The sequence below is a fragment of the Oxyura jamaicensis genome, chromosome 2 (assembly GCF_011077185.1).
Source record: "Oxyura jamaicensis isolate SHBP4307 breed ruddy duck chromosome 2, BPBGC_Ojam_1.0, whole genome shotgun sequence".
Taxonomy (NCBI): domain Eukaryota; kingdom Metazoa; phylum Chordata; class Aves; order Anseriformes; family Anatidae; genus Oxyura; species Oxyura jamaicensis.
Genome location: NC_048894.1, coordinates 148,422,556 through 148,548,634, shown reverse-complemented (window position 1 = coordinate 148,548,634; position 126,079 = coordinate 148,422,556). Strand labels below are relative to the sequence as shown.

Here is a 126,079-nt window from a genome sequence, read left to right as displayed (position 1 = left end):
CATTGTGCACTGATCCTGCAGTTTGTCCCCCCCAAGATGAAGACAGACCTGTGCAGAGGTGAGAGAGAGTCCCCACTGTGGGGTTCTTACATGGCCAAAATAGCTGTGGCTCACGTTACAGCTGAGCCGGCAAATAGAGCTGCAAATTTTTCAGGGGCAGTGATAAACATGGAGAAAGGGAGAAAACAGAAGAAAAGAAAAGGGTGGGGGGAGAAAGGAGAAAAGATGAAAAAGGAAAAGAAGGGGAGAAAAAAAGAAGACACTGACCAAGGATGGAAAGAGCAAATAGACAGGGTGGGGTGACATTATAGTGAGGCTGAGGCACCAATCCAGTCTGCTGGTGCTGGTCACCTGGCACACTGCCTGCTAAGGGGCAGGTATTGCATCAGGTGCCAGCTCCCTGGCACTTCCAGCAGCCGGGCTCTAGTCTGCCTGCTGCACAGACGGCCTGTGATCGTGTTTCAATCTTATAAATTATTTAAGTCAGATATGAGGAATCTGAGACATTAGGGATGGAAAAGATGCACTACTCCTTCCCCTGGGAAAGGGAGCTGGATCCATCCCTGTGTCACACTAGCAAGGCAGTGATGCTCGGTCTCTCCTTGGGAAGCTGTTTTGTTGCCCAATGCCCCTCCCAGGCTGAATTTCTTTATGATAATTTTGCATAAATTGCATTTGTTTTAACCTCTAATCCCTTCTGCCTGTCATTACCACCTTCTGCCTGCATCCTCTGGAATCACAGAGTACTGCTGACACGCTTCCCTCTTCAAAATTCTGGTCTAAGGGTTTCAAAAGAAATGAATCATTCTGCAAACCCCAATGAAAGACATCTTAAAGAATAATACAAAGATCCAGTATTAAAAAAAAAATCAGGCTGATTTTGAAAATCGAAGACCTTTTGCTAGAAGCTCAGTCTTCCTGCCTTTGCCTCCCAGAAGGGGAGGGCAATAGCTGGCTGGTCAAGTGGTCAGCACACAAATATTTCCTGAGCTAGGGTCCGACCGCTATGCAAAACTACTCTTGTGGCACAAAAGGAAACAAGTGACTTCAGTGCAGCTCCGTCCTGCATCCTGCGATGCTCCACCAGCTGCAGCTCGTGGTAGTGGGCAGCCCCAAATTCTAGGGCACTCGCAAAAACTCAGAGGCACAAAAGAAGCCCTCCAACCCTGGCATCATGTTTTAAGAGCCACCTCATTCCTGGCACCTGAGATAGAGTACGAAAAGCGTGTCAGGCTTTGAACTCCACCATAACTCACCTCCTCACCAGAACTGACATGGTCTTTCTGTTGGCTGCTGGAGTTGTCAATAATTTCCTCGATTACACAGCTTCGTGCAGATGAAAGGCTAATGCTGAGAGCCATCAAGACTTTCTGTCATTTTGGTTCAGATTAGGAAAGCACTTACACACGTGTGCTTAAATGACTGTTGAAGTCACTGACGCACAGTTGCATGCAGTGCGTCACCCCGAAGCAATCAAAATTCAACTTCTTTTTTTTAGGATGAAAAGGCATTGAGAATCTTAATTAAAACTGAACAGCAATTACCTAAATTAGTTGCTCATCACTGCTTGCCTGACTTGTAACAAATTGGGTGGGAAAGTCATCAGGTACAGACTGATGTGAGGAGAGGAACTCGCCGTTTGTTAACGCTGGAACCCAGGGTGTCCCAGCCAGCACCGAGCACCCAGCACAGCACTTGAGAGCAGCACAACATCGCCTTTTACTGAAGATTCCCCTCTGACAGGCACCATTTCCTGACCCGCTCAAAATTAGAGGGACCGAGCTGGTCTGCTTCTGCCCTGGGGAGTAACATAATTCTTCTGGCTTATCCTCCTCGTGCTGGTAACGCCCTGGCCACAAGCTGAAAGTGCTTCCATCAGCCCCCTGGGAGCACACAAGTCAAGACCAGCCTAGGGCTTTTAGCAAGAGCACCGTGGGTCCCAGGTTGACTGCTTTAGCGACTTCCAGAGAAAAACCACCTCAGCTGACAAATAGAAGAATAATTTTGTTGTTTCTTTTCCAACTGTTGGGCCTGCAGACCCAGGCTGGGACCTGAAAGCAAAGAGGGGAGCTCTGCTCATCACCTCCAGCACCATTGCCAGAAACTCACATGGAAAGTCACAGAATCACTAAGGTTGGAAAAGACCTCCAAGATCATCTGGTCCAACCACCCCTCTACCACCAATGTCACCCACTAAGACATGTCCCTTAGCATCACGTCCAACCTTTCCTTGAACACCCCCAGGAATGTTGACACCACCACCTCCCTGGGCAACCCTTAAATTTAACCCATAAATGCTTGAGATGCTCAAGTTATGGGTATACTGGATGCATGCTGTGAGTATGTGAGGTGATTACTGTGGACACGGGAGCTACATGTCATGGGTGTGGGGCATGCATACCATGGGTATTGCTTGTAACAAACACAATTTGACTGCCAGAGTGACTGAGCAGCAGGTGAGGTGGCCATGCTGGTGGGTTGCCCCAGCCAGGATCCCCATGGGGTGTGCTGCTTCCCCATGACAGCCCCACCACCTCCATCTGAGGGAACCGATATTCACCACAGGAGGCAAGGAGCCGGGTAACGGGGCAAAATATGACGGCAGCATGTCATGTGGAGCTGGCCAGGAGCAAAGTCCGAGGGCCAGCTGGTCATCCACCGCCGCAGAGCCCTCCATCCTGCTGCGACCTCAGGGGACGGGCAGCGGTTGCTCAACCGGTGGCACAAGGCCGAGGGGTGACAGGCCCGGCTGAGGTCGCTGCGGTAGGGCTGGGTGACTCAGCGCAATTCGGGGAGGAAAATGGGGAAGAGAGGCACTGCAGGGAGGGTGACCAAGCCAGCGGGCGGTGGCACTGAGGAGCTGGGAGCCCGTGCTGTTTGCTGTAGCTGGGGTCCCGGTCTGATCCCCAGTGCTCTCACACAGATGAGCCCACCCTGCTCTCTGGGAGGCCCAGGCTCCATCTACCACAGCACTGGTTGGAAAAAGGCAGGTGGATGCCAATGGCAGAATAACCTCTTTGTGGAGGCCTCCACAATGCGATGCTGGCCTGCCACCACACCGTGGAGGTCCGGTATCTCTACACATCTCACAGGGTGCTGCAGAAGCTGTGGTGGTGGTTTCAGCCTTTGAAACAAAGCAGTCTTCTCACCGGTGCCAGGCACAGACCCACCGCATGCGCTGAAGACCCACCCCGAGGGCTGAAGTGTGGAGAAGGCTCACGCTGAGGCCTTCAGCCTCAGTACCTCACCACACACTGCATCGTTTTCAGCCTTGTATCGACCCAATGATTGTCTTGTCCTGGACTCGTGGGACTTGACTTCCTGCTGTGCACTCTTAGAAGGTCACCACAGGCCAGCTTAAAGATGGTTGTAATTAAAGGGTGAGTGAAATAACTTTTTATGGTCAGATAAAATGCAAAAAACATTGTCAGACCACTTAGCAAAAGAAATCCATTGTGCACATTCAAATGTTCTCTCTCAATACATAGGAGAGATTTATTCTAGAGCTTAGAAAGCAACCCCGCCATGTGCTCTGAATGAACAGCACTGCAGGAGAATTATCTGCCTGGTGATGGTACTGTCCTGCGAGGAGAAAACAAAGACACTGATTCAGAGCCGCCTTTTCCTGAAACCCATTACGGGGAGTTTGGCCACACTTGTGTGGATGGTTTCACGTACTGCTCAGGAAGGCTCCTAGGGATAAATCTGCCTCCCCAGGCAGAAAACAGCCCGAGGAAAGTATAACACATCAACAGGTGGCCCTGTCAGAGCTTTGCACAGATGCACTGCAGAAGCCGAATGCCCCATACTGCCAGTCCTGCACCGCAACACCTTGGGACAGGCAAAGAGAAGGTGAAGAGAACATGCTGTCAGGGAAGAACAGTTGTTTCTCTCTGTCTCTCCCCTACTTGCTATACACCTGGAGAATACCTTGAATCACATAAAACTACCAGATGAACTCAGAATAACACAAGAGAGAAAGGGATGATGAGGATGAGGAGGCAGGTGGATGGACACAACAAAGCTGTATGCAAGCTTTAAGTATGGAGAAAAGCTTCTCCTGCTGGTAGAAGGGGATGATTATCCACAACCCCTGAGGCAAACAGACAATCCTCAGAGCATCCATTTGCAACCAAACCTTGACGCAAGCTCCTCTGACCTACAGACACAAATCCATTTATCGCCGGCCAGGAGGCCGGACACAGAGGAGCGGTGTCTCTGAGCTGGGTGCCAGGGCCACTCTCTGATTCAGCAAAGCCCTTGATAAGAAATGTCATCATCCATTGAGTAATTTTAGCCCGAGAGATAAGAATCTCTATCAGGCTCAAACATATGGCTGGCTGCAGAGCACGCAGCAAAATGAGATGGGTAATTTATTTGCTTGTGCTAAGAGCACTTCCAGGCTCAGAAAAGCTGATGCAATGAAATAACTGCCAAATTACACTCCATTCTTCTTTGGAGACATGGAAGAGGCTCCTGAGAGATACAAGGAGCTCATCTATGCTGGCCAACAGCATCCCTTCTGAGCATCAAGCTACCAAAGCAACACCACCACCGTACAACCAATGAACGGGGGCTGCATGGGGTTTTCTAAGGTCTGTTCTTCTCATTAAATCCTACTCATTACAAAGGAACTTACACCTACAAACATGCCAGCTGCTGGTATGAAGTGTCAGTAAATACTACGCAGGGGAGGAAGCTGAGGGGTTAAGTGACAGAATCACGCAGCACTGGCAGAGTCAGGGGCTGAACTCCAGTCTCTGGAGACCAGCCCCGGTTTTTAGAACAGTTTAAAATTAATGGCCTGCAGCACTATCGATGCAGTTGGTGCTGCGATCCTCCAGTGCCAAGTTCAACTTAGCACCTATGATTTAGGTGACTTGGGCTAATCCACAGAAACACGATATTGGGCCAAGGCATTGCCAGCCTTGGCAATGAGCTACTAGGAGAGCAACAAACTGCCTAACCTGAGCTGCGGCCACTGCGCCTGAGCCACAGGGGCGAAGCAAGGACACTCCTCAGAAGCACTTCATGTATCTGACTGCTGATTGCGGGTAGGATGTGCCGGAGAAGGCTCATCCTTCAAGTGCCTCGGTTCTTACACTCTTTCCTCAAATACTCTGTTGGTTACCATCAAGGAGATAGTGAACAACTCTGTACAGCCACTTCTGTTCCCTCTCATCTTCATTGGCATGGCTGTTACTCAACATGTATCATATACTCCCTCACCATCACCTTCAAAAGGGGGAATTTCACTCTCAGACTGAAGATTAACACATGAACTTCCATTCCAAAACAGAACCTCAACATTAACCTGCAAACATTTCAAGTTGGTGCTTCCAAGGAGCTGAGTGGCCCTAGACTTTGAAAGTGTCCTTCCTCTCTCTGATTCAAACCCATTGCAGAAACGCAGTGGCTACATACTTGGTCACGGACAGTCTACTCATTGATGTGAAATCAGTGGTGCATCCTGACAAGGAGTATCTTCCCATCACCAGATCTACCAATGTCATCAACATTTTCACTAGAAATATCAGCAGTTAAACCAGAGACTGAATGAGTCACGGAGATTAGAAATTTCTCACTAATACTAAAAGATGGGCCTTCCAGCTCAGTGCTGAGGCACAGTGGTGAGGGAGAGCACGGTAACTCTGATCTGCAAAGAATGAGGGGATTGTCATCTCAGGGGTGTTCAATCCAACATCCTTCATCACTGTCAAATTTATCAGACAACGTTAACCTGACAATACAGGTCTAGATGTGTGTGCTGGCAGGGCTTTCACTGCAACATCATACACTGCAACCTCAAAGGATGAGTCTGATGAAAAGCATGATTCACCTTTTTATTATTTGTGGATTACATTGTCACTTTGAGCATTACTGTCTTTCCACCCTTACTGCCACACAGCCTTCACGTGAACCAGCTGGACCACACAATGCCCATCAGAGGATAGTTAAGTGCCCATCAGAGCCATTGAGCTCTATCAGCAGGACAGAGCAAGCCCAAGTCACCCCCCTGCAGTCCCAGCCACCTTTACCCTACAAAGAACAAGAACCCTTCCAACACACCAGAGCCTATAACAAAAACGAGCCATGTCTGTTTACAAGGAACAATGCTTGCAGCAGGAGTGAATTAAAAAATAAATCAAGAATTTAACTTTATTTTCTGCAACCAACGTTTTTTTCAATTTTCCAAAGGTGATAAATCAAAATCAGGCAATTTTGCTCTATTTTTCCTAGCTCCCACATTTATCCTTTTGTGGCTTCGGAAGAGGCAATGCGTTAAGCCCAGTTATTTCAGCTCTCACTGTATCTCATCAGTTTGGAAAATACGTCACTGCTGTGCTCTGGAGTTGGATCTGCAAACAGTGCAGCTGAGTGTGAGGGACTCTCTTCCTCACTTCCAAAAATAAAGCAGCTAGTTCCTCTGGCATAAAATAAAGGTACAAAGCTTCCTCCGGTAGTGATATATTTTATTGTGTGTGTGTAAGCAGAGATGCTTGAAGAATTAAGTCTTGTATATGTGGACAAGTAAGACACTTTGGTGATCATTTTTACATACAGCCTACTGAAGGGTCTGCTGGCTTTTGCGATGGGTTCTGAAGAGGCAGGCACAGATGACACAAAGCCTGGGACGTGGGCAAAGGAGCTGGGGGGAGGCTGGAGGCAGTAGGACAAACACTCAGCCAGAAACCAATGCCTGCATTCATCCCCTTCTTGCCCGATGGATATTGGAGTTAGGCTGGAAGGAGGGAAAACATTTGGCTGGTTTGGAATTCTTTTTACCTTGTTGTAAAGCATTAGTCCCACTCTAGAAGTCAGGAAGCTGGTCTGTAGGATCACCTCTCCTCTTTCCTCCCATGTCTTCTCTTGTGCACTCTTCTCCTGAGTGAAATCCATTTCTTCAAAATAAGAGCTACACTCTAGGCTTTTCTCCCTTCGAGCGATTATGACAGCAACACAGCACTGATTTTAGTTACTTGTGTGAAGCAGTCAGCTCCATCCTTTCTCCTCATGTGGTACTGGTGGTACAAACTTAACACCACCCCTTTCCCAAGGTCTGTGGTGGGGTTTATGTGGAGAGTTCAGAATGTCTTTCCAAATACTGTAATCCAGGCCAAATTTCAGCTTGTCAAACTTCATCATGCAAACGGTGGATGAACCTATAAAGAAAACACAATTATGATATCTGGATTGGGACAGACTGACAAACTTTCAGATTTCATACATGATTTTTGCTAGTATTAAAAGAGCTGTAATGTTTACTACCATGGAAGAGTAATGTCTGGTTCACCTTTCAAGGGATACCATGACCTTACAGTAGCCAACAGAGGGTACTAGTCAAACTGAGATGAAAACAGGATGTCAAATGAAGCTGGAAAACAAAACAAAACAAAACAAAACAAAACAATTCTATCATCTTTGGAGGGTTTCAAGATCTTGTTTTTTTCACACTCTAAATAAGTGAAAAAAAAGATAAAAATTTAGACATTTTGAAAGTTGCTAAAATTCAAACTCATTTTGATTGGAAGCATTTCAACAGCTAAAATTTTCCCTTTGGTGTCATGAACTTCTACATTTTTTCATTTCAACTTGCAAAGAGTTAGTTCAAATTCAAAACAAAATACAGAATCCAAAACTTTAGATGGACAAATCACTAACAACCCTCTCCAAAAGATTACTGTCCTTTTCCCCAAAAGGAGTATTTATTGAAACCAACTCTCTCCTGAGGGTGCATTCAATTTGAATATGGTAGCACATTAGTGAAAAATTCCCAGTCAGCTCAAGTGCTGGCAAAGGAAATATCTAGCTGCTTTAATCAAATTAAAAATGTTTTCATATACAATGCAATAGAATTAGTTTTCTGTGAAAATTTTACCCTAAAAGAATTTCTGTGCTAAACTACACATTCATATAGACTAGCAAAAAGACAACACTGTATGTTCGTTAATACTAAGGCAAAATTGTTCTACTGGGTATAATATAATTGTCCCATGAGAAGGCAGAAAAATCTCCCCCAAATCAGATCTAGATTAAGTTCTAAGTTTTATCAAACACAGCAGTTGCTTGTCTGTGTACAGAGCACAGGCCAGACAGAAACAGAACTACAACATCTAGATACTTCAGTGGGGATTTTAGGAAACTCCAGGAACTTCTCCTGCTGACAGTAGCCAGACAGATGTAAGAAACACAGTCCTGAGAAAGAAACAACAAACCTTCATCTGCTTTAACAGGACATTTGAAATGGATGGAGAATTAACACGATGGAAAAGCTGCTTTGGATTGCAAGAGGTACAGAACAAGGAACAGGAAGCCCCATCTCACTGGGAATGGACAGTAAGCAAACTTCTACCCAACAAGGAGGACCACCAGGGTGAGAGACACAGAATTCAGGTCTAGGAGGCAGTTGAGAATAACCCATAATTTATTCTCATAAAAGATCTCTTTCATAGAATCATTTAGGTTGTAAAAGACCTTAAAGATCAAGTCCTACCATTATCCTGACCTACTGAGTCCCATCACTAAACCACATCCTTTACATCAGTAGCAGCAAGTAAAGAGCAGCACCAAACAGCTTGGTTCTGTGCTTAGTAGACTTTGGAGGAGCACCAGGGTGGCTTGAAACAACCCAGCCGCCACACTACTGCAGCAGAGTTGGAAGCAGCAGAGTAGAAATCAAACCACATAGATAGGCTCCAAGTCATCACCAAACCCTTCTTTCCTGGTGCCAGTAGTCATGGCTGGGAGCTCCTGAGAAGAGCAACATTTCCACACTCTCACTTTCTATAACTTGAAAGGGAGGCTTCTGGGGTGGACTTGCCTTTTGTCCACAGAGACCCAAGCTTTGATTCATCTTCATATCCTCATATTTGTGGCACAGAGCCCCTTAACATCATCCTTCTCTTGGCAGCTGGTTTCTTTCCTTCTCTTGTGTGCTTAAGAGCCTTCCCCAAGGTGGAACCAGCTGTGAAACACTAACACCTTGATGAGTTCGAAATGCTCTGACCCTCACCTAATTTTCCAGACTTGAGATGTGACATTGAGGGAAGACGAGCCTCTGCTGCCACATCACTGGGGGAACACGCATGCTGCCACTAACTCCTCTTGTACAGCAACACAGGCACATCCTCACCCAGTGCTTCCACAAAGCTACTGAAGGAAACACCTTGCAACAAAAATGTCAAAAGCTAGTCACAGGAAGGGTATTTCTCTAACTGTAATTTTGATTTCTGCTTACAGGGAGACCCAAAGTGAGATGACAGGCTGGCAGGAGAAGCTGGTCTATGCTGGCAAAGATCTCTCCCTTGGGTGCAGAATGTGGCGAAGGAGGTACAAAGACACCAAGGCTCACACTCATTTTTGCTAGGGAAGTGTGAGGAGGACCAGGGAAGCTCAGAGAGGCGGATGGCCTCACTGGCAAATGAAACAAGGTCATGACTGGCGTGGTGGAAGTAGATGGCTCTAGCACTCACTGGGAGCACAGAGAACACAGCTAGGAAGACTGGAAAAAGGGCCCAAGCCTCAAGGGTGGCAATACAAACAACAGCTCCAAAGGGATGTGTCTCTCTCACCATCTCTTCCTGATGCCTGTGTTTACATGTAAAGCATTTTCATGCCACCCTGTCTCATCTGCTCCAAGAACTGCTGGGTTGTTTGGGGGCCTGGCTCTCTAATGGTCTCTGCCGCCACTGGCCATGCCACACCACGCCACGGCAGGCTCCTCTTGGGTTTTACAAGGCTACTCATTGCGTCTGTCTCCATCCTGTGAATCACTGGGCCAGGCCTGCTCCTGCCATGCAACAAAACCCACCAGATGGCCCATCCTTGGCCAGGTCACGATGCTGTGTCATGCATTATAGGGTAAGGAACATGAATAGGATGAGATCTACACCTTCAGGCCATCCATCTCACATGCATCTGCCACATAAACGACTCCTCCCCACTGAAGTGTTTCGTTACGCCCCAACCACAAGCTTCCACATTCTTCCCCCAATTTAACCCGGACAACCCCCAATGTCACCTTGCCATCCCTGGAAGGACATGACACACTAGCTTAATTTGGGGTGATGGAGATTCATTGTTTATTCAAACACTTGTGGCTGCCAAGCACCTTTCAAGATTGGGCGTCCACATCAGTACTTTCCGATGAGCTCCACAAACTGGTCTTCTCTGGAGATGTGCTGTGACATTGAAAATTTGCTACCAGTGAAGTCATTGAGGAAGACAGAGAAAGGGCAACTGGGTGTATGTCAGAAGAAATGTGACCGTAAACCGAGGGTTTGCAATGTGCAGCCTATAAAGAGACCACATGGCTCAGGGCATCTGGGATTACGGAGCATTATTCTCTGTCTGCCAGAACTATTCCTGCTGGCAGGGCACGGCGCTGACACAGTGACATGAAAAGCACAGCTTCCAGCAGTACCCCTGCACGAGCCTCTGCCAGGGGGCAGCCGAGCTGTCCCAAAGCCGGCCCTCCCTGGGAGGAACATTGCATGCTGATGATCCTGGCAAGGGGATGAGCAATGCAGTGTTGAAGTGCTAAACACTGATACAACCGGGGAGCAAAACAGTTTCCCATAGATAAAGGGACAGACAGGAATATCTGTGTAGGTAGAGTTTGGCCTGTTCTCAGCTGAAGTTAAATAACTACCAACAGTTGAGACAGACAAATGCCTTGCCCACACTGCTGAGCTGCAGGAGCGCAGGTACACAGCCACCGCCACCAGCCAAACCCACTGGGCACAGCACTTATGACGGGACAATCACATGCAAGACTGCCTTCAAACACGCAACCCGAATGGTGAGAGCAAGAATAATTTGGGTTACAACCTCTATTGCCTTCCTCTTCTGTGTTTCCTCAGCAGCTGGCTGTCCCCACTCAATTACCTCCTCCACTTCTGCATCACTAATAAATTAGTGTTACACACAGCAGCAGTGAGTAAAAGGCACTGGCAGGGCTGCTGAATGCATTGACTTCAACCAACTTAGCAGATGTGCTAAGGAAACATCTGGATATTATTACCAGAAGGCTTTCTAGGATACCCATCAGCTCAACACTCTTGTTTCCTCTGAGTCAATATATGTAAGAAAGAACATAAAAGTGAAAATAAAAGCACCCTAATTGGAAATATAGTCAGTCCTCTATGTCTGTCTGGAACTCTGCTAGCACTGACCCTACACCCTCAATGGGGGCAGTCAACCCATGACTCCCAGGTGAGGACCTTGGTGCTACAATGACAAGTTGTGCTGGCACAGGGCTTACAGGTTAACCCTCTCTACAGTGAATCTTCATTGGAGAAAGAGGCTCATCAAGATCTGATGAAGTCAAAAAAATCCTGGACTATGGGGCCCAGTGATACGTGGTCTGCACTGTCCCACCATGCATCTCCTGCTGATGTAACTCAGTGTTAAATCCTCCTGTGAATCACCTTCCTTCCCTCAGTTCTGTAAAATACATACCTAGCTGTTCTCAGCCATATAATTTTTTATTTTTTTTTTTATGTGTGGCTGGTACAGCGAGAATGGCTGGACTAAAACTCTTTTCAGAATACTAATCGAGGGAAAAAAAAAAAAAAAAAAAAAAACATCAAAAAGACTAATGAGATGCTTAATGTATTAAAGAAATGGCCATATGGAAACTTTTCAAACGTATGAGACCTACAGGACTGGCTGAGGCAAGAGGCATAATTAGCCCAGTGTGAGCTCACAAGGCCGGTCCATAATGCTTAGATGCACAAATGAGGGATGTCACGTACCAGCAGAGAGGCCCTGTTATCTTTGGGCCATGGGTTGGCAAAGTCGATGGAGTGCAGGGTTTCATACTTGTACCCACACTTTGAGAATAATGCTGGAAAAACTGGAGAGAGTTCAGAGAAAAGCTGCAAGAACAAAACCAGGCTTGTACCAAGGAGCTCAAGGAAGTCAGTCAAAGGGAAAGTTAAAAGGTGCCTGGCAGCCTGTAAGTATCTGTCAGTAAGAGTGCTCTCCAGCCTACCAGACAAAGGCAGAAGGAGAACAAAGGTTGAAAGTTGAAGCCCAACAGAAAACAAACCAGAAACAACGATACAAACTTTCAATACTGCTGTGAATTAACAGACGGAAAAGTCCTCCAATCAAGGCTCCAGCACTGGCAATTACTAAATGAAGATAGGATTCCACCTTCACCTCTCTTCCTCCCCCAAAAGTGCATTTCTGGGTCCATCCACACCCTCTGAACCCAGAGTGGAAATTAATCTAGGCAAACACTAACATCTCCGCTGTACAGGAGGTCAGACCAGACATGCACAATGATCCTAAAACCTAGAAGGGATACAAAGAACAAGAAGCCCAGTTATCAAGAGGTTGGACCCCACCAGCCCCCAGGAATCCCCACCCCACTTGCAGGTCTTCTGCATCCCCTCCGGCACCAAGGCGTGGATTTCACCAAAGAGCAGCAGAAGTGCCAGATCCTCAACACAAGTGACAAAGTGAGCTGCGGTTAAACCAAGAAAACCACAGCGATTTTTTCCAGCTCTAAATTTCCCAAAGAATTGGGAAAAACCACAGCCAGACAAAATGTAGTCAAAAAAATTGCCCTGACCAAGCAGAAACAAAGCATGGCGAAAGGCAAACAAAACCAACACCCTATTTTTATTTTCTAAGCTCTGAGAGAAGGGCATTTGGAGGTGAATCCAGGAAGAAAATTGTCTCTCACAGTCGGATTTCTTCTTGAGTGGTTTCCCAGAAGGCAAATTCCCTCCACATCCTGGGAGGTGAGGTGATAGGACAAATGTGGCTTTCTAGTGCTGGCTGTCCTTTGGAGAGCTGTCCCTCCCTTTTTGGCAGAGTTGACTCCAGATTTACCAGTGGATGCGGAAAAGCAAAGAAAATTGAGCCAGGAATCACCCTGCCCAGCTGCTCACATCACAAACCCCATCCCAGAGCCCAGCCTGGCTGTCTTGTGTGGCAGAGTAAGCCAACTCTGCAGGTGTTACACCATAGTGGGGAAGAGGACAGACATGTAACAGAGCTTGTTGGGCTTTCTGCGATTCTCAGAGCAGCATTTAAAACCAGTGGAGACCAGCTGTGTTTTGACACCATTCCGTAACTCCTCATTTTGAGATATCATCAGTAATTGTTGTATTGTTAGCCTGCAGAAGAGAAGGCTCTGGGGAGACCTTATAGCAGCCTCTTGACACTTTAAGGGGGCTTATAGGAAAGATGGGGAGAGACTTTTTATTATGGCCTGTATTTATAGAGCAAGGGATGATGGTTTTAAAAAAAGAGGGTAGATTTAGATTAGATATTAGGAATAAATTATTTGCTCTGAGGGTGGTGAGGCACTGGCACAGGTTGACCAGAGAAGCTGTGGATGCCCCATCCCTGGAGGTGTTCAAGGCCAGGCTGGATGGGGCTTTGGACAACCTGGTCTGGTGGATGGGACAGGGAGGTTGGAACTTGCTGATCTTTAAGGTCCTTTCCAACTTGAACCATTCTATGAGTCTATGATTTTTAGGTTTTCAGGACAAGCTGCCTGAGTGCTGCTGGGCTTCTCTGCTCAGGACACAGCTGAGTGTTTTTCCAGGCACAGCTGGGGTTCAGCCCCGAGTTGAGGTGCCTGCAGCCTGGCCACGTGCCTCATGTACAGCAAACTGGACCAGAAGCCCTCTTCTCACCTTCCCTGTGGTCCAGCTCATGACAATAGCAATTCAGGTAGCCCCTGCCCCAGTGCCCCATCTGTGAATGGCTTGCTCTCCAACACAGCAGACACGAGGATAAATATCAAGTCATGCCTCCAAGACAGAGATGATGTTTGGCAGGGTCATGCAGAAGAGCACACCCCACACAGTGCACAAAAGAACAGACTGCCCATTGCTCAAAAGCTGCTTAGCAGAACATCTGCTCAGCAAATCTGTGGCCTTTAAAACTCAGAGATGTCAACAGGAAGTTTGCAGGTACGCCCTGTTCCCCAGGTGCCCTCCCAGGCAACCACCTCCAATGCCTGCAGACTCTCCAGCCCACTTCTGCTTTCAGCTGCAGGGATGTGGCCGTGGGGTCCGTGTGGTGAGTCGGGAGTGGTGACAGCCATGACCAAGACACAAATCAGAGCTGGGTGCATTTCTCGCAGTAGCTGGCAAAGGAAACCTATTAATTCCTGCTGATCCATGATCCTCAAAGCTAGTTCTACCTTGAGTTAATACAGGAGTTTTCAAGTCATTGAGCTCAGACGATGTGAGGCCTACAGGATTACAGGCACTGTCTCTCTGGCATCTGGCATTAGAAAGGCTCTAAATATTTTAATAAGAAGGATTACTTCTGACCACACTTGGTCTTAATGGCTTACAAAGAGGGTATGGAAGAAAAGGTGGGAGTGGGAGGGCTAATTAGCCAATATGAGGAATGGAGGCCTGCCAAAACTTTCTCCAGCAGCAGCAATAACGAAACACGAGCAAAAGGCAAATCATCACAACCCCCGTCAGTGTTATGATAAGGCTGGTGGGAGGCCGAGGCCAACTCGGGATCCGAACAATGCAGACAATCATGCTGACCTGATCCCCCGCCACCGTTTTTGAAGAGAAGTACCCACCCTCCCCTTGAAGCAAGGATATGGCTGCAAAAAAGTGGTTGTGAGCACAAGGCACAGCGCACAGAGTTTCACTGGCTGCATGGAGGAGAAGGGCAAAACCCAAGAGGACAGCAGGCATCTGGAGGCAGTAACATCACGCAGCATCCCTGTGGCATTAGGAGGAGCCAACTGCTGCCCAGCTCTGTGTCTGTGCTGTCTTGGCAAACAAACAAACAAACAAACAAACAAACCCTCTGTGTTTCTGTCTTTCCAAATTACACAGGTCTAGACCATGCAGCTTCATCCAGTACATTTAGCCGCTCAAGATCAGATGTGCTTCTGAAAAGCAGCAGCTTCTAGAGCTGTGTGAAAACAAAAACATCAAAATCTTGCCTTTCTTTCTAAATGGGGAGAGCTTATCTAAATTTTATAGATTGGGAAGTGCTTGTAGATCACAAAAAGCATTTGAAAGTCACAGATATATGAAAGGAGTCTTGAATATGTATGTGTGCGTAAGCATATTATGCATGCACACTTTTTTTTAATGTTGTCTTTTTATACCTTACTGATGATTTTGTTTTGCTTGTGTTATTGTCACACCTTAATTCTTCTGCCAGCACAGGCTGAGTGTGAAAAAGGATGTCCACATCCATGGACTACAGGCACTAAGAGGTCAGGGTATGAAGTTCTCAACCCTGATGCACCAAAACACCCCTTGACATGAATTGTAACTGGACCTCCAGGTTCCCTTTGTGCCTCTGGACTCCAGGATTTCCACGTCTCCCAGGTTTCTCTAAGCTTCCAAAGACTGTGTCCCAGGACATGGTCCCTCCCTGGATCCTTGCTTAGACAGGGCTGAAGAGCCCTAAGGATGCAAATGCCCCACCGAGTCCTTCCTGCCAACAAAAAGCAAATGACTTTTTCATCACCATTTGTATCAGGCGTTGCTTTGCAGCTACTGCAGACCTTGGCAGGGCACAGTGGTGGATGCTCCGCTCAGCAGAGGAGGACAAGGTGGTAGGGCTGTTGGCACCCAGCTGCTCTCAAGGAGGCAGGACAGCAAGAGGCAAGAGCTGGGGAAGAGCAAAGACCCAGGCAAGCCTTGTGGCTTTCTAAAGCCCCTGAAGGGACCATCGGGTCAGCAGGTCTGACTCTTGCATAACAGAGGTCTCAAGCTTCACTCCTTCACCTTTGATTTGAGCTCCATGGTTAGTGTTTGCCCAAGCCCCACCTTCCAGAGAGGCATGCAGGCTCCATGCAGAGATTTCCTGATAGGGAGAAGGTAACACACCTTTTTGATGGCTGGCTTAAATACTTAAAAGCCTTTGGTATTTAAAAAAGGCACTTTAATGCTGATTTATCTCTATTTCATTTGCAGATACGGGTTCCTGTGATACAGCTGCTGGCTGTGGGAGGTGCTTTGCCTGGTGATTTCCTTGCTGGTCACAAAACACATCTCCAGGAGAAACCGTGGGGGCCCCCAGCTCTCCTCCCATGCAGACAGCCTGTCTTCTGCCCCCACCCTTTTTATTTATTTCTAATTGCAGAAGGAGAACAGGAGCTTTCAAAGGGTTTAACACAAGTGTCTGAGAGGGAAGGGCTGCTCCAAGATGACACTGCCATAAAAAGGAGCAGGGAGGGACCGAAAGGAAGGGCAGCGCAAACACTTTCATCCCCATTTTTTCCATCCCAAGGTGAATCCACCCATTTCTCCGCTCCACCTTTCTTTCCAATTTCCAAACACATGCTCTGCACCAGCTCCTCCAGATGCATAAAGATGCCCTTCCCCAAACATCCTCCACAGAGGCCTCATGACTCCAAGCTCTCATGACCCTGTGCCGTTCGTCCTCCCTTGGCCTCTCGTTAACAATAATTACCCAAGTTACGAAACCTTCCCCTTGGTGCTCACATCTCAAAGGGCAATTTTAACCAGGCTAGCTAAGCCGCGCTCACCACAAAGTGGGGAAACCTGGGCTAAAGAAGATGTTCGTGGTCACACAATGTACTTCCATCAGAAACAGGGGTCTCACTCAAGCACCCCAAGTACAGCGAGCTCCTCCTGCCTGCAGCATCCTCATCCCACTTGCAAAGGCACACATTTTTAAGGCATCATGCTGACACTTCAGCATTTCCACAGAAAACAACCCTCAGTATTCAAACGAATTTATCTAAGAAATGTGTTTGTTTATCTCTAAGCACAGATTAATTTCCAATTTCTGTCAGCAAAATAAAAACAAAAACACAAAACAAACAAAGAAAAAAGAGCCCGCTTGATGGGGAAGCCTAAAAATAGACCTGCATATTGTAAATAGTGAACTGTCAGGTAAGGGCTCTGGATTGAAGGTTCAGATGAATAATGTGTTTGCTTTTCCTGCTTCAATACTTTCCTGCTATTATCACTGTACAAATAAGTCAGCGCAGGCTAATTAGTCCAATGGCAATTTCCTGGGAGCTGGTACTTAAGCAGCAGGCCAGATTTATTCCCCACTATCAGCAAGCTGGAGTCCCCAGGCACTCCCAAAAGACTGAAGAGCGTGGTTGCCAACCCACCCTGCGTTGCCATGAGCCCTGCTCCAAGACCGTCAGTCCTGGGATGCACCAAGGTGCTCTGGAAGAGCCTACACCTGTGTTTATCTCCTTCTGTATGGAAACCCCCAACGTAAGAGGGACTTGCTGTGCATGCAAATGCCAGATCTCCAGCAGGATTGGTGCAGCAAGAGGGGATTTAATTTTGGGAGCCACGAGTGAAAGTGCTTTTTCTACACGGCCCCATCCGTGCCCACACGAAGAGACAAAAGATGGGGAGGGAAAGTTCTGTGAAGTGTTTTTATAGGGCACCCAACAAAGCAGTCTCCAGTCCCTTTTCAGAATTCTAGCCCAAAACCATCCCGCAAGGCTCAGAGAGTTTTTATTTATGGGTGAATTACATCAAAGAACCACCTAAACAATGCCTGTGGTTTCGGTCGTTTTTTTTCCCACTTGGTATTTATACAGCCACGGATTCGCACTGTAATTGAGTCAAACACTAGAACAAAGATGAAGGAGGAGAGGAAAGGAAAAAAAAAAAAGTGCTGTTACCTGTGTTACATCCAAAACAGCACTGAATTTAGGCACAATCTTTGGTGCAACCCAAACTCAGCTGCAGGCTGGCCACTAACACATTGCTTTTGCAGTACAAAGTCAGCATCCTCCCTCTTTCAGCCTTTCAGGGTCTTTTTTCTAGGTGGTTGGCTTGCCCTGGATTTATTGTATTATCATTCCTTTCTGCTTTCAGTGCACAGCAAAGGGTTAAGCGACCTTTCAGATCCTCCCTGGATGCAACTCAGTGCCTAACAAGAAAGCTTCCAGCCTAGAGAAAACAACTTGAAAGAAGGGCAGTGACCCAGCCACAGGCTTAAGTTTCGGGTCACAAAATCCCTGCTCAGAACCATCCATCTTTCTCTGGCCACAAGTTTGCAGCGAGTTGCCTCCCATTACGGTGATTCAGGAAAACACCTTTTGGGGACCTAACTGTTGTTACCGTCCTGTTTTGAACCTGAGATGAGAGCTGTGAACTAGCGAGGGACACAGCAGGTACACGCTGACACAGGATCCTGCTGCATCGGTTAGGAAGTGTTAAAAATATATGTGCTATTAGGGAAAAAAATAAAAAAATCTGCAATAGCAAACTGTGAATTTACTCTCAAATTTTGCAATACTAGACTGGGGAAAGTTTGTGAGGAAATGGGAGCTCATAACCCCTGTCAGCTTGGACACATGCACACCACATTGCGTGGCAGAATCAAAGCCATTTGGCCAGCACAGGAGCTCCTTGCTGTGCTGCTAAAAGCCATGGATCAAAGAAAGAGAGGAGGTTTGGTGTTACCGCACACTGAGCCTGGGGGCCGGCACATCGCAGAAATGCCACACGCTGCGGGAGGCTGCCGAGGATGAGTGGCTCCATCTCCACGCCGCAGCGATGATGACCCACGGCTGAGCATCAGCAGAAGGCTCGGAACCCAGCTCCTTCACAGCATCATCTGTGGGACCACTCAGTGAGCACAGACCTGCCACACAAACCATACAGAAAAGTGGCTGCTTGGGAGCAAGACCTCAGTTAATCTGGGACAAGATGAGCCAAGGGTCAAGGTTTGGTCAAGTGTTGGAATGGACTGCCCAGGGACTTGGTGGTGTCCCCAGCCGTGGAGGTATTTAAGAGAGACACCTCTTAATATGGCACTAAGGGCTGTGGGTTAGTGATGGGACTCGGTACGTCAGGTTGGTGGCTGGAGTTAGTGATCTTGAAGGTCTCTTCCAGCCTGGGTGGTTCTGTGATTCTAAGAAGGACAAGAAAGAATGCTGTGGGAATCCCACTGTGATGCTGGTCCAGCTCTTCCTGACCCCACACCTCTCTGGTCTGGTCTTGCCCTGGGCTGATGCTGATAGAGAGCACCATATGGGAAGCAAATAAGGCAAAACATGAGGATGTGAACCTATCATCAAAAATTCTCCCAAGGAACAGGCTGCACAGGCAGGTACTCGGGTGCAGAGACTTCCCCTTCACCCTCACCAACAAACCAGAGCAGAGAGGCAGAAAGCCTGAGGGAGGTTCATGGTTCAGCTGCAGCTCCCGAGCTTTCCATGAGGTTGTACCCATGACTCTTCCCCACAAAAGTTTTCTGGCAGCAGGTCCAACCCGTGATACCGTTCCCATCCATCTTTCCCATTCAGTCATGCAAGCCAGTTTGTGATGTAAAACCATGCACTGCACTGGGGAACCAATTCTACAGAGCAATAACTCAGGGAAGAAAAAAAATAGAGTTGTATGAGCTGTAGAGGTGCCTGGTGAGCTCCCCACCATGCGCTTGCAGCTGGCTGCAGGAGAAAGCTGAGGGAGCCCGTGTCCCCTGGGATGCCTCAGGGACATCCTTGGCTCTCAGGAGCCTGAGGTCATTTGCAGGTTGTGTGCTAATGCTGCTCGGCCACCCAAGGTAAAAGCAAGCGAATGTGGCCATGAGCTTTTATTTTTAGTGAGCAACTGCATTTATTGGGGCTATTCAAAAGCTGTGCAGAATTCAGCTCCACGACCAAGTGACGGCGTTTTTCAGCTGACTGCCTTTCTGTGCGATCCCACAGCACCCAAGATACCAACCACATCCACAGGCTGGAAACACACGAGCAGTCACCTCTCACCAGATGCCAAGGAGTGAAACACCTGGCTGTGAAGGTCAGCGTGCACTGGGGACAACACATGCACAAGGTCCAGCTTCATCCACAGGCAGGACAGCCCTACCACTTTCCCAGACCAACAAGCAATGGATGAATCCCAGAAGGGCTGAGGTTGGCAGGGCCCTCTGGGGTCCGTGTGGTCCAACCCCAATGGGAGTTGGACTCCATTCTCCAATAGGAGAGGTTCTGCCATTCCTTCATCATCTTGGAAGTCCTCCATCAGACTCTTCCCAGTATGCCTGTGTCTCTCTGGTACTGGGGGGACCAGAACTGGGCACTTTACTCCAAGTGTGGCCTGAACAACAGGACACTGACCTCTTCAGGTGAAGCTATCTTGTATAGCCTTGCCTATACTAATGTGGAACAGATATCCCTATTTATGTTATTATTTGCTGAAAGCATTTATGCTGCATCCCAGAAAATGCGAAGATGTCCTCTGCTGCCCAGAAAGGAGCTTCCCATGGAAAGATGCCAAAAAAAAAGTGGTTTTCTGAGACTGATGCATGTCACTAGCAAAAACCATCTAAGCAGGCACAGGATGGATCTGAATCAGATAGTGATGGCCTTTAGAAAGGGTCCTGGAGACATCCGTCTGGGAGTAATCTGTTCATAACTGAGAGTAGGAGTAATTGAGTAAGTGCTCTGCGTCCCCACCACACACACGAACATCCCTTGCTGCCCAGCAAGTTGCTCTCCAGATATATACACATATAAATATATAAATATATATATGAAATATATATATATGTTCTTTAGAGATTCATGAGGATAAAAAAGGGAAGGATGCAGGCTCCCTGCCCCACAGCCTCAGCCCTCCAAGTAGTGAGAGCAGCCTGGAGGTGGGATCCCCCCAGAAACCATCCTGGTTCAGCCCCCAGCCCTGACCCACGTTATTTCTCTCCAGCAGCTCCTGATGCTCCATGCTGAGGCCACCAGATTTTGAAGGGTCCAAGAGGGAAGCAGCACCAGAAAGGGGAATCTCAACTCCTGCCCTGCTGTTGTCATTTACCAAAGCAGAGTGGGATTAAATATTTATTGACAAGAAGTCAAAAGAGGGAATCAGGGAACGCTCAGGGTGCTGTTAGGTGACCTCTACGGCCCAAGCATCCCGAGTTGCCTACACCAAGCTGGGAGATGGTGCTGATGGGGACATGTATAAATAAATAACCCCAGCCTCTGCTTCCAGCCAGGCACCTCTTAAAATGGGGACTGTTAGCGAGAAGCACGAAGCTGTTAGCGAGGAGGCTGAAATCTCAGCCCCAACCCATAGGAAGGTTCCAGCAAGGAACTCGCCCCAGCAGTTGGGCTGAGTCACCCTGCACGGGGAGGAAAGGTTTCACCATCCATCGTGCCCCGACACGCGGCAGCCGTAACGGGTTCCTCGCCGCTGGGCACGACCCGGGGCTGCCAGCCAGGGTGAGACCCGGTGAGAACAAGCCCTGGGGAAGAAATCCAGCTCTGCCCTGGGTTTGCAGCCTGTCTGCTGCGTGGCAAATCATGGGGAGAGTGGGAGCTAAGCTCCTGCTCCATGCATGCCCTGCCAGATGAGAGGTGATGCACGGGGTGGGCGGGCACGCAGCAATTGTACTCGTTCCCAGGCAGGCTCAGTGCCACGGAGAACCTGCACCAGACCCTGTGAGGAAAGAGGAGCAAACTGGAAATTTTTGCTTTGATGCTCTGCTGCTCCGGCTGCTCTGGGCACGCAGCAAAGCCCAGCAGTGTGGAGGAGGAGGAGGAAGAAGAGGAATAGGAGAGGAGAAGGAAGAATAGGAAGGAAAGGCTGCCAGTGCTCGCCCCCATGCCTCCGTGCAGGCACCTGCCTGTGCAGACACGCGGGGCTGAGCTCAGCGGCAGGTGAAGATGACGGGAGGGAGCGGCAGCACCTGCAGCGTCACTGCTGAGCAAGTGCCCAGCCATTTCGGCAGCCCCAGTTGAAGCTATGCCTTGTGTAACCCGGCTCCTCCGCTCCCCGCAGCCCCATCGTGCCTGGCACGGATGCTGTGCAGGGCCAGGGCTCCGAAACGGCAGCCAGCAAGTAGGGCTGGCACCATCAGCTACTAACAGACTGCATCGCCGTGTATCACCCTAAAATGCCCATATGAGAGACACAGTCTGGCTCTCTTTGGTTTTTAACTCGGCAGAATCTGTACCTCAACTGTCACATTGGCGAATTCAGGATCCAGAGAAAGAGGTTTTTCCCGGCACACGGTCTCGAGCTGTGTTCTATTTCCTGGCAAACTCCTCCCTGCACCGCGGTGCTGCACAGAGGCAAGTTGTTCTGAAGGGTTACTTGGGTGCAGGGCTTATTACAAAAGAAAACAAAAGACACATGCGCAGGAAACTAAAAACCATTATCGACAGCTAAATCCGGGCAGAGTGCAGTGCCAGGACACAGAGGGTGCCCTCCTCGTCCTGAAGAAGTTATGTTCCAGGAGACACTAATATTTTTTATCGGTATTGTCACTGCTGTTAGCACAGTAATGATGTCAGGCATCAGCCAGCAGCAACAGCAAGGTTCAGGGCCTTGCATTAACCGCAGTCTTGATCTAGCTCTAGGAAGCCAGCAGTAGCAATGGGATCAGAATACATATCAAGGTGATATGATGAAAAAAGATTTCCCGGTTACACTCCTGACACTTGCATCCTCTCCCTTCCTCCAGCCCTTTCCTGTGTCTCTTTAAGTCTCCTCCAGAGACCTCAAAGCACTTTGAAAGCTGAATTCAGCCCTGTCACCCATCACCTTCCTGATGGAGAAGCTGCAATTTGGGGAGGTTGGGAACCCATCCAACACTGCCCAGCTGCCCGCTGGGAGCAGAGGAGACTGGGACTGGCTGCACACGGGTGTTGGCACACGGATCCACCACCTCTATCCACCACACTGACTTCCTGCAGGAAATCCCAGAGGGCTGCACTGCACGGCACTGCCATCGCTGTCCCACCAGCTGAAACCTGTGGCCACTGTCCCCACTAAGATGACAGATTGAATAATATGACTCTTTTTTTTTTCTTTTGTCTCCACTATTCTGTTAGCAGTGTCCAGCCTCTTGATTATCACCAAAGCCATGGATGACATGTCCAAAATCACAGCAACCAAGGATGACATGTCCAAAGGTCACACCTCCAGAGAAGTCCACCAACTTAACCGAGAATAAACCAGACAGGAGCTCACTCCCAGTGACACCTATGACCAAAAACGAATGTGTGGCTGATACAGAGCATGGAGGACCACCTCTGCCCCATCTCTTGCTATATGGACATGGAGCATGGGCACGAAGCAGCAAAATCCACACACTGCATACAGAAGCACTGAGCATCCCAGATCCAGGGCCAGTACACAACCTCTGTTTCCCATCACACTGGGAAAGGGACTTTAACTAAAATTTCCCAGTAGGAATAAGAAGTGTAAATGCTGTGTTGTGGCTGCCCACGAGCTGGGGAAGCACCACTCATTTAACACCATCCTTCAGGCACGAATGTCCCGTGGGCACTGTGCAGTGCCGGGGACCTTGGTTTCCCCTGCCAGCAGCTGGTCGCTCGACTGACTTCCAAGACCCATCAAAGCAGTGTCCTTTAAACACAGACCTTAAATAAAAACCTCCACATGTCTCTGGGGCTCAAATCCAGCTGCTGCTGTTACACCGACAGCGTGACTGTCCCCAGGGCAGCTCACTTCTGGCAGCAAGGTCCCCAGCCGCCCCGCCTGCATGCACGCAGCTGACGCGCAGCATCCACCTTCGCAGCACGGACCCGGCATTACCGGTTTCCCAAACTTCCCAGGCCCTTTGGCTTCACCAGAAACTTCAACCAGAAAAGCAGCGGGGCTGGAAGCGGCGACGGCAGCAGCTGCCGCAAGCAGGCGGGTGGTGCAGAGCACCACATTCCTCCCCTGGGAACGGGCAGCGCGAATAAACCGAAAAGCTGATTTTATGGCATCTTTCGAATTCTTAACAAGCCAACAAAAATTACTGCTTTTTTTTTTTTCTTCTTCTTCCTCCCCTTTCATTTTTAAAGTGACAAAGCTTTGGGGATCGGTATTGAATTTTTAAATGCCAGGATATTGTTAGATGCATCTGGGGGTGGTTAATCAGAAGCACTGAATAAATAAGTAAAAGCAACACGAGTTCCCCAGCAGGACACAGGGCAGCGAGGGGATGGCTTTCCACCTCCTCCCAGCCCTGACTCCACCCAGGCACTGGGGCAGTGCTGTCAGAGCAGGGTGGCCGTGGGCTTTCAGGATGGGCTCTTTGGCAAGGAGGGCTCCATCACCCCGTGCTCAGCGGGAGACATCCGGACCCGAGCTGAGGCCACTTGTGGGGCTGCAGGGGAGGCAGATTTCCCCTCCCTGGAAATAACACAGAAGGCGTTTTGCAGGCAGGAGGTGGCTCCCCAAGGAGAGGAGCCAGGGATGGGGGTGAGCAGGGTGAGGAGCAAGGTGAAGGAGAGCCCCACACTGCCACAACCACCTTCCCTCCCTCCCTCCTGGCCCCAGCGGTGCCACCCGCACCAGCAGGGGCAGGGCAGGCGGCAGCGAGCCAGCTCAGCCAGCCAGGAGGTGCAATTATCATGAAAGCTCAGCAGGCTGGAGCAGGGGAGAGGAGATGCCTCCCCAGCCAAATGAATAGGTTTAACGCTACTCGCATTCCTGCATTCCTCTGCCGCTGTGCAGTGAATAAACCCTCACAACTGCTAAAAAATGAGGCGGTTTTGGTTAAGCTGCGTGAGTGTGTGTGTTTTGTAACCTTACACCTTTGCAGACAGAGCCCTGCTATGTTTGTAATCTAGGAGCTGAGGTTTTCCAGAGCCAGCTCGTGTAACCAGGCAGAGACGTCAGCACATGCCTATTTTATGGGAATAGGATCCCACCGCAAGTGTTCAGGGATGGGACAGAAAATGTGTGGCGGCACCTTGCTGGGCACGGGTGCAGCACGGGTCCCTGGCACACACAGAGCCAATGCTGATCGTGTTACACCCAAACCTTTTTACCTTTCACCTGTGCAGGTCTATCTGCGCAGGATCCTGTCTGGGTCTGGAAGCAATAATAGTGTTTGTTCATGGTTTCACTGCAAAACTCAGTGGCTCCTTAGCCAAAGGTGAGAATCCCCATGTTGCTTTGCCCAACCTTGGCTCCTCAAACCTGCTTCTGGCACCACCACCTCTCATCTCTTCAGAAACTCTCCCTCCCTGCCTTGCTCCCATCCTACCTCTTCATCATCCCCCAGTCCCATGTCAGGCTTCCCTCCTGTGGGCTTCAGCCACAGTTCCATTTTTCTTCACCTCTCCTTCACCTCCATTAAAATCCAGCTCTTCTCACACACGACTCAGACTTTTCTCTCCACTCCAGACTGGTCTCTGTATGTTCAAAATAGTCTTGGGACATCCTTTGGATGCTCACTCATCCAGCATCCAAATCCCCCACTGCAATCAAAGCTCTTATTTCTCACATTGCAGCCAACACAACTACCCTTCCTTGAGAAATGTAACTTCTTCTGATCAAGAAGTACATTGACCACAAAGGTCGTTTTCTCCACTTCACCTTCACCCCACTTCACCTTCTCAAGGCTCCCCTCTTTCCTTACCTCAATACTTGAGAGTTCCCTAACTTTCAAGGCATAACCCATGCCCTACATTACCCACAACCTGCTGCTCACTCTTACAGAACTGGTGCCCTGTGGTTGCGTCTGGGTACAAAAAAAGTCAGTCATATTTGTTCTCAATTAACTCACAGCACACAGATTCCTACCTGTTGCTATAAGCATCTCTTGACACATTGCTCTTGGTAGTGCAGAAGACATAGAATCATAGAATCATAGAATCATAGAATCATAGAATATCCTGAGTTGGAAGGGACCCTTAAGGATCATCAAGTCCAACTCTTGACACCGCACAGGTCTACCCAAAAGTTCAGACCATGTGACTAAGTGCACAGTCCAATCTCTTCTTAAATTCAGACAGGCTCGGTGCAGTGACAACTTCCCTGGGGAGCCTGTTCCAGTGTGCAACCACCCTCTCTGTGAAGAACCCCCTCCTGATGTCAAGCCTAAATTTCCCCTGCCTCAGCTTAACCCCGTTCCCGCGGGTCCTGTCACTGGTGTTAATGGAGAAAAGGTCTCCTGCCTCTCGACACCCCCTTACGAGGAAGTTGCAGACTGTGATGAGGTCTCCTCTCAGCCTCCTCTTCTCCAGGCTGAACAGGCCCAGTGACCTCAGCCGTTCTTCGTACGTCTTCCCCTCCAGGCCTTTCACCATCTTCGTAGCCCTCCTCTGGACACTCTCCAACAGTTTCATGTCCTTTTTATACTGTGGTGCCCAGAACTGCACACAGTACTCGAGGTGAGGCCGCACCAGCGCAGAGTAGAGCGGGACAATCACCTCCCTTGACCTACTAGCGATGCCGTGCTTGATGCACCCCAGGACACGGTTGGCCCTCCTGGCTGCCAGGGCACACTGCTGGCTCATATTCAACTTGCTGTCTACCACGACCCCCAGATCCCTCTCTTCTAGGCTGCTCTCCAGCGTCTCATCGCCCAGTCTGCTGATCTTCTGTACATGTGGAAGAACAAAATATTACCCTTGCTATCAAACCCTGGAAAAGCAGCAGCCCAGTGCAGAGGTAAACAAGCAAACAGAGATACACATTCATCAAGGAGGAGAGAGCATGCTGCATGAGCATGCCAAGCTGCAGCATCTGCAAACACATCAGGGTTTTTATCCAAACACAGCATTTACTCCTCTCTGCATTCACATGGCAGAACACTCAAAATGCCCCTGAATAGTCATGTCAGGAGTCCTGACCAGCAAGTGATACTGCTTGGCAGGCATCTGCCAAACCTGCAGAGCAAGACGTGGCTGGAGGAGTCTGGCCAAGAGCAGGGAGAGGAGGAGATACCCAGCTGGCCAGGAACATACGCCGGGCAGCTCTCACATTGGCATTCACAGCAAACCAGCTTTGCAAGTCTCTGAGGACGCTACTCAGCAGATATGTAGACATTTAAAACAAACAAAAAAAATAGTCCACGTGGACATGACTTCCCCTTGGTTGTGGCTTTCCAGAAGAGGCTTGCATGGCCAGTTCATTCACAAGACCATTGGGGCAGATCCTGCCCCACACCACAGCCAGTGCTGGAGCCTTGAGTGCTGCACCTGGTGCCACCAGATCACTGCCTGGTGACAATCTGATAGCCACATGAGACCAGTGTCCTGTTGCAAAAAAGGAGATGCACGATCAGCAGGGTTGTTTTTTTTTCTCCCCTTTTCCTCCTTCTCACTCATCCTTCATTTGAACTTGGCCTGAACCGACACTGTAACAAGAGAAGCCAGGCACAAACCACAGACACAGTAGACCTTAGAAATGAAGTGAGAGCTCTCGTCACTTTTTGTGCTCTTCGCTGGGACTCGGCCCCATCTCAGCAGATTTGGGATCAACCTGAGCCATGCAGGTTTCTCTGCCTTCCCGCAAGCCCACGTTGCAGCCAACAACAGCCCCCAGCAGGAAGCATTTCTCCTGGCTCATAGCAGAAGGTTTGCAAACACACACATGAAAATGTTCCTTGGGCAAGAGCCTGTGCTTTTCACTTGTTCTTTAAGTCAGCTACCAGAGCCTTTGGTCAGGATTTCTCCAAAGATGAAAACAATGGCTTCTGAGAAACAGCAAGATTCTGCTCACTTAAACAAACAGTATTCCCTTTGTTTTATTAACACATAAAATTGACATTACAGGCATCTTCAGGCTCACTTTGATTACAGACATGCAGGTTCTGTATATCCAGTGCTAGACAGTCCACAGGTACAGCCAAAGGCAAATAGGTCCCGGTACGGCTCCGATGAGGAGATGGAGCAGGTATTTCACAGGATCCTAGAGGAACATGTCTACCTACACATGTGCAAACAGACTTGGGCTTGCTCCACTCATACTAAGGTCAACTGGACTCAGTCCAGCTTAAGACAAAAGCCATGGAGCCACAGTGCTCTGCCCAAGCTCATATGCCCGAGTGGATGCCCAGCAGACCTTTGATTCAGTCCTCCACAAGAGATACATGAGAATGGAAGGGTCATAAATTCACTATGATCCAGAAAATTCCTAATAACCATAGATAATAACTTCTAGAAAGAATAGATTTAAGCGAACAAGTGTACAACACTGCCTTGTTTGAATGGTGGCTTTCAAGCCAGTTGCTTTGGGAATAATTTGGGGACCTGTGTACTATACGGTTTGGGTTCTTAGTGGAAAAACAATTAAGAAACACAAGCCTATTGTCAGGAGACTTAAAGTTCCTCGAAAGGATCCCACACCTCCACAGAATAAACAAAAATATTTAGGAATCCACAAGGTGAGAATGGTGGAAAACCAGTTAGAAGGTGTATAATGAAGGGAAATCCACCCTTGGGTGGCAACAGCTGCTAAAAACTCAACCCAACCCAACCCAAATAAAACCCCCACAACAGCAATGACCTCACTGCTATGGTTTGCAAGGAACACTTTATTCAACAGAATAGAACTTGTTCACAGGGAAGAAAGTGAGTTGAAATGCAGCCAACACAAAGATAAATGTGAATGTACAAAGTCTTTAAGATCCTAAGTGATCATCAAAAGGCAAGTCCAACAGCCATGTGAAAACAGCCATTTGCTGCATCACCAACGTCCTTGTGTACAGATGGCACCTGGAAGTGCCTGACGAACCATCCCAGCAACCACCAGGCTCGATCATGTTGAGCTCGAATGCCTCTGTAAACACATGAGAAGAAAGCATATTTCTAGATGTAGGTGGGTGACAAGACAACCACGTGCTGAAATAAAAGGATCTCATGGTGTACTGGACTTTTCCCTTCTGTTGAAATAAAATTATGCCCTATGCTGTATTTATTTATGGAGGCCTTGAATTAGTTTCAATACAGTTTGAGGGAGAAAAGAAGAAAATCAATGACCTTCTACACCTCAGCACTCTTGAAGCAGTTGGAGAGGGAAAAAAACAAGCAAACAAAAAACACTTTTTCATCCTATAAATCACATGGATGCAATCCCAAAGGGTGAGGCGGAATGGGCTGAAACTCTCAGTTCAGTTCCACAGCATGGCATGAGTCTAGCAGCTCAACACAGCCAAAAAACTGGTAGCCTCTCCCCATCTCCCCTTTTTAACAGCATAGCGAGCTGGGGCTGGATGAGCGCTGCAGCCAGCGCAAGGACAGAGGAGGGCTGGGAACACCAGTGGTGCTGTCCCTGTTGGTGGCAAAAGGGTGAAAGCCCAGAACACAGGCAATGAGCAGCAGAAAGAGGAGGAGAATGAGGAGGAAGGGAAGGCAATAATGTATGCATAAAAGGCTCATTTTGTTTTTCTGGGAAACTGCTTATAACCAAAACTCCAAATCAGATGCAAATTCCATAGCTGGAAAGAATGGTGCTTGTCTCTATTTTGGTTTTGTTTGGGGCTTCTTGGCCTGTTCAGCAAGATGCTTGCAAGCTTCTTGTCCTAATGGAACAATTACGATTTTCCTTAAGAATTTCAAGCTGCCTCAGACAACTAGCAAAAACTGTTCTCACTATCAAACACATTTATCTCTTCTCAGAAGGAAAAAATAATATTTCACTATTCCCTACTTCTGCATGAATGAACCAGCTAAGAAAAAAGAGAAGAAAACCACTTGGTCTAGGAGAAGAGGAAAAGAATACACGCAAAATGCTTTCAAAATTGCACAAGTGGGAAAGAAAAGCAAGTGAACAGACAGGAGAGCTGCTGTCATCCCCTTCATGTCACAGCAGCCAGGAGCACCCATCACTCCTACATGCGCAGCAGGAGATTCCTTCTCTGCTCCACGTTCCCCTCCCCCTTCTGTTTGTTAAAATACTGAAATGCCCTTTGAGGAGGTTTGCCAGAAAGGGCTCTGACATGGCCCAAATGACAACCAAAAAGTAGGGATGCTGCCCTCCCAGCTCCTCTCTTGTGCCATGCTTCACCAGCACCAGTGCCTATCTCATCTCGCCGTGCCACTCGTCCCGTCCCAGCAGAGCTGCTGTGGACCACGTTTCAAAGGGGCGATGTAGTGGCTGCAGCTGTAGGGCACAAACGTGGGGATGTGGGGAGCAAGACAGAATCGGTGGAAGGACTTTACCGGGAATCAGCGATGCCCCCGAACAAGCACCCAGAAAAGCAGAGCCCCGGGGCAGGGACTGGGGCAGTTTCAGCAGGGATGAGTCAGGGCATGCTGCTACGTGGAGAACTTGGTAGGTCAGGTTGATGGTTGGACTTGATGGGCACCCATCCCACAGAGAAGCCCACGTATGATCTGGATCAAAGGCAGGCTGCTGGGCCATCCTGTGGGCAGGAACTGGTTGTAATGGTCGTGAAAGCCAGATCTGTGAAGATGATGGAAGGGGGAAGTGTCGCAGCTCCCGGCTGGCTCCCTGGAAGCAGGTTCACACGGAGGAAGGACAAAACAGTCAGCAGCTGCTGAGGTTGGTTTCCAATCCAGAACGCTGAGAAATGGTGGGTGTAAAGAAATTACTGAGGCTCCAGTTTTGTGGCTTTCTGCTGTCTTCTGCATAAATCAAATTTGAGTATTGAGAAAGAAAAGACCAAAAAAACAAACAAACAAACAGCAAAGGTGATAAATGCCTTGTGTTTCACAGAAACAATGCTCCCAAAATAAACCATGTACAGTCTTGCTGCTAACTCTTGCAGCAAAAATACATTTTTGCAGAGGTCTTGCAGAGAAATACATTCTCCAGCCCCATATTAAATAAATTATTCCCCACACCTCTTTTGCTCTTTACTTCTCAATGAGATGCTGACTTCAAAGCCCAGCTGGAGCCATTTGGATGCTAATAACATTAAGCATCTGCAATCTAAGAAATAAACCCTTTCCTGGAATCCACGCCCTCACCTAATCCACCTCCTCCTCTCAGCTCTTTCACCGAATGCCTGCAGATCCACCTTTCCCAAGGATAACTCTTGTATTTCAGCATCCCTCTCTGGAATTTAACCCACTCCAACTCCTCCTCTCCCCAGCCCCTGCCCTGTAAGCACTGCAACCTGCCCAAGGCCAGTCCCCAGGCAGGGGCTGCAGCAGCTGTAAAGACCTCAAAACACTCCAACCTTTGATTTTTATTTTTTTTAACACTGTTTTCTTTGGAAATTGTTTTGGTGGGGTTACAGCTTCATCCATTTGAAAAAGTACACAAGTACTCTGCAAGGCTATGCAGGTGCCCCACTGCATTCTGCAGTGCTCAGCTCCTGATCTGTAGGAATATCTTCTCACCTGAGTTTCAGCCTCTGCTCCACACAAGTCCTCTACATTGCTGCCAAGCAGCTCTCACTCGCTCCCAGCCTTAATTTCCAGCTATTAGATGGGAGCAGCCAGCCTGGTGCCTGCCCAGCCGGCAGGGACAGGGCAAAGGCTGCGCCTGCAGGATGCACAGGTACTGATGCAATGGGAAGTGCCTACAGTGCCCAGCACTGTCTCCTCTCCAACTGGACCATTCTCTGAATTAAACAAGGAAAGCAAGTGAAGGAGGAAGTTTATTGTCAGCCAGCTCCACCAGACTCAGGACTGCTCCCGCTGTCAGCTTTTGGCCCTTGCCCACCAAAGCAGCCTTTGAGCTTTCCCCTAGCACCCGTCACTCCCCGCAGCTCCATGAAGCAGGATGCAGATAGAAAAGCCTCAGACCTCACCTCCACCAACCTTCATTTGCAAATTCATGTCCAAAAAACGTTCCTGCTCCCCCCCATGGAAGAGGTGATGCTGAGGCTTTGAAGCAGCCTGCTTGCCATCTCCATGCATTGAGGGCAACACAGGCAGCAGGCGAGGGTTGGGCTGAGATCTGCTGATTGAATCCCTGCAGGAGTTGGTGTGGCAGTCCGAGGCTGTGATGTGCTGATGTGTGTGCTGCACAGATGCTCCTACCCCAGCCACACCGGTTGCAGAGCTCGGAAATTGAAAGAAATATGGGTGGAGGGGAGGAAAGTGCTGAAGGAGAACAGATGCAACCTCTTGGAGGAGACCTAGGAGAGCTCAGGAGCACCTGCAATGGGTGGGAAGTTCTCCATCCAGGCACCCACAGAGAGGGGATGTGCAGCCTCAACTGGAAAGTGAGCTGCCCCAGTGTAAGGAAGGAGGGAAGGGGGAAAATACTGAGGCAGAAGTGACACCCAATGCTGAAAACCACACAACATCCAAAGACATGAGGGTCCCAGGACCCCTCTCATCCCCACCTTACCCCTGAAGGACCACACTGGATGCCCTTCACCCCCAGGGTAAAAGTAACCAAAGCAGAAGTGTGGATTTAAGTAAGTTCCTTTACCAAATGTTCTCAAAGAGCTTAAAGAAAACCCAGTGGTAAATTTGGATCAATTCTCCATTTACAAAGGAGGAGGCTCTGCCACATTAAGCACACATTTTCCCTGCAGAGCCCACCCAAATTCACATGCATGCAGAAGAAATAAATGAAATTAGGTTTCCTGCTCCTTTAATGAGCCTCCAACTCCAGCTGCTCAACAGGAACCCCATGTGAAAGAGTCAGAGGTGCGACTTTTGAAATCAAAAGCAGCCATCCAGAAGACAGGGGAAACTGAGATAACAGCAATCATTCAAACGACGTGTGATTCTCAACAAAGCAAAGGCAAAGCATTTAAACTCAGTCAAGTTAACACACACCTTGAAAGGTTTAGGTGAACAAAAAGTTAAAGAAGCATGAAGCAGAAAAACTTAACATTATTAATAGAAACAGAAAAGGAAACGGAAAGAGAAGTGGAGAAGGAAATGGAAAATGGGGACGGTAGCTCTTCACCCAACACACCAGCTGTTTGTAACGGGCTACAGGACCTTTCACCGCCTTCCTTCAAAAGATGACAACATTTATTTTACTAACACAATACATGAGTTGACACGGACTTGCAGTACCTAAGCCCTTTTACAAACTCATGCTTTGCCACACTAAATAAAAGCAGTCTGTGGGCAGGCTCCTTGCAGAAAGAGACTGTGGGGACCAGCATGTCTGGGACTTCACCCCACAGAGGGCATTGTAGGGCGCCATTGTGCGGTCCTGGAAAGACACTAACCCATACAAGCAGAGGGTTGGAGGAAGCTGAGATCATCACGGGAGGGTGAAGCTCACCTCGGCCCAGGGCAGCTCCCACTCCATCCGCTGTGGTGTTTGCTGCAGCATCCCCCCATGCTTGTGCCCCCACATCCTTTAAGCGCCACAGGGATGAGCACCAGCACCAGCAGCCTGCCCCACAACACCAGGCTGTTTACGGCCTTAGAAAAGTAATATGCTGAAAGCAGAGGGAGGGGGAAAACTTTGCTGAAAATTAGCAAAACCCTGCTTAGAGCTGAAAGCGCTCTGCACATCACTGATTTGAAAAGTGTCAACATATGAGGTCTGCAAGGCGATGGGTGCTGAGATGAGGTGTGAACACAGTGCTGCTCACTTCACCCCTTCCTAGACACCTGACAAGATAAATTCTGTCTCCTCAGTCACATGAGCGCTGCTGTACAGACCCCGGCTGCTGCATTTTGCATTGGCTGTGCCATAAACCAGGAGTGAGCAAACAGGGGAGATGTGTACAGCAGCTGCCCCATCCACCCCAAGCAGTGACTCCTGTATCGAGCCAAACCCACACGGTTTGGATTAGCAACGCCTCATCCTCTGCAGAAGGCCAGGGTGCTTCATTTAACCACTATGCATCAACCCTTGAGGCAGATTTAAGTCTCCTAAAACACAGGATACACAGCATTTCAACATCAATAAAGGGAGGAAAAGGTGCCCACAGTCTCCCTCTTATTTTTTTTTCGAAACTGATCCTCCACCCTGTCAAAGTAAAACAGCAGCAATAGTATGCTGACTGACCAAGTATCATCCCCAGCTCTGCCAATCACTCCTGAAGCCCAGGACTGATGCACTGCGGATCTGCTGCTCCCCTGCATGCACACAGTCATCCCATCCCATCCCATCCCATCCCATGCCATCCCATGCCATCCCATCTTCCATCATGCATCCAACCTCAGCACCTTGTCCTTAAATTCCCACTACTCTTTTCAGCTCCCTTACCCACCCATCGCAATAAAGCTCCAAGTGGTTTTCAGCAGAGATTCAGAGGCCCGTGAGATATTTCCAGATGATTTTTTTTTTTTTTTTCTGGCTGCATATTTCTGGCTAAGTCAACAGCTACAGTCATTGCTATTACACATTGTCCTCAGTCTGAGGGCTATTTTTGCACATGGTAAAAGGAACTGCAGTTCTTTCTGATTAATTCCACTGAAATGTCCATTACTCAGACAGGATTCTGCAAAGCCAACTTGAACTAATCACTGAATTAGTTTAAAACAATTAAATTCTGTGGACGAGCATCCTCTGGCATCCAAAATATCCTTCTGGTTTTTTTGTTCACTTTTAATGCTATTTTTTTTGTTCTGTTCTTATTGTCACCATTGGGTTAATCACAGACAGAGCAGAAACCTCACTACCAATCAGCCCGTCGTGGTGTAGCCCAAAATAACGCAGTTCATTTCCGTAACCGGTTTCCCACAGAAGGACGTCCCCACTTCCAGTCATGGCTCAGCACACGCCTCGGGATTCAGTTTGGAGGGATGGACGTCCACCATGGAGCTGCATGGAGGTGGAAACCCTGAAGCTGTACTGTGCGGAAGGCAGTGAACACAGGTACGAGCCAGCTCCAAGGCATTTCAGCAGCACCGGAGCCCACCTGGCACACCAGGCACAAAACAGACCCTAAATCAGACCCGTGATGTATAGAAAAAAGTAATGCTGCACAGCAAAGTTGACAATGCTCCTTCACACACCTTCTCCCCAAGTTTTATGACATAAGAAAATGATGCTGCAGGTATTTCCACCATCAGCTGGGCTTTTAGAGGAACAAAATGCTTATTCTGATGCTTCAGAGTCAATCCAGGGTCAGCACAACCTCCAGCTGGGCAGCAGCCCTGCAGGACTCCCCACACAACAATTTCTCCTCTTCTTACCCTTGGTTGAAGCATCATGTGAAGCAAAAGCTTTGCAATGCAGTAACCACAGAAAAGCAAGCAACCAAATTATGAAGAAAGCACACAAAGCACATGATGACATTTAAAAGTGAGGTTGCTCTTACTCATTTGAATTTCAAAGGCCAGGTTGACACAAGACATTTTTCCTGTTATAGCTTTATCTGCTGAGGGAATAATACGCATTTTTGACAGCTGTTGCCGCACAGCATTAACCAAAGCCTTCCTGTAGAGGCAGCTGCAATGACATTGAACTCTTGACTGGAGAGCTTCAGGCCTAACCTGGGAAAGCCCCACTCCAGCTGATACAGCCCACGCTGATCTCTGAAGGCTTACTCATGTCCACACACACACTGACCCTTCCAGAATAAGCTATGGCTTGAGTGACTATTAAACTGAAACTTCTGAGTGTTTTATTTCCTTCAGCAATTTCACACTGATGAAACCTTTTTATCATCAGCAGAGCTCTCACTGAAGAAGGTGACAGTAAGTGACAAAACTAAGGCTCAATGTTTTAACACTTTTGTGGCCTGTATCAAACTGTAAGGCTGTAAGGTCTCTTTTTTTTTTTTTTTTTTTTCCAGAAAAATGGTATTTTCATCAAATCAAGAGTAACAGCCCCAGTACTGAGGACAGAGGTCCACCAGTGCTACTCTGATTAACTGGGGGCAAGCTGCAGTACTCCTCTAAACAAGAGCTGCATCTTTCTGCAGTCCAGAAATTTATTATAAAATCCAGCTAAAATTGAAGCCCACCAAGACCCCTATGTTGGGTATAACACCTGCCTCATCTGACAACTTCAAAACTGGCCATCAAGGTACATGGCAAATTTACTGTAGTAATTAATAACTTCACCTTCTTATCTTCTTCCCAAAATTGAACTGTCACAAAGGAACAAACCCCCCTCCACGCACTACACCACACACATTTTAAGTGTCTGTTTTCACGTTATCAGTCTAGAAACTCCAGAGCTTCTTGTAAACCTTTATTTGCCTATAACAAAGACACCTGTCACTATTCAGCTTGACTGGGGTTTACATTATGCAAATATGTAAAACTGACATGGTCACGGCAGACGAGGTCTCCATCTCATTTGCAGACACGATGCTGACAGTGCATCGAGACCTTAAAGAAATGCTCATGCAATGAGAGCATCCTCTTCCAAACAGGACCAAAAGACAGGTCAATTATGTGGCCATCTTGCTCCATGGGTTCCTTTCGGGTTGGAGCTGAACATTAGGGTCCACTTTACTCCCACAGCTTGACCCCATGGTTAAATCTGGTTCTGTTTCTGCCCCAAAATCACATTGGTGATGTTCCTCCTCCTTTGTTATTAAGTTTGTGCATGTGACCCTAGCACGTACACCATCAAAATATATCCTTACCTCTTCCCTCATGTGGAATTTTTTGTTACTCAATTGTTTCCAACTCAAAGCAAGGCAAAATTCCTTTTCTACACAAACCCATTCAAAATTCCCCATCCTAAAAGACCTGGAGATGGAGGACAAGAGGAAGGGGAGATGGTTGCACCCAATTTCAGACTGTCATAACTTAAGTCTTTCTATTAGGCTGCAGATCCCTGGTTTTATCCACCGTGTGAATTAATGAAAATGTAGCAAAGTAAGGAATGTAAGAAGAAATGGGGGAACCACCTTCCACCATTAACCATCTCAATACCCAAATCAGGATTTTCCTTTCAAGTCTCTCATCCAATGCAGAGCTCCTCCCCACTGATTTTCTCTTCCACCACCACCACTCCCCCACTGCCTTCAGCCTTCACCCAGACCTGTGCTACAGCAGGTACCCCAGGCACAGTCCATCACATTTCCCTCCATCTTTCTGTGCAGTTTTATCCCAGTTTTTAAAGCCATTTTCCCCATATCTGCTTTGACTTCAGGAAGGCATTTGCAGACCAAAGTCTGTAGGCACCTGTAACTTGGAGATCTGGGGGCTTCCACCTTGCAGCTAGAAAGCCCACACACCCCTCACCTGCCCATAGCTAAAGCAGCAGCTGGTTCATGTCTTCTCTTGCCCAGGAGGAGCAGCAGTCTCATTTGGGGATGAAGGGAAGTGAACTGGGACAGTTCACAGAGAGGTTTGGCAATGGCCTTGACACGTCTGACCCAAGACCGCCACCACAAAAGTGAGAATGATTTCCCTGTGACAGCACAGGCAAGGCAGGCTGCATATAAATCACGTATAGTGATGCATGCACGCACAGAGCTGTATATATGATATATATAAAGTACACACCAAAATAACATCAAGGAGTACAGATGCCAGAGCAGGGATAAAATTAGCTTATTAGAGAAGTGGTAAAATCTTATAAGATCATGGAAAAAAAGCCTATTTTGAACAGTAATAATCATGTTTCAAAAATAATGGATATTCTTGGCTTGAAGCCCCACATACCACAACAGATGATGATCAAGTTGGATCTCATGAGAAAAATCAGCCAGAAGGTCCATGGGAGATATCCCAGGAAAAACAAGGATTGCAGTATTGGGGCTCTGCAGCAAATGATTTCCTTGGCATCACACAGCGCTCTAGCATGTTGTTGAAGGCAGCCTTCTGCTGAAGTGTGATTTTCTTAAAATCACACAGTTCTGACATGGCAAAAAACAAGCAGAAGGTCAGAAATAACTTTTCAAAATCCACTCCTTTAAGGCTAATTCTATATTAACTAGACAAAAAGCAATGTTGGCAGAGCAAGCCGGAATGTCATCCTTGAGACTTAACCCAGATAAAGCAAGAAAGTCAATAATGTCAAATGTGTATAAATTAGACTAAAATAATACTGTACTTAGTTCAATTATTTCATAAAAATCAAGTTAAGGTGCAAAATGAGGTTGCAAACAAAAGAAAATGGGTCAGAGGGTTGTCAGCACCTGTAATCTGCACTTGGATAACATGCCCAAGGACATCAAAGGAGGCACATGTGCATCCCAGGGCTAGGAAGTCATTTAGCAACTTTACTAGACAAGTGAGGCTAATAAATATAAGGTAGTAGTAGCTGTTATAAAATATATTGTAATATTAAACACTAATTAATTGAATTTAATGACAATAATTACATTGAGCAGTAATAAATGCAAACCATAATCAGAATCAGTGTGCTAAAAACACTAAGAGCAACTAGACCCAGATCAACGTGACCCCGTGTGAAGAGACATGCTCTGCTTCACACCTCATGGGCACTGTGACTTTTCTTGCAAAACTTTGGGTAAAAAATCTCTCCAGCACTTTCTGAAGAGAATGCTTCACTTGAAACCCAAACACAGCTCTCAGTGCAATTTTGTCAGCTCAGTTTACAGCAAAAAGTTTCATAATTTTCCCATCCTTTTTGCTGCCATTTTACTGGATTATTTGGTCAGCAGCACAATGGATAAATTACACACACATGGTAACTCTATACCTCTTCCCCACGAGGAGCCCAACTGGCAGCTTGAAGTGAGGTGCTGACCTTGGTTATCTTACCCTCTTCATTTCTCCTGCAAGAAACCACAACAAAAACCTCAAGTGAAATTGTCCTAATCTCTCCTGGAGATTTCGATTTCAGTCCAACGTGGGTGCTATTTGAAGCTTCATGAAAGGAACATCTTAAATAAAAAGGTTTGTGGTGGCATGCAGCAGTAAAATTGCTTTCAAAGCCTGAACTCCTCAGTTCATCACAAGACACCCAAGCGTGTGCATTAACCCTTCGCATGCTGGCATTTTTAAAATGCTGCCGGTGGCAATGATCAGCACAGCCTGTGATCTCAAACACAGTCACCCATCCATTGCTGTAGCCATGCAGCAGCTCCACATTTTGTATTTATCCTCCATTTCAAAGAAGCTAGGACCTATCATTAAACTCATTTGACATAGAAACAACAGCAAAGAATTAACAGGAGGGACAGCTCTCTCCCTAATCTTACTGATCAAGAAATTAGGCGTCTCATCTAGGAACATAGAATCTCTAAGGTTGGAAGAGACCATCAAATCCAACCATCAACTTAATATTGTAAAGTCCATCACTAAACCATATCCCTAAGTGCCATCCATATTCATGTGCCTCTTAAATACGTCCAGGGATAGGGACTCCACCTCTTCCCTGGGCATCCTGTTCCCATCTTCAGTCATCTTCTCCATGAAGAAATTCTTCCTGATATCCAATCTAAACCTCCCCTGGTGCAACTTGAGATCATTTTCTAGTATACTAGGTATGCTACGTAAGTTTGTAGATGACAGTAGAATGGGAGGAGATGACAACTCCCTTGAGGGTAGTGAGGCCTTGCCAAGAGATCTGAGCAAATGAGAGAGCTGGGCAATCTCCAGAAATATGAATTTTAACAAGGGGTAATTCCAGATTCTGCACCTGGGACTGGGCAACCCTGGCTGTATGTACAGACAAGGGGAAAAGAGGCTGGAGATCAATCCCACAGAAAGGGATCTGGGAGTTTTGGTCCCTGGCAAGTTGAAGATGAGCCAGCAGTGTGCCCTGGCAGCCCAAAGGGCCAACCCTACCCTGGGTGCCTCAGGCCCAGCACCGCCAGCCGGGTGAGGGGAGGGATTGTCCTGCTCTGCTCTGCGCTGTGCGGCCTCACCTCGGGCACTGGGTGCAGGTTGGGGTGCCACAGTGTGAGAAGGACATAAAGCTGTTAGTGTTCAAAGGAAGGCAAAGATGATGAAAGGTCTAAGGGCAAGATGTACGAGGAGTGGCTGGGGTCCCTTGGTTTGTCTGGCCTAGAGCAGAGCAGGCTGAGGGGAGGCCTCATGGGGCCTGCAGCTCCCTCACGAGGGGAGCGGAGGGGCAGGTGCTGAGCTCTGCTCTCTGGGGACAGCGACAGGACCCGAGGGAACGGCATGGAGCTGGGACAGGGGAGGGTCAGGCTGAGGGTTAGGGAAAGGTTCTGCACCCAGAGGTGGTCAGGCACTGGAACAGGCTCCCCAGGGCAGTGGTCACGGCACTGAGCCTGCTGGAGTTCAAGAAGCATTTGGACAATGCTCTCAGACACATGGTCTGATTTCTGGGTGGTCCTGTGTAGAGTCAGGGGTTGAACTTGATGATCCTTGTGGATCCCTTCCAACTCAGGATATTCTATGACTCTGTAAGTACTATCACTTGTCACCTGAGAAAAGAGACCAACACCTTCCTCAATACAACCTTTTTTCAGGTAGTTGTACTGAGTGTCAAGGTCCCCCCTCAGCCTCCTTTTCTCCAGTCTAAACCATTTGATTGCCCTTAGCTGTTCCTCATCTAAGCCAACTGTCTGGAAGCTTTCCACAGTCCATGGAGGAAAAGGCTGCTATAGAGCATCACTTGTTTCCTCTCTTGCCAATGAATTAGGTTAGAAATCATTTTTTTGTTTTGTTTTGTTGTTTTGTTTTTTGTTTTTGTTTTAATTTCTCACCTAACCCCTACCCCTCAGTCATTTACAGTAATGAAGCCCACCAAGCGTTGGCTCTAACTGGCAGAGTCACACAGGTCAAACACGTCCAAGTGGGCCAGAGTTCAGGCTGCCAAGTCACACTTGTGAACGTGTCCAGCTGTGTCACCTTCCCGAGGTCACACAGGAAATTTGTGGCAACAAAAGAACCAAGGCCCACCATCTCAAGCTTGGGCTCCTGCCCACTTTTGGAAAATGAAATGCTTTAAAAGCCTACAATTAGACAACAAAAGATTAAAGCATGGACAACCACTACTCCCTCAAGAAAACTAGGTCCTGTATCTTCTTGTGCTCTCAAAAAAATACACAAAAAATGAATCCCAACAAGCATCAAGGACTTTTAGAAATATGAAAATTCAGTTCAACAAGATAATCCATTCTTCCCCATCACCAAGACACCTCCTTACAAGATAACCTGCAAGGTAAGTGATTTTCCATCGATTGGATGTGATGAAAGCCCATTCCATCTGGTTCTGCTGAACCACATGGCAACCGTGCCTGCACCAGGGGCACCCCCACTGGCAAGCTCACAAGGAAGGGGTAGCAACTATACCTGTTTATCCAAAATACCAAACAGACATTCAGGTTTTCAGGAGTAATATATAATAGCCCAAACCATCAGCTTTATGTTCTTTGGGCCTACATTTGGGCAGGAAATCTTTCCAGGAAAAGATCATCTGGAAAGTATTATCTTTATGGTATGGCCTAAGGAATTAATCCCCATCACAATGTGTATCTGACATCTTCCCACAGAAGGACACAACCCAATAAACAGGTATTTTTGGTATGTCATTATGCATGGCCAATCTGCAGGAACATCAGCTCTCCCTGTCGTGACCCCAGGGAATGACAAGTTACAAAATCCCCAATCATCTCATTCCAAGCCAACAGCTCCCATCAGGCCCACTCAGAGCAGAAAAACCCTGGTCACAAGGGTGACCATCTCCTCCACAACTGAGCTCCACCTATTGTTGAAGGCCTCTCAGATCCTCTTGTTTGAGGAATCCAGTTGATAAATTCAGGCAAAAGTAACAAAATCTGAAGCCAAAACCAACACACACAGCCATTTGGCAGTGCTGCTGGTTCATGTTTTGCCACCTGTTTGTTATTCCCCCCTTCAATGAAAGCGCACTGTGTCCGAGTGATTTTGGTATGACTTGCCTGTGAGCCACGTCACATGGAGCCCTGTTGATTCAAGTGAGCTGATACTGATCTGGCCACAGGCTCCAGTAGAGTTGCAGGTATGAATAAGTGTGATGATTACAAAACATCACCCCCAGAACACTCTTTTGGGATATTAGCCCAATACACCACAGATTTAATAATGAATCCTTCTTGACCTCCACCCCTTTACTCTAGCTCCACGCTGTTTTTCAATACACAACTTCATAATTTGGAAAATATATGTGGTTCTCTGGAAAAGGGTCAAATTTTCTAGGGGACGTTATCCCCATAAGGGGTTGCTATCCAAGCCTTGTACAAGGTTGCACAGTCTTAAGGAGACATCTGCAGATGAATTCAGTGTCCACTGGTGCCATCATTCGATTCCTACAAGTGTCCCAGAGAAGGCCTCTCACTGCCTCCTCCCAAACTCTTGAACATCCCATCTCAGCCAAGACAACATAAAGAAGTGCAACATCCACAAACTGGCCCAGGGAAAGCTTACCTGTGAGCAAGACAGTGTAGTGCTGGAAGGGGTCACCTGGAGAGATGGTAACATCTCCATCCCTGAAGGTTCTGAAGACTTGGCCCTGGTTGCTCCCCTCTTGTGCTGGCAGCACAAGAGACCTCCTGAGTCTCTTGCCCCTTCTGGGCAGTGTTTCAGGGGCCTTCCCTGGCTCCTGCTGTGCTGTAGCAGACCCTGACATTTCAGCTGATCCTTTACAACTTCCCCACCTCATCCCCAGCTCCATTTCCCACAGCTTCTCGCCATGGACAAGGTCTGGATGATCTCATTCACCTCGCCAACAAGTCCTTCCTGGTCCTGTACCCAGGCTTTCCAGGAAAAGGCAGTGAAGACCCTAGGGAGATGCAAAGGTCAGGGGGGCAGCTCTGTGAATGGCAAGGAAGGCAAAGGCATGGGGGGAGGATGAGCTCACGCAGGAAAGACACACAGTCTGATACACACCACCTGTGAGAGCAGCTTTTTGTACACATATGATTTAAGGAGCCATAGACACTGTTAATTTTAATAAGACACTGTTACTTTTAATAAGACACCGTTACCTTTAATAGGAAGCAGCAATATTGAACAAACCACTGCTTCAAAACCTAAATAAAAGACCAGAAAACATCTGGCTCCTCCATACTCAGCATCTTGACAATTCCATAAGCAGCTTCCACCAATCAGGTGCCCACCCTCCACTATCCTTGTGCATATACATGATCCGTGTATGTTTGCTTTCCCCTGGATGTTATCATCATAAATGTACTAGGCTGTGGTCATGAGGTGGGTCAGGTTTACGATCACAGTATTGTAGTGTTTAGCTGCTGTGTCTGGTTAGAAGACATGGTCAAAATGCTCAAATGACTATGAAACACATAAACATGACATTTCTGTGATGCTACATAAGCAATATGCAGTTAGCCCTGACCATAAATGCACAAAAAATGCACATACATTTCAGTACTTCACCTTCTACCTTTGAATAATAACATATACATGGCATCAACTAAAAATACAAAGCACCCACCTATCAGAAAAACAATACAATACCTACACCAGGCATTCCCACAGCCCACTGCCAGACCCCACACACGAGACCCACATGGGTCACACACGAACCAGTTCACAAAGAAGACTGGACCAGTTTGTTTTGAGGCTGTGCTCCTTCCAAGCACCACCATGTGTAACCAGTGGGTGTGGTGAGTCACTGCCTGGCCCAGATGATGGTGGGAGCCACCGATGAGGAGCAGCTGAATGTGAGCAGGAAGACTCAATGAGCTGAAGGGTGACATGACAGAACAGTATCACCGTTTATTTTTTCCAGATTTATTTTAGCAACTGTCCTGAGAGGATGTAAGGCCTTGAAATCTTTGATCAAAAGACTTGGTGGTGCCCACATGCAAAGGGATGAAGCGGTGTGGTTGTAGGGCTGTGTAACCTGCTGCTCCCTTCTCAGGGTCTGATCTGGAAATCCACACACACATTTATAACCCCATATGGCTACTCTACAGAAGTAGAAATGTCTGAAATAGGAGACAGCCCAAATGTGTTTTTTGTTTTTTTTTTTTTCAGTCATTACATCCTGCACATATGCAATGAAAGGGGGAGGACGAACCTACAGAATAAATAAACATTTAAATGTTGCTGTGAAGAGGCAGTGTCTTGGCTTACGAGGGGGTTGGGGAAGTACCTGTTAACAGGGGAAAAACAAGACAACAGCATAATAAAATCATCACTGAGCTGAGGTGGGACACATCATACCACTGGACAGCACACACGACTGCAGAGTGCAGTGCGATAAAAATACAGCAGGGAGAGTGATCAAGAGAGAGAACCAGTGGGTGAAGGATTAACCAAAAATGTTTTCCAGAAGAGACACATACCCAAATCACAGCAAAAACATCAACTTCATTAAATGCACAGGGACAGGGTTTGGGTGTAAAATCTGGCAAGGGCAGAATAAGGGCAGCATAGGAAGAGGTAAGCTCCACTCCCTACCGTGCTCAGCATCACTGTGCTATCCAAGAGAGCTCCCAGCCATGCTGTAGTTTAGACCCTAGGGTCACCAATGGGATGCCGCCCCTTAATGAGTTACCACTTTGTTGGGCCACAGTAATATTAGATTTGTGTCCTGCTACTGCATCAAATGGAGAATCACGACATCGTCTAGGTTGGTAAAGACCTTCAAGATCACGAAGTCCAACCACCAACCTGACCTACCAAGTCCCCTTAGTGCCATGTCCACATAGCTCTTAAATACCTCCAACTATGGGGACTCCACTGTTTCCCCAGGCAGCCCATTCCAATGAAGAAATTGGAACAGGGTCCACACTCTCCATGAAGAAATTCTTCCTAATGTCCAATCTAAACCTTCCCTGGTGCATCTTGAGATCATTTCCCCACATCCTACCACTTGTCACCTGAGAAGAGACCAACATCTTCTTTGGTACAACCTCCTTTCAGGTAGTTGTAGAGAGTGATGAGGTCTCCCCTTAGCTTCCTCTTCTCTACACTAAAACCCTAATTCCCTCAGGAATGAGGAAAGCACAGCCTAAAATCTCATGCAGGTAGGTTTAAACTATCTGGTGTTTTGTGTTCACAGCAGTGTGCTGCAGGTAGCTCGGGAACCAAGCTACTTGAACGAAGCTACTTGAACCAAGAACCAAACTTCAGCCCTCAGACTGCACTGACAAAAGAAGGTTTTTAAGCTGGTATGTGCATCAGGAACTGGCACTGATTTATCTGAACTATTGCAAAACCTGAGGGAGGCTTCATCCAGGGACCTCCAAGGGCCAAACAGTTATCATTAGCAGTTACTCAGTGCCAAAAACGCCCAAAACTGAGCACCCAGCCTCTTCAGGGACCCAGCTCCCAGCCAGGATCGCATAGACACAGCCCACCCTGTTGTGAAAGACCTATCTCTGACCTATCTCTGCAAATGCCCTGGCCTCTGGGCTTAGCCTGTTTTTGTCTCCTGGAAAGATCTTCAGGTTTGAAAGAGTCTCCTCAGGCTGGACTCACCCACCTTCTCTCGGGGCTGCCAATGAACAACTTACACCATGCAAATCATTCAGGGTGGAGGCAAACTTCATGGCAGAACAGGGCATTCGGATGGTTCCTTTTATGTTTCACAGGTCATTTGCATCCTTCTTCTCTGCCTTCAGGGCAACTCCCAGTCAACTGAACACCTGTTTTTAGCTGCCGGAAAGAAGATAAAAAACCTCCTTCCCCACCCAGCCCAATTCACGGCCCTTCCTAATGTTTAGCTGGTGTCACTTGCAAAATCCTCCCCACCCCACCACTGCAGGCAGGCTGCTCATTTTATCAAGGAGGAGACACATTTTATCAAGGAGTACATTCTCCTGTTTAAGTGCCTAAAGAATCCCAAAGGCTCATCAAACCCTGGCTCCCACCCACCTCAACACAAAAGACCCAAGGAGAGCACAGAGCCTTGCACAAGGCCATGGGCTTGGTGGCTCCACAGCATGGAGAGGGCAAGAGACCAAAGAGGCCCCAGTCTGAAACTCTGAGCCCCAAGATGCTGTTGTCGGAGGTGCTGGCCCAGCACAAGCATGTTTCCAAAAAAGGAAGGAAAAAGGAGTAAAGGCAGCTGTTGCGTTGGATGAATTTTATCTGGGAAAAGCCAGCCAGACTGAGAGCAGCCAAGTGAAAATAAGTTTTTTGACTGGGAACCACTGATACTGCAGATAGCATCCAGCTCTGCATAGACACGCAACCAGGACCTGCTGTTGCATCCCTCTTCTCTTATCACGGCTCCAAAGATTCAGTTTATCCCTATCTATGGATGGAGAATTGAGGCGCAGCTTGAGAGCAAAGAGACCAGTGGCAGAAGCAAGCACCCAGCCCAAGGGCACCATGAGCCCCTGCAATGTCATCTGGTCCCCAGGGCAGATGGATGGAAGATGTACATATCCCTGATTTGGACAAGGCCAGAGCTCAGCCAACAGGCAGCAACCATACAGTGTCACTGTGCCTGTGTTTCCCTCACTATACAAGGATGAATTTTTGCCTCTCCAGTGCTGCAGTGAAAATACTGGAATGACCAGTAACACAGAAAAGCTACCAGCAAATTGCAAAATAAAATATATATGCACACATACACACACACTCTGTCTCTCTCTTTACTCACTTAATACTCAACAACAGTGATGTACTGCAGCAAATTGTATGTGTTCCTTCACTTAAGGTAAAAGTCTCGAGAATACATCGACATCAGTCCCACTTTATCAACGCAGGGCAATGGGCTGCACCGCTGAGAGCACACCTAGGGCATCAGCAGAGACAGAAGCATACAGAAGATCTTCTACAGCTGCAGCTGTTCAGATAAAACAGCTTGTGCAGCTAAATTTTAACCTTTACTACAAAATATGTAGTCATATTGCAACACAGACTGGCCAGCACATGCTGAGCATTCTGCAAACACACGCAGAAAAAGTTCCTGTCCCAAAAAAGCTCATGGTGAGGAGGTGCAGGGAAGGAGGCAGCCCAGCAAAGGCAGGTGGATATCTGGAGGGAATTTCCTGTGCACGGGAGATGCAGGAAAGTGCACAAAAGCTCTCAAGGGAGATACTAACCAAGAGAGCCCTGACACGTAGGACTCATTTCTTCACATTTTCACACCTGCGGGCTGCTTCTGAGTTACAGGGATGCCGCATATTTCAGCACTACCCTCCCACTACTGGTGTCAGTCTTCCATAGGCACAGCGTAAGCTTCAATCCAACCCTTGCTGCCACTGCAAAGCCACAAGACACCCTACTCAAGAAGCTCAAGGACTTCAGGGAACCGCTCCAGGGCTGGTTTCCACATGGGAAGTAAGTGCCACGGGGCCGTGCTCTCCACACCACCACAGGAGGTGCCTTGCTGGTCCCTACTGGGACCGCTGCAGCTGGCATGAGGTGACCCAGTTGGACTGCAGCTGCCTGGGTGATGCTTCAGGAAGGTGCTTACACGGCCAGTCAGAGTGTATAAACACAGAGAGCAGGCTCAGACAAGCTCACAGATTTAGGCCGTGTCCAAACTACTCTCAAAAGAGAAGAAAATTCAAGGGCGCTTGGTAGTTTAGCAGAGGCCCAGGCTCTCATCAGCCAGTGGGTTTGGATATACAAAGCTACTGCAAACAGCCTTGTCTCAGGTCATCCTGTGCACGGTGCAGACACTGCACTTGCAATTCCTCCAGCTAAATGCAGACCTTTCATCCAGACAAGGCATCCCCGCTGTGCCTGCAGTACAAAGCAGCAGGCGTTGTAGGGAATGATTCATTCCACAGACACCTACAACAGGTCAGGGGCAGGCGCTTCCTAAAATTATCCATTTCCCTCCACTGACTGTTAAAGGAGGCTGGGGGAGACTTGTTCAGCTGCAGGTAATTGCAGCATCGATCCAGAGGAGCACAGCCCATGCTGTGAATCCCAAATACAGTCAGGCCACAGCCAGAAACAAGGTTTGTGTGAGCCACAGACCTCTGCATGCTCGGGTTAGTCTCCATCCCTTGCAACCCCGACCACTTCAGCAGTCTAAAGTCGTCCCATCAGCCCTGTCCCTATAAAGGCACATACACCCAGAAACCCATAACAAAAAGAAGTCTGGAGGCTCGACAGAAGAGCTCTCACCCAAGGGCTGCAGGGGAGCACTGGAGGGTTTGTACCTCTGAGCTCACCAGCGCTGAAAGCTGTCACCACTCACCTCATTTCCCAGGAAGCTCTGGCAGGACCTGACAGGACCTGACCTCCTTGCACACGCTCCTCCTTTCTCCTTTTTGTAGTCAAGCGAGACCTATACAACATCACAACAAAAGAAATGTCAGCAAGCCAAACCCTGCTCCCTTCCTCCAACAAAAAAAAGCTTCATTTCCTCTCTTCTTCAAAATAATGCTGCAAAGTAAAGCAATTTTGTATAAAAGCAATCGCTCCGGCCCCCAAGGTTGCAATCAAAGAGGCAGGGAGTGAAAATCCCCCAGCTATATGAGTGTAATTGCACGCAGGGTGTGTGTGATGTGCCCCTCATGGGGTGGGGACGGAGCCCCCAGCGAGCAGCCTGGGGATGGAGCCCTGTGGTGCTGTGCCCACCCTGTGGTGAACACCCGCAGAGATCCAGCAACGGGGCACCAAAACGAGCCTGAAGGTCCTCCAGAGACATTCAGGTCATCTCCACAGCAATCCCCCAAACACTCCTGAGGAAGCTCAGCCAGGAGCACTGGATGGTGAAGGGATGGAGAGCTGCAAGGTCAAGGGCTGGGGGCAGAGGACCCCTGCTGTGTGATCCCAAAGCATTGCCAAGAGGGCACGGGCTTTTCCTAGCAGCCATCTCCAGGTCTCATGGATGTCCCCCACTACACCCTGATCACACAAGGATTGCAAGGGACACCTGGAGGGCACCAGGCTGTTGCTCTCGCAGCCAGCGCTGCTGGGCAGTGGTGCTGGGGCTCTGCTTTCTCCCACAAACCAGGGCTCCCTTCTCTTCTCCCTCCCAAGCCATGGGACAACTTGTCAGGGCAGCCACTTATCACACAGTTTCTTTGGTAGCCCAAGCTTGAACCAAGGCAGGGCAGTGGGACTGTTAAGATCAGAATAGCTTCGTCATTCAGCATACTTAACCGAGTGACATTTGCACTGCTAAATTTGGGCGAGTATGAGAAGCATTCCTGCAGAATGGGATGTGGGGGAGGGACAGGCAGTCTCTGGCCTCCTTTAATTCCCTGCCAAGCATTCTGCAATTCAGAGCCCCCGCTCCTCCTGCAAGGCAGAGGTGCCACCCCGAGCTGCCTTAGTGGGGATGCCAGCAAACCTGGAGATGCTCTGCATTAACCCATTCGATTCAGCATCTAGGCTTGGCTATTCTAAGAAAATGATCAAGTCAGGCTTTCCAAAGCAGAGAAATACCTACAGCTCCCACTGAAATAAGAGGTTCCCAGGAGGTACCCCTATCTCAATGCAGGGAAGGAGTCAGACACCCCAGTCTGAAGGCACTGTCCTAAGGGGACGCACTGCTTAGCTCAGTAACAGCCAGCAAGAGTTCTTACATTCAAGCTGCCCTGAGAAGTTGTGAATGACTATTTTAGGGTGCAAATATATGAACCAGTTGGGAAAAACAGTAGTAATACCTGCAGCAAGAATAGACTAGCAGCACAAGAAGCACAAAGCAAAATCACCCGGACCTGCAATGCAGGTACCAAAAAACAAGTGATCACCAGGATTTGCTTCAGAGATAGCAGAGGGAAAATAAATACCTATGTTGCTCTTGTTGATGATGGGTAAGAAAAGGAAACACAGGTTGCAGTAACCTTCTTAGGCTTGTTTTCAACAAACATGATCAAACCCTGCATCTTCAGTTAGCTCTGTGGAAGTCCAGAGAAATCTGCCTCTGGAAAACCAAGCCGCAAGACATCTTTGGGGGGGTTGCTGCCCACATCCAACAAATACTTAATTAATCCCAAGTCTGCTGGCATACAAGGTGAGCCAGAAATCTTCCACAGCACCCACACTGAGAGGTTTGAGCGAGCTTTTGAGGAATCCAGGAGGGAGCCCATGCAACCAGCTGCAGCACCTCAGCTACTGCTGCTCTCCTGGATCACTTCCCAAATGATTCGCACACACACCAAATCCAGGCTTACTTTCTGTAAAAGTGGGCATCAAACACTCTGACATCAAGAACGATGATTAAAGACACTGAGTTACGAGGAAAGATTAAAAGAGCTAAATATGTCTAACTTGGCTAAGCAATGAGTAAGAGGAGACATGATAAAAGACTCCAGGCATCCGAATGAAGGGAGTGGCGCTGAATTAAAGAACTGAATAGTTCGAATGAATAAAATATCTTTCTGAGAAATGGATCCATCAATGATCTCCCAAGAGATAAAGTACAAGCCTCATTTTTTAGGCATTTAAAACCAGTCACTAGAATCTGAGTTTTTGAGGAGAAATCCACATTGCCCTGAAGGGAGTATGCACAAAACCTTTTCATCTCCCATACAGGATGCTATGAACAAAGCGTGCGATGCCACAGGGAAGCACAATAAACTTGGGAAGAAGCAAGTATTTAACTCCACCTCACCCAAAAAAACAGAGATACGTTTTTCACTGCATAACAATAATAATATTAAAAAAAAAAAATCAAAGAGGTCTGTAGCCAAGATTTTCAGTATCCTCTCTGGCACACTCAGGCTCTTTGCTGGGCGTTTCCAGTTCACAAGCAGGCAGGTATAAACAAAATGGGTTTTATTCCTTTTGTCTTCAGCAGACCCTAATCCTTACTACCTTGGCTAACAAATAATAACGCTAATAAAAAGGGAAAACAACCACCAGCCCATTCCACAGTAACAGGTCTGGGCGCCCTGCAAGTACTTGACCAACTCCCCTAGGTGAAGGTGCCAGCTGGGAACCCAGAGCTCATCAACTGAGGGAAAAGACAACAGGGACAGCATGTGATGGAGGCTGCACTTACAACCTCCACCCCCAGAAAGCCCCATGACATGGCAAGGTGACAAAATACTGGAAATCAATTCACTACCTGGCTCTGCTGAGACCATACCCCTCAGAGGAAGCACCCTCTGAACCAGGGATCTGATGAGCTTTGGTAAAATTAGAAGCAAGCCCTGAGAAAACAGCCTGGGATGAGAGCTAAACCTGTTGCACTGGGTTTGCCCCAAAACCCCATGTGTAATGCATGCAACACACATACGTAGCTAAATACCAACTCTGAAGCCAAAGATCTTGTGTGTGTTCCCACAACCTCTGATCTCCAGCCTTAGGAGGGTCTCCTGAACATCCCCCTCAGCATGGACCATGCAATGTGCCCAGGGCAAGGAGCTTGACCTGAGTGGTGTTTACTGAACACAGAGCATCAGGTCAGGACAGGAGGGCTGTCAGTTTCCAGCACCAGCACATTATTGATACCTTTCATATAGGTGGGGGTTGCAATTCACCTCCAGATCTTGCAGGAGTTTCTGCTCCTGATATCCTTGATGCAACTTGGCCACTGAGAATCGCCGGGTATGATTTACAAAGCTCCTTGGCAGGCTCCTTCACCTTCAGCAGGGAAAAAGCCCAAACCCCTTTGCTGGGGGTGCAATTTAAATCACAGTCAAGTTCACTCGGTGGCCACAACTCATCGAGGAGGTGGCTCTGTCCCCGGTGCCCCAGGCTCCTGCCTCCCCCGCAGCAGCAGGGCAGGTAAAGCCAACCCAGGGCCATGAGTCTACGAGAAAACCAGAGAGAGGAGTAAAAAAAAAAGAATGAAGAGTTTCCCTCTAATTAATTCCCTAAACCAGTTCAGTGGGGTTCAGGCAAGTACTAGAAATCTTTCCCCTTTTGGCACAAGGCAGATCAGCTGAACTGCAACATGTGACCACAATCCAAGGCAACCTTTGTTTGCAAGACCAAGAGTGGATCTTTCTGATTTATTTTTTTTTTTTTCTTTCCCACAACAAGCTCTTAGGTCTGCACCAGCCTTTCTCCATGGGAACAGGAGATCCACCGTTTACTGACCAGTGAGTTTTATGGCAAAGCTGAAACACAACATTCACAGAGGAGGTGTTTTGTTTGTTTGTTTGTTTTTTGTTTTGTTTTTGTTTTTATTGTTTGTTAGATTGTTCTTTTTTTTTTCTTTTTTAAATATGTGGAGCATTTTAGCACATAGTGAATCTTCTTGCTTTGTTCCTGCATGTCTCTTTGGAAGGCTGAAGCAGAGACACTTTGTTTCACTGGGCACTGAGATTCATTGTACATACCGAAGAAACATGACTACCCCATCTGAGAGGAAGGCCCACATTAAAAAAAAAAAAAAAAAAATCAGCTAATCAGCTGTTTCCATCGCTGCAGCAACACCAATGCTCAAGATAACCAGGCTCAGGCCATCAGGTCATAAAGAACTAAAGGCTTGCAGGTTGTATTTAGACACACACTTCCTGTTCTTTTGAAGTCAATTTTGGGTATCCCCACTCAGGCCACTGCTGCAGTTTTACTCTGCTCTCATTCAAAGAGAAAGACCTTGAGTCCCTGAGCTCTTGCAGCTCATGTGGCAGGAGAGAAACCAAAAAGCTGACCCCTACAGCTCTGTCTGGAGCCAGTGTGGGTGCTCCTGTGCCCAGCGTGACCACAGCTAGGTAGGGAAAGGCTCTCATGGCTCTGACCCAGTGACATAACCAGGGCAGAGCTGACTGGACAATTAATGACCTATATAGAAACCCACATCCTATTACTCTTTTTTGACTTGCAAAGATGCCAGCAGTGCAGGCAGCAGCAGGACCTGATCCTCGCTGCTCTACCTGCCTGCACGGTGTGAACTCCCCGCTACAGGCACCGTGCCATCCCCAGCACCTCTGGCAGAAACGACCACTGGTCCCAGCCAGAAGAGCGATTTCTGCGTTCCTCTCCTGCTAGAAGAATGTAGCGGGGTGCCTTTTGATGCTCATGAGAGGTGATTGCCAGCACAGTCCTGAGAGCATCTTGCTTTCCAACGAACTGAGCCCCAGGATATCTTTGGAGCTGCCTGGGAAAGACGCTGACGTGTTCTGCATGTGGGCAGCAGAGATACAGGCACAACACCCAGAAGAACAGGCAAACAGTGGCAGCGAAGCATCTTCTGAGAGATGACAGAAATAATCAAACACAGTAACTGGCAAGGCCATTCAGCAGCAAGGCACAGAAGCTAAACAGCCCCAGCACAGCTGCCTCTCTCTTCCAGCCCCATGCTGCATTAATTCCTGGGTCCTCCAGGAAAGCTCCGGGAGGGACATGCTTACTAGCAAGAGACCCAGGAAGGATGAGAAGTGCACTTTCTCACACTGACACACAAATTTTGGTATCTATGTCAATCCCTCTTCCTGCTCAGCAGAGCCTTTGCTGGCAGCCGTTCGCAGCAGACATTTCCCAAATGCTTCCCGCAGCGCTCCCTGCTCTCTCACACTACGATAATTGTTATGCTATTTCTGCTCGAGATCTGAAAACGCGCCAGGGAGAAAGAAGCGAGTCCTTTTTGGGTGGCTGCTGGCAGAGACTGGGCACGGGAAGGCCCAGCACCATCACCCGCTGCAGAGTCCCCACACTCTCCAAGCACCTTGGGGTGGAGCAGAGCGGCACCGAGGAGCCCCAGGCACTGCTGCGAAGAGCCTGGAAAGAGTTACTGCCGGTTTTGGAGGGTTCCTCCTTCCCAACAAGGCGGTAGGGGTGAAGAATGCAAGTGACGCAGCAGCATCCTGGCAGGAGAGAGGAAAAAAAAAGTAGAAAAAAAACATCCAAAAAAAAAAAAAAAACAAAAAAAACCTAAGGCTCTTTGGCTGAGGTTCAGGATGACTACACTTTTACTGTAAGTGTTTAGTAACTCGCAGTCTCATAACCCTTCTCTGCCCACTTGGGGCCACGGCACAGAAATTACGAGCTACAAGAAACACTCTGCACACACATGAATTCCCTGTCCAAGGGAGGACAAAAAAAATCTAACAAATTAAGCCACGTTTCCCATTTAACAGAGACCGATCACTATTTATTTAACAATTTTAAAGTGTTATTTTAGCCTTCCCCGTTTGTGTGTGTTCAGAGGTTGTTTCTGGGATGCCAGCCAAAGTCTGTCGGAGCCACTCGGCACCAGGAGCAGGAGGAAAAAGCCGAGGGGATGAGCACAGGGAGGCGATGGGGAACACTCCCCGTACTGACAATCCCCTGAGCTGCAGAGCTGGACAGAGCCAGAGGAAAAACGGGGATGGCAAAGGGAAAAGCTGCTGGCAGATGTTCCTTGCTCTCCAGTGTGAGCACGCCAGGAGATAAGGGTAAATCCCCAAGGGCACCCGCCTCGCCAGGCTCAGCAGCCAGCTGTCCTTGCCGCGGGTGGCAGCTTGGCACAGGTCCCCTGCAAGGTGACCTCCTCTTCCTCCTCCCTCCCCTGCTCCAGGGAAGCAGCAGCACACCTGGATGCTCCCCCCAGCACCCAAATCAGATGCTCTGCTGAGACAGCTCCAAGCAGAAATTATGTCGACAGGGAGAGAGGCAGAGGTCCTACTGGGAGGATGCCCCATGTGGGTATCACCCTGGTAAGGCACTGGACCCGCCCAGGAGATGCTTTCCCAGGAGAAACGGCCAGATGATGGATTACCCACTTGGGTAGAAATGCTGTTTGGCATCCACCTGCTCAGTACACCCTGCAGCACCAAAAGCTCCAGGACAAGCACACTGAGGGGAGAATGAAGACATCAAACACCTCTGGGCAGGTATCCTCAAGGTCCCACCCCAGGGTCCTGCACCCAACTTTCCACCTCCAGCTCCTCCACACATCCATGTGCTGGCAGCTCTTGGCCATCAAATCCATCATCCCTGCCTAAGGGGGGGAGGGATCCCTCCTGCTGCCCCCAGTGTGCCTCTAGACCAGCCTTTGGGATTCACATGGAGCTGACAGTCAGAGGCATGATGCTGTGTGGCAAAGGGTGCTGCCCCAAATCAAATATCAGGAACAAACCAAAATGCCATAAAGTCAAGTGCCTGGTTGCAGCAGCCAAGCAGACACCGCTACTTTTTATCCCTGAACATTGCTAAAGGGATGAACAACGTAACAGGAACCAACCTCGTGCCCAGTGATGGAGGCTGCGATACATGCGGCTAACACAACAGCCAGCCCCTTTCATGCTAACAAAATATGTGCTTTATCAGTTAAAAAAGATCCCCTCTTTTTCCCATATTGAAGCATCAAACGTTGTCTTCACCAGCAACTTTCTCCACCGCCTGGTCTGCAGCGCACAAGCTGCTGCGCGGCAGCTGGCCCGTGGGGTTGGGAAATGTTTGCATGCAAGCACAAAGAGAAGCTCTCACCGGTTGCTTAATAAAGGCCTGATTCAGAGCCTCCTGAAGCGGATGGAAGAGTCCAGCCTTCTCAGATTTGGGCCAGCAGGATCATGGCTAAGTCAAGGCTGCCAAGCCCTGCCTCCAAGGAGCCAGGATGCTCCAAGGGCTCTCTGTCACAGCTCCCTGCTGCTGGTGCTCCCAGCACACACGCTTTCTCAGCGCACCCATGCCAAATTGCCGTGTTTGCTGCCAAGCCGAGGCTGGAGGCAGCAAAATGTTACAGGCTCTTCTCCTTCTGCTGCAGATGTGCCACATACCAGGAGACCTGCTGCAGTGACTCGCTCTGGGTGCCTGCAGAGCTGCACTGCCAGCCCTGCCCTGGCAGCCTGCAAGTGGAGATAAAGAGCATGCACATCAGCAGAGCCCTGCTAAGGCATGCCAGCCTTGAAAGCGCCTTCTTAAAAAAGATTTTGGGGTGAAAAGCTATGGAAGAAGGGATTCAAACTGCAGGGAGGTGGCAAAAGTCACCAACAGGTTTGGGAGAGGCAGCGATAATCTGGACACTTGCAAGAGCCAAGCAAAAGTGCTGTATGTGGCCAAATACTTGAGTAGCTACAGCCACTTGGACTACCCCAATAAACTCATTAATAGAAGCACAAACATACACCAAGGGCAGAATGACCCCATCCACCAGTGATGTGTCCAAATGAGGTCCCTGCAGGAGCATCTACAGCAGGACTCAGGGCTGTAATGATGCAAAGTAAGACAAGGGTACGGAGCAACACTGGCACCTTACAGGTGCTTCTCCGCGCTACCCTTCAATGCCGGCACCAGCACAGTGACCTTTGACCAGGCAGGTGGAAACTGCATCAAATTTCCTGACCCTAGGAGCTGCAGTTTCCCCCTGGGACAAGAAGTTTGCTGTTGCAAAACTTGGAGCTGCTGCTACCCCGAGGGCTCGGGGGAGGTCTCCTCGCTGGCTGTCTGCAGGTCTCCATCATTGCAGGAGTTTCCTCTCTCCTTGCTGGACAGGACATGATGGTCAGGCAGATGCAGTGACCTGACCTAACCTGAAAGCCTCACAGCTCCTCCCAGTCCCATTTTTTTTTTTTTTTTTTTAATGACGCACTTGTTACTGTAAAGAGAGACACCTCGGAAATGCAGGGCAAAGGGTGATGCCAGCAAATAATCATGCCTGAGCATGAACAAGTGATCAAGGGGAAACGCTCCCCATAGCAGCCTCCAAGCCAGTCTCAGTGCCATCAGGGGAAGGCAGCACATGCTCCCCGTGCCCACTTTGATGCTGTCAGGGCTGGGTTGCACAGCACTAGCCCAACACCTCACTCATCCATCTGTGAGACAGGCTGGGTTCTCACCCTGCCCCTACCAAGCATCTGAGATATAAAAACCTTCAGCATTGCCCAACCCACCCACCATGGTTTGCAAAATCAGATGGGTTTGGGCAACTCTGGGTGCTTTTTACATGCCCCAAGAAGCATCCTCATGATGCTGCTGCTCTTACGCTGCTCTCAGCAGCCCTGCCACAAGCTCACTTCCCAATGAAGTTCGCTTGGTGGACATTTCTTCCGATACAATGTCATGTGGAGGAACCGCCTGGGGAACCTTCAGCTTTTCTGCTGGAAATATATATATATATATATAATTCCTCCTTAGATCATGTTCCTACCCAACAAAACTTGCACATGCTGTAACACAGTCCCCTGCTCCATGGGAGCTCTTTGCTCCATGCTTTGTGCTTGAAATTCTCTTTTTTTTGTTTGTTTTTATTTATTTATTTATTTACACACAGTGTAAGTCTCCTGCAGTCTGTCCAACTCAATTGCCAGTCGCTCACCTCTCCGCAGTGTGGGTTTATGATTGCATTTGACTTCTTTCCAGTGTAAGCCCCAGCCTGTGAGCAGGCAATGAACAGCAAATTGCTTATTTTCTTCTTCACCTTCTCAGTAACCTTTTTAAGAAAAATTACCATTATTTTTTGAACAACCTAGATCAACACAAGTCAGAATCAGTGCCATCACATCACATGTAGCCCGTGTCAAGATCAAGCTCTCTTTTTCTTTTTTCTTTAGTTTTTAAGGGAAATTTTAGCAGTGACTAAGCTAGAACTGAAACCCAGGGCTGGGTAGCGAGGCTCAGATCTGCAGCCCCTGAGACACCGTGCTCAGCACAGCACAGGGTCACAGCACGGCAAGGGAGCCCTGCACACCGTGGGGAAACTGCTGCAGCCTCTGAAAAAGAGCAGGCGTACCCAGTAGCTCTGCCTATCTATCATCTTCCTCGTTGAGGCACTTTTATATCCTACTGTGATTTTAAAAGCCAGCACACGCTGTTTTAGCTTTGATGCTACGCATTCTTAATACCAACCAACCGATACCAGAAAACTCTTTCTTCTTGCAGTAAAACCCCTCTTTTCCCTCGGGGGTACAGCTGGGAGGGCAGAAGAGACAAGGCATTTAGCATTTAATCGTAAGCATAATATCAGCTTGAATCATCTGGGGGGCCAGAGAGCGTTCCCAGCGGCTGCGAACACCAGGCGAGATGGCAGTCGCAGGGGTATTTGGTTTAGCATTCACAGAGGAGGAAATCATCAGCTTGCATCACAGCACAGGGTGACCAATTTGTGGTCAGTGGAACGGCTCCCAGGAGCCAAAAATGCAGTCATGTCGGAAATCTGGACTCGGACTGCCAGGAGACGACTCCTCGGCGCTGGGACACGCAGGCTCAGCTGGACCGAAGGACAGCAGCCAGAAGCATGCCAAAATCTGGATGCAAGGACTGCAGAAACACTGGGCCAGGAGGGACGTCCAGCAGCCATCCGACCCTGAAGCCCTCTTGGCTCGTTTGTCTCCATGCTGCTCTCCAAGGCAACACCGGCTCTGCTCCTGCCAAGAAGGAAGCCAGGCTCCGCTGCAGCTCCCAGCCACCAGCAGCATTCGCCCCGCCATCCAGGAAGGGCTGCTGCGATGCTAACAAAGTGTTTTCTAATCCCTTTTGGGCCAGCTCCAGAATCGTTCGTTCGTCCCTCACCACCACCACCACGAGCCTATACTTTGAGAAATACCAGCCGGTCCCATCGACACTGGGCACATGCATCCAAGCTGAGGCAGTGACCAGGAAAGCACTGCTTTATGGACAACCTTCCTCTTGTCCTGTCCTCAGCCGGGGGGAGAGATGCTGTGCTCCTCACGCCACCTTCTTGAGTGTCCCAAATCTATGACTTTCCCTTTGAGTCTTGTTTCAAACTAGATGTTCAACCACCTCTCCTCTCCTCGCCCTTCCTCTTGCAGCCTGTCCACTGGCCAAGCAAAACTGTGCAGCCACACTGTGAAATAACTTTAGGGACACTTTGGGGCTTTGTTTTTCTATACAAATAGAAGTTCCTTGGCCCAGCTCATGGTGTCAGCATATAGACATTGTGGCTACACCACTGCCCAGACGATGAGCTGAGGCTCAGGGAACGCCAGGAGCGCAGAGAAACCTGGCTCCAAAATCACTGCTAACGAGAGCATTCCATCAAACCATGCCTAACACCTGTGGTTGTTTTTTTTTTTTTCTTCCTAGGTTTAGCATATGCAAATCTTCTCGCTATTCCTCGTAAGTAAAGTTTCCCAAACGGCAGCTCCATCTTCCCAAGCCGCCTGCTCATATTAAAAATAGAGGGGCTGGGACTGGATGCTGTGCTTTCAGCGTGGTTTCATGAGACAACCAAGACAGAATTGTTACCCTTGCCATTTTCCTGTGGACTATTCAGGATTTGCCTTTCTTGTAAGGCTCCTAATGAACAACCAGGCTGTGATTCACCACGGCGCCCAGACCCCTTTCTGCCGTTATTGTTCATTCTGGGTACGTGCATCCCATTTCCAACTGCACTAATTTGCACTTGTCTTTACTGAATTTATTTTTCTTGTCTTCAAAACACTCCTGTAGCTTCAGACAACTGCAAGCAATGATACTATCGCCTGCAGTGCCTCTGGTTGCTTTTCATCTTCTCTATCCTTTGCAGTCTACCATATAACCTACTACAGAAGCTAGGCAGACTCCTCAAAATGCCTTCCTGATCCAAGAGCAAACTTTTTTTTTTTTTTAGCATAGCTTCTTAAGTACCCAATTATGACTATTTCATCTTGGTCGTATTTCCCAAGTTTGTTTATCAAACTGTCAGTGTTTCCTCAAGAGCTACTCAACAGCTTTCAGCACCTTTTTTTTGGTACAGTCACTAAAATGCCAGCACTGGCATGAGTTTTCCTCGTAGCTCTGGATGCCCTCCATCCCTCCAGAGCTGGTAATTCAGACAATATGAGCGAAAATGGAAGAGCTCTGCACTTATTTCAAGTTTTCTTAGAGGTCAGATCAAGCAGATTATCCAGACTAGGGGAAGGATCATCAAGTCTTAATTTGCAAGCTGGGTTTCACTGATATCCTCGCTGTTATTTCCCATGGCCAAGCTCCAATGCTGCAGGAGCTTGCAAAGAAAAGCTCATATCCAAAGGGTTAACAATGTTTTTCCCAATCTTTAACTCGCAAAAATGATTTCCACTTGAGAAAGGAATACTTCATTTAAAAAGAAAAGTGGTTGGGAAGGGTAATGAAGCACTCAGAAGGAAATTAAAAAAAATAAATAAATAAATAAAAAGGAAGCAAGGGGAGAAAGCAAAATAACACTTCCAGAAAGTTTTCCAAAGGAAAATGAGTAACCACTTGTTATTAAATGATAAATCATAGTCCTCAGGAAGTGGCATTGTCTGTGGTCTATTTTTAATGAGCAAACACCCATGTCACTGGCATGAGGGCTGAGCATGCTGATGGGGTGAGTCTGTGGACAGCAGGAGCGCTCGCTGGTGGCCATCACCTCATTCCTGTCAATCCCACTGCTTATCAGGGACCGCAAGAGCATGGAAAACAAGCAGCTTGGAGGCGGGGGCGGGGGGGGGGGGGAAGCTCCCAGGACAACAAATAAGGCTGCTGCTTTCCAGGGAGGGAGAACAGGAGGGAACACTACAGACCAAGAGAAGGAACCAGGCCACGAGTTCTGCCAGCCAAGGTGCTATCAGGAAGCAAACCTCTGACAATCTCGGTGACCCCAAGGGAATGCAGGGCAGCATCTCCCATGCATGTGAGCATCCTCTGAATCTACAAGATGAGGCATCTGGGCACGCAACAACCTCTCAGCCTCTCTTCTCTGGTGTCTGCCACTGAGACTGAGCTGTCTGGGGTAGCTGAGGAGTGTGATGGGACCAGCACCTCATGCTGCAGCTCCATCAAGATTGAAGCCCGAACACTTCAAAGGTCTAACGAGCCACATTTGATGTCGATAATGAGTCTCAGATTCCTGTGGTGAATGACTCAGGCCCTCGGGCTGACTGGGAGTAGCACACAGTGTCCATGGGAGGGAAAGCAAAAGTCAGCGGAGCTAGCTGGAGGCACAACCCCAGAACCAGATCACTTCCAGATCAAGAACTGGGGAGCCTGAGGGCCAGAGAGGGACTGGTGCACACGGATGGATCCTGATGGATCCAGCAGCACTAAATGAAGGTGGTAGCGGTGGAAGACCTGGGCTGGGGTGGCATTCCTGGGATGGAAAAGGGCCGGGTGCTGCCATCAGCCCTGCACAGCACAGCATGTGCCCCTGGGGGCATCCTGATCCCAAGGCAGATGCTGGGGAAGGTCAAGCAGGAGGCAACCAGCAACCTCTGCATGGGGCCATCTGCTGCTGCTTCTTGCGTGATGCAGAGTCCCCAGAGGACCACAAACTGTCAGGCAGCCTGCCTTCACACGGCAAGCCTTGCACAGCAGCAAGGAGACCATTTCTGGCACCGTGCACCAAGCGTCACTGGCTCCAAAGCCCGAACCAAGCACCTTCTCCCATTGCTCCAGCTGCTGAGCTCAGCTGCACGTCAGGCACCTCTTCCATGCACAGTCACACCTACAAACTTCCCAAGGAAAATGATCAGGAACGAGAAGGAACCTACAAATGTCTCACGGACCTGAGACAAAATACAGCACTCTTCACCTTATTTCAAAATGTGTCACATTGTAATTCTGCACCTTAACTCAGCTCTCACTGACCTGGTGCAAAAAGACCACAATTACTCAATTTCTCAACTATTTCTGACATTCTTTCCATAGATGAGGTTTAAGTATTTTTTTTTCCCCTTCCGTTTAACAGGAACAAAACCTCACAGTTTGCAAGAGATTATACAACACACACACACACATCACCGTTCCAAAACGGTGTCTGAAAGCATTTGTTTGATTTCCCCCACACCCCTGTAAAACACCACCCTGCTGGTCTCATTTATTGTGTGGCATTTTGCAAAGAAGCGTAAAAACAGTATTAATCATAGCTCCGAAAAACACAAACTTCTTCTCTGAGGTTAGAAGTAACCATTTGGAAGGAAAACTTCCAGGAGCCAGAGGGACCGACAGGACTGGAGACTGAAGTCCCTCTTTCAAAGGCCAAGTGTATCCCAATATATCCCTTGGACAGCTGCCCCGAGCCAAAGTTATACTACCTTATTCTTTCTGCTCGTCTGCGGATCAGTTCAAGTAGCAAGAAGGAGATTTGGTACAAAATCAGGATAAATACCCAAAGTGAATGGGGAGGTTCAGCAGGCAAATGCATCGTAAATTTAACGGGAGGCTCTGTCTCTAACTCCAGCTTTTGCACAGATCAATGCCTGCAGCCGCAGCTCTCCTCCCTGTCTCCCTTGCCAGGATGCTGTGGGCATGGGGCACCCTCCCCTTGGATGTCCCAGACTGAGCACCAACACCCCTGGCAGAAAGCATGGCCTCAGCAACAATCAGAAACACAGAAATCTGGAAAGGCTATTCCAAAATATATATAAACACACATATATATACACATTATCTATATATAAATATGTATATATCATTATATGTATATATCACTGTATGTATAATATATATACCATTATCATCTGTACACGTTCTGGCCAAATACCGTTTAATAAATTTACCTTTCAGAGAAATCAGCCTCCACTTCCTACACTTCTGCAGATTCCAGGTGAAGACAAGGAGTGGCTTCTGTCGAGGATGAAGTTGGGAAAAAATCATGAGGCTATTTTCTAGGTGAGATGCTTTAGCAGAGCTTTGCAAAGGGCTTTGGAATCCCTTCGCTTAGGAGGTAGAATATTAATAATTTTAAATCTTCCTTTTAAATTAGGAAGAGCATTAAAAGAAACTATTGAAAGAGAAAAACCATCAAGCCCGCACCGCATCCAACTCAAACACTGGTATTTTCTCTCAAGCCCCAGAAGTGGTTTCAATGTGCTGGCACCCAAGTAATTTACCTTTTCCTCGCTCCTCCTTCCCCCGTGTTGTCTCCTTGGCCACCCTCCCTTCATATCATACTCCAAGCACCCCAACAGGAGGGTGCTGCACGCTGAGCACCCAGGCACCGCTCGCCGTTGTGCTGTATCCTCCCCACACCTTCAGTTCTCCAGAAAGCCGAGCAGAGCTAGGGGCAGAGGCGGTGCAAGCAAGCACAGAACGTCTTGCAGGGCATGCAAAATATTTTACTGTACTCGCTCTCCTCCTCGAGCAAGTCATCAGGGGTTGTGTTTTCTGTTGGTTCTTTTTTTAAACTTTGCAAAGTAAGATAAGGTCAATCAAATGCTTCAGGCTGAAGGATGATGGCAAAGAGGTTCAATTAAGCAATTAAGAATCTGTCTATGGTTTTCCACCACATTGCCCGGCTGTCAGTGTTATCTATGGGATCCTCATCTTCACAGAATCCCAGAAGGGCTGAGGCTGGCAGGGCCCTCTGGGGTCCACCTGGTCCCACCCTGCTCCAGCAGGGACACCCAGAGCACGGTGCCCAGCACCACGTCCAGGCACCTTGTGAAGATCTCCAAGGAGGAGACCCCACAACCTCTCTGGGCAATCTGTGCCAGTGCTACTTTCCTCCAGTCCTCCAAAGGATCAGGTAGCAGCACATGGAGACACTCCACAAGACAACTCCTACATCCCCCCTGCATTCAGAATGTTTGTTTTTTTTCCCTGGGACATTTGGGAATTTTCATCATCAAAAAAAATTCATTTTGGGTACAGGGCAGCAGCACACTGGGTGTTGGGGCAATTGGTGGCAAAGACAGCACTGGTACAAAGCAGCACTGCAGACACTGAGCAGGAAGTTAATAAAAAAGTGTTTTTTGTTTTGTTTTTATAAAACCCTACTTCATATTAGAATAGCAAGAGAAGAAAGAAAATAATCAACAATTGATCTTTTTCTTTCTTTTTAATCAACAACCCCAGACTTTTGTGTGTGGCAAAGTTCGCTCCTTACACAAAGCATATGTGCATCTGCCTGTCTCAGCTGCTGATATGGTTTCTTATCAGCACATTTCATTCTCTCCCTTTCTTGCAAGAGCCCTGCAAGGTAAAAGAAGGATATTATCTTCATATTTAAGAGGCAAACAAAGGCTGACAGGGATAGGCCCACCTTGCTATCTACGTTTTTGCAAGAGCAGGAACAATGTGGCAGCCCAAGATTTAGCACAGGCCCCGTGGTCAGCAGCTGTGCTGGTCCCAAGGCAGCAGCCAAAAGCTCAGAGACATCTCCATGTACCACAGAACCATCCTCAACTTCCATGCAGATGCACATTTGCAGAGAAAACTGTGTAGGGCCATCCTTTTCCTCCACCTCTCAGCAAGAAGCCCCAGGTCTTGGGCACCGAGCTGGAGCAGCTGAGCTGCAGATCTTTGCTTCGCATTGAACCTCTGCTGCAGCACAACCGTGCTCTGAAAGCCCACAAACCTCAGCGAACCTCAGAGGACACGGCCCCTGAGGTTGCTTCTGCCCATTGCAGTGAAAACAAAGACAAAATTAGTTATCTGCCAGACAAGTGGCAACTGTTCTGAGGCAAGCCCTGCTGTCAGTGACTTGCAGGGCAGGCTTAATTGCATCAGGGGTCAAGGAACTCAGCCTTACCCTTGCTCTTCCCACTGGTGTATTTTTGGAAAAATAGTATGTGCAAATACTGGCAGAGTGCAGTCTCCTTTCTCTGCAAAGGATGCTTAAATATGCCCTTTCCTTCAGGAAAAATAGAAGAAGAGCTACTCAAAACCTACATGTCAGTCGGTCCAGTGACCAAGTGCCATCCTCCAATAGCTTTTTAGACAGTCATGAACTTCAAATTTATTTTGTCTCCTGCTCCCAGCAGTTCCTAAACAGTGTGAGCTAAATATTTATAGAAGAGTCACTGTTTGTTTAAGTTTCAATCTGTACTTGCTGAGCTGCACTATGCCCAGACTCCGAAATGACAGCTGATTACAGAAGAGCCTGAAAACAAGGCAGAGGAGACCCTGAAGCTTACCAGACCTTTCATCTGGACACTTTCTCTTGTTGTTGTTTTGGTTTGCCTCTCACAGCTGGCAGCACTCCTCCTGCCGGGATCCTGCTTCACCACAGCTACACAAAAGTGCTCTTTTAATAATAAAGCCTGTAAAATCTGGCTTAAAGAACATGACAGGCACAGAGTGAGGATGCTTCAAAGGCAAGCCAAGCACCAAATGCATTGGCAGAGCTGTGCTTGATGCAGCCCGGTTTTGGGGAGCCCCTGGTGCACTTCAGAGCCTTGTCCTCTGTGACTTGCGTTTTCAGGAGCAATTCAGATGTTTCACTGCAACTTAAGCACCTGAGCTGCTTTAGAGCACACAGCAAGGCAAGGCACAAACACCTCAGAACACCTGAGCCTGAGCAAGCAGCCCACCAGAAGTGGCTTGCATCCCACCATGGATTTAAGTGCAGGTCAGCGAGTCCTACCCTGAACTGTCCCTTGTCTTCTTACTGGGTTAAGGATCAGCTTTTCCAGTTAACCAGTGTCCACTCCGATGCCAAAAAGTTCTCCAATGGCTTGTAGAGTACCCACGGATGCCCAAAGCTTCGGGTAACTGACCATCTGCCACAGGTGCCTGCCAAGTCACACTGCTGAGCCTTACAGCACTTCCTTGCACCCAGTGCTGCAGTGTTACAGATGAGCCCTAACTTAACCACTCTTCAGACAAGGCAAATTCAACTCATTCATCCCATAAAGTTGTGTGTGGGTACAGGAAAAGGCTTGGGATACAAGTGACATACATACTTGGGACTCACCTCTGCTGCAACACAGCCAGGAGGAAGGTGCAGATGAAGTGTGGGGCTATCGAGCAGCACCACACAGGTCTGCTGCGAGCCCAGGTTCCTGGACAGAGCGTTTCAGCCTGCAGATTCAGTTTCAGCTTTGCCAGCTGCCAGGCTGACAGCAAAGGCAGGAGAGGACTGCGAGCAACACCCAAGCATCTTCTCAGCTTCTCCTGATGACTGCCCAAGGCTGGTATTTCCCTTCAGAAAGTTCCCACATGAGGATCTGAGCAGAAGGTGGCATATGCACCTAAGACAGGTGGCAGAGTGGGTCATCTTTGCCCAAATCCAGCTACTTCTAGCCCAGCTCCTGATTTGAGCAGCCCCTCAGAGGAGTGTGTGCTGATGAAGAACTCAAAACCACCACCAGCAGTTACTTGTCTACGCTCAAGATAAAAATCTTTCTCAACGCTGCAGCAAGGGGGGATTCAGCACCATCTCCCCATTCTGGGCTTCCCTGGCTCAGGACAACTCTCCCCAGCAAAATAAAAGCAAGATGCTTGTGATCAGGCACCATGGTGACATCAAAATCAGGTTTGTGCGCTGCCGTCACCACTGGCATTCTCGAGACCCAGAGCAAAAGCCTGCGTACGGATGAATAACCCAATCACGCAAGCAACCGTGCCACTGCACTACACGCCCTTCCCCTTGCAGACAATTTCCATCCCTGCATGTGTATGCACACGCAGACAGGAAAGCACCTTAATGAGCTTTATGTGTGTGCTCGTATGTGCATTCCTGAATCACAGCTCCGCGCATGAATATGCATGGGTATGCAGGCACACTGCGAGCAAGGCTGATAGAAGAGATTAAAGAGAACACCGAAACATGTAGGAGGTTGGAAATAATGACAAGCACTTTCATCAGTAAAACCCAAATTACCCCGTCTGCACACAACCTCTCATCTCCTACCGAGCAAGCAAAGCTGCTTATTACAGAGATGCCTTTACCGTAATCTGACTTGTACAGAAACGAGAGGAGCTGTCCTCGCTTTCAAAAGCTTTATTTTTCTGCTTCTTGGGGGAGAGATCGATTGTGGGAAATGTGGGGCTGGGAACATGGGAAAAACATCACCCCTGCATCCCGTGGCTGCTCGCTCTGGGTGCTGTCAGTGGGCACTGAGCCACTCTTCCAGCATCAGCCGTGCCACTAACTCCACCACTTTGGCTCTGCCAGACACAGAGGCGATCCATGGAAGACACCAAGTTCTACTGCAATGCAAAACGGAGACTTTGCTGTTTTATTTGAGCTGATCCTAAAAAAAAAAAAAAAAAAAAAAAAGATTCAGCCCCCCTCCCTTTGCGTTTACATAAATATTGGATCTGAGTGCTTTGTGCTCTTAAGAAGTTAAAAATAGGATACAATATTGAGTCTATGTGCTGCATCTTTTATCAAAGCCTTTTATGAACATCAAACCAGCTCCTCTGCTCTCTTTTATACTTCCCCGCCATCACTCACGATTCATAAAAGGAGACTACAGAGATACAAAGGGTAAGGCACTTCCCAGCACTGCCATAGGAAGCCGGAGACAAAAACAGCTTTTGCTCAAAGCTCTGAAATCTAAGCAAGTTTGTGATATATTGTCGGTTTTAGAACAAGGAGATGAATAATAGATATTCAAAGCCTAATAATACTTTCACAAATAAATAACGCTTTGCAGCGTCAAACCTTTTCAGAAGCCCTGTCAGCCTTTTCAGAAGGATCAACAGGGAAATCACAGCAACACCGCTGGGAAGCAAATGCTGCTAGAATAAACACATGTTTAGCCAACAGGCAAAGCTCCTCAGAGGTGCTGGTATGTCCAAACCCCAGCTGTGTCCTCCAGATATACACATCCAGATCCCCTCTATAAAATAAGAAGGTATGGAGATTAATAAGATGAACCAGAAACTCGTCAGACATAAACTTGATTTTGACCCTGTCATCTCTCAGGGACCTGTGATAAATCAGAAGCACCTATCTGTACAACGAGCAAACTTGCACTCACCTATATTCAAGATATGAGCATTAATTTAAACAAGAAAAAAAAAAAAAGACATTTCAAAATGAGAGCTGTTAGAATATTTAGGACTCATTCCCAGCTCGCTTATGTGTTACAAAAATATCTGGATAAGGAGCGAGTTCTCCATGTGAAACAGAGCAAACCTGGGAAAAGCCTTTTAGCTATCTGCATCCTTTCCATGGAAGACAAATGCCATAACTTGCAGTCACCATCATATTTTTCTGCCTCACACTGTAACAGTTACCAATTTCAAGGGAGGAAGTGATAAACCTGTGATAAAAAAAATTCCAGCGAACTCTCAGCATTGCCCTAACCAAAAAAGAATTTCCTCCTTAGTCATCCAAAGGCAGAGTAAGCTGGCTCCCACGTGAATTACAGAAAGAGTAGGAAAAAATGCTTATCGGGGAGATTATTTCTTTTCCTAGTACTTTGCTATTTAATTTTTAAGCAGGGCAAAGGTCAAACAAAACCCACCTGATGCGAACACAGCGCTGCTCAGCATGAGATAAAACAGCGCAGGGAGCACAGCTGAAGGAGTTTCTCTCTGCAAAAGGCTGAGTGGAAAACAAGGGACGGTGCCAGCAGTGATGGTACTTGAGCATCGATTCGCCACCAGGATGCTGGCACGGCATGCTGGGGAGCTGAGCCGAAAGGCCGCAGAAAGAAAAAGCCAGCGCAGGCTGGGATTTGACCTGATGGCTTTGAAATTGCTAATGTAAAAAGGAGGCAGTGCAATGATTGCTTCCTGCAAAGCAGAATCGGTGAAGCTTCAGGATCTTCAAAACGTTGCTGGGATAACCAGGAAGATGGGTGTGAGGTTTCTGTCCTGCCTGAACTGACCAGTCAAGTTCATTTATGTTTCATAAAAATAAAAAAAAAAATTACAAAACGGTACTTTGTGTTTCTGAACGGGGTTTCACACTGCAGAACCAGGAGTCCCGGCAGATCCTGCTGGGATGCCCCTCTTTTTTGGGGCTTCAGGTGAGGGTCCCAGACCCCACAAGCAGGAATCTCATTGCTGGTCCCAGGGGCAGGACATGTGTCCTTGCCATGTGCCCCAAAGTCCAACCAGTTGACTTCTCCTGAGCTTTAGGGAGCCTCATCTCACATCCTCCTAGATAACCACGTAAAATGGCAGAGGTTGAAGGACTCTTCCTTGGAACTGGCCACAGCCCACGAGCAAAACCAACACTGCCAATCCAGCCGTCACCCCTCCAATTCAGCACCTCTGACACTGCAGTTAGGTTTTTACAATAAACCATGACTTCCACTTGCCCCCAAATGCCAACACCACATGGGTGCTGCCTCCTGGAGCAGGAGGCAGCTCATCCCTGCTGTGACTTCCACAAAACACTTCCAGAAGCCCTCACCTGCCAGCACAACTTGACACCTCCGCAGCAATCTGACCGCATGGCAGGTGTTTTCTGGGTTGTAGGGCTCTTCTGCAGCCTGAAATCAGCAAGCAGGCTGCTTTGGAGATTATTTAAACTTAATTACAAACCCTTCCTGCTCATACACAGGGGCATTTGGTGCATTGCAAGTCCTGACACCTTTAGTGAAAGGCCCCCTCCCAGGGCCTCTCGCAGCCTTGGGATGCCAGCCAGCTTCGGAGGTTTTACATTTTAGTGGCATGAGGCAAATTTCACTACGAGTTCCTCAATATTAATCCACATCACACTGCTGAGCAGATGGGAGCCCACGAAAACAGCCTATCGACACCCCCGCAGAGCCCTGCAATGTAGGATGAGGGATTCGGTATCCAAGCTGACATCCTTGCCTTGCTGGTCGTAGCAATATTGCATCTGGTGGTATTTCACTGGTTCTTCGTAGGGACAATCTGAAGCAGCACGGTGAGTGTGTGGATAGGCAGCCAGTGCTTCCTGGGCACGCTAAATCAGCAACTGCAAATAGTCATTCACAGCAAAAGCAAAAATCACATTAAGGACAGGTTATACCCTGAGACTAATTGCTATGATGCTTTAGTCAATGGAAAGCACCATGAAACATCTTGAAGTAATAAACAGAGGACCATTCAACACATGCTAGCATGATTATTCCAGACCTTAAAAAAAAAAAAAAAAAATAGAGCGAAGGGGCCACAAGCACAACTTGCCCACAGCTTGTTCTCCTCAAAATCCACCAGCAAGGACAGGGAAGGAAAGATTGAAGCAAAATTTCAGCATCAGCAGCACCTCCACTTTCCCCAGGTGGTGTCCTGGAGCAAGGAGTGAATTCAAGGATTTAAGTTTTAAGTATTTTTTTTTTTGTTTATAATGGCAAATCGACTTTTGGCACCCGAGATAAGAAACTTCTAACAGCACATTTACTCCCCCACACCCTTGAAAATCCAGTTTGCTGAAGTGGTAAGGTAGGCACCCACAAACTGAAAGCTGCAAATAGTTTCAGCCCCAATTCCACAGAACTGGGAGACATTTTTAGAAGCAGGAAACCATCAAGCAAAGACATAGTTTGTAGATTAAATCCTCTTCCTTTGCTGAGCTTCAATACGTTCAACTTACAGAGCCATAAAGAAAGTAAGAGTCCACACAAAAAAAATCTGCATTGTCAAATTAATTTTATAGCTTTGAGGTTTTTTTTTCCCCTTTAACCAACAAATACTTGCAATTCCTGTATTTGCTGCCAGCTGTGAAAGATGTGAAAACTTCTGCAAACCTGCAATTTCAGTGTTTGTCTGTGCTGGGCACTGACAAATTCCTCTCCAGTGAGAGTGCAGGGTTAGTCATGGCAGGAGCATCTCTGCAATGTGCCAGGGCTGCTTTTCACTCTCATGTAACCGCGGGGTAACGCCGGCTTAGCACAGCCATGATTTTTATATTGCTGTTGCAATCCCCAAATCAGCTATGTCCTTTTGAGACACACCTCATAAGGAGACAAACTGATGCTTTTTTTTTTTAATTAATTAATAACATGCTTCTGTCCATAGACACACACAGGATGGATGCAGAGCAATACAGTGCAGCATGAGCAGTGCACCCAGTGAAATGCACCAACTGGCAGCTGTACCCCAGCTCTGCCAAGCTCCCCTACCTCTGCCACCTGCACGCAGAGCCAGGTTCGGGTGTGCACAGTCCCACAGCTCCCACAGGACAGGCAGGACAGTGTTTGCAACAGGCAATGCAGAATAGAAGGTTTGGGGCACATCCACCACAGCTTTTGTCCACGCGCAGTGCCAGTGAAGACTCATCCAGAGTGAAGTGACACTGGGGCTGCCCTAAATGACGTGTGATGGACAGCTTTTGGCCAGTCTCCAAACAGGCATCTGCAGAAGCACCAAGGTGACTGCACCACAGGAGCAGAGCAACCGACAGCCTGATTCATGGGGCACACTTGAGCACCGCTGGTACTCCAGAATCGAAGCCGACGCCCTGTCTTACGCTGCAGATCCACAAAGAATCCAGTATACGAGCAGCAATCACGCTTACTTTGCTCTTTCAAAGAGGAAACCCAGGGAACTCCCTCACGTCAAATTATAGAGATGCTGTTCCTGAAAGGCTGAGCAACAGGGCTGGGAGGAGACCAATAAACACATTTTCCACATACGCTCTAAGTCTTCTGCAGGTGTTCCAGGCTCTAATTAGGTCTTTTTTTTTGGCTCAGAGCTCCTTGTTATGTACAAAAGATAAAGCTCATGCTGCTGCAGCACACTGCTGACAAAGAATCTTTTCACATCCTACAGTTACAAGCAGAGAACTGGTTTGCAACTTCACTATCAAACAGCTCACCACAAAAGTAAAAAAGTAAAGGACTTCAGATATCGACCGTGTTTGCTTAAACCGTAGTTAGAAAGCTTGTACTTCCAGTGATCTCTCTATCTGAGGTGCCTTAGAAGTTTTTAGGAGCTAGTTAATGAAACACCGTGAATTTCTGTGATTGGGAAATAACCAACAGAAATGGGCCAAACAACTTTTCTTACGCAGTGGGCATTGCCAACCCTTTAAAGTTAATTCAGATTAAGGAAGGGAAACTATCAGCCCGAAATGAAGGGCTGAGATCCAAGCACAGGAGGAGCCCCACCTTGGGTTTTCACTTGTTTCTGAAGCTGGAGCAGAGGATGAGGAGGCGGGCTCTGAGCAAAGCCCCTGCCTGGATGGAAGAGCAGCTCCTGAGCCCATGCACCAGAGCCAGGGCTGCTCAGCAGTGGCACCCACGGCATGCCAAGCTCCAGGTGCAGGTCAGAGCCTCAGCAAGAGCAGAGAGTGGCTCTGCAAGGCCCCGTGAACCTCAGCAGCATTTACTTGGGGTTGGTGATGTGCTTCCATGTACTGAAGGACCTAAGGCTAGGGGAGGAGAGGAAAACTAAATGCTACTATATACAGTGATATCACCCTGCACGTGTGGAATGAAACAAGAAAATACATTATTTGGTGACTTTGCCAGCGGCACAGATTTGCGGTCACTGGAGAAGTCAGCTGCAGAAAACAGACTTCCTAATTCCCTTTCTTCTCTCTCAGCTACCAGAAAAAGCTGCCTTCAGACGTACAGGAGAAGCACTTCACTATGCAAAAGAAATGCGACTATTTTCTGGCATATTTTCTAAGCCATTTGAGCCAGATTGCAACATGCCAAGTGAGAGATGGGAATTCAGCAGGTCAAGTCAAACACTGAGCACCATGGCACGTGGGGATGCGTCTGCCCCAAACCCTGCAGGCCACCAGCTCAATGCAGAGCCCTCCAGAGAGCACGAAACACAAGCAATGCATGCAACCTTCCCCAGCTTGCTGTTACAATGCTGCTTTCACCCCCCCCACTCTGGTCTCTATAAGAGGCACAGCAAGCACTCAACTTTCCTGCTAGGTAAGGCAAAGAAACTTTTTATTCTCAATCTCCGTCTGCCATCTCAGTCTGGCCTACAGGTCTCACCAAATTCAAGAGCTTGTCAACCAATTTTGTTTCCCCACACACACTCTACCCCCAGCTTCATTTCCTTCCTTTAATCTGATATAAAACTGTGCTTACAAAGCATTAAGATTAAACTTCTAATGCTTCACACATGCTGATGGGAACGCAGAAAAAATGTACAGTGCAGCATTTTCAGCACTTTCCCTTTAGCACCTCTTCTTTGTATAGTAGGAATAAATAAACCCAGAAGCTAGATTCAAAGCGCCAACTTTTTCCCCTCATTCTCCATCCCTTTATAAAAGCATTATTTGCATCAGGACATGAGCAGATTCCTCCCAAAACTGCCAGTGCAATTGTCATAATTAGGATTTTCACAGCAAGCTGACACCCACAGAGACCAACAGAATGATCCACTTCTGGTGGTAAAGAAAATTTAAAAAAAGTTCGTCACTTTCAGAAAAATATCTAAGTCACTGTGATTATGAAAATGTAATTTTTGTAATTATCACTGCAATTACTAAGTTATCTATGTCTATATTGAATAGGAATCATTTTAATTTTGTAACTTAAAGCCATCTCCTTTTACAGGATAAATCATCTTCTAAATGATGCTATTCTTCATCAGAAATACTGTTAAATTAAGATGAGAAGAAATGGATTAAACACTCATATCATCTCCTTTGAAACTACACAACGAAACCTGATAAGCAGGTTCATACATAGCTGGTGTCTGCTCCAAGTTATAAATACACCAAGTAATTGGCTGAGCGTCTGGGGCGATCCAGGAGGAAGAATAATGAGCCATAATAATGAGCCAATAAAGCCACCTCAGATGCAAGGATCAGGGAAGGCATCAAAGCTTTTAAACATTTCCCTGAAATCCCGGTAGCTCCCACATGCCCCAAGTGTGCAACACCAGTTTGGGTCCCCCACAAACCTCAAATATTCAAATATTTGAAAAAAACTTTCAAACACAGCCTGCTTCCTAATGAGGAAAATCCATCTTCAGAGCACGGTGCCAAACAGTTGGAAAGGTCTTACCTTTAGCGGAGGCTAGTAAGGAAACAAAATGATTCACTTCCTAAACATCAGGAAACCCAACTGGCTGGTAAATAAGAGGAACATCTACGTACCTGCTGGACATGACGACTGCCGCACCACAACAGCTCTGCGAAAGGGAAAAAATATCCTTCTGCCTTGTGCAATAATCGCTCCACCTTGAGAAACCGTATTCCAGTAAGGACGGCGAGTAACTGCTCTGCTATAATCCTCAGGACAGAGATGCTTCCTTCCCAAATTCGGTGACCCAGGAAAAAACAAAAGGCAAAAAGACGGTAGGAATTTCCCATTGCTTTTGTCTGCAGTTGATATTCTTCAGAGGGTTTTGCGGGTCCATAAATCCCCATGATCCTAAAAATCCTTGGAAGCTACGGAAAGGACCATGCTGCTGGACTCCTTCAGATGTTATTCCAGAGTGGTGAAAAGCACGGGGCTGGGACCTTCAGAGAGAAGAAAAGGAACAGACATTACATGAGAGCAGCCACGAGGCTGCAAAAAGCATAAAGCCATTGTACAAAACCAACGGAATTATTTTTCTTTTGTTGTTTTCCTTTTAAGATCTGATATTACTAATTGTGCTGGGAATAAAGTTGCTGGGATTTTTGTTTGTTATTGTAAGATAGGAAAACTGTCACACAAACACGGCCAAAATCGCCAGTCCCGGAAATAATGCCTAGCCAGCAGTGAAAGGAAACTCAAATAACTCTCTGCCCAACATTGCTTTCTAGTTCATTTGTAATAAAAACAGCAGAGAGCAGCTCGGAGCCAAAATATTTTTTTTGCTTTGTTTTAGCTCTAGCAGCACAGGAAAGGTGATATCATTGTGTAACGTAACCAAGCAAATGAGTAATGAAAGTGCAAGCAAATAGATTAAACAGCACAGGGTTAAATAAAAGGTGTGATAATAATTTGTTTTGTTAATTGTGTCAATAAATTCCTATCTCTCCTCAAACAGCTGAAACGTCACCAGATATAAAAAATAAGAAATAATGAAGACAATAGCTAAATGAACAAAAGACATAATTTTTCCCCTTTTTAAAGCATTGAAGAAACCCATGCTTATTTTAAATAAATATTTTAAATAAAATTCCACTGACTTTGGTCATACTTTCATCACCTTGAGTACGATACCTGCCTTTAATCAATACTTCGTCTTACCGTTTGCATTCTTACATTTCAAGTACAAAAAAAAATTTGCCTTCTCTGCAGGAAAGGTGCAGTCTTAACACAGCCCAAGCTAACTTGAGTCACAATTGCCACCAGTAGGACTGATAACACCTTAACTCACTGAAATCTGATGTCTTCCCAACATATTTAGGTTGCAAACTACAAGACTCAAAACACTTTGCCCACTTCTCCCCAGAGATGAGCCTAACGGTTCTCACTGTCAGATGAACAAAACCATAGTTTTCCCATTTTCTTCCTTTTACTTCTCTCCCTCCTGCAAAGCCAGCTGGGTGGCAGAAGTACCCGAGGCAACAGAGGACCGACGGGCAGGCAGACGTTTGCTCTGTGCTTTTACAAAAACTTCCATCCCTTTCTAGCTCCGTGAGGATTGGGACAACTGATAAACCACACAGATGATTAATGCTCATTTTGAGCATCTGCCTTCATGGGATGGCAGATAGGACTAGAGGGAATGGCCTCAAGTTGTGCCAGGGGAGGTTCAGGCTGGAAATGAGGAGACATTTCTTCTCAGAAAGAGCAGTCGGACATTGGGAGGGGTTGCCCAGGGAGGTGGTGGAGTCACCGTCCCTGGAGGTGTTCAAGGACAGGTTGGATGTGGTGCTTAGGGACAGGGTTTAGTGGGTGACATTGGTGGTAGGGGGGTGGTTGGACCAGATGATCTCGGAGGGCTTTTCCAACCTTAATGATTGTATGATTCTGTGATGTGCTCACCACCTTCCACTCCAGGCTGTGAGGCCCTCCAAGCCTGGGATTCAGATGGAGGTCAAACACTCTTGTGCCCAGAAAAAAAAAAAAAAAAAAAAAAAGAAAGAAAAAAAGAAAAAAAAAGAAAAAAAAAAAAACTGGGACAGCAATTCATTCCAAGTTGCCCTTAAAATCCACCAGGTCATTACAGCTATCAGCACTCTGCCTGCTCTGAAGACCCTACCTCCACCTCCAGGTCTCTACACTCCAGGCTTTTGACAGCCTTTTGCTGCTCTCCCAAGTCAGGGAGCCTTGCAGTTTGCTTCCAAGCGTTGCCTAACACCAGCAGGTCTCGCCCTAAATAACTGACTGAAGGTCATGCAGCCAGCTGGTAGCAAAGCCCTGTAGTACCTCCACATATTGCAAGTCATGGTCCAGCACTTAAGAAACACATTCATCCTTCTCATCCACTGATGAAGAATAACTCCACTTTTCGCAGACAAGGGCACAGTTCAATCAGCCACACAGAGGAACACGATGCGCTGAGCACATGTTCGGCTCCAAGCAAATAAGGCTTCGGCTGAAAAACAGACAGCAGTGCTCGGAGCCCATGGCTCCTTCTCAAGGACAGCAAGAAGAAGTCACATGAGTTGAAGGAAAACAGCAGCAAGCAGAGCACTACAGAGAGTGCCCAAGGAGAGCCCTGGATGATTAATAGCCCAATGAAAAACAAGTTAGAAATACTCATTGCTAATTAAGAAATGCAGGGGAAAAGAGAAAGGAATAAGGAGTTCCACCTGTTAAATATTTACCATTAGAGTCCCAAGTGCAATGGCTCGTTTTGAAAAACAAAGTGTGTTTTTTATTTTAAGGAAAGGGCTGTTTTCCACTTCAGCGTGTTCAGTACAACCCAGCCACATGAGTTAAGTGCAGTGAGGGACCTGCTAAGCCTCACTATCTGATGTAGTAGTAATTGCAGTGGTAACTTTATTATGGACATAAAAACAAGCAGGGGTGTTTGTCTCCACTGCTCCCATCCACCAGGCAACTCAGGCAACACACACTGAGCTCACCCCTCCAAAACACAACATCAACATCCCCAAATGGTTTCACTACATTCCCATGCAGAAACACATATCCACCTGCAGAGTTTCCTCCTCAAAGTCAACATTACCCAGCAGAGGAAAGGGTTAAAAAAAGGAAAACAAAACTTCTCTATTTCTCTAGATACTCTCCATCCCATTTTAAGCAAATGGTTGCAGGTATAACTGCTGGAAGTCAGCAATGCTTGGGGTAAGACTGAGTTTAGCAAGAGGTGTCACCGCAGGACACAGTTCTGTCCTTCCTGTCTTTCCTTTGCCTCTGCCATTGCTGAGGTCAGCTCATGCACTGGCTGGATCCTTCAAGGAGCAGATACAATTCACCAGTGCGTGCAGCCCAGCCACCGAGGAGGAATGGTTTCCTCCCAGTAAGCTGAAGATGGCTCAGCACCAGAGCAGCTAGAAAGAGGGCAGGTTTGAGTCCAGGCTGTCCTTTGCAACAGCATCCAGCTGGTGAATCAGTTCAGGTCATCTCTGAAACATCTCCTCAGCTGTTACCACCCTGCTCTCAAACTTAGAATCCAAAAAGAGCTGCAGACTGAACCTGGCAGAGCATTCAGGCACAGTATCAGGGGTTTCCAGGTCAACAGGGCTTGTGTTTTTCATCAGTGAGGAGGCATGCAGTCTGAACTTGTTTACTTCATGGAGTCATGGAAGGACACCAGTAACAGTGTGCTTGTCTACCCATCATATTTATGTCCTTAGAACTGGGCAACTAACACAACCCTTAAACCAAAACACTTCAGATATTCTGTTGTGCTTCTCCCTACCACCACCAAAATTGTTAAGACTCCTTTTCCCATCTCACTCAGCGAGTAACCCGACTGCTTGTAACAGCTTCACAAGCTTGGCCAAGAGCCACCTCCAGGCAGTCTCTAGGGACAAGGGCTTTTGCTCCTTGATCAGAAAATGTTGCCGTGGCTGGTCTGTGATTTATGAGGGAAGGGTACTTTGCCAATGCTCCCAGGTGACAGCACGTGCATACCCAACTAGCAGTGCCAGGAAGGAGGAGATGGCTTCACTCTGCTCATTAGCCCCCCAGATCAGTAATCTTGCCTCTGTGCATCACACTGAAATACCCTCGCATGCCTACAAAAGCCACTGTTTGTATTACAGTGTCATAGGAAAACAAGGTAAAGGCCACGACCTTTTATCACTTCCCACCCTACCATTTTTCATTCTAAAAGGTCAATTCCTTTCTGTGAACTCCAACCAGAAGAGGCTTGAAGGCTTGAAGACAAGCACAGGAGGATCCCCCGGCAAGACTGGGAACTCCATCCTACACTCTGCCCAGTGACAAATCATTCAATAAAACAAAACAGCAAAACATTTCGAAGAACTACCGTTTCTTGTAACAGTTCCACGTGGAAGTGCACTTTTTAAAACATACACTTAAATGTTCCATTTCAGGTATTATTACACAAGTTCTTCCCTTTCACGCCCATTCTGGACTCTTCACTCCCACTCAGTACAGATCTGCCAACCAACCTGAACCAACACCCAAGAAGAGACCGAGGGACCCTGGTTTTAAAGCCCAAGTTTCTACAAAAAATGCATATCAGGATTATACAGTTTTAAAAAGATTCCAAATGAGTATCATGAGCAGGGACATTATTTAAAAACATTGCTGAGCAGCACTGTTCTTCAAAGCCTGAAGGGTTTTTAACACAAAAAGCAGGATTTTATGCAAATGCCCCACAATCTAACATTCTAAGTATCTAATGTCATCTTGATCATTTTTAGGGTGAGATTTAATAAGCTTCTGCTCCATCTGCATCAGCTGACATAGCTGAATCAAGAGAAAAATGTTAGCGTTCCCTAATGGGGACTGGAAGGAGATATTCCCCTAATAAAAGGAAGACCATTGCATAGAAAAGACCAAAGGAAGGAATTGTAAGGGAAATATTAATTAGCCTTTTTTGCAATATTCAAGACAAGAATGTTTCTCCAACCTGGTAGATCACAGCAGCGAGAAAAATCATTTTATTCCATGTTATGGAAATCACCTCTAATAAGGAAAATAGCATTCCACACCTCCTCCTCTCTGCAAAAGGTGGCTTGCAATGCATTAGTGTGTCATTCTCAAGAGATATTGAACTGCTTGACCCAGAAAAAAATAAATCACCATTGAAAAATACAAAATCTATCAAAAATGTCCATTTTGGGCTAAGCTCTGTCTGAGATGCAATCAGGCTCCTGGGTAGCAGGAACAGACAGACACCTGGATGCTCAGTGATGCACCAAAAGCACAGGGCAGCTAATGAACGAACTCATTAAAAACCTTTCCCCCCACCCCTTTGTTTCAGAACAGCTGTGCAAGAGCCCAGCACAAACCACCCCTCCCCTGCACTTACAGCTGTAGATGGGTGTGGATGATGAGAGAGGAGCTGCAATACACTTGCCCTCCCTCCAGCTGCCCACTTCCATTACACAGAACCAAGAACGTTTCAGTTCCCAAATGCTGCTGGCGTGGGATATGTGTGAGGGGAAAATCATCTTGTATACCTGATGCACAAGAATACAAAGCAAGGGACAGCAATTCGTGTCTCCTACTCTCTCAGGAATGTGGATTCTGGCCTTATAGCTCTTTTATAGAAATGCTGGTCCCCAGGCTGAGCTTGTAGAGATAAGCTGTGCCTCTTCAAGTAGAAGAGGAAATGGATTTTTTTCTTCTTGTTTGCTTTAAATAGTCTCTGATCTAAATCAATAATCTCTACCCATCAACTACTAAAAGAAAAGTCAAGATCTCTGCATTGACATGAACAGCATCTGGGAGGAGTAAGGGCCTTCCTCTGCCAGGTTGGTTGAGCAAAGCACAACAGCTCCAGGGGAACATCTCCCAGCACACCCCTACATACTATTGGCCACGCTGCAAGAGCTATTGCAGACTTTTCAGCTTTTTCTTCAGCAGAAGAGGAGAAGGACCCAAGGTCCAAATCCTGCATGAGGAGCAGAGCACAGCCATACCAGTCCCAGCTACATCTCATCTTCTGTGTTTTATGGGGGCCTTGGGAGCTACAGGAGGGCACAGCACCTGTTGCAGGCTGTGCAGTGCTATGGGATGAAGGCAGTGGAAAAGGACGTGTGAGGGTGTCACACTGCTTGCTGTCAGTACATCACACTACTCAGACCGTGACACTGTTGTAGAAGTAACCAAATGCTTTTCTTAACACCTCTCTGAAAACGCACCATGGAAAGCAGAGCCTGCAGCAGCTGAGCAAGGACAAGGAGTGCAATACTTTGCAGGATATCAGTCCTTATACTCATTGTAATGCTTTGTGTCTACCTTTTCTTTTGCTCTTCAGACTCATTTTGGTTCTACACACATATCTTAGGACAGCTACATCTGATGGCTGGGTCTGTATCTCAATCCAGCTCAAACTAGTGACTGACATGGGTGGACTTATTGCAGGCTTGCACTAGTATGAAGTGCAATCAAGTGTCTGTAGGTTCATCCTATTGTGAACATCACAGACTCTTCACAAAGAGGCTGCTGTACACAGTTCAACAAGCAAAACATTCAACAGTGGCAAAAGCACTTCCACATCAGCACCATCGGGGCTTATGGTGGGGCTTTCATTGGCCCACTCCTCCTTTTGGGACATTTTTCCAACATAAATGGGGCAAAAGCAATGTTTTCCTCAACTCAAAACACATCTCCAGAAGTCTCTGCCACTACAGCTCTGTGAGCAAAGTCCTTCTGAAAAGAAGACCCTGGGCTGACGGAGGTGCCAGGAGCCACAAATATTGTTGCTGATTTGGCTCATGGAGTGGGACTTGAGCTGTGTCTTACAGCAGGGGTATCCCATGGCTTACACTGCAATAAAGGAGTTATACGTTGGGTGTGAAATGACTGAATTTGGTTTTGCCTTGGTAACCTCACAACAACTGAGACAGGAGATACTTGACAGGAGATACAGATCGTTGCTACCTAGCCATCAACATATGGGGATCATACAGCAGTGTTCCTCCTCCCCAATAAAATGAATTGGAGGGGTTCATATTTGTAAAGATTTTATAGTGTTATCAGCACTTCCTTCTATTTCTATGATTAAATATAACCAGAAAGAGAAGAATGTCCACTTCTAACAGTTTAAGCTACTGAAACATCTACCTACATCTATCTACACATCTGCAATAGAAACATTGTTGGGGATGAGGCTGCCTGGGGCAATAGCCTGAGCTAAGTGTCACATCACCCCTTACAAACTGAGAAGGAAGGGGCAGGGAATTCATTATTCTGAAAAGGCCTGGGTGACTCTCTGGCTCTGCGCATGTTACAAGCCAGCGGGAGGCAATCAGTAGCCGTGACAAAGACCCAAATCACAGATCGGGCACGATAAAGAGTTCAGCCGCACAGAAAAGCCCTTTTACGTGAACACGACTAGAGGACAGCCCTCCCAAACAGCTGACTTCTCTGCTTGCAAAAGAAACAAAAGGCACTTCTGTATCTCGTGCAGATGCAATTACTTTGGAGTTTCACTTATGCCCAGCGGAGTGTGCAACAGCTATAATAAAGGCACAAGGACTGGGCGATGATCACGGTCCCCGTCTGATGGAGAAAAGAAGCTACAGATAACCCTGAGCAGGAGCCTAATTAGCACACAGTCTCAGCCTTTTTGGCTTTTTAATTCTGTAATTCTTCCAATTCCTTACAACAGAATAGACATTTGGTATTTACCCGTCCGCTGGCACTCGCCCAGGTTTCCATCCCTGCCCCTCTGTTCACACCCAGGCGGGCACCACTTCGCCTCCCGCGCCGCTGGCGGGCTCCAACAAGAGCTTCTTTCTTTCCTCGGGTCCCTTACGCAGAGGCACGTGGCAATAAGGAAACCATCAGCTCTCCTGCCAGCCTGTGTCTAGCCCCGAAGGCCTGAAAGAGCTCTCACAGGTACAGGAGGGAGTTGCTGTTCCATCTCCAGGGCTTCTGGGCTGCATCTCGCGCAGCCTAGTGCGGGGGTTCCCTGCCAGGCACTTCTGCAGATACAAAAATAATCCTTCTGATCACTCTATTTTGGTTCTTTGTGTTAGACCTATTCTTTAAGCCTGGAGGATTTGCTTTGTTACCATAAAGGCTCAAATCATGCTTTATAGTTGAACAAACGCTGAAATTCTCACATGACTACATCTCTCCAGGAGCTAAGGATTGTGTTAAAATTATAAAAGTGGCTAACAGTGAGATTAATTAGATCCCATTTATTAAAAAATTATAATAAAAAAAAAGCAAAACAGCAGACACCAGCTCCTTACTTTCACCAAAGGTAAAACCAACCAACACGAGGCATTTCCTTCACAGTTAACGTTGGTTTTCACCAACTCCCCACCACTGCAGCCTCCTGAAGTGCCTCCATTAACTTGGGTTTGCAATCCACACCGTCAAATCCTCTACGGACGCTACTTAAAAAGCACACATGCAACCCCAGAAGGTACAGATGTGCCGGCTATGCAGCCACACTGGCATGGCTGAGGGCACTGGTACAGCCCACGGGCACAGGTGGGACCAAGACTGAGCAGAAGACCCCAGTGCTGGCCAAGTCTGGTCACTGCAGAAGCCACACCAGACTGACACATTTTCAGGTCCAGCAAATTGATTTGTTGGTCCACAAAGGCAAGAAGGGGACATTTCCTACCACACTGCTCCTTTCCACCACCCTCCAGGCACTACATCTGGCGATTCATGGGCCCTTCTCCGAACTGGTTCAGCTCACCAACCCACAGGGAAACCAAACACTGCTCTTTGCTGAGAGTGTTTTTAGTGGGTGTGCGAGTAAAGCAAAGAGAAGCAATGGGTTGAGGGCCAAGAAGGAAAAAGACATTTTTAAATCACTGTAAATCACCCCTTCTACAGCCGATGGATTTCAAGTATAGTATTTGGCTCCTTTTAAAGCTTAAATCTCAGCAGCTGCCTCCTCCTCCAAAACCTGGATGGGAGCTGAGCGATAATTGCTTTCTCTGAGCACTGTCACGCTTGGCTTGAGGTCTGCACTGCAGCCTGGGCACGCACCCACACCCCCACGGAGCCCAGGAGAAGCCCCACATGCTGCGGGCTGGCACACGGCGCAGCGAAGGCAGCCGAGGTGAAGACTTCAAAACATCTCTGGGAACGGCAGTCCAGAGACATTTTGGCAGATCAGGCCCCATTTTCCTGTTACTTTTTTTAAAATCCCATTTATTAAGGGCACATGTTCAATATTCCATAAATAATAACAGAAAGTGTTTTCAGTCAAACTAAAGCCCATGGAATAATTTGGCTCATTTCAGCAGCTGCTGGCAAAGCCAAATAAATGCCTACCCGCTGTTACGGGCAGCTTTAATGTGCAGCGCAGTGAAGTCAATGGGCACTAGCTCAGGATCCTCTTGAGGTGAAAGAAAATATTATTATTAGGAAAGATTTCATAACTGTAGGATTAAGCTTCATCCAAACATAGATGTGGCGTTGGTTTAACTAAATCCAGCATGGAAACGTTTTATTTATTGCATCAGTACAGTTGCATTATGAAGTTCCAACCCAGAGCTCATCCTTCTGCCAAGGAGAGTCCCTCTTCTGCTAGAAGGAAGAGATGCAAAGATTCCTGTCAGGCACTGGTCTCCATCTCTACCTGCCCCTTCCCAGGCATTTGTGAAAAGAGGTTTTGCTCAGCGTATCATACCCACAAAGCCCCCCTTCCCCTGCTAAAATCACTCCCTATCAAGGTTTTAATACTCCTGACCAAATCCAAGTCCACTCAACCTGTTGCCACCACTCTGCTTTCCTTCTGCTTTGCATCTGTTCTTGGTCAAATTTATTATAGCCACGCCAAGGGGAGGAAAAAACAAGCACACAAAACCCATGATTGCCTGCAAGCATGTCTGACTGCTGTGTACTCCTCTCTGAGATTGCTGAATAAAAAGCCTACCACTGGCAGGGAGCTCCAGGGAACCATCTGTTTGCTCCTTGCCCCCCGAGCTGCCTCCCCTTGCTCCTGCACTGTGCTCCAGCTGTGCTAGAGGGATGCATGGCCTGCCCTGGGGTTGAGATGCCTGAATGTGCTCACCAAACCAACCACGTTTCCTGAAATTCAGATATTTATTTATTTATTTATTTATTTATATTTTAAGACTGGTGATGTATTCTTCTTACCATTTATCCACTGCTAGTATTTTTATATTGTCGTGTCACGCAGTCCAGGCTCTTAAATGCTTAACACTCAAGTTTTCTGAAGAGCTTTCATGCTGCTTCTGAAAGGAATTCCACCTGTTGGTGTTCAGACCAGAATTGCCAGAAAAATAAATAAAACCTGGTAGGATTACTTTACTACTGCATTAGCATCTGAAGGCATCAGAAGAATTCCCAGCCACATACCTTTTGTTCCACGTGAATGCAGCTAGATCCTGTATTCGCCTAGAAGGACTGCCCCGTGAATCTCAGTATATTTTATGAGTCCAAAAGGTCCCTTTTCTTTTACAGATGGAATGCCCTGCCAGGGACAAGGTTCGCTCTGAACATGCCTCATGTGAAGCATTGCTGCCCACCTGCGCCTTGCCATGGCCCTGTTACTGGAAGCACTGGCCTGCAGCCTTGCCAAGAGAGTGATTCAGGTGAGTGCTCCTTGATTTGCTCCCGCCAAAAAAGAATCAGTAAGGTAATAAAAAGCTGTTTAATGGTGATGTGGGCTCATAGTACCAGAGGGAAAACGCCTGAAGCCTATACAACTAGTGTGGCACTGACCATCCTCCACTTCCACGGCTCCCCTGCCTCAGCCTCAGCCAAAATGTGCATATGGGCTTCCAGCCTCAGGGTGGAGAAAGGCACACTGGCTTGTCTGTCCAAACACATACGTGTCACATCCCAGCTGTGTCCTACCTACTGTGCAAGGACATTAACATCAAAAGCAGGTCCGTCTGTCACCCCTGCCGAAAGACTGGCCAAGGGGTGGCTGTGAAAAGCTGCTGCCTGGGCCCCCAGCTGCTCTCCCTCCTCCCCAAGACCTGTGTGAGAAGGTAAATCTGATGCTTAAGAAAGGCTGAATTCTTGTTGCTCGCCCTTGCCAGGGCTGAGAGTCCTTTTCTATGTTTCTCCACTAATTTCAGTGGAATCAGCGCTTCCCTCTCATGGTCACAAGCTGCTCTAGGGGTATGGCAGGCGAACAGATCTGTTTTCATGAAGATGGCCATCCTTTACCCCAGAAATGGAGAGAGATTACTGAAGGCAGATAAAATCTTAAGTGAAGCTACAGCAGCTCCAATCCCTAGGTGTGATCCAGCCTGGACTATTTTAAATTTCTTCCCTCTAAAAGCCACTCGCTCAAGAAACCTTTTTGCCAACTTCCTTCCCCTTTTGAATGCCCTCCTCTCAGGGACTACGCAGGAGCAAACGTTAGTGGTCTTTCTAGACAGGTTTCCCTGTTTACATAAGATAGCCAACGTGAAACTGATAAAGGGAGATATTTTTCCACACGGTACCTAATCAAACCGTGGGATATATTTGGTGAGAGGAGGTCCCAAGGTTAAAGAAAGAAAAAAGAAAGGAGGGGAGATTTTCATGCAGATCAGGAGTATCATAATTCAGTGGCATTGTAACAACTGAACTTCATCATTCAGGGCTTACAAACAGTGAAAAATAAAAATAAAAGTGAATAGAGCAAACTTATTCAGCCTCTTCTGAAGGAGATGGCACCTCCTGCCCTCCAGCCAATGGGGCTCATTCAGCAGTCAAGATACCAACTCAGACACCTTTGCCACACAACAAACCTCACGCTCCCACACACCCAGACACCACCTTGTGCTTCTCCAATCCCCAAAAATCTGTCCCATGACCCCAGAGCAGCCCAAACCCACCAGGAGGGGGGGAGCAGCCCGGGAGCTGCGGCGTGATGCCGCGAGGTTATAAAAAGCCGAGGACGCAGCCGGGAACACGGCAGTGCTGTGCTCGTATCACCTTTCACCTACATCCACGGAGCTGCTTTCCCAATCAAACATTACTTTGGAAAAACAAGCCCATCACGGCTGCTTGCTCCGGCAAGTCCTGGGACTTGCCTATGTCCTCGTAGGACCCGGCAAGTTGAATGATGGCAGGGGGGGAAAACCCCATAGCCAAAGCCATGCCGCAGAGCAGGGGGGGCAAAACAGGCTGCCCGGGGGGCTCTGGAGGGAGGAAGGTCATGGGGAAACAGCACAGCAAGGGCAGCACCAGTGATGCATGTTGGAAAGCCCCAGCTCTGTCCAGCAAAGCATGAGGGACTCAGGACCTGGGAGCTGCGAGACTGGACTTCATCAACCCACGGAGGATAAACATCGGAAACACATTGACTGCAGGGGAAGCTGCCAGGAGCTACCATCAGGAGGATGTTTAGATCCTGACCCGATGTCGAGTCCATCAAAGCGTTCTCCCTGCCTCCCTTGCTAGACAAGGCTGTTCACGCAAACCACAGGATCACAGAAGGGTTTTTTGGGCTGGAAGGGACCATAAAGATCATCCAAATCCAACACCCCTGCCAAGGTCAGGGCCTGTTTTTTGGTGTGGTGATGTGTATGTAGTGGCACTTGGTAGTGACTGACCACTTCTCCTCCAGTGCCCAAGCTCCATCTCCCACTGCAGCACCCTGGGCATCGCCTGCATCACCAGTGATTGCTGCCACGCAGACATGTCCTTCTCCTTCTGGATAAGACAATGTGCTCAGTTGAGCTCTGCCATCCAGCAGGATGGACCTCTGATGCATCAGAAGTGGTGGAGGCAGCCTGAGAGATGTCAGAAAATCCAAGAAATTACCCTAGGTGTTATTTGATAAGTTTTTGGTCTGCCTATCTGGGTTTAGATTGACAGTTTGGTATTATATTTTTTTGCTATCTCTTAAAAGTATTTCTATGTCCCTTTGAAGTCCTCCACACACTGTCACTACATACACATCACCGCCCCCCCCCCAAAAAAAAAAAGTTAAAACAGTTTTGATCATACAAAATGCACCACAGCTATTTTTTTTTTTTTCCCCGATGGGTAAATTGACGTATCAAAGGAAAAGAGCCCCAGACAACGTAGGCCTGCAATCACAAGACTGGCAGAAGAGTCAGGACTCCTTGAGAACATGCTTTCAAGGAGAGAGTGTAAAGATCCTCGCAGATTATTAGCATTTTGTCCTACCTCAAAAGCAGCACAGATGAACAAAGCCAATGAAAATGACCTGGAAACCCATACTGAGAGTTAGAGTGCTGTGGCCTTGATTTTGATCTTGAAATAACCTGGCCCGGGCTCAAAAATCATTTTTAATGTTTATTTTTAGGATGCATTACCTTCAAACCTTCAGACTTGTCCTTTAAATAGCTTGACACATTTGATACCTTTTCCGTTTTTTTCCATGAGGCTGAAAACATGATCTGTGAAGTCACATTTATCAAGAGACGTGTCCATCATCAGTATCTCAGTGAGAACTTTTCCAAGGAAAGATTTGTTCATTTTACAGCAGATGCAGGCTTTCCCAACACTTACCACCAGGAAATGCATCATGTCAATATCCGAATATGCCAAAGCCTACACTAAAGTTTTGGCCTTGAGTTGACAAAGCCTCACTTAACTTGTAACTCTTATTCTCAATAATGTGGACAAAAGTCAATTTCGAGCAAGAATTCGCTCTCAGAACTACCCTTTCTCAGAGCTGCCAACTTTAGTCCATTTGGCTACTCAGGCTGGACACAAATAACTTGCTGCAAACAAGAAATAATTTTTACAGCTACTCAGAGCACATTTTTATTTTATCTGTGGAGGTCTGACTGCTCTCCAGCAGATCTGGGAACATGCACAGCCTCTACACGTTCCATACGCTACTCCTGTACAAGCACTACCACCACTCAGCACCGGGCAAAAAGGGAAATTTCTGGTCTTCTTTTAAACAAAACCATCACATTGATAGAGATCTGCTTGAGTGCAGCAGAGTCGATGTGACGGCATCCTATCTTCTTTTCATTAGTGTTCATGACGGCGTAAAGCCACTGAAGGCAGCACGTGGGACTGGGAAGGGATGGCAGAGGTCCGTTCTCCTCTGACCCTAATGCTGTGGAACGGAGAGGCATAAATAGCCCCGCTTGTGGGGCACGGGGGGAATTAGAGACCTTGTGATCCTCAACTGCCTTAACATCACCACTTCCTGCCGCCCTCTGCCTCGTTATGCCCCCCACAGCAATGGACCTCTGGAAACCCATGAAATTGTCTCTTAAACGCAAGCCCTCGGGTATCCCCGTGGATATGCACAACCTGGAAGCCTGCAGGAGTTTATTGGCCATCATTTTAAATGGCTCAGTTGCATCAATGAAGTCCTATTCATTAGGATGCCCCGAGGCACACTAGGCACTAATACGTAAGCATCACAGCTCTGCGTATATAAAGGAACCAGGAATAACTCCACAGAATTTGAACCCTGCATGTGACGCATGTGACGAGCCCGGCAGTGAAATGGATGGTTTTTAAACATAGTAACACAGGAATCACCAGACAGGATCAAAAACAAAAACAACCGCTCTTGCTCAGCATCCAGCCTCCAATCTCAAGATGTTCTAGCGAGCAGACCTGTACCCAGCTCCCCCATCACCCACCAGGCGTACACAGAGAACCTGCTGCGTTCTCCAGCTTAAATCGGCAGTTTAAACTCATTCATCAGCTGCAACCTGTAGTAGTTCCCCTTCTGCCACCAATGGCAAGCCTGACAGCCTCCAGGAAGCAGAACAGACAGCTGACAGAGATGACAACCCCTACCATGGAGGTTGCATTGCCCCAAGACCACCTGCCACAACCCTTACAGGTCCATGTAACCACAGGGTCACTGATGAAACCAACCATGTATTTTTATGCAGATATATTATCTCACAGGTACCTTTCTTGCTGTGTTTCTGTCCCATCAGACCTATTCTCACACCAGGGTACAATTTCATGTCTCATAGTGGAGGAGGGTGCTGGTTCCCTACCACAGGTGAATCCCAGTGATATAGCTCAGGTACCTGCCACCCACCACTCTCCACTTCAGTCCTCTTCCTAGAAAAGAGCAGAGTACTGCCCGTAACCCATTTCAGGTGACTTCAATACACCAAGTTGCAAGACATGGCAATGCCTGAGCTGCTTCACATGATGTTCTCCCTTCCCACGTGTCCCAGAGCTAACTCCAGGAGAAGGGCAACACGGGTGGCTGGGTCTGCAAGCACTTCAGCCACCCCTGGTGAACCTCCCATGAGTCAAAACCTCTTGTATTATGTCACTGCGGTTACGTAGCTTGCTGACCTCGACTGCACTGCAGGCTCCCTTATTCAGTAGCTCAGGTGCTGGCTCTGCAGAGAGAAGTTCCCGTGACCATCCCGGACGGATAACCCCACACAAAGGGAAAGCCACGCAGCACGGGGGGAAGCAGCAAGGCACGGGCAGGTTCTGCACTCTAGTAAATGGAGTACAACTGGCTGCAGTGAGTCACCGAGGCAAAGCACCAAGTCTCAAGAATGGTCCTTCCCTCTGCCAGGACTGAGAAATAATGAAGTTGGATGAGGAAATGAGAAATAACAAAAAAAATAAAAATAAACACCCCACAACATCACATCGTGGTTCATTTATTGTTTCAAACAGCTGCAGCAGAAATTCTGCTTTTGTTTTTGCTGGCTTTTCTCTTTCTTTTTCCTCCCTTCCACACAAATTAAATGAAGCATGGAAAGCAAGGGCCCTGTCAGCATCCGTTCTGCACTGCTTGTTCATTTCTAATGGCGAGCCAGAGACGGACCTCAAATTACAACCACCAAAAGTACAACTGGATAGATAAACTTCTCCCAGAGATAAAACCCTTATTTACAGCAGAGTACACCCCTATTTCAAACCGTGCTGCTGCAAAAGCAACTTTAACCATGTACAGCATGGGCTGGTCCCGACTTCACTGCATGGGTAGCTGGAGTTGCCGTAAACCCATGGTGCAGAGGGGGCCCCTTGAAAGCCAGGTGAACCGTGGCACGGCCTAAAAGCTTCAGTGTTTCACTTCAGCTGCTGTCATCCCCATTAAAAAGATGCAAATGCTTTAAACAAATAACCGAAGCACCTGCCGGTCTGCAGAAAATTGGAAATACAATTTTCATCTTAGCAGCAGAAAGTCTATTATGAATGAAAAGATCACAAGGACTGGATCTTCTTAGGCATCGATACCACAATTAAAACCAAAAATAAATATGCCATCAAATTAAGTGTACTTTTTAATACCCCATATTGCCAAACAATCCCAGAAAAGAAGACTCAAACTCACAAAAAAATAAACAGTTTCAGTAGCAGCTCCTTCTAAGAACTGCATACTTTTTCTTTCACACAGACACCAAGCCTCGGGCTTGGCTCCAACGGTGGGGGAAGGTCAGTTTTAGACCATTCCCACTAGAAATTTTGTCATGCTCTGTGGGTGGACTGGGATCACTCCCCCATTTATCCAAGCACTAGGCTTTAGCAATTATAAGACCCAACTCTGCACCCCTACCACTGAGTGCCCTGGCCATTGCCAGAGGCCAGGGATGTCAGCACTGGAGGGCTTCAAGGGCAACGCGACTGGCAAATGTCAGAGGGCAAAGTATTTCTGGCAGATTTAAAGAAGATACAAGGCTATACCAGTAACAGCAAAATACCTTGCCTCTGAGATGTCCCATGTGGGAGCTTTAGTTCAGGAAGGATGCATTTAAACAGAGCCCACCAGAGGAGCGAGATGCCAGGAGCAGAAGGGGGATGAGGAGTCACCCTTACAAGGGAGGGCAGGGAATTGGCTGTATTTAACCTGCCCGGCTCTGAGGGGATAAGATTAGCCTAAATGACTCCGATAAAAAGAGCAAAGGACAATATTGCCACAAGAACAAACGAGGATAAGCCATCTATTAACAACTTCAGGCTGGAGCAAAGAGGTCCCTAACTGTGTCCAGCTCTGGATGCGCTCCAGCCACAGCTGGGCAGGGGACCCAATCAGCCTTAAGATGCAGCTTGATAAATTTATTAATGAGATTATAGCCCTTGGCTGCTCGTGAGGCTGAGAAAGAAGCCTTCATGTTCCCAGCAGAATTGTGCGTTTGTGGTATTCTGCTCATTAGCCACATCTCTTCGTTGTTTTTTTCCTATCCTCTCTCACCTACATGCCACGACTGTTAAAGCCATCCACTGTGCTGGGAACTCATTCTGGGCATGGAACAGGAAACTCCAGCAAGCCAGAGGTTTAAAAGGCTGCTGAAGAGAAAAGAAGTATTATATACCTGATTTTACAAGTGCAGGAACGAGGACAGAAGCAATCTGTTTCACAGCAAAGGGAATCACCCAGCATTGTGCTGTGTATGTAGGATTGACCAAGCTCAAACTACCACCAGGGACAAAAACACCAGTGACAAAGACATCGCCACATTACCCACTCCTCTAAGCACTGCCCCCACAACAAGAAGAGAAGCTTTCAGCTGAGCCTGAACCCTTTGCCACCACCTAAATGACCAGCAAAGCTCCACCACTCCTACCCATCACCAAATGTTCTTCCTGTACATGCTACAATAAACCCCATACAATCTTCATCTGTTTAAGACAGAGGTTGTCCCTACCACAACCCAGCATGTGTCCATGTCTCCCACTGTCCAGCAGCCCCCTGCAGATGTTCAGGCTTCCTATCCCCCAGATACTTCCATCTCTTTTGGGGATGTGTTGGGAGATTGCCGCGCAGTGTTCTTCCAAGCCATTTGTTTTCAAAGGCACACATATAATTTGCCTGCACCTCTGATAGGTTTCCAGCTTTCAGCCTTGTGTGTTTAGATAAAAACAACATTCAGAGTTTAGCCTTTCAGCTGCAGATTTTCAATGAACAGATCTCGATTAAGGCAGTAAATGTGGCTGCGGCCTTGCCAATGTGTGACACCATTTCCTACTGGACAACTCTGTGGCTGCTGCATAACTACCAGTATGTGTGAATTGATTCATTCCTTGTACTCCACTGCCTTCTAATGCAATGCCTGATTTGGGGACTGTGAGGGTTTTCATGGGATCGGTGGGTTTATACCAGATAGGATGCCCTCACCTCTTTGCCTGTTTGCTGAGCCCATCCAAGGTGCCTGGTGAAGCTGGGACCCTGGCTTTGCTTTCAGGCTCTCAGCCAAGCAAGCAGGAAAGCCTGGATGTATACAGGCACGGCTGCAGCATGGGCTTTACCCAGGCTGAAATAAATCCCACTGGCATTTTTACATGGGTAAAAGACTGAGCGCAGGCAGTCCCCCAGCAACCATAACCCACAGGGGCAACTATCTGGGGACAAATCATGAGCCAGCCCACAACAAGCAAAAAAAAAACCTGGGTAAATCCCCTAAAATGGCCCAGCCACAGCTGTTCAGGAATAACCAGGAGTTATCTTCTGATCTTTTAATCCAAATTAAGGCAGCACCTGAATTTACTCTCAAATACAACAAGCCTGAGCTTAGGCAGGTCTTGCTGTGCACGGTTGGGTTGTCCCAGGTGCTGGCAGCCGGGTGCCAGTCTCTTGGAAGAGCAAAACCCCGTCCAAGAGTCTCCCCATCCTCCCCAGCAGAAACTACAGCCACCGATAGCTCCAGGCTCCCAAGGATTACTTAATGTTTGGACAAACATTTGGAAGCAAGGAGCCCTGTGAAGGCATTGAGAATTATGCAAATGCGGAGCGAACAGGAAGCGTTGGCATCTTATACGAGTTTGCCCTCATTCTATCAAAGCCTCACAGCAATAATGCACTTCCCTCCAAGTAAAGCTGCTGGAATCATTTCACCTGCTTTAATGCACTCATATTTAGACATTTCTACATGCCAGGAATGCATGAATTAAATCAGCATCTCCATTTCATGTAGATTTAGTGTAATGGGAGGGGGAGAGATCTTTGCAAAGATCTCATTGCACTTCTCATTTCAGACCCTTGGCCAGGCCCAACCAGATGGATATTTATTATTTACTCTCTGTCCCTGCCTGCTCATATGCCAGGGGTTGCTTTCATCGTATCATCACGGGTGAGATCACTTCAGAAGCAGGGTTGGCCTAAACAGGCTGTCTGAGATAGAGACTGAAGGCAGAAATCAAGCAGGTTATTACAGAGATCCTATGTCAAATGCTTTATTTGACTTGGAAAAGGGTTGTCTGCATTCCAGATCAGCAAAATGTCTGTATCGCTACTGGTGGCTAAATAAACTGAAGAATTAAATGTCAAATTAGTGAAGATTTTCCCTACAAGGAAATGCTTTAGTATTTACAAAATATATGTTCCAATTTACTATCCAAAGACTTCCTTTTCCCCTTAAATCTCAAACACAAGGCAGGGGGATCCATATCCAGGACTTGCAAATTCCCCATCCTCACAGCCAAAGGCATACTAGCTCCTTTCCACAGGCAAGAAACCAAGACATCTCACATTTGCCTTGGCTTGATCTATGCTTAAGATTTGCTTGCAGCCTGTAAAATTATGAAAAGAAAATTAAAATGAATATATATAAATATCTCCAAAATACACCCACAGACCCAGCTATGCTGACAAAATGCAACTGATTTAGAACTAGCTCTGTGGAGGCTGGGGAGGGGAGAGATGAAGGAATGAGAGAAAGACCACTTTGCTGCACAAGCTTCTTTCCTCCTGGGAACAGGTTTCGGCTGCCCCAGCAGAAGGGCTATAGCAGCAGGTAAACCCCCCTGCCAGGTACCTCAGCCTGCAGAGCCACAGGTGATGTCTACCACCTAAAGCAGCAGCGGACCAATTCCACTAGCCCACACTCACACTTCTCAGCTCTCCATATATGTTGTTTCAACAGCAAATTACCCTTCCAAAAAATGCTGCTTCCTCCTTTCCTAAAATTAGGCAGTAAACTTGATCAGGGAACTGATCTAGCTGAAAAACAGGGATACAAAACAAACAAACAAACAAAAACTCTAAACAACCTATAAGCTTCATACTGTGTGTTATAGCTCTATCATAGCATTTTTTGGTGTACAAAGGGCAGTGAAACTTGGATCTGGTACCAGCAAATCCCACCTACCACTACTGAACTGATATGCAGCCAGTTTTTCTCTGGGGATAACATCCTATCACCAATTCCTGTATAATGAAAAACTAATTAAGAACACTGTAAAGCAAAAAGAACAGCCTCATATTCCAATGAAACACAACATTTAAATCACCCACACCTCTTTCTCTGTCTTTGTGTGCATGTGTGTGCCCAAGTTTTCAATTCTGTGCACTAACCTTCAAGCAAAGGAAATTATCTAAAATATTTTTAAATGCATGCAGAGCCTAAAACAGCAGCTCATACTGGTAATATAACATAATTAATGCCACTTACTTACTTTATCCAGGAAATTAATCTAATCAGCTAAAATAACAAGAGAGCCAAAGCTTGGCTCCAAAAGGAGAAGCTGCTCATGTGGGGAGGACCAGCTCCGCCACCCACCATGGCACAATTTAACCCCTGGTGACCACCACACTCTCTTGGCCACATCCTTGGGGATGTCCACTGCATTTCATGCTCTCAACAGTGCTGGTCTCAGGGACTTGGTTCAGTGTTCTATTCCTGACCCCATTCAAATGAAAGCAAAGGGTCAGGTATATATTTTAAAATTACTTTTCATTTTATGTACCTCTTTTGGGGAGGGAGGTCTAATCAAAATGAGTTCAGCAATGTAGGACTCACTGCTCATTCTGAACCTAGAAGCACAATGAGAATTGGTTTAAAGAATAAAATGCCAAAAGTAAGCTATAAAAGTAACCTATAAAAATATGAATATTTAAAGATTTTGGGGTCTTAGACACAAGCAGCTGTAGGAACAGGGGAAGTGATAGCTAGTTTACGCCAGTGCATTTATATTGCTGAGCTGTGGGTGCTGGGTGGCCATCACCACACCAAGCCTTCTTTGTAAATCACTGCGAGAAGCTCCGGGAACAGGTGCTGGTTGCAAAACCGGGGTATTTTAAGGCTCCCCTCCCTGTGCCCAGCAGTGCCAGGGCTGCAAGGCTGCTGCCCCCGGCGTGTGGGGGTGTGGGCTTGTGGTTGGGGGCAGCGCAGCCCATTGGGGTGGGTCACCCAGATGGACAGCGTGGGTCCCACTGTGCTCCGAGCAGCCGTGGGGACCAGGGCTGCATTTTTCACTGATGAAACAGCAGAGAAAGAGCTCTCACTGCGCCTCCGCACATCGGTTCAGCACGCAGGAACAAAATAACAAAGCAAATCCGCTCTGTAGTATTAGGGATTATGACTCAGACTTTTATTCCTCCTCCCCATGATTCATTCGGCGCAGCCTCACAGCTCAGAGCCAGAGCACAGACTCAGAGCAGCCTCATCATTTCAGGCTCCCCCCACAAAACAGGGGGGGCTTTCTGCCATCTCGCTCATTAACTCCCCTTTGCAGTCAAGGGTTACGAATTCAGATTTTTCCCTTTCCCCTCCGCTCAGCCAAGCACTGCACGCCCAAGCCACGTGCCCTCGGATGCTCAGCGCCTGGGAACCCGTCACAGCCCCGTGACCGCCGTAAACACGCGCGGCCCCACAGCCAGCCCCTCCGGCAAGCGGGGGGGCACGTTAAACGGGAGACAAACAGGAGGTTACTCAAGGCCAAAGGGAAGGCTGCAAAATGCTACACAGGAGGCACGGGGGAAAACACCGGGATGGGGACGCAGCTTTAGAGAGGTGGAAGTTGTTGGGCAGTGACAAGTCATGTCCTGTGAAGCACAGGGGACCTGCAGAGCTGGGGACAACCCCGGGGTGCCTCTTGTGCCAAGCCCATGAGGTATCCCTGCCCTCATCATCAAACACCCCACCACTCCCATTTCTTTCAACAGCACATTTCTGAGGAAAAGAGATGTGTTGTTTTTTTGTTTGTTTGTTTCCATCCCCCACAGTTCACTTGGAAGGTGAATTGTGTCCCACAGCACCCAGCATCTCCACGCAGCGCCGTGTTGGTAGACTATAAGCTGAAGATCAGCATCTAAGCATCTACATTTCTTCACCTGTCTGGAACTGACCCAGTGTGCCCCCAGGACACATTTAAGTTCAGTGGAATGCAATTCAGTAGCAGTACGGTGGGGTCACACGAGATTTCTAGCTAGAGAAACCATGCTCTGCATCCCCACTCGGCGTTTTCAGCATTGCAGGTGATGAAGGATACTTTCCCTGGGGAATGAGGCCTCCAGAAGCATCCTACCTCAGCCTGCCACCCAGCTTGCATTTTTTAAGCAAAAAGGAAGTACAGCTGCAGGACAGACTGCTGGGGAATATGGGGAGAAACACTATTTTGTGTATTCTATAGTCTAGGCAGCCCCATTCCGCACCCAGCCATGCCGGTGGTGTTACACCGAGCACAAAGTGATCCCTGCTGGACTGAACAAGACAAAAAGACTTGCAGCCTCTCTGCATTTGGATAATAATAGCAACAGATGAATTCCACATTTCAAACAAGGGTAAGACATTAAACAGAGCCTCTGTAAGACGATTAGGTAAAAAAAAATAAAAAAAAAAATAAAAAAAAATAAAAAAAACATGTCCTTGGCAATGAGCTGATTGCTCTTGGTGCCCTCTGAAACCGAGTGTATTAGAGTTCAACAGCTTGCCCAAAGGCTAGGGGCTCCAACACATGGAGTACAGAAATATCTGTGATACCTTCATCAGGCTCCACTCAGAAACTCACTACATCACCATGGTTCATACGCATCTGTGAGCTTGTTACCCCACTCTTCCCAGAAAGACAGTGTAAGGGCACTTCAGCAAGCTTGAGATGCCACGTGAAGAGCACCTCACCCTCTTCAGCCCAAGAGGCCAGGCAAGCAGGACAGGAATAAAACAAAGTGAAGCAGCAGCAAATTGTTTTTCCTGGTACAGCTGCACAGGGAGAAGCTAACAAAAACATTAACCCTTTTTCAGGCTCCTACAGGTGTTTTTGAGGCTGAAAGTCAGAAACAAACATTAGTCAAGGTAGGCAGAGATGGAAGAAGAATGAAGGGGTGGGGAGGAATCTCTTACATCCATCCTTTTTTTATATATATATTGTGACTTAATGGTTATTTCTATTCTGCATACTATAGAGGAAGCTCTGCAGAGAGGGACCCAGGAGTCCTGGTGGCCAGCAGGCTGACCATGAGCCAGAAATATGCCCTTGTGGCCAAGAAGGCCAATGGTATCCTGGGGTGCATTCAGAAGAGTGTAGCTAGCAGGTCAAGGGAGATGATCCTCCCCTTCTACTCAGCCCTGGTGAGGCCACACCTGGAGTCTTGTGGCCTGTTCTTGGCTCCCCAGTACAAGGGGGACATGGAGCTACTGGAACGGATTCAGAGGAGGGCCACTAAGATGATTAGGGGATTGGAGCACCTGTCATACAGGGACAGACTGAGAGAACTGGGCCTATTTACCTTCCAAAAGAGAAGACTGAGGGGAGACCTCCTCAATGTGTATACATATTTGAGGGGAGGGTGTCGAGAGGATGGAGCCGGTCTCTTTTCAGCTGTGCCCAGCGACAGGATGAGAGGCAATGTGCACTAACTGAAGCACAGGAGGTTCCAGCTGAGTATGAGAAGGCACTTTACTGTGAGGTGACAGAGCACCGGAACAGGTTGCCCAGAGAGGTTGTGGAGTCTCCTTCTCTGGACATATTCAATACCCACCTTGACGCCATCCTGCGCAATGTGCTCTGGGTGCTCCTGCTCAGCAGGGGTTTGGACTAGGTGACCTTCCAACCTCAGCCATTCTGTGATGCCACTGACTCAAAGTGCAGTTTTCACCCTTTCAACACAGCCCTTTGACATCAATATTCCTAGCACCCCATCACACCTGGAGGCACCTCCTCTTGTCCACCACACTGTCCTCCAGGGCCATACCACATGAGGTGGGTATAAAATAGAGAGACCTTCCAGTGGAGGCTTCAGACAAAAATCCCAGATCCAAAACGCTACCAATGTCAGTGAAGCAAGTCTGCATGTTAGCAGGAGACATTGTTCCTCTGTCCTTGCTATGCAACTTCAGAAAAAAAATCCCATCCATTTCACAGTTTCAATCAAAATAATTCATTTCAACAATTAAGATTCCATTTAAATACCCTGTTTTCCTTCAAGAAACAGCTTTTAGACTGATGATTTAAGAAAACTAACATCAAAGTCTTAATTTATTAAAATCTATTAGAATTTGTTTAAAGACATAAGCATGAAACTTCAACAAGCTGTTAGGTTTGCAGCTGATATTAAATTATGAGGAGCTGTTGACTCCCCTGAGGGTAGAAAGGCTTTGCAGAGAGATCTTGACATATTAGAGGGCTGAGCAATCACCAGCAATTTGAGGTTTAACAGGAGCAAGTGTCGGATTCTGTACCTGGGACAGGACAACCATGTCTGTATGTACAAACTGGGGAATGAGAGACTGGAGATCAGCCCCACAGAAAAGGATTTGGGGTTTTGGTCCCTGGCAAGTTGAAGATGAGCCAGCAGTGTGCCCTGGCAGCCTCTGCGCTGTGCGGCCTCACCTCGGGCACTGGGTGCAGGGTGGGGTGCCACAGTGTGAGAAGGACATAAAGCTGTTAGTGTTCAAAGGAAGGCAAAGATGATGAAAGGTCTAAGGGCAAGATGTACGAGGAGTGGCTGGGGTCCCTTGGTTTGTCTGGCCTAGAGCAGAGCAGGCCAGAGGGGAGGCCTCATGGGGCCTGCAGCTCCCTCACGAGGGGAGCGGAGGGGCAGGCGCTGAGCTCTGCTCTCTGGGGACAGCGACAGGACCCGAGGGAACGGCATGGAGCTGGGACAGGGGAGGGTCAGGCTGGGGGTTAGGGAAAGGTTCTGCACCCAGAGGTGGTTGGGCACTGGGACTGGCTCCCCAGCACCGAGCCTGCTGGAGGTCAGGAAATGTTTGGACAACACTCTCAGACACATGGTCTGATTTTGGGATGGTCCTGTGTGGAGCCAGGAGTTGGACTCAATGATCCTTGTGGGTCTCTTCCAACTTGGGATATTCTATTTTGCTCTCTTCAGTGAGTTAAAAGGTGTTGTTTTGCAGTATGCATGAAACATGGGGGCTCAGGAAGACAACCCAAGTTTTACCAATGTATTTTGATGTCCTGACCAGCTGGTAAGCTTAGACACAGATCTCATCTTTAAAACACACCGTTTCTGATATGTGAGGAAAAAAAAAAGTGTTTTAATGACATGGATCCAAATAACTAGTGCAGAGGGACTCTCCATTTCCACAAGAAAAAGCCAAAAAAAAAAGCAAGAGCAAGGCTGTTCATTTTTCTCTTCTCACAGATGAGCAGACACCTGTGTAAGGACAAGAACTGCTCACTCTGAAGAGTCGAGAGAGATAAGGTGCAGATTTTCAGTGACATTAAGGAACCTGAGGACAGCATTAGCAAGCTTTTCATGTGACATCAGACATATCCAATATTTAAAAAACATTTTTCACTGACAGAATCACCACAACATACTGAACCTGACTCATGTCTTCATGCACTCGGGGAAGCCTACTCTATCATAACCAAATTATCATTTAATATTGTCCTATTTTGCAATAAAACCCAGCTGCAATATCGCACCATATTGTGGGAAGACAAACACACATAACTGTGGGATTTTTCACACTGCCAGTATCACTGACAGTAAAATAAAGAACATTAATCTGAATAGTATTTGCTAGAAAGAGCTCTCATATGTAATTAGGTTTTCTAAGTATTAATTCCTTACTTGAATTGGCATGTTTCTTACATAAGTGTTATCTTATATAAGTTAGTGACCTGTCTAGAGAAACACCTCACCCTGTGACAGCCACAGGTTAATTACAACAACAGAGGAGGCGGTAGAAAACATTTACAGAAGGATGATCACTTAATCCAAAAGCACAAGCAAGAGCTGGGAGAAGACAGGAAGGAAATAATGAGAGGAGAGAAGGTACTTATGAGTATGAATCACACATATCCCTAGACAGACATCCTTCCATTAATGATGAATATCCTAATTCCCTTAAATAATGCAAGGAAAAAATGTTTAATCATTTAAAGGTATCATCAATAATAAATATGTCAGCTCTATATGCTACCATCACTGTTCTTACCTGCTCAGGAACTGTTTTAAGGAAAAGACTAAAATCACCTTTCCGTTTTGGAAAGATGCTTCAATATCACAGCCACGAGAACTAAGGAAGTACCTGAGACGGAGAAATGGGAGGCAGAGCATGCTCACACCCTGTGCAGAGTAAAAGCTCTTTGTACCATGACTGCCATTCCTGTGTGATAGAGAAGCAATGCAAATGTAGTTCTCGTCTGCTCAGGGTAAGCACGCACAAGCCCAGGTATGCACTGAGGGTTTGGCTCACCTCCAGCCAGCTCCCAGGGCTACCCCAGCAGCTTGTCCACAGTGGAGCTCACTGAGAGCAAACCAAGTGGATGCTCTCAGTCCTTTGGCCATGCCGCCATGAGCAAGAAAGCAAGTGGGACGTGGGAGGATTGAGGGCAGGACCAGGACACAAGGTGACAGGTGCTCAAGCACAGGGCATGGAAAACAGCAAGATGAGATGTGCAGGGCAGCTGCACTCCAGGTTTCCAGAGTCAGCACAGAGAGCTGCCACATCAGCTGCGCGCCAGCAAGGGACACAATTAGGGGAAGGCACCCAGATGAGGACAAGCACGGATCCTGGGACAAAAGGAAGGGACCACAGGGGAAGCAACGTACCCACTGCCTGCAGCACCATAGACCTAAGAGTGACTGAACAGGGCTCCAGAAGCAAGACCACCCACAAGGGGTACAGAGATGCTACATGTACACTAAGACCTGTGTCTGCATGGGGGGAAGTAGGAAATGATGCCTTGTCAATACTACTTTTCTAAGGAAGAGCAAAACGTGCTTTAAGAGCCCTAAGCCCCATTGCTGCAACTCTGCCAGCAAAACACACCGTGTTCAGGGCAGAGCCCCTCCATATCCCTAGAAAATCCTGCAGGTTTCCCAGCTCACCTCAGCATGAGCTCCTCTCAACCAGCCGCCATCTCATCGGTGCTCCAGTCTCACCCTCCCCTCAGCATGGGCTGTCCCGACATAATGTTCTGTCGTGATGAAATCACAATCCCAAGGGCTGCTGCTGCCATGGCAATCCCAGTGACTGAAAGCAAATGCAATAGATAAGCTGTGCAGAACTGGTATGAAGAGTTACAGGTCTGTTTTGGGCAATCCTACTTGCCTAAGCAGTATGGGAGAAGGGTAAGGAAATAAGAGGTCAAAACCCTGAAAAGACACTGCATTTCCAAACTGCAGGTACATTTTCCAGAAAAGCCTTCACCCTCCAAATACAGCAAGGGTGTAGGAAGCAAGGGAATCAGGTTTCATAGATGAAAACCAGTGCAAACTATGCCAAAGTACTTTACTGGAATCCCTAAAATAAAGGGGGGTAACCACCCTCAGGGAAGATCTAAATTCAATCGCTTAGAGCCCTCTGAAGCATGCAGTGTCTCAGAGCAAGAAAACCAGCCTGCTGTCTCTGCCAAATTTCTATCAGGGTTTGGGGTGGAACAAAAGGTCTGTGCCACCAGACCTTGATATGCATTGTTTCAATTTTTTTCTCTTTTCCCTTGGAGTCACTCTTCCGATTCAGTATCTGTACTATTTTAAGCAACTCTGCTAAAAAACATGATTTAATGGTTGTTTGGGCTGACCATAAAAATCTTTTCCACTGGAACACAGATTTAAACCTGTGACTCAAGAAGACTTTACAATGGGGGGCTGATTATCAAGAGGACCAGAATATCCTCTTATTAGAAAAATGTTCACTGGTCTTTCCTGAACCTCATGCAGTGGTATTAACTCAATGGCTTGTTCAGTTGCATACAGGCAAAAAAGGCTGTTTTCGAATCAGGGAAAAATGTTTGTTGTAATAAAGCAAAAGGAGCATGTATGTGTGTATATGAATGTATGTGTATCCATATATGCACATCCATGCATAAACACACACATCCTTCTGATTACTGTCAGCAAAAGAGATACATAGAAAAACATGAAATCAGAGAAAACAAGGTTGGATGGGATCAAAGGGCACACTCCACCTGCTTGCCTGAAGAAAAACAAGCCTAATGAAGACTTTTCTATAATTATTATTATTTCTCTATTACAGTAGCCGGTGTAATGGGGAAAATAAGGGCCCTACTTAATAAGTTCTATGCAAATACTTAAGGCAGTTTTGAAGAGATCTAGAGGGGAGAACTAGACTCCAGATAAAATTAATATAAGGTACTCTTAAAGGAATAAATCCGTTTATATTTTTTTTTAAGTCTTATTTATATTGGTACAGTATTCATATACAAATCAACTATTAAAAAAGGGGCAGGGTGCGCAGGTGGGGCAGCAGCCCAGGCAGAGGCAGAACCACAGCCCAGGGCTGGAGAAGCTCAGCAGTGCCCATAAGAGATGTTTCCCAAGCACTGAGCACACTGATGTGGGTGTGACTCCCCCCGAGATCCACCATCAAATCTCCCTTCAGCCTCACCAACACAGGTAGCTGCTTCTGCTCTTTCCCACTATGCCTCCACACCATGACAATTTCATCGATTTTTCTGCTGTTTTTTGGCTGGCTCAGTTTGCCACACCAGCTCACTGCACTGCCAGAGAAGCAGCCGGGATGGCCCAAAGTACCAACTGTTTGAGCTGCATCTATCATTACCTCAGGGCTCTGATACCGAAAACGGTCAGCACGAGGCCACTGAAGCCACAAAGATGACGGAAGCGAGACAGGTCTTAGAAAGGGCCCCACAGTTCCAATGCCAACAGTTGAGATAGATAAACCAGGGCAGCAGCACACAGCCTGAGAAACCCTGCCCTCTTTATCAAGCCTTGCTGACAAAACATCAAAGGAAAGTATGCATAAAATCCATGGTTTGCTGTTACGCGGAAGGGTAGATTAGATTTTAAGGCAGCAAGTAATCAGCAGCAAGCCTAGGAACTCACTTTATAAATGTCAGAGCAGCATCGTGTAATAGAGACTTCTGTCACAGTCACACCGACCTGGATCTGAGCAAGCACCCATAGAGGAAAAGTTCTGGAAGACTTCCTATCCCATTTCTTAAGTCCTAGAGCCAAAGTTTGGTCTCCTGGCAGGCAGAGAGAACATATGCAGCAACTGAATCCAAATTAAAAAAATAATAATAATTTTAAAAAATTACCATGGGGAACAGAGCACAGTATGTAAAACTTTTATTTACAAGTTTTCTGGCTGCTGATTTATCAGCAGAATTCACTGAAAAACTCAAAGGCAATCAGGCAATCATCCTTTCACAAGCATGCTTTGCTCAGTGTGGCTCCTGCACAAAACTGTATGCTGAAAACATCAACAGGGTGACATGAGCCAATTGCCTCTCGAAGCAGCTGCAACATACGTTCCTCTTGCTATGTCAAAAAAAACATCTCTCAATTTCTACAGTATGCAATAATTATTTTGCTAATCACAGGGTGCTCTGCGCTTCTCAACCTGAATTATTATTATTACAGTTGGCTCAGCTGCAAACGCGTCTGCTTTCCAAACACACAGAACTTGGCTGAAAAAAGAGGGGTTGGGGGCTCTAATCCTTTACTGGCCTAACCAGTGAATGGCATTCCAGCATGTAATTTCTTTTAACAGGAAAAATAACATCTTTCAGGAGGTTTTCCATTTTAAGTCAGAACAGAATTACCACAAAAACAAGGAAAAAAAATACTGGGCAAGGCAACATAACACTTACTATGTCCTTCTTTCAATTCACCAGCTCAGAGCCATACTTATCTCTCAACTTCAGCCTAGAAACATATTTCATTTAGAGAAACTTTGTAGCTGCTTAAAAGAGACACTGGAAGCAGCAAAGGCCACACACTTGGATACTGGAAAAAAAAAAAAAAAAAAAGAGAGAAAAAATATATATATCTGTTTAGATGCTGCAAGCTAGATGAAATCTGCCACCTATAACTCATAAACTATCTCTCCAGTGGGCAGGCATGACTTGGGCACTTGCCAGCCTGAGCTTGAAATGTTGTGGTAGAAAATGATCTGATCTGGCAAATTTCTAGCCATCTATTTCACTTTCACCCACTTTCTTCTAAAACATCTTGCTTTGACCAGGGCCAGCAACAGGATGCTGTATAAGAAAAACAAAAGCATCTTCCCCAGTACTGCACGTCTGTTGCATTTGAGCTCAAAATGTAGGAGGAGCAGGAGTATAAGCATCGCCATCAACACTAACCTGGAACAACCCTGGATGGTGACAGCTCTGCATTAAGTAGATCTGGCTTTTAAAAACAATTCCTCCTGCCAGGCTACCTCAGACATGACTCTCTCCTTACCCGTTTCAAGGCAAGGTCTCTGCACCTCTCATGTCAAACAGCCCCATGCTGAGGGCTGCACCTGGTAAAGAAGTTCACAGCTATTCCATGGGCACGTGGGACTGGCAGCACCACCAAACTCTTCCTTAGATAAACAGCCTGCTGCCACTCTGAACTAAACCAGAACAAAAAAATCTCATTCGGGCACGCAAGGGAAACAGGATCAGGCCCCAGGGTCTTGAAAATAGAAATCCACCCTAACAATTGGCACTTAGCTGGTCCTTGTGGGCAAGTCACCAGAAAGATCAAGTTATGGACATGTCCCGAAATAGCCCTTTGCCCAACGGGGACAGAGGAGGGTGGCACAGGACACATCACCGCTTGGAGAGGAGTCTGCGCTGCAGAGACATTGGGAAAAAAAAAAATGAAGAGTCATCCTGAATGAAACATAACACTCAGTGTTTACATCTTGTTTAAGAAGTCTCACATATTATCAGCAACATGAACTGTTGGGTCTGGAGCTTGGCTTCTGGGCATTCACCCTGCTGATACCCCTTAAAAACTTTGTGATCGCGTTACATCTTCCTAAGAGGCGACCGCCACCCAAACGAAAGCCCCCTCCGCAGACACGCTTGCATAAACCACGCTTGTTAGAGATCACCCGACCTGACCTCCGAGGAGCGCGGGCTGAGCACGTTCAGGAATTGCCACCCGTTGGAGAAATGCTCGGGCACAATTGCCAACGCCGCAAACAGCAGCCTGGAAAGCGCTGGCTTCCCAGCACGGGAAATGCAGTGCTGAGTCCTGGGATTTTTTGGAAAAAAACAGCTGTGCAAGCAAAGCCATCCAACCGACTCGCTCGCTGCCCTGGGCCCACGGGGCTAAGGCAGCCAAGAATAAAACGCCTGCCACAAAGTGATATAGAGCATGTTCTTCAAATTGCCAACATCAAAGCATTTCCGTATTTCAGATCCCTCCGCTTCTATAATCAGAAGCAGTCAAAACACTCGGCTTTATAGCCGACAAGTCAAACTAAAAGACGCTGAGCTTTACAGCTCACGCTGCTTTCATGGAAATTGCAAGTGTTGTACAGGACGGTGCCTCAGGTCCGTTTAAAATTCCCTCTGCTCCCCATGCTGTGGGGCCGGCACTGCCACACGCTGTCCCCATGCAGCGTTTTCTTACAGGGATGGGGTCTGATCAGACCAGTCAAGCTGTTACCATCACACACCAACCAGCCTGCTCAGCTGCTGGCACCCCCAGGAGCCCTCTTTTCCCGCATGGCACCACATCAAGTGGCTGAGCCCAAACTGGGGTCAAATCCCTCAGGAGGAGAGAAATGGGTTCAAAACCAGGGTGGAAAGCCCCAGGCTTGCAGCAAGCCAGAATGCCATTAAAATTAGCAGGAGACAGATAAGGGAGCTAATTGCTGGAATGCAGGCCCAGAGCTCTGAGCACAGCCTGCAATCACCAGCTATGTAAGGGAGCAGCACTATGGCCATTAACCCCACTTATGCCCTGCTTCAATTCCTCCCATCGGGTCAGAGGTGCATTAAACTCACCTAGAAGCTGCAACCTGAAGTCAGTAAGAGAAGCAAAAATTGACAGGTTGACACTCATTTACAGAGAAGAGAAATGGGAGCAGCTCCATTTAGAGCAGCTCTATTCCTTTTTTCACTCCTCGGGCAGCAGCTGGCTCTCAGGGGCATGCAGAGATGCTACCAGGATGCTTGGCCGATCTGTCTCCAAGAATGTACCAGCCGCACAGAAAAGAAATTATAAAGAGGAATTATAAAACACCTTGGAGCAGAAGGAGGCAGAAACATGCAGGGCAAAAGGTAAGCAATGAATGGCCAGAACTGGAAAGAAAGAGGAAAGAAGTTAAGAAAAAAAGGAAATACTCCTATGAAAAACACCACAGGCATAAAATTCTAACATGAAGTGGAACAGAAAAAGAGAAGTGGATGGAAACTAAGAGGAGGAAGCAACTAGAAAGCTAAGACAACAATGCTTTCAAAAGTGTTTGTCTATATAAACATACCTAAAACATACTTAGATATAGATATATACATACACACCCAAGCAGAATTGTGCTGTGCTTTACCTGCGCTGCCCTGAATAGAAGTGGAACACTTCACCACAGACCTCTGACAGACAGGTCAGCACAGTTTCCACAGAGGTTTCTTTTACAGCAAAAACAACACGGAAGCCATGTAAGAAAGCTCACAGCAGGGCAGCATGTTTATAGCTGCCACATCATGCATGCACAGAGAGCCACGGAGGGCTATCAGCGCTAATATTGGCATTACATACAGCACCACCGAGAGCTTGAGATACCTAATGTGTCTTTCTGTGCTCAACATTATGTAAAAATAGAATAGAAAGGCCGGTCTCTGTCCCAGAGACCCAATGACCAAGGCGAAAAAATAGATAGAAAGTAAAAGCAAATAAGGCAGACTGAGCAGAGTGGAATAAGAGACGTGTGAAAGGAGATACCATCCCCTCAGCATACATGGCTATCCTGGATGGGCACATCCAAAAGTCTTGCTTTAAAAAGGCATCTGGGAAGGGGTGAACCACAACAGAGCACAAACAAAGACCCACCCATTCCCTGTTCTCCAGATTCCCACTTAAACCACTAATGGAAATGGTGCAAAATCCCCCATTACTTAACCTTAACTACTAAGTAGTAACCCATATCAGAATCACCACATCCATCAAACCACCCAGAGAACAACCCCAGCTAATGTGGTCACAATGTCCACCATGATCCTAACTTCACATTTCCTTTTCTGCATGCTGGTTTGTTTAAATATCACATTTTAGGACATTCAAAACAGATGGAGACCAAGAGTCATATGTGAATTAACTTCTGTGAGTCCATCCACAGGGTGATAAAGGAGGTAATGTAATTAAGTATAGTAATTTAACATTTAAAATGTCAGCTAGATAAAATGGTTTGTTTTGACCATATTAACATGATAGGGTGTTACAACTCAATCTTGTCTGTGCAGAAAATTCCTGATAATTAACACTAGTTTGGAGAGGGTGAAGAATGGAAAGGCAGGACAGAGTTAAAGATGTCTGGGCACTTATCTCAATCTTATTATTTCCTCTTTTATATATATTTATTATATATATATATATATATATATATTCTGAAAAGGCACAAATCACTGCAGGTAATGGGAATTCCAGTCAAATATGTTTTCCACAGTGCTCAGATTAAAGACTGAAGTCATCACAAGATTATCTTTCAGCTAATGTATTACGTAATGAACTCACATCTGATACATGTTATTTCTCCTCTTTCTTCCAACCCAGCAGTGGAGGGCCTGGTTTTGCTTGGGTGTTCCCTAATTATCTTTAAACATTATATGAAACATTGCTGTATATTTAGAAAAAGGACTGTCAAGGACAACATACCTTGCACTTGGAGCAGAATATGATGAGTTTTGTGTTGTCCTTATCACCCTGGGTTGTCCAGTCCCTCCACGTGAAACTGGACTCTCAGAAAGAAGAGCTCCATTTCCTTGTAGAAAACTCCTGTAGTCTCTGGCACAAAGATTTAAGCAGTCTTTCTGCTACCTGAGGTGATCTAGGGAGCACCTTGAAAAGAGAACAAAAGACCTCAACTTTATCTGTATTTCCAACAGAAGCCTATATAGAAAGGCATCACAAGCCACCCATGCTGCAGAGATGGGCTGCAGCCTTCTGGCCTGGATGGAGTATCCTTTGCTTTCAGGCTCCCTACTCAGGTCTATCATTGCTGTTGTCAAGCCAAGACACAATGAATGTCAGCACAACCAAGACCAGGACTCTGCCTGGGAAGATGGTATTTAACGTCTCAGTCAGACAGAGATGTTGGAAACACAGGCACTGTCAGAGAAGAGTTTATCATCAGAAAGAGTTCAAGGGCACTTCTAACCTACCAACTCAAGTGACCAGCTATGGATGTGCATTATCAGGCAATGGAGCCATCAGGGAAGCAGCAGATTCTTCAACCCCTTCCTCATGCCTGTCAGCTCTTCTGCATTACTGGAGCTCAACTTCTGAGAGTTGCTCTTCACCCCTGAGCCAACAGTGTCCAACAACTCACCTCTCTGGCAGCAGCTAGGTGCAAAAGGTTAAACAGAACTAAGGCTTATCGTCACCCTTGGGGGCCCCAAGCATGGAAACTGGTGGGAGAAGGCAGTACCATTGTTTCTCCCTGGGTACCAGCCACCCCAAAGGATGTGAACATGATTACAAGCTCCTTCTTCTGGAGCCACTGTGGCCTGCCATGGTGGAGGGAGGTTGGGAACCTCCCTGGGCAGACCTGCGCTGCCTGCCAAGCCTCCAATGAAACCACAGTTGCATGAGTTCAACCTTAACATTTGCCAGCTTCTAATAGGCATTGAAATGCTTTCAAATCTTCCGAAGAAATATTGATGTCATAAGCAGTATTTCATGGGTCTACAGGCTTTGTCACACCTCAAGGAGACCTAAAACAGATTTAGCCCAGACTTCAAGACTTTCAAGAGAGCATGGCATAACAGAGAGAGTCCAGGCCTGGGAGCCAGATCCCCCACACCAACCCTGTCCCTGTTGGTATCTTCAGCTACTTCCACTGACACAGTGGAGACGACAGCATTTTAAATGCTCAGCATCCCTATTTTCTAAGCAGGACAAGATACAGCTGTTCGTTATTGTGAATATTAGCACTCCTAATATTTTTACATTACCAGGACCACCTATAAGCTCTCCCAGTCATGGTGGATCAGCACAAGTGATGGCAGGTTGTTCAATCCCTCTGCTTACTGTCCCCTTCTATACCAGCTTGCTCTGTGAGGTGCTGTTAGCAGTTACTTTAGTATGAAATTTCTGAAGATAAAGGTGATGAGATGCTGGAACAGGCTGTCCACATAAGCTGGGGATGGGGCTTTGAGCAACCTACCTAGTGAAAGATGTCCCTGCCCATAGGAGGGGTGTTGCATGATCTTTAAAGGCCCTTCCCAACACCAACCATGCTATGACTCTGTGAATAAAAATATTTAAAATCCTATTTAATTTATCTCACAAAAGTATCCAAGAAAAATATTCACTAGAAATTACTGAGAACATCCTGCGAAATAAGTTTTTTGCTAAATATCTCTTAGGTCATCAAAATTTAAAAGGAACGCAGGGACACAGGGCACCAAGAGTAGTGCACAGCCTACAGTGCAGGGCAATATATTATGCCTTACACTAAGGTACAGCATCTAGGGCTCCAAATAGTCTGCAACCTGTCTGAAAGATGGTTATACTCACATTACCACTTAGTAACCTGTAAATTGTACTTAATGCGCTTAACTTTAAAATTAAAATTATAAAATGATTGCAAACCTCCCTTCCCTTCCCCTTTTCCTCCTGCTCCTACCTCTATAGGAAGAATGGGAGTAGACTGTGATATGGGTAATGAAAAGCTGGTATTCACATTTTCCTTCCACACTAAGCTAGCAGCTAAGGGAGATTTTAGTTCCAGTCCTTCAACACTTGCATGACCTCATAGAGCTAATTGGTGAAAAGCTTTCAATTTTTTTCCTGCCCAGTAGTGTCGGTTGCAGTCACCAGACCTCCCCCTCAAAGACAGCCTACCAAAGTCACCGCTGCCATCTCTGACCATGCCAAGCATAAGTACAGGACCTTGACTATTTCAGTGATGCTCTGAGGGTCAAAGTGACATCAGGGCCCTGCAGTCCTCCACTGTGAACAAACATACAAACACAGTGTCTGCCCCAATGCGTTCAAAGATGAAGAGCGGAAGAGGAAGGAGAAGAAATGGCTGCCGAAGGCAGAGCCCTCACAGCCTGCCCACAGCCGAGCGTGGGGAACCTCACCATCTATCCAAGCTGCCTGTCACAACCAGCTCTGGTGGGTCTTAATGCTAACTAATCAATATATGGAAAATGTTTCAGAACTAACTTCTCACTCCTTCAGCTTCCTAGATGGCAAAAAGCAGCGTCATCTCCTCCTCTCACCGAGGTGCTGGGGCGTTTCCTTCAGTCGCACCCGAGCAGCAGCTCAGAAGACACCACACAAGTGCAAGTATGATTTACTTTAGCACCTTTACAGACACATCAAATTCCTGATCTGACTCATGTTGTTGTGCTTGCACTGGTCCAAGGTATCAACCCTACCTTCACCAAAGCAGCATGTTTCAAGTAGTGGCTTAGCCTTCACCCATCCTACCACATCGGGTGCGCTAGCACCTGCGCCCAGGTGCTTGTAGGGGCTGCAGGTATAGATAGAGGACCTGGTACAGGCTCTTCACCCCATCATGGAGACAGTTCTCCCTCTAATGTTCTTCCTTCTAATCTTAACTGTATTTATTTACTAATCATGTGCATTCCAGAAAGCTGGGCCTCCTTCCATCTCATTCCACAAACTGAGACCTGAAGCTTGTCTTTTCCATTTTTCCCTCTGTAACCACAGAAGCAGAGAACTGTTGGTAGGAAGAACCCCTGGGGGTCTCCAGTCCAGCCTCCCATCTTGTAAGCAAGACTGGATATTTTCCTCTGTTAAATTAAGCACATACTTTTTTGTTAGTATTATTACTAATACTATCTAGTAGTATTAGTAATATTATAGCAGCCTTTTTAATGTTTAAGAAAAATGTAAAGCTTTACACACCACACACCTAAAAGCAAGCTATTATAAGAACCAGAGCCAGTTGTGAGATACCTGTAAATGAAATGATTCAGCAACTCACAAAGCAAACACTTCACCATCTGAAAGCCTCAGAGTGGTGTTTCAAGTCACCTGTGCCATAGCACCAAGCTCTTAGCCTTTGCTCCCTTCATGATTATTTCTGGGAAAGTGTATTTCACACCTTCCTACCCTTATGTAGGAGGAAAAAAAAATAAACAAGCTGTTATTATTTAAATGAGGCTGGAATTGTTACTAAATATTTCCAAAAGGACATAAAGTAGCTGTTTGCTCTGTGTGATAAATTACAGATCACTTCATTGCTATGTGTGACTACCTGTTTATAAAATCAACTGAAACAAGGGGATTTTAGACTATAATGTCTAGGGTCTGCTATAGCAGGGCAACATTAATGTATCATAAACGTTAGAGCCTCTATCACGTCTAGGGAATGCAGCAGGACTACATTCATAAACATTATGTCTATAACACAGTTAATATTAAAAATATATTTACTTCTATCGTTGCCAAACTTTATTAGCAAAGAGGGACCCATGCTAGAAATGTTTCCATGTGGAAGAGACAAAATACAAAGGGTTCAAGGGAAGCCTGGGCTCTTGACACAGGCCAGGCACAAGCCCACAGCTGCTGTTTCCACCACGTCAACCAGCGCACAGCAGCACATTCCTACATCAGCAGTTCACCAGTTCCCAGAGGACAGTGATACTGGATCAGACAACAAGCTGTGAGGACACAGAACCTGGCAGAAAGCTCTCCAGGAAAAGCCACCTTCCCTAAGCAGCTTTCACATTCCTGAGATACCCATGTTTCATTCCTTGCCTTACAGCACTCATTCACATCTTTACTGTCTCATGTCCAAACTCCCCAGCAAATCAGCAGCACACCCCAAGGGGTCTATGTGCTGACCTGTCGGCACACACAGGGAGCAGTCCCTACGCAGGCACTAAGGCTCCACACTTTTGCTCCATGCTTTCCTCGCACAGCTGGCAAGCCCTTTCCAGCTGCACACCAAGTCCTGTTCCACAGGGCTCATCCCTGGGCAGGGAACTGCACAAGGCAATACAATGCATGTTATTTTGGCACAGATTCTGCTCAGCCAACATTTTCAAGAGGAGATGCTTACAGTATGACCTAACCTATGCCTCAAAATTCACTCTGTTCAGTTGATCAGAAGTTGTTGGTTGTTGCTTTTTCTTTCACATGATGTTAAGTTGGATTTTTTTATTATTATTTCTAAGTTGCTGACAACTGTCCCCCATCCCCAGCTGAGATTTATACAGGACCACACAGGATGCTGACCTTCTGTAATCGATGAAAAGATCAAAACTTTCAGTCCTCCTAACTGTAAGAAAAAAGCAAGGCAAGCAATCTTGCCTTGAAGTCCAGCTATTGGAACTTAAGGAAAGACAAAAAATATTCTGAAAACAAAATCAAGCAGAACACAGGCAGGTATCAATGGGGCTGGCCTGTATACCTGCTTCCAGATGACTTTGAACCTGTAGGATTCCCAAACCCATGCAGCCTATCAGCCTCATCTACCCGACACATCTTTCAGAAATGCTCACCTGAGGAAATCCACCTAACCAAGGACAGATACTGGGGCAGAGACACTGCTGCTAAGCAAAAAATGCTAAATGAGGATTTTCCAGCCCAACACCACTTGGATCCCCATGGGATCCATGTGACATGGAGATATTTCCATTTCCCCTTCTCAGACCAAGGTTTCATCCATGCGAAGAGGCCTGCCAACACTACCTTGTGAAACTCACCTCGTGCAGAAGAGCTTGTAACACTACTAACGTGATGGATTCTATCACCGCAGAGAATTGGGACGCTCCACCCACACTAAAGGTGTTACTGGCATGACACCAGCTCAACTCCACCGGTAATGCTAAAATGTGTCCCTGGCATGAAACCAGCAGTTATCCAGGGAAGCCAAGCAGCAGGGAAATGGTTTGCAGAAGAAGCCAGAGAGAATTGGACTGGACTGCGCTGGCTGGCTGAAGGGAAGATGATGGTGGGTGGTTAGGTGGGCTGGAAATGGGACTGGATCCTTGCAGAGGCCTGCTTCGGAGCCTGGAAGCTCCCAGCACAATCCAGATCACATCAAGGACCCCCACAAGCTGCTCCGCACACTGTGTAATGGAATGTCATCTTGCCTCTTCCACCCACCACTGCTCTCCAACAAACCCTAAGGAAGCAGCCTGCAGCTCTGGGCACTGCTCTTGAGGTAGAGACCTCTGCTCCCGAAACAGAGGAGAGCTTTTGGGGGCTCCTCTGCACTCCTTCCCAGAAGTGGGGCTGGGACCAGCACCTGCACAAGGCCCCAGCTTGCAGGTGAGGGCCCTGGCGATGCCATTCTCTCCCCCAGGTAAGTGCTCCATGTCCTGCAGCTCCTGGCCACGTGCAGGTTCTGGAGCACCAGGAGGCCATCAGGCCATGCCTGGTACAGCAAGGGCCCCATCACAGGTCCGACTGGGAATATAACAAAGGGTTTCTAAGCAGAAGTGCAGTTGCGCCAAGTTTTCCTGACCAAGACATTCAAAGAGATGACTCTCAAAGAAAACGCTGTCCTCCAAAACATCTTGTAGCAATGACGCTCCTGTGTGCAAACGCACAGTCCTTCCAGGGCTTTGGGCTGTTCTTTCTCACCGGGCTGCTCTGCAAGCCCCATCTCAGCTCAGCCCATCCTCTGGCAGCACAGACCAGCTCCCACCACCCACACAACCCTGACTCGGGGGGAGCCGTGGCCAAACCTCCCTTCTCCTGGCACGGGAGCCAATTTGCAGGAACCCATCCAATAATTTCCATACAAAATTTCTTCTGCTGCCTTTTCCAACTCAGGTTTTAAGGCAGAAATGACCAAGAAAGAGAACCCATCCCTTTTCTTGGTCATTTCTTCCTGTGGCTAATCCCCTTGCAATTAAAGACCTGTGCCATGATTTCAGATTCCATTTGCCTGCTGTCTCATCTGGCTCCCCAGCCACTTGTTCCAGCTACGCCTCCCACTGCTGCGTTACGCAGCCCTTCCCTGCCTGGTGTATTTCCACCAGCAGCAATTCACACATGGATCATTCTTCCTTCAAGATGATGGGGGGTGTAACTGCAGGATCTGCCGACAAATCTGAGACATCAGTAGCCGTGGAGATGTGACAGCACAGGCTTCAGCACAGGCAGGACAAACCTGCTGGGAAAAACGCTAAGCAATACGCAGCCAGCCCCTGATTTGCAAGACCCAGCTCCACACCGATACTCACACCTGTATCTAAAGAATACGGCACCACCTCGGGATGCACTGAAAGGCATTTCATTCGTATAGGTCTGTCTTGCAAACAACTGAGGACGCTCTGCACACCTGGATGATGCCTGTACTTGTGTTACCCTGCTTTCCTTGCAGGTGCTGCCTTCAGCTCGGCGGAGCTGAGGCACCGGGTAAGCACCTCGCTGCTTGTCATCCATCTCATGTACAGCGACAGGCAGCCACAATCCTCTCCCAAACGTCCCCTGGCACTTCCTGGAGACAAAATTCAGGAAACACTCAGGAACACTGCTTTAGCACAACACTGGTAACTCAAAAAAACGCTGTCCTCCACCAAACTGCCTGCACACAGCAAGCACAGGGCAGGCAGGCACTGCACCTGCATGTATACAGGTATAAGTAAACCTCGGGGAGCTGCACATGGACTGCTGCATGCCTTGCCAGGACCCCACGCACTTTGCTACATAAGGCAGGCTGACTCAGAATACATGCAGCTGTGGCAAGGGGAAATGTGGCCCATACATGGTGGTGATGGGTCCAAGAGGCAGATTGTTTCTTTATTCCCCCCCTCACATTCTCCATAAATCTAGCCAGGAGCTAAGCAGGTGTTTGGTGTTAAAGCCATCAGCCAACAAGGAGACAGAAAATAATGCATCCTCCCGTGCTTCAAAGCAAGATCTGTATCACCTTGCTGCAAACAGTCAAAAGCTTCCTGAGCAGGTACGCATCTTCCTCTGTGCTATTTCTGTTTGCAGCTCTGCACCCTTCTCGGCTCACAAAGCAGGACCTTACACCACGTGGCCACCCTAGACCAGTGCCAGCAGCAGAGGGTCGGGGCAGCAAGCCCCCCACCTCCAGCAGGAGCATGGAGATCAGCTCGGTGGCTCCCCCAAGGCTCAGAGAGACCCCCCACATTTCCGAACTGGTGCAAACACAAACCACTTTGTCCTCCTCCATCGCTCTGGGGACCAACCCGCTGGACGTGACGTCACTTGCACCAGCGACAGCAGCCTCGGTGAACGCGTCCCCAAATCCCTGGCACCACTCCAAGCTGCAGTGCACCACGCCACAGGTGCTGGTACGAGCCTGCTCTAAATCCACATGCCAGGAGCAAAGGATGGGCCCCCAGAGCTCCTGCAAGGCACGGAAACACCTCCCAGGTCACAGAAGCCCAGCATTTCCCCTTGTCATGGCCTGCCAGTGCTGTCGCCTGTGCAGACCAATGGGGGAAATATATCTGTTTGTGTGCATGTACACACCTACAGACAAATGTATCTGAGTTTTCTTATGGAGGCGTAACTCATGTAAGCCCTACCTTGCAATTCCTGGTATGGCTGCACCAGATAATTACAGAAAAACAGGGATACTGTAGTAACCCACCGAACGTCTTCATCTGAAAGGTGACAAAAAAAAACATACAAGATATTCCAATAGATTAAAAGTTTAAATATACACGATTTTTCCCGACGCTTGCTCCACAACATCAGCACTATGGGTAGCTTCCCCTACCAGCAATCCTTCACGTAAAAGTCAGTGAAATACATAGAGCCAGGAACTATAAGCCCTCTTTGCAAAGCATTCTGATTAAAAACAGGAAGATATGGTTCAGATCCTGCAAAGAATTAAGCACAAGCTCAAAGTTTAGCAGATAATTAAACCGAAATCTATGTTTTGGTTCGGCAGGGGCACAGGGAGAGACAAACACGACGGCACAAATGAGTTGTGCCATTGGCAGACACAACTCCAGCCGTTTCAGAAAGCAGTTGGCTCCCACAAAAGTTATATTCCACACACGCAAGTTCACGCAGGGAGCCGATCTTCCATTTTAAGAACCACTTCATATACATAATCCATTTTTGCAACAGATGGGCCGCTTACCAGAGGCAGGCCTGAGCCTTCCCTTATTTTCACTATTGCTGAGCTGCTCCCACACTGCACGGCTATCAGCACCCAGACCGAGCAGGGGATGCAAAATCATTTCAGCCCTCTGGATGCAAAATCATTTCAGCCCTGTGGAGGCAGGGAGCTTGCGCTGCTCTCGCTGTGCCCGTGCAGGGATGCTGGAGATGAAGATGCGCGGCCTATTTCAGACCTAACAAGCACAGAGGCATTCCCAATGGCTGCCAAATTGCACCTGCACAGCTAACTACCTTCATATAACTTAAAATACACAAAGGCACAGTTGTATCTATCAGAATTATTGCACTGCTAACCTAGGGGTAAGACTTCATGCTGTGAGACAGAAGGGAGAGAGAGGAAAAAAAAAAAAAAAAAAAAAAGTTGGAGGTTTGTTTCTGAAACGATGCAAAAGTATGCATAAAAACACTCCAAAGTCCCTGAGGTGTGAACTGGCACTTATCAGAGATACACAGCACCTAGCACAAAAGAGCATCTGACTGGTCCACGTGCTAGGAAAATACACATGCTTATTATATAATTTTTAAAATCACAGTGGAAAGGAAATGGTGTTTGCAAGATGTTACTGAATATTGCACTGCAACATCATTTCTAACAGAGATGTCAACACTTCTGAGCTAGATTTAAAAAAAAAAAAATACTCGTATTTTACAGCAATAGATACTAGTGCTATTATGGCAGTCCAAACCAGTGGCACAAACTGATATTGACGAGCCTATTTCTGCTCGATGAAGAAAAAAATGATCTCATTCTGTACAACCATAACACGTCCACAACACATTGGCTAATACGGTCTAACATACCCCGAAAAAGCTCATCAGGCGCATGTTTCATTCCAAATCAATGCCTTAAATAATGCCTATTTTGGAACAAACACAGTAGCAAAAAGGAACTTGCGTGGGGTTCGCGCCGCCCTGCCCCTGACCAGATACGTGGACAGGCCAACATGCCTAAACTTGTCAACACAAATGTGATTAAAAGAGATTTCTGCGCAGGCCTCCAGCATCTTTCAGGCAGGATTATCAGTTCTGCTGGCATTTCTCCGCAGGGTATTTTAAGATGCACTAACCGACGGTTCACTAGTTTAAGACTCAAGTCCTGAAGAGCCTCGATGAAAACATTTTAACACCGCTTATCCATTACCAGGAGATGTGGCCTCTCCAAATTCACCCGGGCTTCAAAAACCATACAAACAAACAAACCGAAAAAAGGCTTTTTAAGGAAAAGGAGGCCTAAACCCTTCTCGCATCCTCCTCCTAAGGCCTCGGTGGCACCCATCTGACATCAGGAGGGCTCAGGCCGGGTCCCGCAGCCCCCCGCAGCCCCCCCGGGCTGCGCACATCGCGCAGCACCAACGCACCCCGCAGCCGGCACCCCCGGACCTCCCCTGCCCACCCCGAGCTGTCCCGCTCCGAAACGGCTTGGCAGGGCCTCGGGGAGCACCCCCCGGCTGTAGGGCCGGGGTATGGGGGACAGGGGAAAGAGAGGGAGACGCCGCCGGGGCATTCCCCAGCCTCCCGCACCCCGACCGCCGCCGACCTTTATGGCCGCGATGGGAGGCATCCCGACCCCTTCGCCTCCCCATCCGCGGGGATTTGGCTCCGCACGCTCTATTTTTAGCCCACCGCCGCCCCCAGCGCTTTAAAAAGACTTTAAAATATATAAAAATAAAAGGAAAACAAAAAACACGCACACAGAAACACTCTCCCCACCTCCATCCGCACCAACGCTGCAAAACTCCACCGCGACCTGCGAGCCCCCCCCCCGGGGGGGGGGGGGGGGGGGGAGGGGAGAGGGGGAATGATTAAAGCAAGGGGAAAATAATAATAATGATAATTATAATTATAATTATAATGAAAGAAGTAAAGAGCACACATGCAAACAACCTCCCCTCACCCCACCGCCGTTAACTGCAAGCCCCGGTACTCACCGCGCCCTTTCCCCCCCCAAAACCTCCCTCCCTTTCTTTTTCTCTCTCTCTCTGGGAAAGGGGTCCGGAGGGCCGGGAGCAAGAAAAATGAAATAAAAAATAAATAAAAATAAGCCATAACGTGGTGCAAAGGAAAATAAAAAAGGCAAGGCAGCGCGGAGCGCCCATGTGCTCGGCGGAGCACGCGCTCGCCTCAATGGAACGTTGTGCTGGCGAGCGGCTCGTGACGTCACCGCCCCCCCCCCCCCCCCCCCTGGGGGGGGGGGGGGGCCGGGGGGGGGGCGGGGGGGGGGGAGGGGGGGGGAATAATAATCGAAAATGCGGATGCTGGTGGAGCAGTAAAAGCAGAGCAAATCTGCACTATACGGGCAAAACAAGCGTTATTTTCCCTTTTTATTTATTTTTTAGAAAGTAAAAATGTAATTAAAAAAAAAAAATCTGGATCACATGTCCTATGAGGAGCGGCTGAGGGAGCTGGGGTTGTTTAATCTGGAGAAGAGGAGGCTCAGGGGAGACCTTATTGCTCTCTGCAACTGCCTGAAAGGAAGCTGTGGGGAGCTGGGGGTCGGCCTCTTCTCACAGGTAACTGGTGATAGGACTAGAGGGAATGGCCTCAAGTTGTGCCAGGGGAGGTTCAGGCTGGAAATGAGGAGACATTTCTTCTCAGCAAGAGCAGTCGGGCATTGGGACGGGTTGCCCAGGGAGGTGGTGGAGTCACCGTCCCTGGGGGTGTTCAAGGAAAGGTTGGACGTGGTGCTTAGGGACATGGTTTAGTGGGTGACATTGGTGGTAAGAGGATGGTTGGACCAGATGATCTTGGAGGTCTTTTCCAATCCTAATGATTCTGTGATTCTGTGAAATGAAAGGCATCCTCCTCAGTTCAGGGCTGGAACTGGAAGCTTCAATGCTAGGTGATTTTCTTTATTATTATTTTTTTTTTTTTTTGGCACAATATTTGCTCCATCCAGGAGCACTTTCATGAGCAACAGGAGCTGCTGCATGTTCTCCCCAGCTGCACACACACCCCAACAGTACCCATCAGATGCAGTGCCCAGGCTGGGAGCTACCTCTGCCACACCAGGCTCACCTGCACAGCGCAGGTCCATGTCCAGCTCAGGTGAGATTTTAGATGTAATTCTGAAAATGTGAATAGGCAACACCATTTCAATTAATCAGTGATTATGGTCCCAACTCCCCAACGGCACTTTGAATGGTGCAATAAAAAGCTCATCTGGAGGAACAGCCCAGTCATTGCAAATGCAAAAGGTACAAAATGAGGGCACAAAATGAGGCTTTGTCCAAAATGGCTCTGTGGTGCAGCAGTTTGAGCCAGGTACAGAAAGATGGGTTGGAAAAAAAAAAAAAAAAAAAAAAAAAAAAGAGAGAGAGAGAAAAAAAAACAGCTTTGTGTGCTCACGGTGAGAGCTGGGAGAGCTGTGCTGAGCAGGGGCACCCGACCTGCCTCCAGGGAGCTGCTGTGCCACACTTCCCTGAATAAATGACCTCCCAAGGTCAGTGAACCTGGGAGAAAGACCAAAATCTGGGATTCCTGATGGGAATGAGGGATCCTCCCATCAGAAAGGGCCCAAGTGCCGAAGCAGCCTCACACATTATTTCACCAAGAGCATTCCTTTTGGGGGCTGGCAGAAACAGTGGCACGGAGCTGATCCTGTGCCTCCACATGGATATTGCCCTTATCGGGTCCCTGATGGCTGCTTCGCAGCTCCTGGCCATCAGAGAGGAAGAGAAACGTATCAAACAGCCCCCAAAATTAAGTTTTCACTCCTTTCTCTCTAGGACTCCCTTCCTTCTTCTGCAAAACACACACAGAGCTGTTGTTATGCATCACCTCAAAGGAAAGCTAGGTTTCCCAGCTCCCCAGACTGTGTGCTACACGGTGCCAGCTCCATGTGCCATGAGGAGACAGAGGCATCTCCACCCTCAGTTCCTGGCAAGGCAAGGCCAGGAGAACATCGTTAAAAGGAGGCTGGAAGCAGCTGCCTGATTACCCAGTGAAGCCACCCGTGGTCGCACGTGTTGCTGCGGCCACCCCTCATGAGGCAGCTCTGGAGATCAGAAGTCAGGGTGCAGACCCCATGAGTACCCACAAACCCTCCTTTGGGTCAGAGCCCCTTCAGGGCACACTCAGGAGGCTGGTGGTGGGGTGTCAGCTGGCTGCCAAGTGTTTCCCCCAGCCCTGGCATGGGAGATCTGCAAAGTCTTGAGTGTCTCTCATTGAAGGAGGAAACCCCATGTCCCTCTTTCCATAGACACGTGTAATATCTGCTCAGTGCCTGTATTGTTTAGCTCTGCAGCCTGCATGGTGGTCGCACTCTGCAAATTATCCAGTGTTACGGGCTGAATAAGCTCAGCCCGTGTCAATCAGTGTAATCACCTTTGCGACAGCCTCACACGCCCACGCGAGGTGGTGACACTGCTCTGAGCTCAAACACAGGAAGGCCAAGGCCAAACAATTTGATGTTTGGCCTCTCACAAGGCCAAAGGAAGAGCAAGGGGCACGCTGAAAAAAAAAATATATATATATATATATATATATATACACATATATGTGCCAGCTGAAGGCTTCTGCCCTCGGGCAGCCTGCTGTTGCTTCCCTGTCCGTGCTCGTACCAGCCCTGCTGGCTGCAGGGAATCACATGAGAGCTGCTTAATCCATGTCAGGCAGAGCTGGCCAAGCGAGGTGAGGTGCCAGCAGGGTGAACAGGAGCTGCCCGTGGTTAGCATGGTGTGGAGGTGGCAGCCTCCAGCTGGTGAGCAGGGGACTCTGGAGCAGGGAGGTGCAACAAGGCTGGGGTGAAAAGTGCCATCTTCCAACCCAGATGCAGGGCACGGGGAGACACAGAAGGAAAAACAGCTGAGAATGCATCATCATCGTGGCAATACTTCATAGTTCCTATCATCCAGGGATTAATTCTACTCCAGGTTGACTCTGGAGCCAACCCAAACACTAAGTGATCTCAAATGCTGGGAAGAAGGGGCTGGGTTGTTGCATCTGCTGCTCTCCTACTAGAAGCCATCATTTTCCATCAGCCTGCTGTAAAGCCTTCAAGGTGAGCAGTGGTATCCTGTCTGCACCTCACCTTCTGGGGTATTACCTTGGAAATTCACCTCTCCGAAGGTCAGAAAACACCTAATTTCCATCCTGCATGTATTCAAAGTGTGTGCCCGCCCATCTGCTCTGCAGCAGGTGTTAGGATTTGACAGAGCCAGCTCTTCTCACCCTTACACATATCGCTCTGTTGTGTTGGCCCTTATCAAGTTAATTCCATGATAAAATAAAGGTACCAGGTGATGGTGCTCCTCATAATTTATTTATACTCCCCTGCCTTTTAATTTAAGTACTCATATTCATCTACTGGAAATGTGTTCCCGTCCCCAAGCGGTGATCTGTCCCCAGGCAATGGTGACTCACCCCGGACTTTTAGGGGTGCAAATCTCCAAGAAGGAGCAGGTGGCAATAACAGGGCAGGAGCAGAGACTGAAAACTCTGAAGCTGGTAGAAAGACTCCCACTGCCTGCCATGCACTCTGTGTTGAATGTAAAATGAAGAGGAGAGAAGATGAAGGTGTCATGGCAGTACTATGGATACGCAAGCAATATCCCTGCCCAGAGCTGTGGCAGCAGATTGCACCAACATAACCAGTCCCACTCCCCAGATTATATGCAATTTTGTTCTGATGTAAATATGTCACTGGATTTCTGCCCATCCGTTCCTTTCCACGAATTCTCCATGACCATAGGTTGGCACCTCTCTTGGGGTACATTGGGCATGGAGAAATATAACACAGAAAGGAAGCAGAGAGATGACTGATTTTGTAATACAGCTCCCTTAGGTGTTATGTTGCTCAGACCCCACAAATGCATGCTGAATCCTTCTCTAAAAGACTGTAGGGAAGGCGTTTGGCAATGAATTGGGAACATGTTCCAAGAAGCAGTAGATTCCTTCAGGCCCTAATTCAGAGCAGCTTAGCAGCGACGACAGAGCAAAATAAAGAGGGCTGATATGCAGCATTGAAATAACAGGCTTGCTTTGGATGGCCCAACTACAGGAGCATGTGATTCAGATGCTCTTTATATTCTCCATGCCTGTAGAACCAAAAAAAAAAAAAAAAAAAAAAAAAAAAGGACTTTTTAAATTGATGTCTTTCCAAGTCTGCAGCATGAATGATCTAATAGGACAGAGAGGTGCAAAAACTCCATTTGAAATTATGGAATTATGGAGGGAATTTCAGATGAACAGCATGGATGTGATTTAACAAACAGGAAAGCAAAAGAAAGAAAAAAAAAAAAAATGTCTGCCTTACTATATTTGTGCTGGACTGATAGGATTGAAAGTAGACCCAGAGATGAGCATGCCTGAGTTTTGGGAAGAGTTAATAAAACCATGAGCTGGAGGTTTGGCATCACAAGTGAAAAAACAAATGTGAGATAAGGAAGAGAGAATTGAGGAGAGAGAGGCAGCACCATTCGGGTCCCAGCCAGATTTCCCAAGGAAGTCCCTGAAAAAGACACTGACTGAGTCCTTGGGGAGAAGGAGCTGAGTGTGTTTGTTTTGTGTGAAGGGCAAAAGATCAGGCCAGAAGCTGCAAGCCTGGGAGAGGAAGTGAAAAATGGTGCTGTCAGCAGGGACAGAAAGCCCAGGGCATGAAGTCGTAATCAGATGAGTGGTAAGAGTTGTGGCTCTGGTTGCAGGAGATGGCACAAGCCCACTGAAGCCAATGCTGTGGTGTTAGGTGGATGTCTCACAGTGACAGGACCTGAGGGAATGTCATGGAGCTGGGACAGGGGAGGGTCAGGCTGGGTGTTAGGGAAAGGTTCTGCACCCAGAGGGTGGTTGGGCACTGGGACAGGCTCCCCAGGGCCATGATCACAGCAGCAAGCCTGTTGGAGCTCAAGAAGCATTTGGACATCGTTCTCAGATATGTGGTCTTATTTTTGGGTGTTCCTGTGTGGATGATCCATGGGGGTCCCTTCCAACTCAAGATTTTCTATGATTCTATGATTCTGTGACTTTATGACATGGCGTGCCGAGGGGATGTCCACCAGGAGATGTTCAGTTTGAGAATCTTGAGATAGGGACTGTGTGTCTCGGCAGCAGCAGAGGACAGAAGTAGCAGGGGAGGCACCACCAGGCTCCGGAGAAGAGCCTCGTGCCTGCTTTCCCGCGGGGGAAGCGCTCAGCTCCTGGGAGAGCAGCAGGGCCCTGCCCTCCTCACACCAGGCTCCTGTTGCTAAATCAGAGAGGAAACTGTTTAACTTGTCGGTTATTCTTTGGCACCTGCGATTGAGTTAGACACTAGAAACAGGTCAGACCAGCCAAGCTGGCGTAAACCACTGCGGTATCCCCAGGGTCCTTCCCTTTCTGTTTACTTTTTTAGCCTTTACGCTAATCTCTCCCTCTATAACAAACACACAAGGTTCATAGAAGCCATTTTCAAGCAAGAATGACACCGGCAGCCCCTGGAGTGTCACAGCAGGCTTCTTGGCACAGCAAAGATGTGACTTGATGTTGGGAGCGGTGCTCGATGCTCCTCCAGCAGCAGGGTGGGAGCAGAGGGTAAAGAGCCAAAATGTGCTCTGGATCCTCTCCAGTTTGTCTACATACCCACTTTTAGAGCTGAATCTTCACAAAGTCCTTGTTTATGAATGTGCCCCAAACCTAGCTGGGGTGACTGGAGCAGGAGCTGGGGCTCAGCTGGGTCCTTCGGGGGCTTGGGCTGGCTGGTTTGTGTCTGCAGCACCGTGATCTTCCTCAAAAGCAGTTTAGGGACTTTCATACTTTTTAGCATAGCTGGTGACAATGGCACCACTGCCCACTTCTTGTACAACACCCCAGCACCTCCCTAAGAAGCGGGAGACCTTGTTCAACACCCTTTCTTGCATCTGCTCCCAGGCTGCAGAGAGCCTTTGGCCTCTGTGGGGCCCTTTCTTCCCATGTCCCAAGGAAGAGGTCACAGTGTGGGCAGGATGCTCTCCTGAGAGCTGCAAGCCCATTCCATGGCTGTGACAATGATGATGCTCCTACACTACAAGGCATAGCATTTACCCCTGGGACAGAAATATGAATGTGGGTGGATGGTTAACAACTACGAAGTAAAATCCACAAGCACTGGACTGCAGGAAGGAGGGAGAAGTACCAGGTATGGGCACTTCTCATCAGCTGCTCACCAGTTTAATGCCAAAGAGTGTCCCATTTTGCATCCTGAGCCTCAAGCTAGACACCCATGCAGCTGGTATACCATGAAGAGATTTAAGCAATTGCATAGGACAGGCAAAAACTGAAAGCAGGACAGCCACAGCACTCACACAAGTAGCTAAGTACCAAGCTGTGCCCCTTCCATATCACAAGCCATGATCATTAATTTAGCGCTGTGCGGGGGAAGCAGAGGAAATGGAAGCAATTCAGAAGCAGTAATGATCAATTAAGTCAGACAATGTCCCTGAGATGCATATATATACCATACCCAAGCTCACAGATACATAAACTGAGGTGCAGATATGCAAAATTCCTTGCCTGTGGCCACACAGGGTATGCACATTGCCTGCTGGCTGCCGTAACCGAGAGAGACCGACCCCGGGCTGCTGATCTCAGTGCTGGGTGACGGATGGGACTGGCTAAGTGAGTGGGATAACTGTGGCTGGCATCTCTGCTGTGTCATGATTCACAGCCCTTAATCACTGTTAAACAAATCTAAATGAAATTACACGTCAAGAGCGGGGAACTACAGAGTCTGAAAAAATGAAAACATGTTCTTCCCCATCAAATCTAATTAGATTTGCCAAAATCAGTGTGCATTGGTCTGTGATTCAAACAGTATGCTGATAACAAATTTTCATGATAGACGTGGTTATGAAGCTACTTGACTAGACTATGAATTAGCCCCTTCAGCAGGAGCTCTCAGCACATTTTCTCAGCGTGCTCTTCCACAGGCAGCTTTTAATCCAAAAATCAACAGACAATCCCATTGTTTAAGGTTTGCTGGGCTCTCTGCTGAGTGTCCAGCAGAGAAGTGAGGCAGGCAGTGTATTCATGTTGACGATCAATCTCTGTGAAAATCAACACACCATTTTTAGCCACCCAGCTAAGCACGCTGCGGTACGTGCTGGGAAAAGACCTTTCCACCACTGGGCAGAGAAGCTCATTTTGTTGTCACGCTGTGTAACTTCACCTCGGCGATGATGGGTAGAAAAAACAGGGCTTTGTATAAAGAGCATGCCATAAATAATCATGGGATATTGCGATATCACTCCATAAGGCCAGCACTGCACAGATACAGCTTGCTGTTATTTCTTGTGTCCAGTCTCTGCCCTGAGCCTTCAGGGATGTCTGATTTATTTATTTATTTATTTATTTATTTATTTATTTATTTTTCTCAGCCCATGACGGTGAAGTCTTGCTGATCTTCTGCTCGTGATGATTTGTCCCAGTGCCAAGTGGTCACAGCAGGTACCAGCAAATGGAGATGAGAAAATCAGAGCAGAGGAGGTAAGTCTTAAAGAGGTCAAAGCAAATCCTGAAGTGTCAGGAGAGACCGAGGGACAGGATTTTCCATTTGTGCTCAGTTTCAGCTGAGCTTTGCATCCACTGACATCTGAGAGCTTCTGCAAATTTGACTCCCCTGAGAACTGGAGTGCATCAGAGTGTAAAGTTACCCAGAAAGAATGGCAGAGGGCAGGCAGTGCACTTGTATCCGTCTGTACCCCAGATTTATCCCATCCCTGGTATCTTTTCATCCAGAAATCATTATTTCTTTGGGAGAATAAAACCACAGTAGTTTTTTTGGCCTGATCTTTAAAAGCGATGAACATCCCCAACTGTAGCCTCAGGCAATGAGACCTGCAAACTCTTGGCACCTCTGAAAATTGGCTTACTCTGTGTTAAACTACATGCGACTACATGCCCTGTGCGACCCTGTCCCTGTCCACAACCAAGACATTGAGCACGGAGCACTGGCACAGGTTGCCCAGAGAAGCTGTGGGGTCTGCATCCTTAGAGATCTTCACAAGATTCCTGGACGTGGTGCTGGGCACCCAGCTCTGGGTGTCCCTGCTGGAGCAGGGTGGGACCAGGTGGCCTCCAGATGACCAGATGTTCTCTTCCTACCTCAGCCAGTCTGTGCTCCTGTGGCTGAGAGGGAAGGGCATGGGGGACACCCAGCATGCCAGCTATTTCATGGTGGTCCTCTTTAAGCAGGAGGTTTATCTCAGCATAGAGATAAACCACCACGTGTTTACTCCAGGGACTAACAGGCTGGATAGTGTCATTCCCAGAACAGTGGAAATTATTGTGCAACTTCACAGCATTACTAGCCTCTGTGTTTTCATGAGCTCATGAGCCCAACTTTTCAAAAATCCAGAGAATTACAGCAATGCAGAATGGCATAGTCATGCCAATAGAAGTGTTTTTACCTAGGAAGAGATGACACTAGCACACTGTCTAAGCCAATGTGGCTGTTTGTCCTGCCCATCTGCACCCTGACCCATCTCCCCTAAGGCTGTGCTGGGTTTCTGCTTCACCCCAGCAAACCACAACCATGCCAAGAGAAAGGAGAAGAGGGCACATATTGTCCACACGAGAGTGGACAACTAGGGTCAACTGCTCATGTGGCAGCAGCTTGGTGTCTTTTTGTAGCTATACAAAATAAAAAAGAGGTATTGGTTTAGCTCATTTCATAAAGCCAAGTAAATGGAGCAGCAGCACACCATGGATGATAGCTGCTTTCCAACCTAAGCTGCAGATAAGCCATGGATTACGAAGCCTCCCCACCCACGCAGGAATTGTCCACCAGAGGCCCTGCAGAAGGAAAATCTCCAGCAGAGACGAGGCGAATCACACTACACAGTCCTGAAATTCCTTAAAACCAGAACGGGCTGCCTTGAAAAACTTTGTGAAACCCTGTCTGCCTTCAGTTTTAAACTTAGTTTGGCTGAACCGGTTTTAAAACTGGCTGGAGAGCCAGAAGGGGCCAGCCTGATCACCCAGGAGAAGCAGGCGTAGAAGCTGAGCTCTCGGTGCCTACGTTCATCAGAGCAGTGTCCCCTCGACCAGGCTGGGTGGAGTGCCTTGCCTGATAAAAGGCTGAGCTCAGCAGACATGAAAGGAAGGTCGTTAGCAAAGATCAAAAGGCATGGATGGGAGATAGAGCTGCAGCATTTGCAAAGTTACCAAAGCCTTCCAGTGAGAATGAAGAGAAGGATGCTGTGATGCTAAATGAATGGGGCAATCTAGATAATTATATCAGAATTAAATTAATTAAGGGAAGATTAAAGAAAGATTGCAAAATGAAGGTTGTAATCCCAGTGCCTCTGGAGTCAATGGGTGTTTTGTGGGTGACTG

The 126,079-nt window shown here is 47.5% G+C and overlaps 2 long non-coding RNA genes across 5 annotated transcripts; both read right to left on the bottom strand.

Annotated features, from left to right (window-relative positions):
• Positions 1 to 5,824: 5,824 nt before the first annotated feature.
• LOC118162134 lies at positions 5,825 to 106,537 on the bottom strand. Of its 4 annotated transcripts, XR_004748309.1 has the most exons (7): positions 106,355 to 106,537; positions 101,585 to 101,756; positions 99,605 to 99,749; positions 72,786 to 73,151; positions 47,544 to 47,633; positions 38,160 to 38,235; positions 33,875 to 37,350 (listed from the first exon to the last, which is right to left on the bottom strand). It is a non-coding gene; the product is annotated as an uncharacterized LOC118162134 (long non-coding RNA). The 4 variants fall into 4 exon arrangements; XR_004748308.1 differs by lacking the exon at positions 101,585 to 101,756; XR_004748311.1 differs by lacking the exons at positions 33,875 to 37,350; positions 38,160 to 38,235; positions 101,585 to 101,756 and adding an exon at positions 5,825 to 7,163.
• Positions 30,633 to 33,611, bottom strand: LOC118162135. The gene is made up of 3 exons (XR_004748312.1): positions 33,225 to 33,611; positions 31,222 to 31,227; positions 30,633 to 30,643 (listed from the first exon to the last, which is right to left on the bottom strand). It is a non-coding gene; the product is annotated as an uncharacterized LOC118162135 (long non-coding RNA).
• Positions 106,538 to 126,079: the final 19,542 nt, after the last annotated feature.